The sequence below is a fragment of the Tetrao urogallus genome, assembly GCF_951394365.1.
Source record: "Tetrao urogallus genome assembly, chromosome: 10".
Taxonomy (NCBI): domain Eukaryota; kingdom Metazoa; phylum Chordata; class Aves; order Galliformes; family Phasianidae; genus Tetrao; species Tetrao urogallus.
Genome location: NC_136823.1, coordinates 9,089,896 through 9,228,805, shown reverse-complemented (window position 1 = coordinate 9,228,805; position 138,910 = coordinate 9,089,896). Strand labels below are relative to the sequence as shown.

At 49.4% G+C, this 138,910-nt stretch overlaps 4 protein-coding genes across 7 annotated transcripts; 1 reads left to right on the top strand and 3 right to left on the bottom strand.

The window, feature by feature from the left end:
- Window positions 1–4,799: 4,799 nt before the first annotated feature.
- IP6K2 (inositol hexakisphosphate kinase 2) lies at window positions 4,800–11,692 on the bottom strand (the record flags this gene model as incomplete). The annotated part of the gene is made up of 5 exons (XM_079540529.1): window positions 4,800–5,297; window positions 6,659–6,834; window positions 8,355–8,530; window positions 9,205–9,427; window positions 11,491–11,692. 5 exons carry the CDS (start codon window positions 11,690–11,692, stop codon window positions 4,800–4,802), a joined length of 1,275 nt encoding a protein of 424 aa, XP_079396655.1.
- Window positions 11,693–36,868: 25,176 nt separating this feature from the next.
- On the bottom strand, window positions 36,869–41,917 carry ABHD6 (abhydrolase domain containing 6, acylglycerol lipase; the record flags this gene model as incomplete). Its single annotated transcript, XM_079540537.1, has 8 exons — window positions 41,793–41,917; window positions 40,016–40,175; window positions 39,697–39,810; window positions 39,360–39,492; window positions 38,866–39,023; window positions 38,177–38,231; window positions 37,787–37,887; window positions 36,869–37,045 (listed from the first exon to the last, which is right to left on the bottom strand). The coding sequence occupies exons 1-8, from the start codon at window positions 41,909–41,911 to the stop codon at window positions 36,869–36,871; spliced, it is 1,017 nt and encodes a 338-aa protein (XP_079396663.1). The 5' UTR covers window positions 41,912–41,917.
- Window positions 41,918–52,215: 10,298 nt separating this feature from the next.
- On the top strand, window positions 52,216–55,504 carry DNASE1L3 (deoxyribonuclease 1L3; the record flags this gene model as incomplete). Its single annotated transcript, XM_079540411.1, has 8 exons — window positions 52,216–52,347; window positions 53,376–53,464; window positions 53,790–53,882; window positions 54,011–54,123; window positions 54,391–54,503; window positions 54,596–54,753; window positions 55,108–55,204; window positions 55,376–55,504. 8 exons carry the CDS (start codon window positions 52,216–52,218, stop codon window positions 55,502–55,504), a joined length of 924 nt encoding a protein of 307 aa, XP_079396537.1.
- A 4,070-nt stretch (window positions 55,505–59,574) lies between these two features.
- Window positions 59,575–125,090, bottom strand: FLNB (filamin B; the record flags this gene model as incomplete). 4 transcript variants are annotated; one of them, XM_079540325.1, is made up of 47 exons in its annotated part: window positions 59,575–59,762; window positions 60,050–60,253; window positions 61,160–61,378; window positions 63,618–63,794; window positions 64,830–64,962; window positions 66,744–66,859; window positions 66,950–67,087; window positions 67,433–67,699; window positions 68,223–68,341; window positions 68,667–68,823; window positions 69,364–69,567; window positions 69,914–70,072; window positions 70,228–70,401; window positions 70,820–70,948; window positions 72,472–72,612; window positions 73,448–73,550; window positions 74,275–74,349; window positions 75,241–75,488; window positions 77,117–77,306; window positions 78,542–78,698; window positions 78,887–79,010; window positions 79,837–79,926; window positions 80,131–80,298; window positions 81,292–81,452; window positions 81,831–81,993; window positions 82,393–82,566; window positions 82,801–83,398; window positions 84,019–84,281; window positions 84,879–84,996; window positions 87,184–87,353; window positions 87,590–87,680; window positions 88,243–88,403; window positions 88,641–88,764; window positions 89,075–89,218; window positions 89,764–89,877; window positions 90,220–90,413; window positions 90,706–90,842; window positions 91,314–91,440; window positions 92,521–92,658; window positions 94,343–94,540; window positions 95,792–95,954; window positions 96,568–96,645; window positions 97,361–97,479; window positions 99,949–100,096; window positions 101,139–101,236; window positions 102,185–102,433; window positions 124,742–125,090. In XM_079540325.1, 47 exons carry the CDS (start codon window positions 125,088–125,090, stop codon window positions 59,575–59,577), a joined length of 7,959 nt encoding a protein of 2,652 aa, XP_079396451.1. The 4 variants fall into 4 exon arrangements, with proteins under 4 accessions (XP_079396451.1, XP_079396452.1, XP_079396454.1 ...); XM_079540326.1 differs by lacking the exon at window positions 79,837–79,926; XM_079540328.1 differs by lacking the exons at window positions 74,275–74,349; window positions 79,837–79,926.
- Between the last annotated feature and the right edge of the window lie 13,820 nt (window positions 125,091–138,910).

The following is a 138,910-nucleotide window of genomic DNA, read 5'->3' as shown; positions in this document are numbered from 1 at the left end:
TAGGTGCGAGGCTGCAGAACGAAAGAAGCATGTTGCAAGATTCCGTGTGTAGGGCGCTGAGTGCGGGGAGCAGAGCGCAGGGTGCAGAGCTCCCCGCCGGGCTCCTGCTCAGCAGAGGGCAGCAATGCCTCGCGAATGGCCGCGGCTGAGCTGCAGTTCTCGGTGCCGCCGTGCCGTGCTCTGCTCCTGCCTTCTGGCACCCACAAGTGTCCGTCTGCGGGGCGATGCTCTGCTCCTCCTGCTCAGAGGTGGGGGGGGGGGGGGTATTAAGGACAGCGGGGAAGCAGCACCTCGCCGATGGGGCAAGGCTCTGGCTTGCAAAGTACGTGTGTCCCTCTCCCCATGGGGTGTGCATGTGCTCGTGCCAGGGGCAGGGGTGGTGGGAATGGGCTGGTGCCAGTGCAGGGAACAGAAAGAATGGGGGGGGATCGGTGCTTGGAACAGAAACGGGTTTGTGTTTCCGTACAGATTAGCTTGTGTCCCAGGGTGAGGTTTCCTTGCTCTGCACAATGTCAGATGTGTTTTCTGAGCGTGTCCAGGAAGGCTCTGCGGCCCGTGTGGCACTGCCATCCCCGTGCAGAGCACGGCGCCCTGTGTGTTGGGCACAGAATGGATCTGTCAGCATACAGACCCTGTGCCACCAAGCCAAGGGGCCGTGGGGAGCGTGTTGGGGTGGCCAGGTCTACCTCTGCCCCAGGTAGGAGGAATGAGGAAACGTCCACATGGCAAATGCAGCTGGAGCAGGAGTTGGGTGATGGTGGCCAAACCGCAATGCAGAGGGTGAGGATGAGCCCCTGTGTCTGTGGTGTGTGGGGGCAATGAGTGCTCAGAACTCACCACAAGCAGCTGCTGATTAGGAAATGGCTCTTAATTGCAAGCTGCAGGTAATTTAACTTGGCCTGGGTGGGGAAACTGCGTCATGCGTGGGTGACATCTGAAGGCGAACTTCAGACCTCAGATAACGGCACCTGCATCCGTTGCCCTCAAAACCCAACACCGCAGCCCCCTGCTGCAGGGTCAGAAGGCAGCAAGCTCATTTCCCTGCTGGGTTTGCCAGGTCCCTGCACCCCAGCCCTCCTGGTGGCCATCACCAACTCCAGGGCCCGCATGGTGTGGGGCTGCAGCGGTGCCCGGTGAAGCCGCTCGGTGCGGTGCCAGCGATAGGAAGCGTTACACAACAGTGCTCATATGATTGAGGGGCAGCGGTGCCAGCGCTGTGTACACTTATATAATCCCACACTGCCCGCTCGTCAACAGGTTGCAAAACAGCGCTGTGATCGATCCTGCTACTTTTAGGCGTGCAAATATTATTGTGCAGCAGAGAGCTCTATCTGGGTGAAAGGTCACAGGGGCTCCAGAACTGAGCAGTGGGCAAGGCCATAGCATGGCCGGGTGCAGGGATGCAGCAGTGGTGCCTCTGCTCTCCTGATACCCCAGCAGCACCGTGCGCCCTGATTCAGGGACATACGGCCTCCAAGCTCCCTCAGCAGTGAGGAGAGGCAGCAGTGCAGAGCTGAGCTGCAGCCCGGGCTCGGCCTAGTGCAAGGCGTGCGAGGTGCCTATGGACGGCTTGGCCCAGGCCCAGGGCCCCTCCTTCAGCACAGGGAAGGAACATCCAGCTGCTGTCAACAGCTGCAGTTCCTAGAAACGGCCGAGACAGAAGGGCGGGTGGCGGAGCCTCAAAGCCAGCTCTGTGTGGAGGAACAACAACAGCCCTGCAGAGCTGTGCCCAAGGAGGGGAAGTGGCTGTGGGACACAGCCCAAGTGGGATCTGGTGGGGGCACGGCTGGGGGCAGGCAACAGCTGGGTGCTTGGCGTGCTGCGGGCTCTGCATGACGCTGGCTCTGCATGCCACGAGCTGGGAAGGCCGCAGGCACACCCTCATTTCCATACAATTCAGGGAAGGCAGCTCCATCCCCGAGCGCTGCTCCCTGTCCCCTCGCTTTGTCATCGCCGGATTATATAAACTCCACCCCAGCTCTGTTAGAAACCACACCTGGGGGCTGCAGCTCCCCCAGAGCAGCTCGAGGCCCTGTGCCCACCACTGGAGGAGCACGTTCCTTCTCCATCCAGGCAGCCCATGGGAATTCCCTGCAGCCTGTCCCAGATCTGGGCTCAAAACGACCCATTTCCGTGAGGAGCTCTGCACAATATGGGGAGCGCACAGCAGGAGCCCTGCTCTCAGTGCTGCTGCCTGCGAGGCCCCACAGAGCTGCTGCGTGGGTCAGGAATTACGGAGCCTGGCGAGGCCGGAAGGAAAAGTGTGAGCATCAGGAAGCAGTGGGGGGAAGCAGAGCGGGGCAGCAAGGAGCACCCAAGCAGCAGGGATGCGCACCCAGCATTGCTTTGCTCCAGGGAGTTCCACAACCCGTTTACAACCCTGTACCCAGAGTCCCACAGGGGCCCCACTTCACGTAACTGCCTTTCTGCGAACACGAGGAACTGCTCCGAGGAATCTGCACAGAGCACCATGGAAGGAAACCAGCCCCGCTCTTGAACTTTGCGGGATAACATTGCATTTGGAGGCACACGCTGTCCCAGCTGCCCCCACTTTAACCCTTGAGGACACCCAGGGGCTTAAATCAACACGCGGGCGCAGGAGCCGCCTTCCGACATCCTGACCTCAGTCCTGTAAAGCAGCTGAAAAAAAAAGGCAGCACTGTGCACTGTCCCTGCTCTCCCAGCCTGCTCCCCCACCATGGGCAGGAGGAGCAGAAGGAAGGGCTGCTGCCCAGCACACAGCAGCTGCACCTGAGCGCTGTCCTTGCACAGACGCAGCTGTGGCACCAAAGGGCTCTGGGAGCACCCAGGGCTCACACTGCTCCCAGCAGCTCCCAACCCTCGCAGCAGAAACAAAGAGGACTTGTTCTGGAGGCAGCTTGCATCAGAGCAAATGCGATTGTTCTCATCGGATTTTATGAGTTCCCTCCAGAGTTCGTACGTAACAGAAGTCCATTAGAGGACTTTATCCCTGCTAATTTCAGACTACAAAGTCAAACCGTGTATCAGATGAATCTGCACAGGCAGGCTTATTTATATGCTGCAGCAGCGGCGGGTGACCGCAGCCTGCCAGGAGACTGTCATTAGCTCATTAGCAGAGGGCATCGCATTTAAGCAGAACTGAAAAGGAAACGTCACGTTGCTGCAGGCGATCCCGCTCCTCGTTCCCGGTATTCTGACTCACACCTAGAGCACATCGCAGAGGACAGCAGGAAGTTTCACTGACCGCTGCCCAAGGAATTTTGCAACCCGCAGTGCCAACAGCAAACAGCCCCTGAGCACGCCCGGCTCACGTTCCCGGCGGCAGTTCAGCAGGGCTCTCTGTGGGCTGTGCTAGGCACAGGGACGCATGAAGCACCATCACACCACTGCCTCCTTGCAGCAATCCTCCATCTCCACGTGCAGCTGCAAAACAGCAGACTGAGTGCAAAACGTAAACGTAGCTCTTTGACACTGCTGTTGGTTTGCATCTTAGTACTGTGGAACAAACAAGAAAAGCAACCACAAACTAACAAGAGTAAAGGTTAAAAAACCTCTACAAAAAGTACAAAAGAGCACGGGACGGCCACTGCAGAGACTTTGAACAGAACCCGACAGCAGCAGGCAGGCTGCCTCCCTGCCCATTGCATTCCTGCTCCAGCCCCGTGTGCTGGTACCCAGGGGATCAGCACGACCCTCTCACTCCCGCAGCCTGAGCAAAAGACAGGCCAGGGCCAGGACCCCCAGCACCACCCCCCAACCCCCACCCCTCACTTCTACACGCCCTCATTTTATCCTGAGCAAATGGAATAAGAAACAGTGCTCCTCAACTTCCACACCATTTTGCTCTTGCACTGTCATGCTGATTTACAAGCTTCCCAAGAGGAAAAGTCAGCCAACTAAAAGTGTTTTGATGAATAAACATCCCTCTTTCCAAAGAGGAACGAGTAGGGCTGCTCGGTTATCTTTACTGCAATTATTCACCCATCTTCTGACATTCTGACATTCCTTTCCCACCTATTCGTCCCAAGTAAGATTTTAAGCTGCTTAAGATAACTTGCAAGCTCTGCAGCTCTGCCCTACCAGCTGCTATTACAGCTAATCCTGTAGGAGTTTCTTACGTATGGTTTGGCTCATCTTAGATTAGGAAAATTTATATAGAAACGGGTTACACAGCAGGAGTCAGTTTACAAGATCCCAAAACAGGAAACAGTTTGTTGGCTGTTGCAAGCCAACAGTCAGCCTCTAACAGCCTTCATCCCTCTGCTCCCTCAGAGGCACCTTCTTCCAGACCCACACAGGCCCTGCTCCCCAGAGGCAGGTGCTCCAGCTGCTGGCCAGGCCCCAGCTCTCCGCTGCCATGGTTCTCACTCACTGTTCTGGACAGGAGGCCCAGAAGCAATGCATTATTCCACGTGGTCTAACGAAAGCTAACGAAAGCTTTGCTGTTCTAATGCTGCTTTTGCACAACACCACCAGAAAGATCTCAAAACTTTACCTCCTTCTCAGTCAGCAGCAATGACACAAGCATCACTTACAATGAACAAAAGAATTTTATTGGAACGTATACACACAGGGATAACAGAGGTATCTGAGTAATCAAATATGGAATGTTTAAGAAAGTTAAAATAAATAAGGATACTAAGTTTTGCCAGTGCTAGGTCCAGCACCAATATAAGTAAATGCCCTCTGAACAAGTCTGACTCTGACAGGAGCATCCCTGCAGAGCCTGTAAGGATTCCTACCACCAGAAAGTGGCCAATAATTTTGGAATACAGAGTCACGACAGTGCGCTTTCTACTGATGTGCATTCACACTGTTTATTCGCTATTTTCGTCTCTTATTTCTTTAATAATATCTATTAAATTCTGAAGTCCAAAAACGTAACCCGTGTCTTGGCCCTCATGCACCACGCTATCTTCCCCATAGTACTTGCAGGTGGTGTGGGCAAAGTCAATCATACGGACATCAACAGTACTAGCAGTGGGTTTGTAGGCATACGCTCCTGCCGACTCATCCGAAGACTCCTCTGAAAGGTCCTCCAAGTCCTCCGGGTCCGAGTCGACAGCAACTTCCTGCCTTTCCTTCCCATCGTAGATGATCAGCAGGGAGCTCGAATAGAAGCGGTAGGACTCCTGCTTCTCCAGGACAGACTTGAGTTCAGTCAGTTTTTTGATAACAGATTCAAAGAGTTCCCTGCGCAGGTATTTGCCATTATGAAAGAACTGGTAAAGTGCTTCTTTAAATCCTTGGACTGAGAGCTTTCTCCCATGGTACTTATTCATGAACATCAGCTGGCCAGTGCCTGCCTGGTACACCTGTGTATTCAAGCACACACAAGAGAGAAGAGGAGTTAGAACTGCTGGCACTGCTGAGAAGGCTGCTATGGAAAGCTCTTACACGACGATACGCCGCTCTCAACACTGCTCTTGCAGAAACTGTTTGCAACAACAGCCAGCAGTGGCTACGGAACTTCGAGGCTCAGAGGAAGTGGAAAAGTCTTTCAGTTTACATTTGAGCTTTTCCACTTGGAATGCATGATTGAGGAGTTTAAGTGAGATTAGGAAAGCTGCGGCCAAGATCTCCATGCAAGATACAACTTGTACTGCAGCCACTCGGACACCACCTGCCTCTGCTCACAGGCACACCAGTTCATTCCCAGGATGCTGAGCTCAGAACGGGACAGCAAATGCTGTTTCAGAAAAGCAAGGTGTGCCACCATACATCTCCGTATTTCCAAGAAGTTGGAGGTTCTCCTGCAGGAAGATTCTTCCTACGGGAAAGCACTCAAAACAGCGCACAGAAAAAATGCCAGAACAACTCCACAAAGTAAACACGAGAGGTACTTCTAAAGCTCCTCCTTGTTTTCCACCACAGGTCTGTACTGGAAGGCAAACCAGCAAGCCAGCCAGCTCAAATCCCTGCAGTGTGGTTAAAAGGCAGAAACAAAAGTGTGGGAGCTGCCTCGTGCTTTTCTCAGAATTTCAACAGTGAGCTGAACACCAATCATGCCAAGAGTCGTGCTGTGGAACAAGTCCCAGCAAACACTGCTGGCATTCCCAGAATCTGTTGGATGGGAGGAGAGGCTTCGGAAAAGCCTCAGAAACAAACAAGCTCTTTCCCACTTGTCACTCTAGGAAATACAGAAACAAGTAAACAAAAAACTTGGGTGAAAGTCCATGCACGGATCTCATTCAGCCCCTACTCTTACCACACTTTCTAACCCACTTCACAACAAGCCTACTTTAAACAGAAAGATGTACAGCTTTTCATAGTCTGCAAGACAGAACTGATGCTAGTTAAAATCTTGGCTAATTTCCATGTTTTATTCAAAATGCATGTTCCAGGAGACCTCCTCAACTGTTTCTTACACTTATCTTGCTTATCTGGAGACGTTAATCAAATCAGTAATTTTACTACACAATTTTCAATTACTCTTATGGTGCAGGAGCCTGCACCATAATAACTTTCTTGCTCAGAGAACACTTTCCCTGTGATGCAGGAGCTGCCACCTTCCACTGGGAAGTCATTCACAAAAGCCTCATTCCTCTCACTGCTCGAAATGAAGCACAGCATCTCAAGGACAACACCACAAAGGATGAAGCAAGAAATGAAAGTGAAAGACAATCAGAAACAGGTACTCGTCAGTTGCCTTACACGCAACTCACTTTCCTCTCACCTGCATGCCACAAACTCTGACTCCAATAACAGCTGATGTGCTCTGCTGACATTTACGGATTTGGTTAGCCTTCTTCTCCTCTGATGCATCATCTCCATGCTGTCGGGTTCCCATTTTGAGGTCCAGCACACACGGTACTTCATATCGAGATGTCAGGTTTTCCAGCAAAATGAATTCTGGAAGTGCTAGTTAAGGAACCATCCTCACAGTACAGTCACAGGACTTTAAAACCACTACCACAGGCATGTTAGTGCCATGATTCCAATCATAGTTATGCCCACTAAACAGCAGCCTATCAAAACTTAGTTGCAAACACCTGGTATTAAAGTACTTACCTACTCCTAGTTATACTGGTCTCTAGAGAAGATAAATGAGACAGGTGGTTTCTTTGTTCATTTGCAGTAAGTGGGAAAAATGTAATTGAGGTCACAAAATCTGGCAGACAAGCCACAGATTCAGAACGACAAAGTACAGCCCACAAATACCTCAGGACACAAGGTCTGCTTCTGAAATATCACACACTTCCCAGGTAATTTATCAGTCACCTGCAGTGAAGCAGTGACAACTCTGCGCAGCCACAAAGTGCTTTCTCTCACTCTGAACAGTTTATTAGTCACCGAGATGTTCTGGTAATTCATTCACCAGAACTCCTCACACACAGGGATTTGCTTACCAAAGCATACAGGTATCAGTATCTTGGCAGGATTTACTGGCTGCATGCAAGCCTGCATATAGCAGGACCTCCCCCAGCCACACAAACAGCACCAAGGTTGGAAAAGACCTCCAAGATCATCCAGTCCAACTGCTCACCCACCACCACTCTTTCAGAGAATAAAGATTTCCTACAGTGAACAAGTTGGAATGCCTTCCAACTCAAGGCCACCACTTCTTGTCCTATGGCTAGTTATGTGGGAGCAGAGCCAGACCCCAACTTGCCACAGCCTTCGTTCAAACAGCTGCAGAGAGACGAGCCTCTTCTTCTGCAGACTGAACAACCCCAGCTCCTTCTGTTCAACTGAACAACCCCAGCTCCTTCAGCTGCTCCTCATAAAACTTGCGTTCCAGGCCCCTCACAGCTTCACTGTCCTTTTCTGGACACGTTCCTATGCTCTGCCTGAGGCTGCAGAGCACAGAAGAGTGCCTCAACTTTCATGTAGTCACTGCTTTTTTCTCATGCTGCCATCCTGACAGTTTATATTCAGCATGTCTTTATCAAAAAGGCTCACTGTAAGGAGACTATCAAAGCAGACCACTCTATCAGACCATCCCACCCTATATTTCAGACAACATTGAGAAGTTGCTGAGAAGGGAAAGCAGCAACTAGTTTTTGAGATCCTCAGTACTGATCACAGTAATGGCTCTCACCAAGGGAAAAAAGAGTCACTTAACTTCTCCCCTCCTCCAAAAGCTTACATTAATAAGTCTGTTTTGTGGAAGATCCCAAACGCTCTAAAGCCTTTCCATTAACTAAGTCCCAATCTGCAGAAGTTACTTGGATTTCCTGCCCTCACTACTTCACAGCATGCTGGAAAAGCCTGCATCCTGGAAAGTGCTGGCAATCCCTTCCAAGTCACCATGTAAGTGACTGCTTCACAAAGATCCCTGGGTTGGAGTTAAGCCTGCACTAAGTTGTTATCTGTCATGTTCAAGAAATAAAAAGCAGAGCCCTACCCATTCCATCTTCAGGAAAGGATACTGTACTGATTTCGGTGTTTTGCATTTTCCTTCATCCGCTGTAACTGCTGCTGGTGACATTTCATGCTCCAAGGATTATGCTGCTTAAGCTGTGAACTAATATTTCCTTTTTTCTCTACAGTATAATACAAAACTTCAGATTTCTTCAGCCACTCAAACTCTTCCTCTAGCTTATGACTAGAAAACAGAATAAAGCATTAGATTAGATTAGTGAATCAACAATGAACACTTAGTTTATAAAGTTAAACCCAGTGAGGTCTGTTTTACTTGCATTCTCTAACAGCTAGCACTAGTTTTTTCCCCCTTTCTGCACATTCAGACAATTAGCATACAGGTAAATGAGTCACAAAACATGCAGTAATTCAATGTATGCATTCTTTACCTGTCTGAATTACTTCCAAAGAAGTAAGGGATACTTCAAGGTATCCTTACTCTTGCTAAGGTTAGTGCTCTAGCTCAGTACTTCACAGCTCACAGAGCTCACAGCAGGCATAATTATGAGAAAACGTCAGGGAGAACATGATGAACAGAGATAAAGCTGGCTTCCTACAACAGCACAACTGGAATGTGATGGCTTGGTTGTAACACATCTTTTGTACAGCACTGGAAAACCCTTCTCAGCTAATCGCAGCAAAAAGCAGTCACCATGCTATCAGGCTCAGGACAGGGCAGTTTCACAACTGAGCCTGACTGCAGTGAAAAGGTGAGGAAAAAGATGAAAGAAATGAGAACAGAAACTGAAAGCAGAGATGTGGAGTGTTCTCTGGAATTCTGGAGACCTTATCCCAGTTTGACAGCAAAAAATGCTATGCTTCAACACTCTGCATCCCAGCTCTCCCTCTTAAACCTACCTTTTCATTTTTTCCTCTTTCCTGTGCTGTCGGACCCACTCCTTAGATAGCTTCTCATTTTCTAACAACACTGTCTTTTTGTTAGTCCATCGCAACAGCTTACTTTTGGGTTCACAGTCAGAATTGTCTAAGTTTTCCAAGTTGTCGTGGTCCCCATTTAATGGATATGCTATTAGACATAAGTTTCCATCTTCATCCTCTTCAAAGCTCACTGACACCACGCCTGAAGAGAGAAGGGACATAAGCAGCTGTGAATTGCTGAAGCAATAAGCAAGCCTTTTACAACACACAACATTAAAAATACAGCAACTTTTGTTTTTTTTTCTCTTACCCTGGTCCTTAGTTTCTATCTTGCCACAGGCCAAACCTCATTTGCCAACCTAACAAATATCAAAAGACCTAGACAGAGATGATACCTTAAAAAAGACAATTTATCATAATGACAGAATATTTAAAAAAAAAAAAATCTGTTCTCTCCAATTCAGAATCAAGTAAGAATCAAATAATAACAGGAGACAATTTCAATTAATAAAAATGTTTATTAAAAAACCTGACTGGTCTGACCCTAAACGAGATGTCAAACATGTTAACAACTTGCAGTGAAAATCTGCACCAAAAAAAAAAAAAATCCAAACAGTGAAAGCTTTAAGTTTTTGCATGACAGCAAAGCAAAACTCACTTGTGCAAACAGGATTTGGTCAGCAGAACCCCAGGGGAAAGACTTGCAAGTAGAGCAAAACAAGATGATGTCACACGACAGTGAAACTAGTCCGAGTGCATCCCTCTTAAATCACTACATTGAATTACACATGCTCTTCTTTTTGGTATATATTTTATTGATAGCAGCAATGCAGTAGTGTTGTGAAATAAATCACACAATGCAGTACAGAACACATCTGTGGTACACGGAGACGGCGAACCTTGAGAACACTTTTCTCTGACCCTCCCTCTCCAGAGGCTCTGGAGCACCGCGCTGCATTCAGTCCCAGCACAGTGCTCTGACACAGAGCCCCCCATGCTAACACTAGCACGTTTCTGGGCGTGCTTACGCCATAACAATGTCTGAATTGGTTTTTAGGTTTTTATTTTCCAGTCCCCTCTCCTTATCCTCAAATCAAGTTCTTGCAGCTCATCTTTGGGCCAGAGGGAGAGGTCTCGGCGAGAGATGGCAGGCAACTCTGACACCTACAGTGCCCATGGGAGGGGGTGCAGAGGCTCTGACACTCCTGCTGCCACAAAGGAAAGGACAACAGGAAAAAGGGGGGTGGAACCAGCTAGCAAATGGCCTTTATCCTGGAAAAATAATAACAGAAGGCCCAAGTGAGGCCCCTTATCCCCTAAATCCCTCCCACACTCCCCAGAGAGCCATGCAATCATTCAGAGAGCCGTACAATCATTCTATTACATTCTGAAAAGGATCACTCAAAGACCACATTTTCTTCCAGTCCCAAAGAACTCATGTAAGAGGTGTCAGTCTCTGCCAGCACGCAGGCAGCACTACTGGGAAACATCTCTGAAGTCTTCTGCCAGTTTCACAAACAGTGCAAACGGTCACCCTACAGCTGTTAAAGTCAGTGTGCCATAAAAAGCAACTCCAGTTAAAAAATGCTTCGGTCATTATTTATTAATCACCAACCAGCCATCGATGGAATAACAAAGAAAAGAATTTCTGTTAACTAGTGCAATGTTTAGGAGAACTGGAATTTCCACTCCTACATAAGATCTGACTCAGCCTCATCACGGCTATTTGATCTTTGCCTACCTAAACGCCACGGATTTTCGTTTCCTTAATGACAAAACAACACTGCAAATATTTAACAAGACACTTCACCAACATGTATTTATTGTGATCAAAATGAAAGGACAAACCCCCAAATAAATGAGATCACAATTAAGCTTACACACAACACCACCCAACTTATCAAATTCCTGTAAACAGACATCAAACAAGTGGTGAAAATTAATTACAAATCCACAAAAAAGCAGCAGATAATTACTGAAAACATCCGCAAGCTGTTAGTGACTTACCTATGCCTAAGGGAGATATATGGGCTATCACCAGCAGAGCTGCTCTACTCTAATGCTGTTAGGCAGCCCAAACACCAGCTGGGCAAGCATTTCCACCCTGCATCTCCACAGCCTGCCTCAGACAACATCAAAATACATGAAAAGAAAACCCCCAAAACCTCTTCCACGCAGAAGAGATTTCAGAGACAGCAGAGCACACAGCACGCTGGTATTGCAGAAAGCAGCAGCCTGACCCCATCCTATGGTTCTGTAACTTACCCTCATATTGCGGAGTGAATTTACGCATTTCTGTTGGGAGAGTCTCATAGAACTGGTGCTCCCGCTGGATAAGGGGCTTACAGATAGTCTTGTCATTAAACCGGAGGACACAGGAGTGTCCCCCGACCTGGTGGACAAAGGGCTCGAGCAGGACTCCCTTGGAATAGTGCTCCACTTCCATAGCTCCAAATGCTGGGCTCATCCTTGTAGCGCATTAGACAGAGGGAGGCGACGGCGTGAGGGCGGTTCCGAGGCGGAGGTCCCGGAGGCGCGCAGGCGGAGCTCCAGCCCAGCGGTCTGTAAGGCAAGCAGAGGAGCACCGAACTGAGCACCCCACTCGGCCCCGCGCGCCGCTCGGCCGGCGCCGGACTGAGGGCGCGCTCGGGACGCGGCCAGACAGATCGCCGCGCCTCGGCCCGCCCACCGCGCCTCGACCAATGGCAGCCGCCGATGGGCGGGGCCAACAGCTCCCGTCCTCCCGCGCCTGCGCAATGCCGGCGATGGGCGGGCCGTCCCGGCACGCAGCGCACCAGCACCGCCCCATTCGCCCCAGCACCACCGGGCGCGGGGTCACGGAGCGCAGCTCAGCCCGGCCTGCCTGCATGTAAAATTTTAGTCAAATCGCTCTAATTTTAGACAGGAGCTTTAATCATTAACTTTTTGCAGCGAAAACAGGCTCCTCTTATTTCGTCTAAAGATCATTACTCAAACAACAACGCACTTAGTTCAAAGGGATCACAAAGCGTTCCAGGTCACGGCTCTATTTTTATTTGCCCTCCTTTGTTACCCGGCGGCTTTCCATTAACCGAGAAGCAGCGCCGCGGGCTGCAGCACACCGCGCACGGCACGCCCCGGCCGTGGGGGCATTACTGGAGTCAAAGCACCACTTCAGGACACGGATCGATCGTTCGGTTCCAGCTCCGGGAATGTTTACCTGCACCACAGCTAACAGATCGATATTCTACTCACTACACAGCACTTCGCTGTTTTTTCTCCCTTGCTTTCAAGAAGTGTAACAGCATTACCAAATTAGCAAGCTTCCCTTCCAGCACATTCCGTCACCGTGCTGTGACTGTGTCCCCAGAGACGCCCACAGCACGACACACAGCTTGTAGGCAGGCAGGTCGGGACCTCTCAGTGTCACCCCAGCCATTTCCCAACTGCAGCAGTTCCACATCTCTCCAGAGTTGCAATTGGGCTTTCCTTGCACCAGCAAGGCTTCTGGTGCCTCCAGTGCAAAGCAGAGGTTTGCTGGCACTCACTGGGGGCAGAGCTCAGCATGCACAAGGCCATGGGGGAGCACAGCTCCGTGCTGGCACTGAACATGGGCACTGCAAGAGGGGCTCTTTCCAAGACAGCAGTACAGCTCTGTGAACACCTTCCTGATTATCCTTGACATAGAGACATCGACTGGCAGCACTGATTCTGGCTCCTGGTTAGCACCAGTCCTACTGCTGCAGAAGCTGCACCAGGAGCTCAGTCTTACAGACCCTGCTCCAACACAGGGCCGCGTAGCAGAAAGCACCTGCAACACAGCCAGCACTCAACACCTTGCTTACCCAATGCACCTCCAGGGAAGTTGTTAGCAGCAGCTCAGCTTGTTTACTTCACACAGGCCCAAGCGGTGCAGACAACACTCCTGCCCATGGTGCAGCACATTGCTTGGCAGCAGTGCTCCCAAGCACAGCCCCCAGCAGGGCTGCTCACACTCCTTCGCTGCTTCTTGAAAAACACGGGTCTGGCAGCACATCATACAGCACAGCTTCCCATTCAAAGGCTAACAAAGCAAGCTTTTTTATAGCTCTGGTATTATAAAAATAGCAGTTATGCAATATTTAAAGGAGGGAGGGAGAGGCATGTTAGAAACATCTCCACAAGCCAAACACCATGTGCTCAGTGGGGATGATGTGAAGGCTGGAGAGACAGAGGGAAACTCGCACCAGTAAGGACAACTCACTGTGCCTGTACGAGTGAGCCCTGCTGCTCCTGTCTTGCTGTAAGCCTATAATGCATGTAAGGTCTGAACAGGGCAGCAGTGCCCAAAAGGCGATACGCCTGCACGCCCCGCCAGCGATTTACATCTCAGTGAATCAAGAAGCTTAAGTTGGCCCTGGGAACAATTACTGTATTTTACCCGTTCAAGGTATGAAAGATATCTGAGTTCAAGTTGTTTCCATGCCACAAAGTGGCCTTCAGAGGTATTCTCATTAGCATGTCACAGCAAAAATACCCTTAAGATTGTGCTCTGTAATGCTAAAACCCCAGGATTTTTACTACAATGTGTTTGCTATTTTAACTTCACCTAATATCGGGAAATTCACCACTCAGCTTAACAGAACCTGAATCACAACTGTAAGGCCCACCAGAAACACCTGTACCATCCCTTTTACAAACACCATGCTTGCACAAACAGCCTTGCAAACATCAGACAGGTTTTACTTCCTTCAAAAGGAAAGCTCTAACATAAGTCTGGCTGCTTCTGACAGCAGAGATCTCAGCCAGGATGAGCACAAGTTTACACTGCTTTTTCCCCATTCCATGCCCAGCTTGTTACCAATGCTCTTTAGGCAGGACAGAGCACACAGCAGCCATCTTCCAGCATCTTTATGCCAAACTCAGTGTACTCTGCCCTTCACCACGTGCTTTTATTTTCATCCACACATGACAGTGACTATAAAAGAACAGCACCAATAACTCACGTTTTCAGCGTTTTAAAATGCATCTTGGGTGACTCCACGCTTTGGAAGCTATTTTATGCCCTTACTGATTCTTAACTCAGTCCAATATGTGACTGCATTAATGAATACATCCCCTGGAGATCCCAACTAAGCACCAACTCCCCCCTTCCTAACAATCTCACTGAATAATCCTTTTCTCCAACACCCAACAGCTAAACTGCTGGCTCCAAACCACCTTTCTGACCCCCTATTAAAGCTGGGCTTCCCTGAGCTCAGACTTGCACACACCAGGGCCCACCTGCAGCCTCCAACAGCCCCCACTCACTCAGCCATGCAGTGACACAAACGAGGCAGCAAAGCTTTCTGCCCTCCTTTCCACAGCTCACTGCACAATGCAAAAGGGAAGCTGCCTGCAGAGCTGAGCTGCTACAAAATGCCCCAACCCCACAGAACCAAAGATGAGTCCCTCCTACAGATTCCAAGGAAGCCAAACCACACAGATGGGCAAATGTGAGCAAGCAGAAAACCAGGGACCCACTGGAAATGACAAAGAGAAAACTGGTCCAACCTGAAGAAATGAAAACCAACAAGGGACAGACAAACATGCAGCCATCAACATGGAAAGCACCAAGGGAAGTTTGTGAGACACCCACCACCTGCTTTGTGCACACTGGAACCGTACTGAGGGCTCAGTTGGAAGTCACTGCCATGTGCAAAGAGAACAGCCTTCACAGCGGGACCAGCATAAGCACACCAAGAGCCTGCAATGCACCTATTTGAGTGGGATTTTACCAGCACATTCCAAACCCTTACGTGAGCACACAACAGGCAAGCCTCGTCTTCCGTTACCAGCGCTGTCAACCTATTGCAAATAGCAAGGTATACTCCTTGAATACAAGCTACAGAGCAGAGGGATGCAACATCAGGATGTCAAAACTGTTCGGATAAATGCTTCCTGGTTTCCCTAGATGCAAGAAAAAGACACAGGGCAGTGGCATGCTGTAGATCTGCTAACAAATCTTCCTGGTGTCCGCAACACTTCGGTCTGCATCTCAGAAGGCTGCTCTATCAAATCTGCTTTAAAAGACTGGGGGAAAGGTATAACTTAAACCACGGGTCTGTGACTACTCACACTACTTCGTTACTTATAAGTACTGGTAAGGAAAAAAATGCTGAGCTGTAAGTTCCTATGCAAATGAACTTATTTTTGTGTTCTTCTGCAGCAAATCAATCAATATAATGATCTTTAAGTTGTCATTCAGAGACATGTACGTGCTCATCTCTCAGTTACAAGGTGTTGTAAAAACACCCAGCAGGAACAGTTACAGGAGTTAAATATCAATTCCTCCATACCTACACATAGAGACAACATGTGCATTCACTTTCCAAGCAGCAAGACTTTGGCTCCAGGCTTCACAGGTCAGGATGAGAGCGACAGGAGTCCGGCACAGTAAGATGTGCTCAGCACCACCAGCTCACCTGCTACAGAGCAGCCACTTCTGCCTGCTGAACATACAGTGCTTGGTCTCTTCTACTGGTCTGTCCCACCTGCTTCTTAGAAATACTGATACCAGTTTTTTTTCTTCTGATCTGTTCTTATGAAACCGCTGGCAACTGCAGCAACACCACCACGTAGGTTGGAACAACAGAAAGGCTTCACCAGACAAAAGAAAGAAAATTCTTTTAAGTTCTTCCCTTAATCACACGTAATTAGACTGAACCTAAAACGCAGAATTACGCATAATTCAGGAACAGAGTTATACAAAACATGTTTGCAAAACCCTTTTGGGAAAGCAGCAGAGCTAAGTAGACAGCAGTTTTGCTTGTATCAAGGTAGAAATCTAATCTTATTTTTGACATCAGATCACTAACAGATGGAAGAATGCATATTTATTATCAGATGGAAAGTATCTGTTCATCTAGAAATTAAAGCAGCAGCACTTGCCCTCCTCCAGTTACAGGAACTCCTATTTCGAGCTGTAAACATTTTCCTGTTGTATTACTGGAGAAATGCAGCAATAAAACCCGAAGCAAATCCACTGGCATTAGCTTTTCAAAAAAGGTCTGTGCGCTGTGCCAGAGCTCATCCATCACTGGCACGTGACAAGCAAAACATAGCTGAAGTATTTAGCTCTAAAAAAATCGTTCCAGCCTCTTTGTAAATCTCTGCTAGCTTTACAAATCTTCAAAATTAGCAATAAGCTTAAAAAGAAAGGTCAGGATTGTTGAAAACACCTGGAAATACCCCAGGTTCCTCATATGCTGCACCCACAGGCCCAACTCCACCGAGAGCAGAGAAGCAGCGCAGCTCAGCCTGCAGGAGCCAGCAGTGCACAGCAGCACCTGCTGCAGGCAGCCCTTGCTGCAAGGAGCACTGGGCCCTTCCACCCAATGCTAATGCTGTTTGCAACCTACGAACAGAACATCAGGCTCTGCAGTGCTTATACACTCATAAAGATGGGCACTTAGCATAAGGAACAAACAAAAAGCAGCATTTTTGCTAGCTCCTCTTAACCATGGAGTTGTTTTCCTTCAAATATAAGCAGCAGTATTTACTATGAGAAAAACATTGCTGCTCAAGTTGAGACATGCATTTACAGCTGTAAGTCTGGAACAGCTGCAGAGCTGCTCTTGCAAGTGTCGGCAGGACTTCTGAGCACAGCCCAAACAGATGAAACTAAGAATTACACAGCACACATATCTGTGGATAACACACTGACAGCACAAACACGTCAAAGAAATCTGCTGTATCACGTTCCATCACTGCTCCTCACACACAGCTGCTGCCCCTTACCATGCCTAAGCCAGCTCAGAATGACTAGGAGAAACACACAGCCCTCTTGCTTTGTCTCAGAACACAAGAGAGCAACCAAGGCAATTCGAGAGCTTATGCAGCTTTTTCTTAGCTGATGAAGCCACTGAGCTGAGGAAGGGAAGCCCTTAAACCTCAGCAAGGAGGTCAGGGGCTCTGAACAAGCTTTAGAAATACCAAAAAGCAACAGCTTTCAGCTCTCCGTACGCCCTTTGTAATCTGCAAATTTAACAATTACATAAACAAAGCTCCAGCAAAATGCCAGCTTTCTGTCTCAAAGCTATTTAATCTCCCTGAAACAAAAATAAAGCCAAGTTACAGGTTACTAAGCATACCCTGCCAGAAAAGAGCGTGCAATTCTAACCCATGTGGTATTTCCAGGGACTGTGTAATTTAAGAGCTCACCTCTGTGCCACGTAAAATGCCATGGAAACTAAGAAACCCGAACTGCCAGAACTAAGCTACTTGAACTTCCTATTTAGAAACTGATCCATCCTAGGACAGCACTCCGACACCGCTGGCCAAAAACACCGGGTACTATAAAAAGACAATGCTGCCCTTTGTCATGGAGAAACCAAAATAGCATTCAGCCTTTAATCTTCTGAAAATAAGACAGCAAAAGCTAAATTACGTGGATTACACAGCAAAAGTGCTATTCGAGACACAAAAAGCCACCCAGAAATTCAAGCATCAAGGTTGAAATAAACCCATGCATACACCTTTCTCACTGCCACAAATTTAGCAGCCTGGCACTCCTAACCCCTCAATAAAGAACTGGGCACCTTTCTGAGCAGCCCTTGGAGCTGTGACTAAGCTGCCCTGTATGTGAAGCTGCTCAGAAGGGAACCTGTCGAGTCTTTCAAAAGGGTTGCATTTGCTGTATTGCAGGAAGATTTTTCTGTCTGCATTCCCTTCAGAAATCCCAATCCCTGATGCTTACATGGACAAGCCTGTTAAACTGCCCAAATCCTAAAATCTACTCTTAACTCCCTGAGAAAAAGGTCCCGGAGGAGCACCAAAGACCTTCTGTAAGTGAACCAGCAGAAGAATGATGCCAACAATCCACAGCCACATACTGCACGTCTCCTGTTTACATGTATATTCACTCATACCATCAGCATACGTCAAATGAAGCCTAGTTCCTTCCAGCTGAAAGCAGTCTCACAGCAAAACAAGACAGACAGCAGTAAGACGTGACAGTCACATTTCATCCTGTGCTTCCTCAAATATTGGGTTTGAGATTCAACCTCGGATCAGTCACTGAGCTTTTGCTGCCCATCAGTGAAGGTTCCTGAGAGTCATTCACCATATCCGTCTAACTGCGTTCGTTTCAGAAAGCACTGAACCACCCACAAACACATCTCTAACCAAACCACACAGCCTGAACTTTCATCCTTGAGGAATCATATATTACTGTGATTTTTACATGCACCTCCTGTCCCTTCCACGCTTCTTAAAGGCACCCTGGAACCAAGTTACAGCAACATTTGGTACCAGCCAGCAACTCCCTAACACAAGGGAGCATGGCTGCCACAAGTGTATCCACTAGCCAAAGAAGGACTTGGACAGGATGACTGCCAAAAGCCTCTTTTCTCCTCAAAACTCTGCAGTACAGCACCATCATTCATGCTGTGCTCATATTCCAATTGTGTGTTTCTGAAGAACAACACTGTCAGAAAACAAAACATGTCAGGGAGAAATCAAGCTTATGGAAGGTCATGGAAGACTACATTCTTTGAAATCAAACTGTGTACAGTGATGTTAAGTCATTATTCACCCAGACAAGAAATAACTGTTCAAAATTTGCTTTTTGTCTCAATAGAACAAGTGCAAGACACTCCCTCCCATTACCACTCGGATCAGTGTTGCTACTGCACATTTATTCCACCTACACCTCATCCTTGAGAGGCTGCTCACTTCCATCAACTCTGAAAACTCCAGTATGAACACGTCACATCCATCCAGTTCAACCCCATGCCTTTACTTCCACTGAACCAACCTTCTGAAAGAGCCAATACCGCACAGACATCAAGATGATGCCCATCAAGTCAGCAGTTCCACTTTGTAACAAGGTGTACCAGCTAATGTCAGCCAAAGAATGATAAATAATTGGCCATCATGTTCTTAACCATATATCCAAAGTACAAGTGCTGTTCTTCGGCAAAAATAAATGAAGAGTAATTGCTAGAAGGAAACTGTCAGCATCAGTAAGCACAAAATTAGGCAGTGCCTACAACTCCTGTAAGGTTTCAGGCACTACTGAAGCCTTCTGCATCACAGCACCGCGCTGCTATTTGGGCACTGTCGTCACAGCCATCTGTGCCTCAAGAAAATAAACCCAGCAGTTCCCAGTGCTCATTCTTAACAGATTCAACAGTGCCTGTGAAAATGAGTATTTTGTCCTGGTACAGAGCTCCCCGAGCTCTAGATATCAACTGGAGCATCATCAGCCAGTTCCAGCAGTCAGCCCAATTCTGTTAGTTCCTTCCATTTCTCTGAACTTCAGCACAGCTGGAACAGGATATAGTGACCAAGACATACAGTTCCATGATAGGCTGCTGTGTGAAATCAGTAACTGCCCTTCCTGTCTGCCCTATTAACTGGCTGGACAGCACTTACCCAGCTCCAAACCAGCCACGACTTGTGCACCCACTGCTTCCCAACCACTCAGCGTGGCAGATGCAATGAGTTCATCCTCATCGAGCAAGATTCTCAGAGATCAAAAGAGCTGTAAAAGCAAACTTTTTTTTCCCCCAGTACAGCAATGCAAAACTGGACACAGCGTGGTTCCAGCTATCTTCAGTAGTAAGTATCTGACAACCAGTACAACAGAAGAGTACCTTCTGTACCTATTATAAAGGTTATTGTTAGTCCAACACAACCCAGCAGAGGCACGCTCAGAACCTCAAGGACTTTCAATACCTAAAGGGAGCCCACAGAGGGGAGGGGAATCAACTCTTTGAAAGGGTTGATATGTGTAGGACGAGGGGAAATGGTTTTAAGTTGAGGGAGGCAAGATTTAGGTCAGATATCGGGGGAAATTCTTTACCCAGTGAGTGGTGAGGTGCTGGAACAGGCTGCCCAGAGGTTGTGGATGCCCCATCCTTGGAGGTGTTCAAGGCCAGGTTGGATGGAGCCCTGGGCAGCCTGGTTTAGCATTAAACGTGGAGGTTGGTGGCCCTGCATGTGGCAGGGGGTTGGAGATTCATGATCCTTGAGGTCCCTTCCAACCCTGGCCGTTCTGTGATTCTGATTCTGTACTGTCATGCAAATCAAGAAGTGCCCAAAACCATCATTGATGATTCAAAGTTCATGAACACTTTACTGGACATCACCACCAACAAATCTGCATTTGAACAGTTTTACCTCCCTTATATCTACAGTATGTCAGACTCTGCGGCAGAAATGTGTGGCTACTCACAGCTCATTACATTGGGTCACCTTTTTTTTCTTAACTTTTTTTTTTTTTCAAAATTGAAGAATGACATCATAACAAAAATAGTTATTATGAAAGGCCCAAAATAACATCATCATGAGATATTTCTAAGAAGAGACATAGAAACGGTTACCTACAATTATACCTTAAAACTACACAACACGTAGCTCTACGTATCTGAAAACCATCCCTATTCTGGATGCATTAACCTTGGGCAAGACTGAAAGCCAGGTTCAAGAACCAGCGATAGAGGAAAAATCCTCTCCCTGCAATGGAAAATTTTCATCTCTTCAAGCAAGCCACAGAGATGCTGAGCCGGGCCGGCGTTGCCTAGACACCAAGTGCTGCCTCCTGCCAACAGGGACAAGCTGCGCATCAGCAAACCAACAGCTGATAAGTGGATGGACTGAAAGAGACAGCGAGTTTTCGCACACACTGGTGTACAAAACCTGACTTCCTCCACACCACGGCACTACCCCCGCTCACTAGGTACTCCAGAACTGTTACGAATACAGAGATATCAGCATAACAGGTTAGAATCTACCATACTTAGTTCTTACCTCCACATTTATAGGTATACCTAGAGCAGAAAGTGCAATCAAGCTGATTTTGTTTTTGTTTATCTGCAACTCAGTTTCCATCCTTTCAACCTTTTGCTGCAGCATCTCACTGAAGAGAGAGCATCTCACATATTCTACCTGCCAAACAAATTCTGTACTCGAGCACTGGTGCAGAAATGGTAAGGAAACCAATGAATGTCTTCAGAACAGAAGCTGCACCTCAGCCTAGCACTGAAAGCCACATCAAACCACTCTCACTCCCAACCCCCGCTGCCCCCACAGGGACACTGCTCTGCTCCGAGAGGCACACGCCTCACACCAAAACCACTGAGAGTTTATTCCTAATCAAAACCTTATCTAATTGAGCTTATTCAGACAATAAAGATTTAATGATTAAGAGCAACTAATGTTTAGTTTATCATTTTGGGTGGGACTTCCTTGTGGACAGTCACCAGTAGGTTTTTCACCGCCAGCTTGAGAGTAACCTACTCCCAAAGCCAGAAGGCAGACATCTGAGAGGACAACGGGGAATGGTTTTATGCTAAGATGGAGGAGGTTTAGGTTAGATAGTAGGAGGAAGTTTTTCACACAGAGGGTGGTGAGGCACTGGAACAGGTTGCCCAAGGAGGCTGTGGATGCCCCATCCCTGGAGGCATTCAAGGCCAGGCTGGATGTGGCTCTGGGCAGCCTGGTCTGCTGGTTTGTGACCTGCACATAGCAGGGGGCTGGAATTAGATGATCACTGTGGTCCTTTTCAACCCAGGCCATTCTATGACGCTATGACCTGTGACCACAGCAGGGCACCGTTACAACAAGGCTCCCCTACTTTCCCCCAACCTCTTCAGAAAACAAGAACATCCTTAAAACACCCTGCCTCCTCCCCTGCTATCAGAGAACAATGATGAGGCACTACCACAGTACCGACATGGCAGAAAGCCCAACCACGGAGGGCAGCTAAGTGCTTCTTTCTTTAACATCTTTCCTCACCCTGCTTTTTCAAAGCAGCATGCCTGACAAATGCAAAGTATTCTCTGCAAGCAACTGGTAGGGCAGGAATGTTTGAGAGCACAAAGCCCAGCACTCACATCTCATCACTACCCAGCTGTCCAGCTCCATCCCAAATTGCTGTACCACATGCCCACCCTGATTCTGATCTACTTTGCCTCAAGAATAAATAGCAACATAAAACTGCTTCATTTATATTAGCAGAGTACTGCAGACAATTTATTATTCCAGAAAGCTATGAAGGGAAGAGCTAGGAAGAGAGCTTTTCAATTAAGGTAATGAATCTCAATTTATGGAAAAATACTTGGCCAAGTGTAAGGTCTTACTTTTATTAGAAACAAGTCCATTTGGATGGCTGTAATCCTCGCCAAGCATCTTGTGAGCCCTCCTCCCAAAATCCTTCCCACCACCCTTGCCAGCAGACACCTCTGATCACTTCAGATGTTTATGAAGAAGAAACAATGCTTTCTGGATTCCAGCAGTTAAATTGTTGCTGTTTCCCACTTACAAATTATAACAGCAGCATAGTAAACATCAAATAAATGTTACCTAATGGTTCAATTCTGAAGTACGCGTGTGCGTGCTTTTGTATATGAAGCCACGAGACAGGATGAGCAAAGATACCAATGTTTCAAGGCAGTTCAAAACCACACAACTCGATGCTAAGCCCTTATTCCAAGACCTAACCCCGAAGTGCCCAGAGATGCACGCAGCACAAAACCACACGGGGACATCCAGAACCCCTGCATCAAGAAATAAAAGCTGACAGTCCAGAAGCAAAGGGCAATTAAATCCCAGCTCGTGTCAGGAGCGAGATCCGCGCTATGCACGTGTACTTCACACAGTGGAAACGAGGCCAAGGACACATCGGGGCGCGAGTCCCACCGGGCCGTTACCACCAACAGCGATAACGCTGCTACGCCGAACGAACGCCTCCTGCGCCGCGGCCGCGCCACAGCCGCGCCACCCGCCCCGCGCACTTCCGATTCCCCACACCGGGGGCAGTGGCGGCGCAGCGTTACGCAACGCATCCTCCCGTGCCGCCCGCAGCGCCGCCCGGCCCGCGGAACGCCGCCACCTCTCGCTCGGCACAGACGGCCACGGCCGAGCCGCCCGCCCCTCCCGCGGCCCCGAGCTTCCGCAGAGCCCCGGTCCCCACCCCCCGCGTTCCAGAGTCCCCCCCCCCCCACCACCGCAAGGCCCCGACGGAGACCGCCCCCCTCCCCACCTCCTTCACCCCCGGCAGCGGGCCCCTCGGAGCCCCGCACACCCTGGCGGACCGCCCGAGCCCTGGCCGTTACCTGAGGTCGGGTCGGCGCCGGCGGCGGCTGCGCCTCTTTTGTTTGTCAGACGTGAAAATGGCGGCGCGGAGCGGGGCCGGCCCTCCCCCACCTCGGCCCCAAGCCCCGCCCCTCCATCGCGCCCGCCTCACGCTATTGGCACGGCCTGCCCTGCCGCGCGCTGATTGGACGGCCGGCGGCGGCGCTGTTGCTAGGGGAGCCGGGGTTCGGGGCGCTGCGGGACGGAGAGGCCTCGGTCCCCCGTGCTCATCGCGGCCTCCTCCTCCTCCGCCGGCCGGCCCGCCCCACTCCTGGGCCCTCACTAACGAGCGGTGGCTCCTCGGGGCCTGAGGCCTGATGCTTGTGGTGCTGCCGCAACAGCCTGGTCTGTGCGGAGTGCGCGGTCCCGCGGCCTCGGGCCAGATAACGACTGTTGTGGTTTAAATTAGCGCGCAGCAGGAGCTGACAGTGAACTCAGTGACGCCGCTTTAATTACGTTAATGAGACAGAGCGAGTCCTCTCAGACGCAAATTGCTCCGCGCTGCATTTAAACAAAGGTCAGCGCGCCAGCAGCAGCAGCCGTGCAGCACAGATGTTCTTTGCAGTGCGTGCAGCTGAAGGACCCTTGGTGCGGGGCATTGCTGCAAGGCACTTTTGAAGTCCAGGTCTCTTTGGATTGAAGCTAGCCGTGAGCAAACACGTGTGTAGTTTACCAAGGCATTGGCAGCTGTGGCAGATTATCAGCTCGTGCTGCCGGTTTTAATCTGCGGTCGCTGTGACATCCTGGGCCGGGGCTCCTGGTGCTGTGCATGGCACTGCTGCTGTTGCCAGTGCCGGGGTGTTCCCATGGGATTACAGCAGCGTTAAGTTTCCTTGGGCCTTGCTCTTCTTCCTGTCCCTCTTAATTAGACAGGGAGTGACTCTAGGCTACAAGTCACTCTGACACCTCCTGCCTCTCTGCGATCAGTTTTCCTGAGCTGGGTCATGCCTGTAACAAGAAGATGTTGACATGGAGCGTGGCTTGGCAGCGGCCTACTGCTGCTCAGCTCTCACTTCCCCACCTCTGTCCTGCTGCCCTTGACCACATGTGGCTAGCAGTCACCTCCCTGCCATGGGCCTGCAGGCATGGGTACAGCACTGCTCCCCTGTCTGCCAGGTGACCCATAGCACAACCTGAGAGCATCACCCCTGAGCAGTGCAGCCCGAGATGCTGAGCTCTGCAGACCCTGGAAGTTGCAGTAGCAGCACTCCTCTTGCTAGTAGAAGGAGATTTGGCACCGCAGCCCCTCAGCACCTGCTCAGGTGGGCACTCTAAAAGCAGGCACTAAACATCCTGCTTCCCCAGGCACCTTTCTCTCCCTTGTGTGCTCTGTGTGAATGTATACATGTACATACACTTTTAAACGAGCTGTTGAAAAGTGCCAGGCTGACAGTTTTAAGGAACAAAACTCATACAGCATAGGAAGCAGCAGAGAAAACTCCTCTTTGCTGAGTTGTGTCAAGTCCATGACCTGGCAGAAGCACACTTGATCATTAAGTGCATGTACACTGTTTTTTTTGTCCCTGCCTAGGAGCTGTTCCTGTTACAGGGAGCAGAGGAATGCTGTAAAGTTCAATATTATCCTTGTCATGATGAGGGATGCAAAATTTCATTTATATGAAAACTGAGACCCTGAATCAAAAGATGTAAGCAAAAAAATAAAAATGCAGTCACTTCTTACCAAATCAGCCCAGTTCCAACACAAGACAGCTTTCTTCTCACCATGTAGTCCTCATGAGCAGTCAGACACAGCCTGTGGTCTGTCTGCGCAGTGCGGTCTGTGCCATTTTTGTGGTGCCTACATTAGTTCAAATGAATGCACATGGTTCTCATTACTATTTACTTGCAAAACATCTCATGAGATGTTGTGTCTGATTCAGTACACAAGGCAGGCCACTGAAGAGGCCAGCGCCTAATTTAATAAGGAAGATGGGAAATGTCATGCTTTAAAGATGCCTTGCACGGAAATAGATTCCAGGCTCTACACTCAATCCTGATGGGGCCAAAAATAATAATAATGTGAGAAGGAAGCTGGAAGGTGAAGAGCGATGGGAGGGCTTTCTGTGCGAGGCAGCAGAGAAGATGCCAGAGCTCTGGCCAGGCACCTTCTGTCAGCCACAAGCAGTTTCAAGCTGAAGGCTGAGGGATGGGGATAAACACGGCATAACACAGCCAGGCTCTGTTGGCCAGGGTGGGAGCTCAGCTCTGGGATTTCTCAAGAGCTGCCAGGACAAGAGAGATCACAGGTGTTGGAGCAGTGCTTCCCTGCAGAAGGCTGTGATTAACGGGATATGTTTTCTTCTCTCTAAGTTTCTATTAACTGATTTGATCTGACCCAGGAACCACAAACAAAAACATCTGTAGCTTATGGTTTATGGGTTTGGTTTGTTGGCTGTGTTGCAGGCAAAGGGGCAGCACCAAAGGCTGCCTCCAAGCCAGCAGTGCGGGCAAAGTATTCTCTGCCTCCTTCCCCTGTGGAGATCAGGGACTCTTGCCAGACTGCTACCACAATAGATTCAACTTGTGCTCCTGATAACAAAACTCCAGCTACTGCTCTGTCCCCTTCTTTCCCTGTCTTTATCAGTTGTGTCTGCTGTGCCGGCAGACCTCCAGCATGACTCTCCCTTCCCTTGTGAGCTGCTGGCACAGCAGAATTCCTCTGTGCTATTGCAAGATAAAAACATTCTTCACCAAAAAACACATGAATAGAACAATATGGAGATAACCCAAAGGTTAGGGCAGGCCAGAGGATTATTTACGGTACCAGTTTTCTGCATTTTCCTGCATGGCAAGGCAGTCCTGCATTTGGGCTTGCATCCCCAGCACATGGGAGCAGGAAAGCACCAGCCATTTTGGTTTCCTCCTCTCACTTCTCTGTTCATGCAGCTGTATCCCTCACTGCACACCCTCCTGCAGCTTTGCTTTCCAATTCTGCTTTTTTTCTGAGCCTCCCTCAGATGTTTCTCAGTGAATAAATCCCCGCTCTGCACAGCGCTGTGCGGATGTCTGCACGGCTGCTCAGAGCTCAGCCATGCAGGCTATTTAGGGCAGGGAAAAGCCACTTCAGATATAGATATCAAACAAAAACAAGCCAGTTCTTTCATCAGCTGCTCTGAGCCTCCCACCACCATCACCTTCTGATTTCCATCCTCACTTTTGTGACCACTGTGCAGCTGGGTTTCACTTGGATTCTGGACCCTTTGCATCTCTGTGGAATAAGGGATGGTCCCAACAGACCCCACATGAGGCATTTTGCCAAGGTGAGAGATCAGATGTCCCTCTGAGTCACACTGGTGAAGAACAAGTTGCAGAGAACTTCTCATCCCCATACAGCTCATGTAATGCTTGCAAGATTTTGAAACAATACATCAATTGCCACTCTTACCAATGATCTCCCATGCAGGAGCCTGAACGCAGGTTTCCTCCTGCTCCTTTCCCTTTCTCCCTCATCCCACACCTCCTGCCAGGAGCCACCTATCAACCCAACACGAATGCAGCCATCAGTGAGCAGGCAGAGCTGGCAATGCCAAGGGGACAGTGCAAGGCAGCGTCAGTTGGGAAGGAACGTCATGCTGCTGATACAGCCCTTCCCTGCAGTTCCTCCTGCTGCTCCAGGGACTCTTCCTGGGCTATTTTTAGTGCTGAGTTACATCACCAACTATTGCACAGCTTTGAAACAGGCGCTGGCTGTGAACAGCCAGGCAGCAGCTGCAGCAAACTGTTTTCCTGCAGTGACAGTGGCAGGGAGGTGGCTGGGCTGCAGACATGAGCTGGCTTGGAGGGACACACCATAAAAGCCCCACTGCCCCAGCCCTGGGGATGCTTCCCAGCAGCGCTGCCATTGCCTGGCCGTGTGATACCAAACAATTAATCCTGTGTCCTTCTCCTCTTTCCAAAGAGAGATTGAATGCTGACCCACTTCTTTAGGGGAAATTTGCAAAGACCTCCAGCCCCTGTGACAAGCGGGTGGCACCGAAAGCACAGCTGCTGCCGCCTATTCCTATCACCCCTTCTGCTGTTGCAAACGCCTAACATTGCAGCCATGGTGCACATAACAGATCTGCTCCTGCAAAGAGCTCATGATTTCCAGCTGGCAGAAGTTCATGCTTTTGGGTGAGAGCAATTCACGTGCCGTCCAGCCACGCGGCTGCACAGAGAGAGGAGGCTTGTTGTGCATGGGGTAGTGAGCCCTCGGTCTGCCTGGCACTGTCACCATCATTGCGCTTCCCAGGGAAGCTCACTGCCCTCCTCCCCACTGCCCAAGTGTTCAGCCTGCTGCAGAAAGCTCTTCATCAGAAAGCAGGGAAAAGGGGATCCCTGCATGGCCCCAGCAGCATCCAGCACATACCCCCAGCCTCCTGCATCCCAAAATCTCTCTTCTGGGAGATTACGTCCAGAACAAGGGCTGGAGCAGCATAAAGAGGAAATTCTGTGTTAAATTCCTTCCTCCCGAGTCATTTTCAGAGAGGGAACAGTGTGTGCTCCCAGCACAAGGATGATGTCTTGCTGGCTGCCCGCAGCTCCTGGCTGCTGTCCCCACTAAGGGAAACACCCACCAGAGCCCCCACATCCCTGGGGCAGAAGGTGCAGCTATCACCACAGAGCTGCACAGATCCCCTCTCCCCTTCCCCTCTACTCTCCAGGGGTGAAATGGTGGCAGAATTACTCTGCAGACTGTATGTGAGACAAGTGATTATCTGGGCTTGCTAACCAAAACTGGGATTAAGCAGAAGAACAAAAGCTTCATCTGCTGCAAGCCAATAGCTGCATGCAGACCACCAGCCCCACGTTTATTTGTCCTCATTTCCCCAGCAGGAGCAATGAAATGGTTAAAGCAATCTGAGGAAGCAGTTAATTTTGTATTTGCATTGAGCTGCTTAAAAAGTAAACAGGGAGTGAGGCCAGGCTGCCAGCAGCTGCTGCTGACCTCAAAATAAAAGAAGTTGCAGGCTGATCTGGAGCAGGGCAGGCTTGCAAGTATAGCAAGTGAGGAATGTGACAGCTCTGCCTGGCACAGACCAAGTGCTGCTGTCCTCTCCTCAGTCCCAATAGGGCCATGGCACTGGGGAGGGCATTGGAAAAAATATTCCTGATGATTTTCTCATCTCAGAGATGAGGCAAATGCTGTCCTGATCTGGACAAGCTATGCAGGGATTAGTGAAGCCAACTATCTGGGCCAAGGTTAATGAAGAAGCCTGTGAAGCCCTCCCAGCCAGTTCCCTCCTCTCAGGCGGGTTGGCATCAGGGAGCCACGAGGCTTAGCTCCTGCCTGGCTGTGGAGCACGTGGAGCTTCTCTGCTGATAGCTGGGAAGGATTATTATTGTTATGGTTATCGTTGTCATTATCCAGCACTGCCGTCATCGCGTGGGATGAGCTCTGTGCTGCTCAGCAGGAGCTGGGGCTGCCATGGGGTGAGTGCAGCTGGCTCATCCCTGAGTGATGGGCTCCTCTTTGCCAGAGCAGTTTCCAGCATCTCAGAGCTGACTTTGAATCCATTATCATAGAATCATCAAGGTTAGAAAAGACCACTAAGATCATCAAGTCCAATCAGCAACCCGTCAGCACTATGCCCACTAAACCATGCCAAATACTGACAAATACAAATCAGAGGGTTCATGGACAAGGGCTCCACACCCAACCTCTTTTTCCTGCTGCCTCCACCCCTCAGTAAGGCACAATTACCCACTTAATTAAGAGGGAAGGTAATTAGCCACCCAAATGGCTGCTAAGGAATGCCAGAGTCACAATGGTCCGTGTGACAGAGCAGATAACACTAAATGGAGATCATTGTTCTTCCTGGCCCTGAAAACCTGCTGACGTCACACAGTGCTCAAACCCACTGAAGACTTGTGCTGAAGATATTTGGAAAAATTTCTCCTTGGAAGAGTGGTGAGGCACTGGGAGGAGCTGCCCAGGGAGGTGGTAGAGCCACTGCACTTGTAGGTGTCAAGAAAAGGGCAGACGTCACACTGAATGACATGGTCTAGTGGTATGGTGGTGAGGAGTTTATGGTTGGACTAGATGGTTTTAGCGGACTTTCCAGCCTTTATCATTCTATAGCAGGGGACTGGCATCCCTCCCGGCACCCCTTCATCTCCCCACTCCTCTTGCACGGCCATTGGGACCACATACAGGGTGACCATCCCAGTGTGGTGTCCCTGCAAGGCCACCAAGAGTGTGCCACCGCACCGGGTGGCACTGGGGACTCTGGCTGGGGATGCTGGGGTTAGTGCCGTGAGCAAGCAGCAGGAAGGGGTGACACAGGGACATGCAGTCAGAGGCATCAGGGGGACCACTGCAACAAAGTCACACAAAATAAGGCAAAGAGGAGGTGGTCCTGGATAAACCCACACGCCCACTGCCATTGGAATCTCTGCCTGCTGGCGTCAGGCCTGGGAGGAGAATGGTGATAGTTGGGTAACAGTAATCAGTAGAAAAACCTATTTATAGAGCATATAATGAGCCACTTCTGAGAGAAGATGAAAGGGAAGTCGATGAGTCAATAGGGCAGGCAGGAATGAACTTTCCTGCTAATGAGACCATTGTTTCACACAGAGGGGTGGCCTGCGTGTTCCCAGCAGTGTCACTTTCACTAGATGGAGGGAGAAGGGGACACCTCTACCCTTTGGGAGGCACAGCTGAGCTCAGCTCTGAGCTCAGCCCTGCAACCAGCCCCCGTGCTCCAGCACAGAGAGGCCTCAGGGGCAATGGGGGTCCCGCAGGGCTGTGCACCACATCCCCCCGCTGAGCACAGATCCAGCAACTCCAACACCAGTGAGGGGGCTACATTTAGCCTTCTCGCCCAGCTTTTCATTTCAAAGCTGCCCATGGGAAATATTTCCATTTTATCATGAAAACAACTTGGCTGCAAAAATAAATTATAAGGACATCAAAGAAATAATGCAGTAGTTGGGTGCCCAGGGCCCCCAGAACCCTCTTGCTGGGGTCCTCCCCCTGGCCACCAGCCCCGCAGCACTGGCTATGCATCTGCGACCCCAAGCAGCTCCAGCAAAATGCACCTGCCCCCCACCCCAGAGCTCCAGCAGTGGGGAGCAGCCAGGCTGGGGATGAGCTGAGAGCCTGACCTGCTCTTGACATCTTGCTGAAACCCAAACTTCACCCACAGTGCCTATTACCTAATTAATAGATTATAACGTGCCAGTGGAAATTAACATAAGAGAAGTGGCCCAAAGTCCTTGCCCAGGACCAGAAACATCAGAAAAATGGCAAATAAAATAGAGATAAAAATAATCCAGGAGCCTGCAGTCAGCAGCCCAGCCCCTGCAGTGCTTCAGGGCCACGGGCATTAATTTTGCCCCATGATTGGGTGGGGTATGCCACATCATCCTGAGTAAGGGCTGCTGCAACCACTTGGTGTGCTGGGATGTCTCTCCTCAGCCTAATTTTCCAATTAAAGACATCCCCACAGGGAGAAGAATTGCGTTGTATCATTGGAGATGCTATCAGCCTGCATTTCCCCCAGGTGAGAAAGCCAGGCTGCCCAGCTCTGCTGCTCTATTTTCGCCCTGCAGACTGCTCATTTCCTTGTCCCAGGTCTGCGCTTTCATTTCACTCCCTTCCAGCTTCCCGAATTAGCACGGGCAGGCTCCTGCTCTGTTTGCTTTGGAAGAAGATGTGTTGCCACAAATTATTTTTGATTAAAGTAAACAAAGACTCTCCCTCTCTTCTCCTCCCCTCCCCCCTTTGATGTTGTCACTAATTTTAGTGCCCAGAGGAGCAAACCCAAGGGCTCTGGCTGGGGCCCAGCGCAGGACACAGGGACACCCTGGGCTGCCAGCCCTGCTGGCACCTCCACTAGGGCCACACATGTCCCTGAGCTCTCAAACAGCCCTGTGCTGGGGTATTCCCATAAGAAGCAGCCTGGATAGTGGGAGCCACTGCCACCACAGCCATGCGGAGCTGTGGGCTCATCCAATCCTGGGGCAGGAGGTGTGGGCACAGCAGGGACACACAGCCTGTTTCCAGGACGTACACAAGGCTGTAAAATCCGGGATTTATCCCAGCTGGGCTGTTCCCGGCAGCTGAGCCAAGGGATTAGCAGGTACAGTAATTCCTACCTAACCTGTGGGGAAATGGCGCTGGATCACATTCCCATTTCCTGAGCCTACCGCCCACCCATGCTCACCCCCTTAAGCCAGGGCTGGGATCCGAGGAAGCAGTGAACCAGGGGATACTCACTAAGCATGCAGCATGGCATGGCATAGCAGCATGAGGCCAGATCATGGGCAGGATGACACCAGGTCATGTCAGATCCATGCAGGGTTCTGCAGCCCAAACAGTGTGGGGGGTTCAGGTGATGACCTGCACGAGGCCCTGACTCAGCAAGGGCACACGGGGCATTATTTACCCAGACTTCTTTTGGTAGCTGTTTTGCAAGGAGATGAAACAAGGGGGAGCATCCTTCCCACCCCAGAGAGCCCAGCTCAATGAGGTTTGGGGTGGCTGTCCATTGGGGGACATCCAGAAGGGCCCCTACATCCCCTCCCCGTCGGCAGCCCCTGCACACAGCCCTTCCTGGCATCAACCCTGCTCGGCACACAAAACTATTTATAGCCTGAGCTGATGTTGATTTGGATGGAGTGGAAGATAAGAAAGTTATTTTTAGGAGCAGGCTTTGCTGGCTCAGGCACGCTCTGTCCCACCCGTGAGGCACAGCTGGGTGCTGGGACAGGTGACCCGGCAAGCACAGCCTGAGCTGGCACCGTGATGCAGGATGAGCCCGGTCCTTTCCTAAAGATCCCAAATCCATGCTCTCGGGGGAGAATGATGCCAACACGTTCTGCTGCTTTCCCTCTGTTGGACTTCTGTAACTTTGGGAAATGTCAGCCCACCTGGCCAGGGCCAGGTAAAGAGGCAGGCAGCTAAGAATAAATCTCCCCAGAAGGAACTGCTGGGCAATTTTGCCAAAAAAACATTGCCAGCCAGTTCAGCCTATGACAGCTGCATTGCTTTGGGAGCCCCCAGCTGTCCTTTGTGGCCAAGATTTGGTCTCAGCTATAGGCTGCCCACCAGCTCTATGATTTTATGATCCTCTCCTCGAGCACATTGGCAGGAACCATCAGGAAGGATGCTCCAACGGTAATTAACCTTCAGGCACATTATGCAAGCACATTGTTTTCAGGAAGGATGGGAACGGCGTGGAGCCCAGAAACACAGAGCTGGCAGCAATGGGGGACACACTGTGACCACAGTCATGGCTACAGGACAATGACCTGGTGTGACTAAATCTCAGATAAGCCCTCATTCCCCAAGAGCTGTAAAAATCCCATTGCTCCTGAGGCCTAGAAGTGGTGCCCATGAAGAACAGCAGTCCTGGCTGGCGCAGAGAGTGCTCTGGCCACAGGGCCGTGACACATCCCATCCCCACTGGTGCCACGTTCTGTCCGCACTGGCTGGGACACCCGGACACCTCTCTGCAGAGTCCTGGTGGCCGTTCAACTTTTGATTTATAGCAGCACATATCAAGAAGACTCTGTGCTTTTTATTTCAGGGAAAAAGGAGTCACACAAAAGTTTCTGCCCTGGGTGCTCGGGCTTGAGGTGCCTCGTATCAAAAAGCTGCAAAACCCCAGTGGCAGCAAAACCGGAGCACAGCACATGGCTAGAGTACCCTGGCACTGGTGCCATCAGCCCTTGGCGCTGGTACTCACACTGTGATCACTGCTGCATCACGGACCCCAGCTCTGCAGGCACACTCTGCTCCCAGCTTGAGCTGCACCAGGGGATGCTCCAAGAGGGGATGGAGCTAAAATGGGGCTGGGGAAGGGGCAGGTGTGAGAACACAGAGGTGCCACACAGAGTCTGGTGGTCTGCACGAAGCCATGGGCCCCCCACATGGGCAGGGCTGGCCAAGCAGCCTCGTATCCCACGCTGAACTATGACATAAAGGCAGGATCAAGTGAAGGTTGAGCAGTGAAAATGGCAATAACATCGGTGCCAAGCCCAGCCTGGGGCCAGCAGGAGAGCAAGGCTGTGTGCGGGGCACAGTGCGTGTGGAGGGGGCTGCGGGGGCTCGGGGAGCAAGTCATGCCCTGCCTCAGCCTGTGCTATTTAAATCCATTGCTTGTGAAAGCCAGACCTGAAACAAGCAAATAAACATTATCTGGAAGCACAACAGCCCTGACAAATCTCCCAAACATTCAGTGGGCCGCTGGCAGTGGTTGCACAACAGGAAGAGGCTGCGGATCGCATTGCTGCGCACAGCTCCCGGTGCTCCAGCTCGGGCTGTGCGTGCGGCGCTGCCGGGTGCTGCGTGCCACCCCAGCGCCCTGCCTTCAGCCTCCTGCCTCTCGGCACAGCGGCATCCTTCGTGCGCAGGTGCCCCAGGAGCACCGAGGGGCTTCTGGTCTCAGCAGAACAAGTTAATGATTGAACCCCTATCCGAGCCGAGCTGTTTGTAAACCTCCACGTCGGGACGTGTCGAGTAGAAGAGAGTTTGACCCGAGAGCTGCCAGCTCCTGGGTGACGGCGCGAGGGTTCGGCCCTCCGCTGCGGGGCTGCGGGGGGAGGACAGCGGCCACTTCTCTCCCCTCGGCGGTCGCTTGCTGCCACCTGGTGCCACTTCACAACAAGTGCTGCAGTGGCGGCGACCGAGGCCCGGAGCCACGGGCTGCGCCAACCCCGTGTCCTTTCTGCAGCGTGGCAAGGGGAGAGCAGGAGAAGCTGCGTTTCTCCAGAGGGGTTTTTATCGTGCAAAAAATGGCATCACCGCTACAAAGCTGGGGGACCTCCGGTTTAACGCAGCTCACGAGCTGGACGCAAATCCAGCCCGACGTGTCCCAGCTCCATTAGAGCTCCGTGCAGAGCTGCAGGAGGGAGCTTCTTTCCCCGGGGTGAAAAGAGGGGAGTGGGTAATTCTGGAGCAGTGAAGGCACAATTCTGCTCTCAGGTGCAGACAAGCAGCTGCACAGCAGCAGGCAGGTTTGTTCCAGCCCTGCGCATCACCCACTGAGTGCACCCAGCAGAGCCTGGAGTCCCCAGGTCCTCATTGCTGTGATACTTTTGTCACTTCTGAGGTTGACACGGAATAAGAGTACCTGGCAAAAACACATGCCGTTGACCTTATTGATCTTTAGTTTTAATTCTGCATTAGGGGAGGTGGACTGATGAGAAGCAAATGCTGTCCTGGTGGGAGCAGCACAGGGTGCACAGGGATGAACACAAAGCCCAGCAGTGCTACAGGCAATGTGGCAGCACCCCCCGAGCACCCACACAGCTGTTTCTTTGCCGAATCACATCAAAAAGGAAAGAGAGAGAAAGAGAGAGAGAGAAAGAGAGAGAGAGAAAGAGAGAGAGAGAAAGAGAGAGAGAGAAAGAGAGAGAGAGAAAGAGAGAGAGAGAAAGAGAGAGAGAGAAAGAGAGAGAGAGAAAGAGAGAGAGAGAAAGAGAGAGAGAGAAAGAGAGAGAGAAAATTGATACAGCAGCACATCAAGGCTGCATGTGGGTCCTACTTTGCAGGGCAAACTGAGCGCTTCTAGGAAGCAGCTCCATGCAGTGCCCCTACCTTAGCAGCGCATTCTCACAACTGTCTGCTGTGCAAAAAAGCAGCCCACTGAAACGCTGACCCTTCCTTGCCTTCCCCACGCTGGTTGCAGCAGCACACGCAGGGCTGGAGGGGCGCTGTGCCGCTCTGTGGGTGTCCCATCCCACACGGGCAACAGGAACATGTCGGAGAATCTTATGTCCCAGAGTGCTCCCGACCTGGCTTCCCCAAGATAAACATGTTCTGCTGCCAGGAGGCTTGTGAAATGCCATGAGTCAGGGGAAGGTTCAGACAGTGGGAGAAGGACTGCGGGGCAGCTCCCACGTGACACCCTGCACTGCTCAGCCCCACAGCAGCACAACACCCCGCTTTCCCCATAGCTGAACCAGATCCCAGATAGGAGCCCCACTGCCCGCTTCCCAGGGCCACGGCCTTACCTTTGGATGATGGTTCTGGTTCCCAGGGGCAGCCCTTGGCACGCAGCAGCGTGGGGCTTTGCCAGCTCCCAGCAGGGAATGAGGGGCAAGGTGTCAGTGCCCACTTCCAGGTGCTCCCTTTGCCCGTCAGTGCTCTCAGCTGCTGCCAGCCCCCGGGCAAAGGGCTGGGGGGTTCTGTCACCAGGCAGGAGCTGCCCCTGCTCCTGCAGCGATGTCCAGCTGCAGCCAGGAGGTGCCCATTGCCTACTTTTACCATGTTTTAGTTTTTAAGTGCAAAGACTCAGCTCAAGTTGCATGGCCCCCAAGATTTTATTGTGCTTTTTGACTGTTCAGGGCTACTTCCTCTTAAAAAGGAAAAAAACAGCAATTTCACCTTTTATCTTAGAGGAGGTGAGCGTGGAACCTTCCTGCTCATCACGATCTCTCTCAGTATTACCAAGTGTTCCTCATGGCAAAACCTGGAACTCATAGAAATGTGAGAGGAAAGAAGAGAGCCCCAACACTGCCGTTCCACACAGCTCCGTCTGTCCCAAAGGAAAGAAATCACCACATGGAGTGCTCTTTAAAGTCCTAGATTTTAATTGCCATAGAAATCCTCTGCAGACAGCAATCTGTGGCATATGAGAAACTATACTATACCCAAACATTTCTTTTCTGGCTTTTACCACATAAAACTATCAGTGATTTTTTTTTTTTAATTACGTTTTTTTTAAATCAACTCCTTTAGTAGAAACCATAACAAGCGATTAACAGGAAATTGCTCATTTTTCCAAAAGAACAAATGTTTCTTCTCTCAAAAAGAGCAGAGAAACCATAGGGGATTTCCAAATATATGTACAGGTACCTGGGCACGATGGCCATCACGCACCGGCCGGTTCCCCTCTTCCACACGTTTTCAGCACTGTCACCGTTCACAGAATTCATGGAATTCATTAAGAAATGCGTTCTTTACATCACAGCATTCTGCAGCACAAGGGGACAGAGCCAAGACGCGCTCGCCCCGCGCTCGCCCTCTCCCGTGGGCTGCTCACAGGCTGTTAAGGCATCACACATGCACAGGAGCTGCTCAGGGGTCTGAGGCAATCTGCACAGCCGACGTGTGAAGGCATTCACACTCATAGCCGTGCGACTTCCACGTGTTCTCTCTCATCATCTGAGCAAGGAAAGGAGCGCCGTGCCCAGAGCGCGGGGTTCGCACAGCACGGCAGCATGCAACGCGGCGGTCAGGGCTGGGAACACGGCGAGTCCTGCTCTGGGACACCTCCTGTCCCCTGCGTTTGTCAGAGAGTCCAGATGATGTCATTCACAACTGAGTGCCAGTGATGTGGGCAACGTGGGCTGCATTGGGAGCTTCAGCACACTGCGTGGCTAGCGGGTTGTGGTTTCTGCTCATTTCTGCTGCAACCTAGGAGCAGAAAAGGTTCAGGTCCTGTTCCTGCATCTATGTGGGCTGCTCAGAGGTCCTGGGTCGCTGTGTCAGCAGTGCTCTAGGTCGGTGTGTCAGTGACTTCTGCCTGCCTCAGGGACTTTGGCACGTTCACCACGGTTTGTACAAATCCCTGAGAACTCATCAATGCTTCGATGTGTTACAGCTCCGAGACACGGCCTCGGCATGGCTCCAGCCCCATCACGCCTGCTTCTTGCTGTTGCCTGTGCTGTGCAGCATTGCCAGGAACTCCAGGATGAGGTTTGCTGTCTTGCGTGGCCGCTCCACCACCACCGAGTGGCCACAGTTCTCCAGGATGGACACATGGCAGTCTGGGATGGCATTTGCTAAGATGTCAGCACCAGAAACATCCAGGACCTGGACGTTGGAGAGAAAAGTCACTGCCATAGCACTGGGCTTTACTGGCCATGGCAAAAACCCCATGGGAGATGCCTCTGCAGGCTCAGTCGAGATAATAGAATCATTAAGGTTGGAAAAGGCCTCTAAGACTATCTAGTCCAATCATCAACCCGTCACCCATCACCACCATGCCCACTAAACCTTGTCCCTCAGTGCCATATCTGCATGTTTCTTGAACACCTCCAGTGACAGGGACTCCACCACTTCCCTGTTCCAGTGCTTGGCCAATGTTAATCCAACAGCACAGGACACTGCCCACCATGCCTGCCAAAAGGGCTCCTTTGGTGCCTCAAACAGAAACAGACTGCGCAGCAGTGCACCACATGGCACGTTGCATTTGTCAACACAACAAATGCTGATGCTGAGCATCAAAACAGATGCTGAGCAGGGATGCAGACATGGCCTTTGCAGTGCTGGTGGGGGAGGGCTGAGGCCATGCTGTACCATCTCCCCAGGCTCTGCACTGGGTGCCAGCCTATGTCTGCACTTTGTCCCTTCCCCACCCTCCAGATCTTCCTGTTCCTCCCCTTGCAACCACATGGAGCGATGCTTTCTCCTTGCCACCTGCACACAGAAGAGCACATCTCTCCTTGGTTGCCAGCACAACTCTACTGGCAATTTATTCCTCTTATTCCTCTTCCCAGATTATGTCAGACCTGGCAGCACCAAAAAGTCTGAAGCCAAGAGGCAGTCACATACCTGGTCCTGCTTTCCCCAGATGACCTGCGTCGGTGCTTTGATCTTGTTCATGTTCTCATGGAGAGAGTGTCGGGACTTCTCATCCACAATTTCTAAAAACACTGGGGTGAACAGGGAGAGGGTAAGCCTATGGAGAAGGATGCTTTGCATGCAGCCCCGTGACATGGAGAACCAGCTCAAAGGGGTGGTGGTGGCATTTAGCACCTCCACCAAACCGCAACAGAGGCATTTTTCAACCCTACCTCTGCATAGGCATCAGTATGCATTGGACCAGCTAGGAGGATGAGGACAAAGCAGCAGCCCCATTGCCTATGCACCCCTAAATCCATCCACCCCACTGCCCTTTGGGCTCTCAACAGGGGGCAGCCCAGGGACACAGGACACACTTACATTTTCGGTAGAAATCGTTGTGTGGGATGCGGACGTCCACCAGGCCCTGAAGGATCTGCAGGGGAAGAACAGGGACATGCTGGGGGGCTGCACCTCCTATGGGGCCAGCAGTGTGCCTGCCCCACCACCAGCTGGCCCACTGCATGTCTGGCTGTCACATCAGCACTTGGGTAACCAGCATTTCACCAGAAACTATTTCAGCCTTTTGTAATGCTAAACCGCATTTTTCTCCCATGGCTGGCAGGCTGTCTGTTTCAGCCATGACTCTGCTTTTCTTCCTTCTTTTGTTCTTTTGCCAAAAAAATTGGTCTTGGCATGACTTCACATTTTTTTCTTATTCTCCAATCTACTCATCCCAGACTTCCTAAGGAAAACCTGGCTAAATAGCGAGCTCCTCGCCAAGTTCCTCTCACCTCACAATGCCGTGATTAACATTTCCATAGCTTCTGCTAAAAAAGCAACAAACAGTTCCCCTCCAGGCCAGACAATAGCCTTCTTTATTTATTTAGTGCTTCCTGACAGCCATATTTATTGAGAAACACTTCTGTTTCACGGCCTGCTGCTGGAACTCTCGGGCCTCACGCAGGGTTATTCCAGCCGGCACTGGCAGAGGGCAGCAGGGAGGCGCACAGGGAAGTTGTCAGCAGGCAGATCCGGGCCGCCCCAAAATCCCGCCCCTGGTTCCTCACCTGCTGTGGCACCTTGAAGCGAACGTAGGAGCAGAGCTTCAGCATGTCGGCCATCTCCTCGGGTGTGGAGGGAATCAATGGGATCCTGTCGGTGCGCTCGGACTCCTTCAGCTCCTGGAGCATCTTGACAAACTTGCTCTTGGTGAAGCTCGGCAACCCTGGGGCAAAGAAGCAGCGGTGAGCACAGTGCAACGCAGCACAGCCCCCAGGAGAAGCCCCCTGTCCTGCATGGGCTCTTGCACCCATCTGCCCGAGGCTTTAGCTCCAGCTGGGCAAACTGCAAAGCTCTGGAGAACACCGATCAGGGCAGGGCTTTTAATTCCTACCGTGAGCTCTGTGCCTTGCCAGAGAATTTCAGACTATGTATATGAACTGTTTCAACAAATTTTGTACTATGTGATGTGCGAGGACACTTTAGCACCAGCACTACTCAAGGTTCTTGCAGCAGCTCCTGCTCACTCTCCTCCATGTTCTGCCTGCCCCATATTACTCACCTGCAGGACAAATCAGCGTCAGGCCGCACACATCCTCTGGGTACTGCGCGGCATAAACCCCAGCAACATTCCCACCCATGGAGGTGCCGACGAGGTGGAAGGGCCTCTTGTTAAGCTTGATGCACTCCACAAACTGCGCAGGAGCAGAAGGAGCATTGTTAGGGCAGAGGAAGCAAAGGTGTGGTGTCCTCAGAGAAATTCACACCAAAACCATGAGGCCAGTGGACTGACCCGGCAGCCTGGGCACAACTGGGGAGGGAGTGGGGCCACACGGGTACCAGCATCCCTTACATCTCTCATGCAGCAGGAGTGGCAGCAAAGCACCAAGAAACGTTACCTGGTGGATCCTCTTTGCTTGTCCCATAATGGAGTAATCGTCCAAGGCTGAGCGTGTTGTGCCCTCGTGCCCAGGCAAGTCAACACACACCAAGTGCAGGTTCTTGGGGAGGAACTGCCAAAACAAAATGGGGTGATCATACCAATAGGAAGGCAGATTTGCACTCATAGGGATGAAAAGGTTCCAATGAATAACAGCCACAGAGCAGAGGGCATTCCTAGCACATTATAATGATTATCATAGCCCATATGCCCCCACACCACCCTTGAGCCCCAGACTATTGACTCACTAAACAGCTACAAGAAAACTGGAGTCCCACCTTGACTATGGACAGCCACATGTCTTTGTGGCCTGAGAAGCCATGTAGCATCAGGATAGATGGCCGGTACCCAGGTCTTCCTCTATAGGAATAACAAAACTGATAGCTGTCGTCATAGTTTATGTATTTGACCTGCATGCCCAGGGCTCGACGCCAGTACCTGGAAACAAGGAGAAAATAACTCCAGGAGCAAGACCAGGGCACAGTGGGACCCTTTTCCCATATGCCACCTCAATGGCCTTTGAAAATGTGTTCAGATACACACACCAGCACTCTGTTGGTGACTGTCCCCTGCCCAGAAGATACCAGCCTGACCCCACAGAAGACTATTCCTCAGGAAGCAGACAGCTCCCACCAGAGCAGGCCTGCAGCCTGGCTAAAGATGCTGCAGTAAAACTACCAGCCAGAGGGGACCTGGGCAGAGATTATCACTTTGGACAGATGCTGTGTGCATGCAGTCAAAGGCCATGGAGTAGGTACGGTTTGTCTGCATTTCCCCTACAGTCAAAAGTCAGAACAACTGCTGGGATCCTCCTGCAGCCAAGGTGCTTCCAAATACCTCCATACACAATGTCAGAATTTACTTGAGACTCAGAATCAAGGTCACCAACACATGCTGGGCTGTCCTAGCTCTCTGCCCACTCAAAGCTTATGCATAGCTCAATCCTCTTTTACCATAATCCCTTTTTTGTGGGAGTTAGTGGGACTTAAGCAATATCATGGCCGCGTGTGGGTCCTACAAGGAGAGGCGAATTTCTCCCTGAATAAGTGTCTTAAGAGTGCTCGCCTCAAAGGCACCGGTGTAAACTGCTGATGGGCAAGTTGATAACATTTTTAGCAACTGATCCTGATGGATCAATTCAGCAGAAGACAAAATAATCTGTGCAAAGCTGAACTGATCTCCCGCAAGGTGTTAACAGGATCAGCAGCCACAGTTAAACCCCTTAACCCGTGGGCAGCAGCAGCTGACCCTGCTGGGCTGGCCCCAAGTACCCCTCAGCCCCTGTGGACACTAACAGAGAAGCATGATTGGTCTTCCAGGTCCTTGTGCTGTGGCATCTCAGTGATGGTGAGGAGGGAAATGAGTGATGGGAGAAGGGAGGGGTGTCCGGGGATGTGCCACCACCTTTCTGCTCTCATTCAGCTCATAATTCACAGCCCTGAAGGACATTGCAGCGGGCTCTTCTCTGTCTTCCCCCCCCCAACACCACGAGGTGACGCTTTGCCCCGTGATGCCCAGCAGGGAGCTGCTGTTGGGTTGGTTTGCTGAGGTTTGCATTACCTCAACCCTCCCACCAGCTCCCAGATGCTTTGATCAGAGGGTTGCTATTATATACTCCATCAGAAGGACAGATTTAATCATGCTGTGTGGCTGAGCGGCAGGGCGGGATAACATCCTTCACTTACAAGAGGTCACTTTGATGGGGAACACCCCTGAGCCAGGCTGTGGGAGCCACCATCTGCCACCAGCACGTGATAGCAGCCATGTGGGAGGCCAGTGAGATGCTGCCCAGCTCCCTGCAGGAGCTTTCCTCTGCTACAAGCCCAGAAATGAAAGCCGACAGCATGTTTATTGCTAATTTCCAGGGACAAATGGGATGAAGGACATAGCGCCGGCCTGCTGCTATCAGGAAGGACAGGATGCACGTAGCTAAGGAAAACCCCCCCTACGCCCACAAGAGAGGAAGAGAATGGGGAGAATCCTTTCTGTAACTGCCAGCACAAGGACAGCCCCTGCCCTGGAAGCTGAGCCCTATTTTCAGAGGGGAGCACTCACCAGTAGTAGATGCGGATGAGCGCAGAGGGCCACAGCAGGAAGGAGGCCACAAAGGCCAGGATGGGGATGGCCAGGGTGCCGCCAGCGATGACGAACATGTTGAGCACATCGAGGTCCATGCTGCTCCTCCGGCCTGGCCCTACCTGGGTGCATTGAGGGATCAGGGGTTAAACACCAGAAACTAGACAAGGCTAAATGAAATCTTGGCAGCCAGGAGAAGAGGAAAATGGCAGGGTGCAAGGCAAAGGACAGCAATCAGGAGGACAATAAAGTTTAAAGCTCATTATGACTAATTATTACAATGTTCCCTACGGTGCAGATCCTTAAGGGCAATAAGCTTCAGGTGGGCACAGACCAAGGCACATTGATGCAGCCAGCCCAGCTAGTGCGATGCTGTATAATCAATGGATATCAAGATGTTACAATATGATCAAGAGAGTTAGGCCAAGAGAATAAAATGGGAGGCTTACCCTTCAGCTGGGCTCACCACAAAACACCAAGAGAGGTGATCTCCAGAAGAGATCCATCCCCTCTGGTAGCCAGCTCTTAAATAGGTCTAGGAGGGGTGCAGCCTGGCTCCACCCCTTCCAGCAGCACAGGTGAATTGCCTTCACTTGTGCTCCTATGGCTGACTCATGGCTCGCCTCAGCTGATCAATCAGAGATTCAGGCCGTGACTCAGCAGTTCCCATACAAATGCCCACCCATGAGGTGCTCATGGCCCTGCAGCTCACATGCAGGCCCCACGCAGGCCCTGCCTGTTCCCAAATCCCCAGCACACAGCTGCTGACCTAGAATCCACAGCCTGAGCCCGGCTCCAGGCTCATTACTGCTCTGCACAGGCACTGACTAATCAAGGGAGCAGAGCCTATTAGTGGTCTTGGGAAGGGATGGAAGGAACCTGGCAGGGTGCTCTTTGGCCACCAGCCCTTATCCGAGACATATTCATCCCTGTTCCTGATATGGCACCAAAACATCCCCATACTCCAAATGCCCAGGAGCCATTTTGTGCTTGCTGCATTTCTCTGGATCCAGCACACCTCCCAAACAACTTCCATCAACGTCCCCCCAGGTATCACCAGGACAAGTGCCCACAGCCCTTTCTGCTCTCCCAGCTGCCCGCAGCAAAGATCTATTTTTCTCATTAAGGGATTAAACCCTGCCACAGACAGCCTTTAATTCCTGCTGCTCACCATGCTCACCTATGTCACGCCCCTTTCCTCAGCACTAGCTCTTTTGTCACGCTTGGTTATAAAACAAAACACTTCCAGTGCCTGGTGTCCTCTCACCCATGTCTCCTCCTGCCCCACATTTCCCCATGTCAGCACATGCAGATGTATTTCTGCTTCCTTTAGCAGCCAGGCTGGCATGCTGTGCTGTGAAACAGGAACCAAAGCACCGCGGCGATATCCTCTCCCACACTGATGCTGCAATACTGAATCACATTACAAACACATGCTGTATGTGACCAAGATGAAGAGTCCACAAAAAGTCCACAGCAAAATCCAGCTTCCCACCTTCCCCAGGGAAAAAAAGGAGTAACTGTAATTCAAGGAATGCAGGAGATGTTTGCACCAGATCCCTCCTTAGCAGAGCCAAACATCAGCTACTTCCTCAAGCCTGAATGGCACAGTTATTCATTTCATTCCATTTCATTTCATTTCATTTCATTGTCATTTTGCAGGAAGATCTTTGCTCCCTGCGCTCCCTGCCTATAAACAAGTCCTTGGAGCAGCAGCAACACCTCAGCAGGGCTGCACAGCCCAACACACCTGCCAGCAGGTTCGGCTGTGCTGCTAAGACAGGGAAGAAATGAAGCACAGAGCGCAGGCACTGCAGCCCATGAGGAAGACAAGTGAGCAGCAAGGACAGCACAGGGATGCAGTGGGATGGAGCCACTGCCTCAGCTCCTCTGCCTTCACCGCTCCTGGAAACCAAAGCAAAAAGGGAAGAGGCATTCAAAGCCTGGCTTACTCTCTAGAGATCACCTCCTCCTCCTCCTCCTCCTCCTCCTCCTCCTCCTCTCGGCACAGGTCCTGCTTGCTGTGGGTGCTGTGGCTCACTGTTGAAAGAGGAAAACAAGGTTAGGATCACTCTGATGCTCTCCTTCTCCTTGCTGACCTGCAGCAAGGGAAGCAGCGATTCGGAGATATTTAAGGCACCAGCTCCCCTTCCAAACTCATCATTGATGACTTCTGACTAACCTTTCCCCTGCTCGTATAAATGCAGAACTTTGTTCAACGTTGTGCCAGCAGGGCACTCATTCCAAGTGGGATCAAAGTGTGCACTACAGGTGCAGATAATGGGAAAAGCAAGCGTGGCCCCAGGCACCCCAGTGTCATGGAAGGTTGCCTGGGAACCCTTGGCTGCCTGCTGGAGGGACAGCTCAGGCTGAACAGTGAAAGTAAATGGGAACAGCCAGGAGCCTTGTGACTGCCACCTATTACTCAGCACGAGGCTGCAAGGATTGTTGCAAACAGCGCAAAGCAAGGCTCCTGCCCTCATCAATTAACTCACAAACATCCATTAGGCAAGTCCGATAAATGCCTTGTGATGATGACAGCAGTAAGGCTGTGTAGCTGGCAGGGCATGGGATGCTGAACCAGGAACACCGGTTTGGCCTCTGCGTCCCATGGCTGCTGGGAGAGGGCTGGGAGACAGCCCAGAGCTGGGGTCCAGGCAGCCCAAGCAGGCACTGACATGTGCCAGAGAGGGAAGGGGCTGCAGAGTGCTGCAAGGACAATATGTCAAAGAGTCCCCAGAGTCACAGGCCAAAGGGACAAGTGGCTGATAGCCAGGTTGGAATCCTCATTAATATTTGTTCTCTTCCAAGCTTATTGGGGCACCCCAGGGAGGCCAGAGAAGATCCAGAGATGCAGCCCAAGTATACATGGCGATTTTTTTTTTCCAAACCTCATGCAAGATGCAGCAGGAGCAGCAGCACACAGCAGTGTGTGGGATCAGAAACCTACATTTAGCTCAAAAACAAAACCCAAGCCCACGGATGTGAAAGCAGCTCACATCGTTTCCCAGGGAGACGGTGAGGCTTTGCACTGAGCAGTGCCTCTCATAGAGCAGCTTCTGAGGATGCTGCAGCAGGCACGGGGCGAGCCCCTGCGATGGGATGTGCACTGGCAGGGCTGCAGGAGGTGCAGGGGAACAGGGGGGTCTATGGCCACAGAGCCCTTGTGATGCACCAGCTGAGAAGCGATGCTGCCTGCAGCTGCGTGCACGGCTCCTCAAGGGAGCATTTTCACACCAAGAAATCCCCAGTGCACGCCGTTCTGCTCATCAGGTGTGTCAAAACTCAAGTAGAAAGGTTATGGGTCTGTGCCGGGCAGGGCTGGGCAGGCAGGGCTGCCTCCTGCACACCGCTCCCTGCGCCCACGACTCCCTGTTCCTCCCCAGCAGCCCAACAGATTGTACATCTCCGAACATCCAAATGCAAAGAAACACTTTTAAGCATACTCTAATTGTTGCATGAAAGCGATTTTAAGATCCCACAGCAAAACCAGGGGGCTCCAGTGGGCTTCAGCAGCACAAACAGAGCCTCCAGGAGTCCCAGCTCATAGTGCTGATGGTGTAAGGAGAACCGGCGCCGTGCAAATAAACATCTGCCTCACAACCGCCTCCCCTGCCATCCCCAACAGCCATTAAAACACTACTGACTGTCATCAATGACATAACTAACATTACGATTCCTCAGAGGTACGTTTCACAGGGTGACCTTTCAGACACCAGTCGCAGCGAAGTAATAATTTAAGATCTATCTGTATTTGGACGATCTCTGTCCGTCAGCCAGCTCTCCGTCTTAATCCAGTCTCCGAAAGGCTGGAAGTAGGAAATGTGCCCTTTCACCTTCATTTATTTATAGACGGCAGAAATGAGATCATTATTTCTACAGCGCCGGTTCACAAAACACCCATCTCTGACCCACTTGCAGCTGCACAGCACGGCCCGGGGCCACGAGCCAGACCCCACCGCCACGCCACCCCCACCCCAATGCAGATGTCACGAGTGCACCCGGCCTCAGCCCCCTCCAGAGGACGGGCTCGAGGTGCTGAGGCCACCCCCACCCTCTCCCCTCATCCATATATCCCTCCCCAAAACCTGCTCCTGCAAAATGACGGCATCCTTCAGATAGCACAGCAGCATCACCGCTCTCCTCCTCTTTGTGCCCCGATTTTATCTTTTAAATTGGAAGGAAAATTAACGACAGTTTTTAAGCGTATCTTTACAAATTACTCCTTGCGTTCCGCTAAGGCCTTTCAGTCTCCTCCTCCCTCCATCCATTTCAGGGCCCGCGGGGCAGCGGTTCGGTATCTGGGTAAACCCCCGCGGTGCCCCTCGGCCCCAGCACTGCCCCCCGCAGCTCCTCGCCCCCGTCGCTTACCGGGCCGGGCCGGGCGGCGATGGCAGCGCCGAGAGAAACGCGGCGGCTCCGTTGCGCCCGCCTCCCCGCGCCGGTACCGGGAAGGATCCGCGGGGGCGCAGCGGAGCGCACGGGCGGTGATGGAAGGGGCGGTGCGAAGGGAGCTGCAGTGGGGGTGAAATGGGAGGTGGGAGGAGGTTGAAAAGGGGGTGCAAGGAGGGGAGGGGAGTGGGGTGGAAAGGGGGCGGGAAGGGGCTCAGAGAGGATGGAATGGGGTTGTGCGGTGGGAGGGGGGGGAATAGGAGATGTAGTGGGGCTTCGGTGAGATTGTAAGGAGGGACATGACAGGGGTGTAATGGGACTTCATCTGAGGTGTAATAGGGCTGCAGAAGGAGTACAAGGGAGGGATGCAATAGGGGTACAAAAGGAGGATACAACAGAGCTGCAGTGAGGGTGCAAGCGGGGCATGCAATAGGGCTGCAGTGGGGATACAACAGGGGAGAAAGCTGGGGACATTGTGGGGCTTCTGTGGGGGTGCAAGGAGCGTACCAATGGGGGTGTGCAAGGGGGATGCAACAAGATGGTGGTGGGGTTAAAACAGGCTGCAAAGGGGCTGCAAGGTGGGTGCATGGGATGGGGCTGCAGCAGGTAGGATACAGTGGGGTGCACTGGGGATGTAAGGGAGCATAGAGAAAAGATATAATTGGGATATTTTATGTATAAAGGGGATGCAGCAGTAAAAGGAAGGTGATGCAACAAGGCTTAAGAGAGGATGTGGTATGGCTGCATTAAAATATACTAGGATGGGTGCAACTGTGATTACATCAGGGTGAAGAGGGGAGTGCTGCACCTGAAACAGATTGCACAGCCCTCTTGCACCAGGAGAAAATGTAGTTAAATTGGAAATAACATAATCTCCTGAATAAATACAAGCAAATTGCAATGAATCCTCACCATATCTGTGCTATGGAAAAGCACGTCCCTTTGGCCTGGCTGGCTGTGAGAGCTGCAAGAGGTGCTGTGCAAAGGGCTTTACAGGTCGGGGTTTCTGGCAGTAACACCAAGTGTTTGATAACATGAGCTGCCAGAAGACATTCACGAGACCACGCACAGGTGAGTTAAGCAGTCAACCCAGCTGTGGCACCAGTTCAGTAAGTGTCATAAACCAAACCTGTGTTTGCTAATAGGGCTGATGATGCTTTGGGTAGGTTTTGTAGAGCTTTCATCTAAAGGGATTCCCAGCAAAGTTAGACTGAGCAAAGAGCTTTGGCTAAGGTGCCCTAAGCAGAACGTGAGGCATTCCACACTTTTCTAAGCGCTGTTTGTGGCCCTGTTTGTTTGCACAGCCCTCCTGCGCCAGGCGCAGGGCTGGGAGCAGCCCAGGACATATCCTGTGGGACATGTGCAGATGTGAGCAATGCAACAGGCGTCAGTACAGATCACCCAGAAGGAACACCCTGTGATGAACCGCCACACTTAGAGCAGGGAAGAGCAGAGTGGGTTTGTGTTGAACCATGGTGTGAGATAACTGAGGAGCTCCCACATCCCGTGCTAATCTGCTCTGCAATCCTAACATCAATGCGTGGCCACGGCCCAGGGAAAGACGTCACTGAGAGCCTGCTTCGGTTGCAAGGGAGAAAAGGGAGATCTTTGGCCCCCCTGAGCCACCACTTGGGGATGGGCGCAGCATGGGGACGCAGCCTTAGTCCTCAGAAAGGGGGCAGAAAGACTGTCACAAACTGCCTTGTTTCCCATAGGAATGTGGAAACTCTGCTTGTACCCAGGCCAGGAGAATCAAGGCTTTGGCTTCCCCAAGCTGGAGGGCAGCGTTGCTTCACCAGACCAAAAGCTTCCATGCTATTTCCCACCACTGGGTCACGCAGAGAGCAAGGCGAGATGATTCGCACCCACAAGTGGCAGCACACCGCTCTGCCACCATGAATCACCATGCTGGGGTGACAGCCCCATCTGTTCCCACTCCTGGTGCAACGCTATGAGCAGCCCGGGGCAGCAGATGCCCCTGGCACATTCAGGCCAGCTGCAAGGAGCACCTTGCCCTGTGGCACACGGCCAGCAGCCAGCTGCTGGGATTACGGTCCCTGCTCAGCCCCAGGGCAGCTCCCAGCACAGCCCCAGGCAGTCGCCCCTGTGCACTTCCCATTGCACAACCTGGGAGTGCAGCCACAGACAGCTCCTGGCTTCTGAAATGTTACCCAGCGAGAATTCCCATTGCCTATTAGCAGCTTTGAATAATATTTTTTTAACTCTGCTCAAAGGCCTCACATGCATTATGCGTGCTGTAATTATATCCTTCAGTGCTAACAATTGCTGTGCACTAATTGTCACAAAAGCTTGGTGATTTGGTGGCTGGAATGCCTTTATGGACCTGTAGTCCTGAAGTAATCAGCATGTGCCGTGTGTTTCCTTTCATTTCATAGAATCATAGAATGGCTTAGGTTGGAGGAGACAATGTACTTCAGGCGGGGCTTCACGAGGGCAGAGTACAGGAGGCAGTCCCCTCCATTACCCTGCTGCCACACCTCTGTTGATGCAGCCTAGAGGACGACGGTGCTTTCTGGGCTGCAAGAGCACACTGCTGGCTCATGTACAGCTTTTTGTCTCCGAGAACCCTCAAGTCATTCACATGGCTGCTCTCAAGGAGTTCTCACAGCCTGTACTCCTATCTGGGATTGCCTCAACTCAGGTACAACACTTTGGACTTCATCTTGTTAAACGTACTTAGATTCTCATGTGCCTACTCTTCAAGTGTGTCCAGGTTCCTCTGGATGGCATCCTTCCCTTCTGTCCTCCCTTCTGTTCAGTCAGCTGCACCACTCAGCTTGGTGTCATCAGCAAACTTGCTGAGGATACGCTTGATCCCACTGTCTACATCATTATTAGAGATGAGGAAGAGCTCTGGTCCCTAGGCAACCCCTGGGGGACACCACTTGTGACTGGACTCTACCTGGACATAAAGCCACTGACAACAACTCTGGCTATAATCATCCAAACAATTCTTTATCCACCAAATAGTCCAGCCTTTGAATCCACTTTTCTTCAATTTAGAGATAAGAATGTGATGTGGGACCATGTCAGAGGCTTTGCAGAAGTCCAGGTAGATGCAATCAGTTGCCCTTCTTTTGTCCACCAGTGCTGTCTCTCCATCACAGAAGGCCAACAGACGGGTCATGCATGATCTGTCCTTGGTGAAGCCATGCTGGATGTCTCGGATAACTTCTTAATCTCACACGTGAGAGACGAGCACCCCAAGTTTTGCACCTCAGCTGTGTAGCCTTGCTCAAGGCAGGGCTGCAAACACGGGCTTTCTATGACAAGACTCTACTGATTCCAAACATGTACCCTTTGTCCTGCACACCACCTTTTTACCTCCAAGTAACTCCAAATAACCTCAGGGTGATGTGAGGACAACTGCTGTTGGAGCCTCCCTTCCCAAATGGCCATGTTTGGTCATATCTGTAGCCTGGTTTCAAACTTCAGCAGCCTGAGCACTTTGTCATTTATTAACCTGAAACTCCAAGATAGGACAAATAAACACTGTCGGATGGCTGTCCAAGTCTGCCAGAGCCCAAAGGTCTTTGTGTGTGCCTGGTACCACCCTGACCAGCAGCAGGCATGCGGTCATGCTGCCCTGCCTCATTCTGCCCCACAGGCTGTGCAGCAGCCATCATTTTCAGTGGTGCCCCACTTGGCAGCCAGGCAGCAGTGAGAGGGATTACCAGGGATCAGGTCCAGGAAGCTTGGGTTCACAAAAGGCAGATCCTGCTTGACCAACCTCATCTCCTTCTATGACTAGGCGACCCACCTGGTGGATAAGGGAAAGGCTGTTGGCATGATCTGCTTGGACTTCAGAAAGCCTCTGACTGTCCCACAGTATTCTCCTGGAGAAGCTGACAGCCCATGGCTTGGACAGATGTGCTCTTTGTTGGGTAAAGAACTGGCTGGAGAGCCAGGCCTAGAGAGTGGTGGTGAATGGAGCTACATCCAGCCGGCGGTGGGTCACAAGCGGTGCTCCCCAGGGATTGGTACTGGGGCCCGTCCTGTTTGTTATCTCTACTGATGATCGGGGTGAGGGGATTGAGTAAGTTTGCAGATGACACCAAAATGGGGAGAACTGACAATCTGCCTGGGGGTAGGAAGGCCCTGCAGAGGACCTAAACATAATGAATTACCAGGCTGAAGCCAATGTTGAACAATGAAGTTCAACAAGACCAAGTGCCGGGTCCTGCATTCGAGTCACAACTCCATGCAGTGCTACAGGTTTGGTCTGGAGTGGCTGGAAATCTGCGTGGAGGAAAAGGGCCTGGGGGTGTTGATGGTCAACACTTGGCTGAACATGGCCAGCAGTGTGCCCAGGTGGCATCAGCAATAGTGCAGCCAGAGGGAGCGGGAGGCAATCATCCCTGTACTCAGTTCTGGTGAAGCTGCACCTCAGTTGCTGTGCTCAGTTTTGAGCACCTTGCTATGAGAAAGACATGGAGGCCCTGGAGTACGTCTGGAGAAGGGTAATGAAGCTGTTGAGGGGTCTGGAGCACAAGTCTTATGAGGAGTAGCTGAGGGATCTGGGATTGTTCAGTCTGGAGAACAGGAGGCTCAGGGGAGACCTTATCACTCTCTGCAACTGTCTGAAAGGAGGTTGTGAGGTGGGGATCGGTCTCCTCTCCCAGGTAACAGTGATAGGACGAGAGGCGATGGCCTCACATCGCACCAGGGAAGGTTCAGGTTGGATATTAGGAAAAACTTCTCCAAAAGAGGGGTTGGGCGCTGACACAGGCTGCCCAAGGAGTGATGGAGTCACCATCCCCAAAGGTATTCAAGAATGGTGATTGTTGCTGGGGGACATGCTTAGTGGGTGACATTGTTGGTATGTGGACAGTTGGGCAAGGTGATCTTAGAGGTCTTTTCCAATCTTAATGATTCTATGACTCTATGACAGGAAGCGGCCCAGCTGGCGGGTGGAGGATTGCTCCAGACATCCTGTGCCCCTACTTTGCCACAGGGCACATGCAGACACATGATAAGGGACACATCCTGCCATGTCTATTCCTCAGAATCTTCCCAAGAGGGGAGGAGGATGGAGAGCTAAGCATTGCTCCAGAAATTGCAGAACTCCAGTATCTACATGGTGTTGCTGTGAGCCCAGAGCCTCACCACCGACACCTCTAGCCAGAGAATGGACTTTGTGAATGGGCTTTATGGGGTGACTGGAGAATAGCCTGCAGTTGTTGCTCGGAGGCAAAAACAAAGGAAAAACCAGCCTGCAGCAAAGCAGAAGGTGTGCCCATGGCCGGCATGGGGGATGCCACAGCCACACATGGCAGGGATGGGTGGGGATATGCCCAGCCCAGCAGCCAGCACCTCCTGTGCTCTTGTGCAACAACAGGACAGCCCGAGCTGCACCACCTCTGCATACAATGTGGTACAAAGGGTAGAAGAAGGAGATAAAGCAGTGCAGGGAGGAGCTGGATCCCCAGCAAGGCTGCCTCGTGTTACTGCCTTCATGAGATGGGAGCTGAGTCAGCCTGACATAGAAGCTGCCCTTGAGCAGAGAGGCAGGGCATGGAGCTCAGGGCTACAGCCCCCAGGGCCCTGCAGCAAATATTTGCTTTTAGACACTGAGATGGTAAGCGTACGGAAAGGCCCTTTTCTTCCAGATCTTGTCCTGCCCACGTTCAGGGTGTGCCACTGCCTTTTACCAGATCCTTGGTGCCCACCATCAGTGCCCATCAGCCCCCCTCCAGCACCCCCTGCTCCCAGGCTCTTTGCCTCTCACTGCAGGTCTGGCAGAGCCATGGCCCCTCCTGGGCACAGCACTTGGCTCAGAAAAGTGAGCCGTCCTCAGAGCAGCGTCAGCGTCCCAGAACTTCTTTGGAAGATGGAAGTGAAGGAAAGGAGGAAATGGCAATTCCTGTTCTTGATTGACACAGCTGAGCATTCTGACCTCTCAGCTGGCCGCAGGGGGACGAATGCACAAACACATCTGCACATATTAATAGGCACGCTCGCAGCTGCTCATTTTGTCTAAGTCTCCAAGATGTTGTTCTTGGTCTTGTTTTCGCTCCTCTGTTTCAGCCCATCTCTGAGCCTGAGGATCTGCTCCTTCAACGTGAGGTCTTTTGGAGCAGCCAAAATAGCCAGAGCCGAGGTGCTGGATGCTGTGGTGAAGGTACGTCTGTGGCTGGGTGGGACAGATGTGGAGCTCAGCGTGGGCTTCTCATCTGTATTATCTTGTGCTTCATCCCTGTGTTCATACTTGAATTTCAAGTAGAAGAATGAGTAAATAATTGAAACAATTCATGCTGTTAAAGTGAGAATCAAGGCTGCAGTGGAATCAAGGGCACTTACAGTGCTTTCAGCTTGTGTGAGAGTACAGCGCAGACAGCACTCGCTGTTTCCTTTGGAATTTGTATTAGGAACAGATGAAAACCTTTCTGCACAGTAAAAGCAGCTTTTGCTTGGAACCCACAGAGCTTTGCTTTGTGATATGCTATTTACCTTGCTTAAGTGCTAATTATTCTGAAACGTTCTAGCCTAATTAAATGTATTCTCAAGTTAGCAGAGTATCATCTTGGGGAGCAGCGCGGAACTGCAAAGCCTGATTGCTAATTTCTTTAGACAAAGCCTCACCATCTTGCTGGCTCTGTGGAGCTGAAGATAACTTGGTTTAAGACAGAAGGAGCCGCGCTCGGGCATCGCAGCTCAGCAGTGCCATCCACAACACAGCAGCAGGGACGTGGGGCAGCACGCTGTGCCACGCTGCAGCTCTGGGGCTGCTGCTGCTCTTTGTGCTGCGATCCGTTCCGTGCAAGCAGCTGTTCTGCACTGCGGAGAGGCCAGACCCTCACTTCTGGACTGGCCGTACTGCAGTCAGAACTATGAGTGGGATAAATACAGGAGGGGCAGCGTATTTACAGTTGCAGGGGCAGAAAGGGTTTTGTTTTCCCCTCATATGTCACCCACAAGATTTAAAGAGAAACAAAACCAGCCCACGCCGCCCCTTCTCTGCGGAGCTGAAACCGCTCTGCTCCCAGTTCCCTCTCCCAGCACTGAAAGGAGAAGGGCTTTGCTCGCACTGCTGCCCACGGCTGGGGCCCTTCCACCAGCTGCACAGCAGCAGCCACTTCTTTCCCACTCCTCCCTAACGCCCCCAAACACACCCAGGCACAGGCTTGCCTCTGCTCTTTCCCATTGCAGATCGTCTCTCGCTGTGACATCATGCTGCTGATGGAGATAAAGGAGAACAAGAACAGGACGTGTCCCCTGCTCGTACAGCAGCTGGCTGGGTAAGGTGGTGTGTCGTGTATGGGCAGGAGGCTGCTGGGGCAGGCAGGCAGGCAGCCCTGTGGCACACAATCTGCTTTTGCCATGGCCTGGACTGGGTGTTTCTAAAGACAACAAATCTTGCAGGAGGTCAGTTACTGGGAAGGAGGCTCGGCCTGTGCTCAGCTCTGCTCCTCAGTGCTGCAGGGACAGTGGTGGGGAGAGAGCTGGGCTGGGCAGGGCAAAGCCGGCTCCAGGCTGATGCAGGGGATGCGTTTTTGGAGAAGTGTGGTCAGTGTATTCCCCTTTCGCGTTGGGGAATTCACTAAGCAGCCCCTCTCCTTCCAGCCAGACAAAAGGAAAAAGGGAGGAGTACAGCTGCGTGGTCAGTGGGCGGCTGGGCAGGAAGAGCTACAAGGAGCAGTACGCCTTCCTCTACAGGTAAGGTGGGTGGCATCCCCTTCCAGCACATCGCCCTGTGGGGTCAGGATGCACAGCAGGGCTGGGGCAGCTGCTCTGGGTGTCACAGCACAGCCATCACCAGTGGGATCTCCACCGTTCTGTTGCAGGAGAGACCTGGTGTCAGTGAAACAAACCTACCAGTACCCCGACACCCAGCCTGGGGACGAGGACGCCTTCTCCCGAGAGCCCTTTGTCGTTTGGTTCCAGTCACCAAAAACCGGTGAGATGCTCTCAGCAACACGTCGTCCTTCCATTGCACTGCCCACACTTCAGCAGCCCGGGCCTCACGGCTGTGCCTGTGCTGGCAGCAGGGCTGGGGCAGGTGCCAGCAGCACAGCACATCCCATGTCCTCAGCCCAGTCTCAGCTGTTTCTTCTTTAGGAAACCTGTCTTCCCAACCAGTCTGTTTTTCTTTGTGATTCATTGCATGTTTAACCTTTTGTTGTTGTTGTTTTGTTTTTTATTTGTTTTTTGTCTTGTTTTTAAGCTGTCAAAGAGTTTGCTATAGTCCCTCTGCACACTGCGCCGGAGATGGCAGTACGGGAGATTGATGAGCTCTATGATGTGTATTTAGACATAAAGCAGCACTGGGACACCAAGGTTGGTCACCTTGGGGACCATGGAGGCTCCTGCTGGTCTCATTTTGAAGAGCCATCCTCATAAGTGCCTTTGAACCCCCTTCTGCGTTGCAGAACTTTATCTTCATGGGGGACTTCAACGCGGGGTGCAGCTACGTTCCACGGAAGCACTGGAAGAACATCCGCCTGAGAACGAACTCGGAGTTTGCCTGGCTCATTGGTGACACGAATGACACGACAGTCAGGAGGAGCACCAGCTGCCCCTATGACAGGTTCCCAGCCTAACCTTCCCCTGCTTGTAACACCTTATGGCACAGCAGCACACAGAATGGTGCTAAAGGCACACATCCTTCAGAGCTGCTGTGGAATCTTCCCGGTGTCAGGGAGCGCTGCAGCCACGTGTGCATGGGGCTGCCTTGGCCACGGTTCTTGCTCTTGTGTTCCTAATCTGAAGGCCGAGGTATTTGGGTGTCTCACTGCCAAGGGAGGTGACGAGCTGGCTGAGGCAGGATGCCGAAAGCATCCCCCAGCCACCCATGTGTAGGATGCACCATTTGTGGCTGTGACCGTGTGGAGGGCATCGACTCATCGCAGCCCTTACCAGCGCCCTGTTCCCTTTCCTGCAGGATCGTGGTCAGTGGGGAGCAGCTCAGCCAGGCCGTCGTGCCACACTCCGCTAACATCTTTGATTTCCAGATGGCTTTTCAGATGAGTGAGGAGCAGGTAGGCACAGCCCATCCCGTGCGGCGGGGCTCCCCCCGGCACCAGACCCTTGGCCAAAGCAGGGCCAGCAGTGCCCAGCCGTGCAGCAGGAGATGCACATGTGCAGAGCTGCACCCACTCAGAGCAGAGCGGTGCATCCCCTCCCCACCACCCCATCCCCATCTCCTGCAGGCTCTGGGGGTGAGCGACCACTTCCCGGTGGAGTTTGAGCTGAAGGCACGCGGCGGTTTTTTCGACTGGATAAAATCCAAGTTCTCAAAGAAGGGGAGAACAAGAAAGAACCTCCGCTCGGGCTCATGAGCATGCCAGGTCCGCTCACACAGCGAGAACACAAGGATGCCAGCGGGTCTTACAGCTGAGCAGTGCTGACGTGCTCACAGCCAGTGCAGTATTTAGCAGGAAAACAAAGATTCTGTCGCACTTCAAACGTTTTGGGTCCAAAGGTGAATGGAACCTTCTTGATTGTAAGCTCAGTGCAAATAAATCAGCTAGAAGCAGCGTGCTGAGCGTCCTGCACTGCTCACAAACGTGAAGCGGTAACACAGACAAAAGGCTTCACACCGTGCCTGTAGCACACAGAGGGGCTCTGCACCTCCCCGTGGGCGGCTGAAAATTCGGCAGTAAACCAGACATCATTGAATATTGTTTATTTAACCTCATGGTACAGGGATCTGCTTTCTCAGATCACTGTATTTAGTGTGTGCCTTGTCACAGGGAACACACCAGCAATGTGCAAATAATCCAGAGGTTCATAAAGGTGAATATTCACCTGAATGCACGCCCCTTGTTTTATCTGCTGGCAAACAGATACTCCTGTGGGGCAGGAAACAGTTCAGCCTTTGTGCAAAGGGTCTGTCTGGGGAGAGAGAAAATAAATCTGGAGCAGATCGTGCCAATGGGGGACAGCGAGCGCCCCGACTTTCAGCAGCAATTAATCTGAAAGCGATACAGTGTTTCAAAAGCTGCCTTGATTAATGCTCCAGCCGAGGCAATAGGAAAGAAAGAGCCCTGATTTAGAACAAATATTTACATTGGGATTTTTATGGAAATGCCACTGTCTGGCTGACAGCAGCAATGTTTCATGAGAAGGCTGAAATCAACCTGGGCCTTCGGCCACGCATCTCAGCACACACAGCAGCCTCCTGCCTCTCAGAGAGAGGCAATGCACAAAGGAGGAACGCTCCCTCCCCGGGAGCTGTAATGGAGATATTCAATCATGAAAAATATGTGAATATGACTCAGCCATGCTGAAAAAGTTCATCCTTATTTGCGACAGCACATACAGTGCCTTACGCAGCCTTTGGAAACAGGAGGCATGCTCAGAACCTAATTAACTGCTGCAGCCTGGGGCACCATGTCAGCAGCTGCCACTCTGCGGCCGCTGTGGCACAGGGGAGGAGACTGAGCTGCAGAGAACATCCCCACATAGAGGGGCAGAGATGCCCCTCTACCGGGCAGACGGCACCCGTGCTCCATTTGCAGCATTGGAGAGGGGCTGGGAAGCGTCCAACATTTGCACCATCAGCAGGAGAGGTCTCAGGAGATATCCCTGTTTATTCCATGCGTTCATCAGACAGCATTGCAAATATATTCCCACGTGTTCGGCAGTTCCTGAGTTCTGCACCAGAGGACCATCGCCCAGCTCTCCCCTTTGCAGAGGGCTTTAAATAACCGCAGCCACAGCACGGGATGGTCCACAGCAGAACAAAGCCCTCTTTAGCTGAAGGAGGCTGCCGAGCCTTATTTACGACCGGGCAGGGAGTTTTGTGCTAGAAACCAGAAGCAGCCCAGAGAGACTTCGTCTGTTGAGCCAGGTCTGGGCCTGGGGCACCAACAAAGGGCTTTTCTGCAGTGCCAAGCTCCACGCTTTCCCTACAGCGGCCCCGGCCAGGCGCGCACAGAGCACTCGGCTCCCCACGGGCGCGCACCGCATGCGGCACCACCGCGCTGCAGCCCCAGCGCAGCCCCGCTCGTCGCGCGGATGCAGCGCACGCAATAAATATTATTCGGGCCCCCCCTGGCGGCACGGCCGTAAATGTCCGCGCGTTGCTCGGGCCCACGCACCGCAGCCAAACCGACGTGGGGAAGGACGCTGCTCTGAGCTCTGCGCCTCCACTGAGAGCTCCCCCACCTTGCTGGCCGTGCCTGCAAGGAGCCCTGCAGCACTACACGAGCGCCACCGGGAACCCGGGAGCCCCCCCGGGCTTCCTTTTTCTTGTTTTAACTTACATAAATGAGCCTTTCTTCCGTGTTACGGGAAGAGGGCACTTAAAATCTGGTCCAAATTAATGGTGATACAAGCTGCAAATCCAGGCAGATGTGGTGACGGCCCACAGGTTTTCTCTGAGCACATGATACAGATTTGCACACATGGAAATGAACAGTATGCGCAGTTCTGTGCTGAGCAACAGCCAGGCATGCTGCGTGCCTGCACAGCTATGCTGGCTCTCAGGTTTTCTCAGTGTTCTGGTGTTTTTTCCCCCAAACTTTAAATAGGAACTTTGAGCTGACACAGCACAAAGCTACAACAAGGAAACAATCTGATAAACCTGGGGCAGGAAAGTCCTTGGCAGCCACCAGCAGCCCGCTGCGGCTCAGGTCTCAGCAGTGCTTTCAGCAGCAGCAGTGTTTGGGAAAACAGCTGCTGGTTGCCATGGCCAGGCCCTGGAGCTGAGGTGCTGCTGGGATCCACCTCTTGCACACAGTGCCACCCCATGCACCGTGCTGCTGGGCCCTGAGCCACAGCCAGGCTGCAGCCTGGTGGGAGGTGATGGACTACATAGGAAAAGAACCCAACGTTGGTTTTAACATGCACATTTTAATGAAGCAAACATTTCTATGTAATAAGTTATAAGATACAATTTTACAATCCTGCATTTTATTCCAGTTTATTTTGTTTTCACTTCCTAGTTTACAACATAGTGAGCATTTCACATTAAGGCACAAAAAAGCACGGTAAAAAAAACCCCAACCTTCCTTTATTTCCCCAATCAACTGTGCTCAAGGGTAGTGCATCCAACATAACTACAGAACCGTAAGTGTGAAGTTCTCCATAGGGACAGACAGTGACGTTTCAACAGGCTCTCAACAAATCCTACCTTCTCCTAATTGCAGAGCTAAAGCTCATGTGGAGAGCTGTACTAAAGCCCCAGCAGCTGACAGCAATTGAGATACGCACTTGGAAAGCAGTACTGAGTAACCCAGGACAAACACACGAGTCACAACAGAAGTTTTCACTCCTTGACCCCAGGCAGGAATCCCCTCCACAGCACGGAAGAGAATTTCAGAGATGAGCATGACTTGGGCACGTCCTTGGACTGAGACAGAATAAAAATGGCTTGCAGCAAACAAGGTTTGTTGGTTCATTTTGCTGCTATCAGATTTACACACCCACCCTTCCCCCATCCCAATACCCGAGTACAACGTGGGTCCATCCCCACGCTGGGCTTTGCACCATCTTGCTTAACAGCCAGCAGCCTCCAGTATGCCATATGCTGCCATGCTCCGACCCGCATTGCTCAGATGAGAACAGGACTGACATGGCAAGCTAAGGGCTCTATTTAATCCAGCCAAACTGGGGTTGTTCTTAAGAAGACAATAAATCAGTTGGGAGTTACCTGTAAAACAGAGCTTGGGGAATTTCTCTAGAATCCCGAGCTAATTAAAAATGCATTGCTAGCATCGTGGCCAAAAAGCTCCCGGTACGGATTTACAAAGCATTAACATAAAGGCTGAAAGCGCCCAGGAAGCAATTTTCAGTCTGCTTTTGGTCTGCTATAAAAGATAAACCTTTCCTAAGTGTAAACCTTTAGCAAAGCATTTTCAAAAAGGTTTTAAATTTGAGTGGTACAGCCACTTTTAGTAGCCTTCTATAATGTTAAGCATTAAAATGGATCAAGTATACAAAGGCACCTATCATAGTACCAGTTTCATCTCATTTCTTTACAGAAAAGAATTTGAACTGGGGACAGCCCAAGTCATATTCCATAACTAAAATGTAAAGTCTCCAGTCAAATAAAATCAGTAGTTAAGATACCCAATCACAAAGACAAATTCCAGTTTTCAATTAACATCTAAAGTCTTTAACATCCACAAGGGAAATTAGTGTCTAGTTATCCATCTGATTCTCCAAACATCAACAGTGACCTGGACAGCACTGCAAAGGTACAATTTGAGGAGGACATTAAATAGATTCGTGTTATGTTGATAAGTAGGATAGAAGTGAAATGCTTGTAAAAACGTTACAGAAGTTACTTCTGAGTGTATTGAAATGTGAGCCGTGGGTATCTAGATACTGCAATTGGCAACAGGACTGCACCCAGTATAACTCTACGGCCGAGCTGCAAACAGACCGACGGACACGGGTGGGTTTAGGGAACCGTGACATGGAAGGGGCTCCCAGGGATGTGCTCGTCACCCCACTTCACTGCCAGGACGTAGTCACCCCTCTCCTTGACCACATACGTCACGTTGTACTGGTGGCTGCCCAGATGCTTGATGGACACCTCTTCACACGGGATTGTAGGCCCGTGGACGCCGACTAACAGCATGTTTGAACCTACAGCAAAATAAGAGTTAGCGCTCATGCACTTAAACAACCAACCATGACGTTTTTACAGCCAGATCATCACCTCAAGCTCTGAATTTTAACTCTGCAAAACGCAGATTTGCAGCTAAAGCAGATCAGGTCTCAGAGCGCTGCCAAGAGTTCTCATTAATTCTTAGCTGCCAGCTCACAGAGTCACGCTCCTCCTCTTTCCTAATGCAGAGCTCGCAATTAACCAAAAGCTGTTTCAGTGCAAAAGACATCCAGCTAAACCATGCAGCTGGCTCCTGCTCCCTTACCTGCTTTGCTGCAGTCCACAGAGAAGGAGCTTTTCTGACCCACAAAAGCCTTTGAGAGTCCTGCTCCCCGGGAAACCACTTTGCTGGCATCCGAGGTGGATTTGGGAATGGCACTATAGCAAGTTTCGGTCGATGACCTCGTCACCGACTCCACCATGATGGAAGAGGTTTCGTTTGCGCTGCCCAGGGTGACCAGCCGCTGTCCTGGAAACAGAAAAAGCTTCTGACACTCAGATTCACCCCGTCTGAAAGGCAGTTAGAAGGAGGTTTTGAAATCCTCCTAGTGACTAGCATGCATTCTGCATCCAAAATGCATTATCAGAGAGGAGCAATTTCCTTCTTTGGTATTTAAACTGACATCGTCCAGTAACACTGCCAACAATCCCATCCCAGAGCCCTTAAGTGGCAGAAGGACCACAGGAACTTCAGGATTCAGTAAGCAAAGCTTGCTGCTGGAGAAGAGTTAATTGTGCTCCAATCACCAAATGCCAAAAATGGCTCAAGTTGGCAGAAAAGCAGGTGCAATTTTGCAACAATCCATTTTGAAAGCAGAGCGTGTCCCAGCCAGGGGAGTGCGGTCCCTGCTGCCCATCCCAAGACCACCACCACCACCACCTTCCTCTGGCTTGGGGAAGCAATAGTGCTTCAACACAGCACTGAAAAGAAAGAGCCCTCAGATATAAGACCAGCCTTCCTCACATCACCGGCAAGCTCCCAGACACAACAGCCTTCGGTCAGGCCAGAGATGCACCAAAATGAGACCAAGAGGGCCATCGCTGCTGCTCTAAGTGTGCAGCTTACAGGCTTCGGGGAGGAAAATGGGTGATAAGCCATCCATCCCCACTGCTGATGCAACACCCTAAAGCTAGGTCGAGGTCTAGCATCCCCCCACGATTCTGTTTCACAGAGACTAGCTGACAAGCTCTGAGACCCACTCACAGCCTCTCCCAGATGCTCCTACCCCAGGGTTTAGCAGTAATGGAGAGAAGCGTTTTGCTTCTCGTGTCTTTGGGCACCAGGCATCTCCACTGACTGCTGACTCTGAGCGATATACTTGCTGAGTGACACAAAGTACGTTGGGCCCACTGCAAATACTGGTTAGCTTTTTACCTGTAACCTTTGCCTTGAAGGGGCTGCCCACTATGTGGTTAGGTCCACCATATTTAACTCCAATTAAATAGTTTCCTGGAGCCATGGGTGTGTACATGACTTTGTAACCTTCTGGAGTTTCCTGGCAGTCCATTTTCACCTTTGATGGCCCTTCAATTGTAACAGAGAGGGTACCTGGACCAGCCTTGGTCGTGTTAATGAAAAACTCCGACTGCAATCCTAGAAAGATGTAGCACAGTAAGACACACTCTTCCTTACACCATTGTTACAAAAGTAGCCTCAGTTATAAAACAGGAACCAGTGACTTGGTGCAAGGGTCAGGAGATCCCTTCAGGACCAAAAGGGAAGTATTTCAGCTTCAAAATACCAGCTCAAAGGGGAAAGGCATGACTCAGAACAGAGCCCCTTCTGCTGGGGGCTCCTCCATGCCTGAGCTCAGGGCAGTTGGGAGCCCTCTCACCACACGGGCCATAAATCAGCGGTGAAGGGCCCACAAGAAACCAAGAGAGAGAAGGGCTGAGAGGTCTCCTGGAGGAGACGGCTGTTTGAACTGCGCTGCAACAACACTCTGAGCAGTGTGTGGAAACAAAAGCTTGTTTAATTACAGCATCTGGTTCACAGAACCGAATTACTGGTGCTAATACTAAGCCAATGACACAACGCCAGCAGCACGAGAAGAATTTAAGTGAGGCTCTTAGTCCCCCCACATAACTTACTGTCAAACCCTGGCTTCAAATATTTACGACCTTTGGGTTGTTGTATCAGATGCTGCTGACGAGGAATAAAGGGCTCGGGCACGACCAAACCGAGACAGCTATGGGAAAGTTCACTACAGCGAGGCTGAAGCACGCTGAGTGCAATGGCAAAGCTGGGAGAAACTTCTGGCCTCTCTGCACAAGAGGTGGTTGTGCTGCAGTGCCTGGAGAGCCTGCACAGCACAGCACCGTGCTCTGCTGCTCCAGCAGGAAGCCGCACAGGCAGGCTGTGCAGATGAAGGCTGGCCTTGTTGGAGGCTGCAGGCGCACAGTTCAGGTGCTCAGCGCTCAGCCACCGCTGTCTCACAGTGGGTCATTGTGCAGAACTGCTGCTTGGCAGCTCCCAGGGCAGCGCGCCACAAGCCAACAAGGGGGCACAGAGCAACAGCACTGCAGCTGAACAGCCTATTTAGATTGAAAACAACCCCAAGCACCTTTACAGGCGGAGAAAAAATCCCCCTGTCCCTGCAGTATCAGTGGCTAGTATTAACAGTGCTTTTGTTTCCAACTATTAGAGAAGTGAAGGCAGCAACATCTTTATTTTACTCAGTATAGCCACACGCTTCCAAAATCAACTGCTTGGTTCTGCAGAGCAGCACAAGCCTTGGCTGAATAACTGCAACTTTTTTTTTTCTAGGGAGAAAAAAAATATATGAAATAGAATCCAAAAAAGACAGAAGTAGATAAGATAAAGGGAACTTGTTGTCACCCTGCACATCAAAGGGGAAAAAAAGAACAGTTCTGCTCTGCCGTTCACCGGTGCGTGTGGCCCACAGAAGCACACAGTTTAACAGATCAAAGCACAGATCCTGGAATGCTTTCATATTTTCTCAAAAAGACCAAAATCATATAAATGAATAAAAATAATCTACATTCTTGAGTTGAAAACTGTCAGCTGGGGCAGCCGAAGGAGATAAATAGGGTCAGTATTCATGCTGCACCTAAAGCAGTACGGAATACTACAAACAACACAACCCATCACATTGCCTACATTTTGCACATCATGTTACAATTAACTTGAAACCTCTCAGGGGTGCAAGCGCTGAAGGAAAGCTAATTGGGTGCACCCTGCAACCAGTGGATTAACAGGGAAATGCAAGTTAAAGGAGACTCCTCAGACTAGACAGCCAGCTGAACGACTGCATTCACTACAAGCTGCTGGAAACCCTGCTTTACTACTACTGCCCATTACCAAGTTTCAGGACAAAGCAAAACAAATCTATCCATCGCATTCGTTCCCCCCCGGCCTTTCACCCACTCTGGAGCACACATGCAGTGCAGTCGCTGACTGCTTTCTGACGGCTGCAGAACTCTGCAAAAGCTTTGCAGACCTCATGTGCGCAGTTCTCACGTGGAACTGAGCCAAAGCATCCCCAGAGCTGCGGGAGACCACCTACGAGGAGCTCAGCCGCCCATCACTGCAGAGCAGCCACACAGACCAATCAGCTTCTGCTGCAGTTGCCGGTTAACAGAGGCGTTAAGTTCACTGAGGCACAGTGTAGCATGCAGACCTGTTAGTCGATGGTTATAAGACTTCAGGAGCATGCGAGAAAGCAAAATTAGTCTGCACCCAGGTCAGTAGAGCACGTGTGTCAGTTCAGCTGTCTCAGCAATGGCAGTCATGTAAAAATATGCCTAAAAACAGCTTCTAGCTCTTTCCAGAAAGCCAAAGGCCAGCGAGGGAGCTGTACAAGAAGGGTTACCCGTGGTGCCGCTCTCCAGGCCTGGTCCATACGCTGTGACGAGCGTGGGGTTGCCCGCCTGGCCGGGCTCACCAACACGCACCTTGAAGGGGCTGCCCACCACGTGGCTCCCGTTGAACTTCACGTCGATGGAGTGGATGCCATTTTCGTGGGGGATAAACCGAACGGCATATTTGTCTGCAGAGAAAAGAGGCCGTTCCAACATTGCGAGATGACATCAGCAGAAGCTAAACTCAACATTAGTTAGCAGTCTGAGCAAGGCTTGCACACCATTTCAACATCTTTTGGTTCCAGCATAAGCAAACCCAACCACGCTACCTGCTACGCCCCTATTTAAGTAGGAAAATGAAGTGTTTATCACAGGAGGTGTCACGGATTGCATTTTCACCTTGTCTGCAAAGAACTGATGGTTGTCACCCAGCCCGCAGCCCAGGCTTAGAGCTATTGCCTGACCTGGAGCTAGAACGACTGCTGAGCCACAGCCCAGCCTGACAGTGGGAGACAGAGCAGTTGGGGAAGGCAAGCCAAGCTGTACCAGCAGTCTGAGTGTGCTGCACCAACACCATAGAGACGGCACCTCTATTCAAGAGTCATTCAGCAGCTTGCTGATATTTAACATTTTCAATTGCACGCTCACCCAGAGGAGCAACTGACCTTCCCCAGCCAGGCTACAGCAAGACTGGCAGAGCACAGACCATAATTCATTCAGACTTCAACCAAAAAAGAAAAGCTCACTGCTGAAACAGGTGTTGAGCTTTCTGCAGTGTTTGCTTACGTTCAGTTTCCTGGACATTCTATATGAAGGAGTGGGTGCAAGTTAAAAATAAACTATTTGTCAAAGATGGAAGCGTAGCTTTGAAAAATAAACTTCATTGGCTAAATGCAACAATCACATCATATTTCAGCCCCTTCCCTTATGAATAATGTTGCTGTACCTTCACTGCAAGCCAAGACTTCATGTGAAAACCCTTCAGAGTTTGCCCTTTAATATCAGTACTTTACAGAAGTTAGGGCTCCATCAGCTCTCTAGGAAAAACATTGATGGAACAATTCCTACCAGAGTTGCTGACAACCAAATGCCATTCTCCAAGCATGGAGCTCACTCCTTGGTGGGCTGTTCGCAAACCAAGGGATTCAACTCACTCGCTAAGTAGCAGGGAGCATTTGTGTAAGTCACCCAGTGTGTTCTGATAAACATAAAGCTGTTCTCACCTGGCTCCAGCTCAGACACATGGCACTCTTCTACAGCTCCGGAGGGGCTGTGGACTTTAGCATCAATCTTGCCCTTTGCCCCGTTCAGCCTTATAGCAAAGGATGCCGGCTGATTAACTTTTAATCCAGACTCCTGAGAATGCAACAGTCAGATTACCAAACTTAAAATTTTGTTTCAGACAGCACAAGAAGTGAGGAAGGGAAATAACTGCTTTAGCACAGTTTTTCAGATTTCAACAAAGGACAGCGTTGTGACTTACAGTAATTCTCAGATCAGAAGGCTTTTCACTCTTACACAGTGACCGATTTAAGTCACCTACATCCGCTAGATGCTGAACAGTCCCAGACTGTTTTGGAAGCCAGACAACGTTTTGCCAGATCAGGCAAAGGCATGTTTACAAGCCCAGCCACCCCTTATCACTGAGGTCAGGCCCCTGTACTCAGGCACTTGATTTAAAGGATGTTTAAGTGATAGCTCCATTATCAGCTCGTTCATTCATTCCAGATTCATTCAGAGGAAAAGCCTCTGATAATCCCGTTGTCTGTAAGAGTAATAGGCATGTTTATTTTTGCCACAAGAGGCTACATTTAGAAAGCTGCCACAGGACATCTTAAAATGAGAAAGCAATTTAAGACACAGAATCAGATGTGCTGCAGAACATTGGCACTGTACAGTGCTGCTTGCTGAAGGCAACTCAGTTCTGCATCCGTGTGGCACTGCTCGTCACAGCCACAGCAGAGCTCATGCAGCTATGAGAAGCAATATTTTATGCTGAACATACTTTACCTGATTTCATTTTCAATTAAATCCTGGAGAGGTAAATAAATGCAACTGAGTAGAACTGAGGTACGATCTGTAGAAAGCAAATCCCTGATGCAGGTTTAGCTGCACACTGAGCTCCTTTACAGAACACTCAGCTTTATCTGCCTCTCCAGGACATAACTGAAGTGGGTATTCCTGTCAAAAGTCTTTAAATGAAACACAAGAGAAACATCAATACCACAGTGACTAATTAACGTCCTTGTAACTCCTTGTTAGAAGAGACACTTGTGGAACAGGCTGTCACGGTCCATTTACACAGTGAATGTTCAGGCAAAGTCCAGGCTGAGCACTTCAAAAAACCTCAACTGAAGTCTTAACTGCTAATCGCCACTCGGTGAGGACTGAGGTACAGTATATTTAGACACACTTCTCAGTCTCACTTCCAAGTTTCTGGCTTTGGAGGTTTAAGTCAGACCTTTAATGTTACTTGTACTTTAATGCAAGCAACCACACACACACATAAAAATAATGTTAAGGTTAACAGATGAACCCAGACCAACTACAAAGCTGGAATTCACTCATACAGATTTGCTACCATTCATGGATGTTCTGAGCTGTGACTGTGTGGTTTCATGACGTTAGCCAGAGTGAATTTGTGCTCCGACTCCAGTGTGGGGCCCTGTCCATCTGCTTCAAACAAGGCTGCCGTAATGTTCCTACATGGCCTACACCCTCTTGCCCACAGAAATGCAGCTTTCAGCCCACATGCTGGTACAGCAGCTCAGTTATCAGCGTGATCATTGCTTGTTTGTATTCATGTTTCAGGTTTGACTGGGCCTCCCCAAGATAAATCAGGGGGGAAAGCAAGTTTTACCTCCTCCTCTTCTTTTTCATTATCAGACATTACCACCTGCAGTATACGTATTCTAGCCTTCTGCCTTCAAATCCTAGCTAGCTAGAGCAGGGCCAACTCTACTGGCCAATGCTACCAAGCTCCCAAAAACCTCTCTCTGTCTGCAAGCTGAACTTGAAATGAAGCACTAACCAAGGCAAGGTTATCACTAAGAAGAAAGGACAACCACTTTGGTCTCAGAGAACAAGGACGAAATCAGTCTCTGTGGCAAGTTGGGGGATGTTTCCTTATGTCTCACCTGAAGGCTAGTGACAGTGAGCCTGCGAGCATCATCAGACGGGGCGATGATGGGAACCAGGTAGGGGCTTTCAGGAATGTGCTCATCATTGAACTTTATGGACACCTCATAGTTGCCTGTGGGGAGAAAAGATGCAGAGAGTTTCTTCAGTGTATTTGGAAGTAGCCTCCAGTTTTATTTCAGAACATTTTGGTCTTGGTGTGTACCTGGCTCTTGAACTATGTAAGATACACCACAAGATCCATCTTTATGGTCTTCAAAGGCAATTTCTGCTTTACTTGGACCTTCTACAGCAATGGACAGTCCTCCAGCTCCAGCCTCCCGTGTCCATATGCTGAACTCAGCTGTTGAAGCACATGAGAAAACAGACAAGTGTAAGCTTGCTGCAGCTGGGCTCCAGCTTCTTTTCAACAGACCTGCGGCATTCACAGTTACATGTATGAAAAATGGTACATCATGCCACATCCTGCAGAGCAGTTTCCTAAACATGAGTTTCTCCACCTGCATGACACAGCAATGCTATTCCCTTGTATGTGTTTCTCTGCTGAACACCCCTGGTTACTGGGGTGACCCTGTGCTGTTACATCAAGCTCTACTCGAGCTCTCTGAAGAGAGGCTCCTCTAGGGACCAACAGAAATCATTTCATCTGTGCACAGTGGGCAGGAGAAGTTGAGGGCACAGGACTCACCTGGGACACCTGTCTCTCCACGCTCCAGCCCTGGGCCTCCAGCTCTCACTTTATGGGCTCCTCCCTCACCGAGCGGCCCCACAGTGAACTGGAAGGGGCTGCCTGGCACGGGCTGCCCTCTGTATTTGACATCCACTGTGTGGACCCCCATTTCTTGTGGCACAAAGCGGACACAGTAGGTATTCTTGTCGACTTCCACTATTTCTGCATCGGAGTTTCTTCCAGAGGGACTAGTTACCTGGGCTGTCATGTCCCCACAGTCAATTTCTAACAAGGAAAGAATACAAAATGAAGAACAGGAGTGACAGAGTGGTTGGGTACTTTTTTCAACTGAGCTCAGCAGATTACGCAGCACAGATGACAGAAGGGGCAAGCAGGTGCTAGGTCGTATCCCAGCAGAGCAGCCAGCCCAACCAGTTACAGCTCACCAGGTCCTATGGAGGCGGATGAGAAGGTTGGATAAGTGCAGCCAGCTAGAACTGCCCTACGTGATTCACCTGTGCCAGACAGCAGTACAAACACTTAAGAGAGAGGCTGAGCTGTGCAGCCCATTTTTCCAGGTTGCTGTACACAGAACAAATGAGGGCCTCCCTGGTTTTTATATCTCCATACAGTGATCATGGATATGTTTATCTTTAGCAGTTCAAAAAGACCACACTACCAATGTTTCTTCCCTGAGCTGTCTTAACATGTGGATAACTCAACACTGAAGTTCTTATTTCCACTGCTTCAAGTACACCTGCACTATGCAAGTGTAAGCTATGATTATAGGGAAAAGGATGCTGCTTACCTGGGATTTTTAGGTTCAGATCACATATGCTTCCAACTGTTGCAACAGAGGGAGCCCGTCTCGTTCGTGTGATGCTCTCCTTAACTCTTCCCTCACCACTTATCTTCACAGTAAATGGGCTGCCTGCAAGTAGCACAGCAAGTCATTCCTTCTCTGCTCACTGTATGCTGCATATATTGCACCAAGGAGAAGAGTGAAAGTATCTTCTAACTTGTAGCTTATCGAAGTGAGGGTCTTGCAGCCAAGTTTACAGAAAAGTCCAGGTGAAATACAACCATGTAACCAAAATAGTTCTGGATTGCTGCATGGAGGGTACTGGCAAAGCCTCCTAGAATCTTTGGGACTTAAGGTCTGTACCAGATCAGCCAACCCACCTGCAATCCCAGCACTGGACAGCTAGGCAAGACCTCTGCTGTATTAAACTAAGTTGCCAAACACTCCCACTTACCTGGAATATGTTCATCTGCAAATTTAGTGGACACAATGTACACGCCAGGTACAGTTGGAAAATAGGATACTTTGCAAGTTCCATCTTCTAGGTCTTCAGTTTGGATATCTACCTTGCTGGGTCCTTCAACTGCCAGTGAGATCCCACCATAACCTGCAACATAGATAAGTAACCTTACATTTCCATAGTGATATTATAAATATGACTGAAATCCAAAACAGGAGCTAGTCAGTAGCCAGCTAGTTTTAAAAAGACTATGTGGGCACAGCATGATGTTTTAGAAGGCCAGAATATATTTAAGCATACATTCAGCTCCTAAGACGTTCTGACCATATCCCTTTTATTTCACTGACACTGAAATGTTAACTTCAAAGACTGGTCAAGGCTTCACATTAAATAAACACAAAAAAATTGTATCTTCCTCATTTCCTTCTTGCTGTACACAACGATTCTAGATCCAGCTCCAACAAATGAAAGAAATCCTTTGTTAGTGATAGCCCTTGTTGTTGTAAAGTAAGACATTAGCTAAGATAATGAAAAGCTTTTTAGAAACTAATAGCATTAACTCTAGGCAATAACTGAGAACAACAACAGTGCATTATAAGCAGAATGCTTTGCGGCCTGTGACCTGGAGATCCCTTGCAGAGGAAGACAACACTGTGCTTTAGAGAGTTCCTTTGCAATCAAACTAACCTGCATCTCTTGTGTCTACAATAAAGTCACACATTTCAAAGGTTCGCCCTTCTACCAAACCACGTCCATAAACTCTTGCTCGTCTGGCATCTCCTATCTCAGACTGGACCACCATGATTGTTACAGGGCTGTTTGGTACATGGTTCCCATTCTTCTTGATGCTAACCAGATGTTCTCCTACTTCCCGTGGAATGAATGAGATACCTACAAAGCAGAGAAATGTGACAAGCTTAGTCAATTTTTATGCATGTTACACTTGATTATAAAGCCTTAATCACACCAAGAAATGAAATATTAAAGGAACACTCTACACATATCAAAGTGTTGTTCTCAAGCGGCCACTGAACCATTCATATAAGCAGACAAATAGCACTTTGGTCACAGCCTGAAATGTTAACAGAAAAGATCAGCCTACCTCACCAGCTGCACCATTTGGTTTGACAACACTCCTTCAGGAAAGTGTGGTAAAACATTAAGTCATCTTAAGCAGGAAAGAAAACTGGAGGAGAGGCTGCTATGCTGCTCTCAGGTGATGGCTGTTAGGGCTTACCAATGTGGTTGTTAGGCAGCCTCTTCAGAAGACAAGGCTCATCACGACCCGATGGGGCTTTAATGCTAGCTGTCAGGAGACTGAGATCAGTCTCGTTGATATCCAACAAAAACTCAGCAGCAGATCCAAGCTTAACTTGGGACCTTCTTCTGTTATCATCTGTGCAGATACAGAGCAATGAGTAAGAGAAATTAGGACGTTAAACGCAGAACAAGTTGGAGGACTTCACTTTCCTGACACAAACCAGGCCCTCCATGCTACCAGAGGTCAACTTACATTCTTAGTTGCTTCCCCCAAAAGTCTAAACTTTGTACCTGTAATCTTGGCTGTGAATGGACTGCCTGGGATGTGCTTGTCATTGTACTTGACCAGTATGCTGTAGTTCCCAGGTAGAGTGGGCAGGTAGGTAACTGTGCACGTCCCGTCCTTGTTATCAATGCAGCTGATCTCCGCTTTGGAAGGTCCTTCAATAGCCAAGTCCAGTCCACCTAGGAGACACAAAGAACAGCATTTCTCTAAGTCTTCATGAACACCAAGACCGAGGATATTTAAAGAGGAAGATTTGAACATGGTGCTGGAAATACAGCTCAGATTTACCTTTTCAAAGGAGAGCAGCAAAGAGCTCAGGCCAGTTTATTTTTAATCAAGTGAATCATTTGCACTCTATACCACATCTGAATGTACTGCTCTCAGGGAGAAGTAATAAAACAGTTTTTACTGCACATATGACACAGCTTGACGGAGGCCATTTTTGCATTATATTTACACAAGTCATTGTTTACGTCATGCCACAGATTCATATTTGAACAAACAAATGCAAATTATGCTTCAAATTAATGCTGACCCACATCACACTTCTTAGGAGTTCAAAGCTTAGAGAAAGGTGGGCTTAAAGAACAGACTTACCCTCCTCTGCATCTTCCGTGACAATGGTAAAGGTCGCTGGTTTATTGGCAACCCCATAAATGAGGCCAGGCCCATAAGCAGACACGCTGCCGCTGTTTGGATAATTCACATAGAACTGCAGAGGGCTCTCTAAAGAAAAAGAAAACAATAATCACTTCAAGGATTAGTGGCCTGGGCTACAAGAATGAAATAGGCATCAAGTTGCTCTAACCCAGCGGGACCTTACGCTTATTCACTACCGCATTCTTCAGTGCTACTCTCACCAGTTGATATTTGAAGAACCTTTACACCACTCCAGTGCACTTTAAAATGAATATGCCTCTCCTTTCATCTTCAAAAGATACTGCTCCACAGTTTAGTCATGACAAAGCACTACTTCAATTACCACAGATAAGCTTAAATGATGCTGTAAAGGATCTTACTCATCAGCAGTTTATATTTAGCACATTAAATCAGAGCATGACTCAGAGAAGCAGTCTTTCAATTCAGATACTAATCATGAATTTGGGCAGCTCAGAATTAGGAACAAGCACTGCACATTGCCTGACTCAATGAACCTGAACTAGCAAATTTGAAGGGTATCCAGAAACGCATTTGCCAGCCTGAGATTAGTAAAGCTGGTGTGCAAGAACAAGAAGCAGTCACCAACAGCCAGTAAGAGTTTCAAAAAAAGGCACAGACAGCTTCCAAGTCCAAAGCTAGATTCTGCAGTGAGACAGAAGCAAGCTTGATTCACGACAGCCTTCAAGAAGGAAGCGCTGAGGCACAGCATCCCCCTGGCCAGGCACAGGACAATGGTCTCATGGAGCCAATACGTCAGCCAGTCTGGAACTCAGAAGCGCTATACACAAACACGGTACTGATGCAGCTCTGTGCATCGTGTTATTCGAGCTCCTTGCCTCAGCCAGTTTCCATGCCCCAGCAGAACCAGCAACCCAGTCGAGGCAGTGCTGGCAGTTCTCTGCCCCGTATCTGCACACCGTGCCGCAGAGCTGCCCTGTTTCCCCAGTGCCTGTAGGCAGCCCGAGCTGCCAGGGGGGCAGAGCGCCAGTGGGGAGCTGCGGGAGCTGGGGAACTAAGGACAAAAGAAGAGAAGAGAGAATGAAAGGCAGTGGTTTCTTTTTGTATAGAAGCAGCCAAGAAGAAAGAAAGATTACAGCATAGCGTGCATGTGTGCTTTATTTTATTGCACTGAGATGGAAAGAGTAAATATAGTGTTTTAGCCACTTGGTCCTCTGCACAGATTGTAGTTTTTATGCCAATGCAGTTTTAAGGATATACATGTACTGTAACTATTAGTTTTGCTGAGCAACAAGGCAGTAAATTTCAAGCCCCCAAAAATGGTATTTAGAAAATTGTATGTTTCTTCTCCATAGTAAAATGCCACAAAAGCTAGCTTCCAAAACCAAAATCCATTTTAAGCCTGGCTGGTACTATGAAACCACAATGGAAGCTCACATGTGCCTGCACTTACTTCTTTGCTTTAGTTTTTAATCGGACTGCATGCAGATGAACTGCTGCTGAGTGCTAAGAAGTCCCAAGCAGCTCTTGCAGCAGTGCTATAATGAGGCTACAGAAACCTTAGCAGGGAAATGATGTGTCAACAGGATGCTGTGCTCAGCTCCATCAGCCACCTGCTTTGTCAGACTCACCTGGGATGTGATTTCCCATGTATTTTATGTGCATCTCATGCAGCCCCACTTCTGTAGGAGCATATCTCACTGTTACAGTGCCATCCTTGTTATCCACAATGTCTGGTGTATCAGTCTTTCCGGAGGGCATGTGTACTTCACCTATGAAAAGGCACCACGTGAGCCACAGGAGGAGAAACTGCCTGCTTCCCCTCTCCCACCCACAAAGAATTGTCTAGCCATTTTAAGCAAGCAATTGTTAAACTACTTACCCACAGGCACAAACAGGAGACTAATGGGAACACTAAACAGACATGTTTTTTACTAAAGCTACATGAATACAGCACAGCAGTAGACATCTGGAAGGCAGTTCTGTGACCTTACAAACTCCACAGGCAGGGCTGTTGGCTGCAGCCTCTGACATTTGCATGGAGAGCCCAGGAAAGGCACCGATGTGCTTCACTGCAAGATGCTCTCCCTCTGCAATCAGGGACAGAGCATGGCCTGGGGAGGGATGGCTGAGCCAGAGCAAGAGCACCCAGCCCACACATGCAGCTCAGCACAACAGGGTGCTGCCAAGTGATGCTTGTGCAGAAGAATCATAGAATCCTTACGGTTGGAAAAGACCACTAAGGTTCTTTAGTTCAACTGTTGAGAAGGCTTGACTGTTTTGGAGAAGGGACATGGTGGGGCAGGGGCCAATCAAGTATGTATAGTTGCTCTGGAGGGTAAAAATCAGCAGCTGGTCCTGCAGTGCAGTACTTCCCAGCCCAGCCCCGAGGGCTGCAGCAGCACCAAGAATTCAGAGCATCACAGGCGTATCCCACTCAAACCCCAACGGGTGCCACTTGATGTGAAATTAAGCAATTGAGTTCCTGGCATAATACAATTCTCCTCCACATGCTATGGTCTCGACCACACAGACTGCTAGCCGCAAATGCACAAACACGCTCACAAAGGGCAAAGCTTTCCCAACAAGCTCCACATCCTTTGGTACCTGTTATTTCTCCTTTCCTTACAGCAAAGGGGATAACCATATCGAAGGGCCGGAATCCCATGCCGTTCATGTCGCCAACTGGTACGTAAGCCTCTTCTGTGACCTGTGGAAAGCAAAAGGCTCAATCACATCACAACCAAAGGCAGCACAAGGGAGCTGAGCACTGAGCCACTCCGCTGTGAGCAGAAGCAGGACAAGGCGCGGTGATTATGGCGGTCAGCAGCCACGGGCTGGGGCCCAACTAGAGCATCCCGTCAAGCTTTCCTCCATAACACCACATCGCAGAGCAGAGCAAATCAAACACGGTGCGGATGGAAGGCATGCTGGAAAAAAGTGAGCGGTCAACATGGAATGCAAGAGCGTGGGAGGCAACGCAGCGCACACAAGACCCAGAGTGGCTCCATCGGAAAGGATTTAGTTGCTTAAGGCCTGGAAGAGAAAGTGATTTGAATGTGGCAGAGTGATTGCAACACAAAACTGACGACAGAAAAAGTTTCACAATGCGACTCTGGACTCAAGACACGGTGCTATTTCACTGGGAAAACAGAGCAATGCGGTCAGGTTGCTTTTGCCAACAGGAGACATTGCAGAAGTAGAAGCTGTAGATGTAATGATCCTCTTCGTTTTTAGGATGTTACTGAGAGTTTACTTGGAGACTCCCTTCAAGCAGCATGGAAAAAACAGGTCTGGATTCCGAGAACAATTGATCAAATAGAAAGAATGAATACAATGACCAGAAAGAATCAAGCAGTCCCAAGAAGCAGGCTGTCATCTGAAATGGAACACAGATGGGGAAAACAACAAAAAAAAAAGTAAAAATTGTGTACCCAAGGGCGGAATCCGGGGGGGGATGCACCCACTGTCTCCTGCGATCGCACAGCAGCATCATCTGCATCTACAGCCTGGTTGGTGGTAAAGGCAGGTTAGCATCGCTCCTGTGTCAGCACTCCTCGTGTTTCACACAACATGACCTGCCTGCTGCTGGGCACCTTCCTCCCACCACCCACACCCACCACAGCCAAGGGACAAAGCCACCTCTGGGAGGCTTGGAGGGAAGCTGGAGAGCAGCACCTATGCTTAGTTGGAACTGAGTTTCAGAGATGCTTCTTTATGGGACTGGCATAGGGAGGGAGGTGAGAGGCTAAGGCCTGAGACTCTCTGTGCACAACCCAGCCCATGCTCAGCCATGGCCCCTGCTACCCTTCTGCACTTTGTTTCCAAGCTTTTGCTCAAAGGGCTTCTGTGATCCCTCAGAGGCACCTAGTTTGCTCCCAGCAACACACAGGGGTTTTGTTTGCTTTTTGAACCTAAGCATGCTGAAGGATTGCATGTGGGAAAGGATATAATTAGGAGGGGAATTTGGCTGTAACACTTTAGCAAGCATTTGCAAATCATTTTTAAGTGTGAGCTAACAGCCCGCTTCCTTGGGATCTGTCAGCACAGTTTCTTACTTTGGGGTCAATGTTATAGAGTGAAAGACGGACAAGTCAGAGCACTGTAGCTGACAAGAGCTGAAATAATTGGTCTTAGAGGCTGATTACAACCACTCTTACATCGTTTAGAAAAAGAACTACGTAGTCAGGAAATGAAACATTCTGACCAGAGCAGCTAAGCTTTCACCCTCTGATGGCTCACCTAACTGCTCCAAATAACAAGGAACAAGGACCCATTAGCTCCTGCTGGTCTAATAAATGCCTACAAAAATTTACATGCACGCAGACTTAACCTATCACTGAATAAAACGTGGAAGCAGGAATCTGAGTGGGAGGTATCCATGAGCAGAGCTGGCTTACCATCACAGTGAAAGGACTGTTGGGAATGTCTACCCCACCGAAGCGGACGTAAATCACGTAGGTTCCTGGTTTGGCAGCCGTGTAGAAGATATCATAAGTCCCGTCCTCGTTTTCAACAACATCTGCCTCAGCTTCTGTCCCATCTGGCGTCAGGACGGTGCACGTCACTTTTCCCTTCCCTGCTGATTTGGCGTCCACCACAAAACCAACCTCCTCACCAGTCCTCACTGTGGGCGCAATTCCAGGACCTGCAAGGCAAGTTTTGGGCAGAAATCATTCAGAGGGCTGCCTCAAGGCAGGCAGCCCGGCACCAAGCACCCCACAGATGCTCTGGGGAGCAGATATACGGCAGGGACACTTGCAGTGGGCACAGTAGCAGCCAGGGCCACGTCTCCTTTTACGTTACCAGCAAACCATTTTCCGCTGTTTTGCCACACATCCAAAAAAATCATGAAACAATGCCCAAATCGAGCAGATCCAGCCTGAGGAATGCTGTGTTTAAATGAGAGCTATTAACTCGTGCTTGCAGCGTGTATTTGATACTTGTGTTTTTGACCGCCGCTTACCGGGTAAATGGCTCGCTTTCAAATGGCAACAAACCTGTCATTTTAATACCTGAGCAGTAGTCCAGCATCCACTCCTACAGTGATTGCATTTCAGCTTTGCAGCAGAGAGTCAAAGGCACTTCTTGGAAATGGGAAATTTAAACTGGCATCTAAGAAGAACTGCCATTAGCGCTACTATGAATAGTTAGCAACTTGAGTTACTTGGAACAGCATCAGATTGAGCCATTAAGGCCTCTTTTACACAAATTTTGAAGCAAAGGGGATACCTGCCACTCTGTTTTTTCCATTGTGCCAGGAACATATTTCTGGTTTAAACAGGCCTGAGAGCAGCCAGCTGCTGGCCTGACACTGGGTACGCTCTCATGCACAATTCAGGTTGGCACAATGCTCAGACACTCTCACAGGTCTACAACCATAGATTAAGTTTCCCTGTTCAATCTGGCCTTGCTCAATTTATTTATAAATCCTGGACCTAACATTCAGTGATGATACCATAACTAGTTCCTACCCATCCTGCTCCTTCCCATAGTCTCTGGCTGGCTGGGAGGTGGCTCAAAGCTGCATGGTGACCATCTGACCTGAGAATGGGTAAGGGCTGTAGCTATAAATGAGCTCCAATGGCAACAAATTTGGAATCCCTCCCCTATGTCGAGGCACTGATTTTTGAGCATAGTAACTTCTTAACCTTGAAGATCCCTTTTTTTTTTTTAACCCCTTTTCCAAAATTCCACCTTCACTCTTGATCAGACGGAAAGGCAGCAAAGAACACTGTCAGTAATACCTAGCCTGAACAGGATTGCTAGCCTTGAAGCACACAGCCAACTACTTACACCCCCCAGCATTAATTCTGCTTTTGTTCAGAATGAAAAGCTTCTTGCAATGCTAGCAGTGCAAGGAGCCTGAACACAGGGAACATGTGCAGATGTGTTATTTTTAAATCAACCTCACTGCAATTCTCAACAGAATTTACCTAGGCCAAAACAAGCATCAAACTTCAGTTGCATCTGGCTCTTTATAACAACACCCCAGGCAGTCTGAAAGATTTTGCTGGAGACTACAAGAGATTCCTGTTCACCCATGGGGTGGAGGGCTCTTTATCTTTATGAAAACCCCTCTTGTAAGAGCAGCCAGATTACACAAGACTCTCATGTGTTCTACCACAGCAAACCCCTTGTGCTTTTTCTCCCTTCAAATTAGCACTTTTTAAGAATTCCCTCTCATTAGACGGTGCACAGGGAGCACGTGCAGCCTGTCACACCAACTGCACAACCCTCTGATGGGTAACAACAGCAGTAGACCCTAGCACACACCTGTGGCCAAACACTTGCTGGCATCCCCCGCTGGAGATGCCCGGATTCGGTAGGGAGAGGACGGGATGTCATCCCCTCCGTACTTCACACCGATCGTATAGCGGCCCGTCTTGTCAGGGACGTAGGTCACTGTGTATGTGCCATCCTTGTTGTCGTGAATGTCCACTCTCTTGGGCTTGCCCTCCTGGTCCTGAGGAAAGCAAAGCAGAAGATTTAGGTGTTCTGAAGGCAGTTAGGATTCTCTTCAGCAGGACAGCAAACCTGTTCACAGTGATACTTAGGAAGTCTCAAAGGGGATCAGAAGTGAATCGCTAGGAATGGACTTCCAGAAGCAAGGACGTCAGATTACTGCAGAACAGTCAGGGCGATCAGCAACAGTCCTCTACATGATACCAAACAATGCTCCTCAGTGAGACACTCAGCTCCTGAGAGCTTGCAAGGCCTGCACTTAAGAACAGGCCCACGTAGTCCCTTCAACTACCACTTCTACACTATATAAGGATATATAAGGATCTGTGCTTTAGCACTGAGCTTCCTTATCTAAAACCACAGTCAGCACCCTGCAAAACGCTTCTGAAGAACCCCCAGCTTTCAGAGCAATTTAGCTGCAAAGCATGAAGCACTTTGGAAAGCCCTCCAGAGTTGCTGACACAGAGGGCTACATGTTGACACCTTCCTGTAATGACTTTAACTGACAAGAGTAGAGTATAAGCTGCAAAGGACTTGAGATTTCATGTACAGTGTGAAAGAGCTCCCTCTTTCCAGAGAAACATTTGACATTCAACAGTTCAGAACAAGAAATTGTAGCAAACAAATGCATTCCCACCACATAGGGCTTGTAGAACTTGATCTTCAAAGCTGTAGCCATGCTGGGAGCTCTGATAAGTAATACAGATCCTTCAAAGGCACACTTGCATTCCAGAGTAAAGCCAATCACTTGGCAGCACCCTGAGCAGATGGGATAGCACGGGAGCAAGAATGCAGAACAGCAAGTACAGCCGCCGTGCCATGACCTAGGCAAGCCAGGGCTGAGAAACATGCTTTATGGCCCACTAAACAGAGACCTTTCTGCAGAGGCCACAGAGACCGAGCACCAGAAACTTCAGGGAAAGCAATAACTACGTCAAGCAAAAACATTCCTGTAGTATCTCTTTAAGTGGCTTATGACTTTGGGTAACCTTGAGGGAAACTTGTTTTTTAATTTCTCAGCACACAGTGCTCAGTGTGGAAGTTACAGTGTGGCCTTGCTGAACCACACTGATAGAAGGCCGTCTCCATCCCAAATTCCATCATTTCTGTAATCTTGTAAGAAGCTGTACTTATCTCATTTGGGTAATTTGCAGAGCGTAAGGTTAATTGTAAGCCACATATAGTACAGAGGATGACTAAGGCAGAGGTGTCCTGCATGGCTTTGCAGTTACTCACAGTTATCTGCACAGTGAGAAGTCCCTGCCCGGCATCTTTAGCATCCACAGCAAACTCCACAGGCAGGCTGGCTGGTATGCCATAGGAACTGAGACCTGGTCCACTCGCTGTCACTTTACTGGCATCATATGTAGGAAGCACCTTCACCTTGAAGGGGCTGAAAGAGAAACCCATTACTGCTTCCTACTCCTAAAATCAAGGCTGATTACTGCAGTACACAGTGGACAGCACGACAGGCACTGGCAGCTACCAGCTTTACCAGCCTTTAGTATTCGCCCAGCCAATCCCTGGAACACAATCAGTCAGGAACTCCTCAGATTACCGACTTTATCCTTAGCACCTTACCTGCGAGGAATCTCTTCGTCTGCATATTTGACAGAGATCATGTACGGTCCCTCCTGTGTAGGGGTGTACACCACCGTGTGGGTGCCATCTCCATTGTCTACTACATTAACAGGCTCCACAATTCCTAAAAAAGCAACAGATAACTTTCTCAGCCGCACTGCTAAAATTCAGTTCCTCATCAGCCATTTGCTGTACGAAGCTCCAAAATGTTCTGCTGATTTACAGTTTGCAAAAAGCTAGTTGGTTTTTTTTTTTTTTCTTGTTTTTTTATTAAATGAATGCAGTCAGCATGGATCAGTCTCCCTTATTTTGTATTTGAGAGCCATTGGTTTAACACAGATCTGTCAGATTCACTGCTCTTTGGATTTCGATCTTATTGTGAACAATAGCTAGCATGAACATACTGGAGAAAAATCTGCTTTTCTGTAGCCAGGTCAAGAGCAATTGCTCAAAATACATTAAAGGTCCTTCCAGAAAGAAAATGAGTAGGTAATGGTTATAACTGCCTGAACAGTCATTTACAAGATTACACACTGAGATTCACTGCACAGAGTTGAGCCTTAAAGCCAGTTAGTGCATAGCATTCACCAATTTGAGTCTTTCACAATCAGGTATTAAGAAAGGTAGGCTCACTGCCTAGACAGGAGAACCCTGCAAGCTGCCAAAGTTCTAAGAAAGCAGGATCAATTATTTCTATTTCCATCAAGCCAAATCTACTGCAAATTATGTGACATATCAGCACAGATCACACAGAGCAGCCTGCAATTACAAGTTGGCTTGAAAACACAGGAAGGATTAGCAGTGTAGCAAATGCAAAAGAAATATATAGCTGTCATGGAAAGCCTTGAAAGAAGCACAGTTTGCTCCCACTCCTTCCCTCAGGTGATTCTTGCTGTTGCCAGTTAGATTTCTGAGCGCCAAAGCTGCCATTAGTTAGTGAGAGTTCAAACCTGTCGCAGTGTCACCCTTTGGATCACCCTTAAGAAAATCCGAAATGCTTTTCAGTGGAGAGCGCCATCCCTGGGAATCCGTCTCATCCACTAAAATCAAAGAACTGTTACCTGGAGGGCACTCACACAGGGTGACCTGACCCTAGGACATTGAATTGGCTCCTGCCTGCTAGCAAGGGGCAGAGGGAAAGTCATCAAGTGGCATGACCACCCCTGCGAGCAGGACCAGGACCCCAGCGCATCCCCCACCCCAATGCAGATGGGCACAGCCAGATGGAGCGCTCTGGTTCTCACCTCTGGGTCCTGCCACCACCACCTCCAGGGGTGCTGCTCCTGCCTTGCTGGTGTCCACAGTAAAGGACTGTGGGATTTTGGCTCGAACAGCTGTTCCCAGGCCTGGTCCTGCAATCTTCACCTTGCTGGGATCCACAACATCCTTCACAGGAACCTTGAAAGGACTGCCTGGAAGTTAACACAGCTGGTGTTGAACAACACAGATTGAACAGTTTCAGGAAAATGCCCACACGAATGCAAACGGTTGGCTATCGCTTTGGGACCGGGCCTCTTTCATAGCACAGGCACTTCCATAGTTCTCAAAGACAAGTTACAGATAAAAGACAGCACCAGTTCAGCCTACACTACGCACTAAATCAACAAAGAATAAAGTTTCCAGGGCACAAGCAACTGATCAAAACACAGGCTCTCGTTTCCTTCACATCTTATCCATTTCAATACGTTGATGAATAGAAGAGGGCCAACAGGACAGAACCAGCTCCCTCTGAACATCTGGGAAAGGACACCTAGATGAATGCTATATGACAGTGTGTAAGCACACACTGCAGCAAAACGTGCCTGGCATTTAGGAGCATTAATTATTGGTCTTGAGAAAAACACCCTTCTTCTAATTGTAAGCTGCTGGCTGCCAGATGTATCTGGAACACTGCTTAAACCACTTCAGCTTTACATCCACAGCAAACACACAGACAAATGCTTGTTTTCAGAACAGTCACTGCCTTCTGCAGTGATCAAAACTTGCAGCATTTAATATAATCCCTATGGCAATATATGCTTAATATACTGTCAGTTCCCATGACGATATTTAATGTAATCTCCATTAGACTATTTCACTGCAGAACAGCCTTGAAGACACACAAATGAAAGGGATTATTTTCTTAACCCAACAAGCTGCGCATTACTAAAATCATGTACCCCCTGCCCCAACACAACAGAATGGGCTGTATCAGTTGTTTGTCAAAGCTAGTATCCCTTTTTCTTACTCCACCCATCTGGATGCACTTCTTTGCTCCTCTCACCCAGATGCTACAATTTCTGCCTTTATTTTCAGGAAAAGCAGAACATCAAAACCTCAACATCCCCCAAGCAAAAATAAGACACAGCAAAGGCACCAACTCAACACTTTCTTTCCTTTGGAAACCACTGCACAAGTGCTCTTACCAGGAATATGCTCTCCCCCATATGTAATATTGACATCGTAGTCTCCTGGAACATAAGGAACGTACTCAGCACTGCAGCTCCCATCCTTGTTGTCTTTACAGCTGATTTTAGACTCTGAAGGCCCCTCAACAGTTATTCCAAGGCCACCAATTCCTGCCCCTCTGCAGATGAGAAAGGCACATTGTTAGAATTACCCCTTTACAGCAGCAGCTTCACAGCACTCACGCTACATTTCTGCCCTTACTGGAAAAGCAGCAACCTGACTTCTGATGCCCTGCCTTTAGTGTGCTCTGGAATGCAAAGCAGTTCAGCATAACCTCACTGACATTTCCCAGAATTGTATCCCCAACCATTATCAGCTCATAACCTCTGCAGAGCAGAGAGCTCAGTAACCTATCAGATAGCAAACACATTAATCAAGAGGACATAGTTTGGTTATTTTATAAATATTTGTACCGGTTTTAGGATCTTATGTTGCACAGCCCTCTATGCTCCTCCCTCCCTCAGATACTCTCGAAAGATCAAGTTGGCCTGGTTACCTGGTGACAACCGAAAAGGCATTAGGCTGATTTGTGAAAGCTTCTTTGAGTCCAGGTCCTTGTGCCTTAACACGTGATGGATGGCAGCCCTCCGTCACATTCACTCTGAAGGGACTGTTTGGCACAGGCACGCCATCATATGTTACACTGACTGTGTGTGGACCTGTTAGAGGAGGAAAACATGTTCTGAACTCCCTAAATATTCTGATCGCATCACTCCTACATGATTCTACAGATTTGGATGTCAGGAGGTAGATAAGACCTTCCTCCTGCATTTCACAAGACCTTAGCAACGTTTCGTAACTGAGAAGCCATCTATGTGCTGTTTTGAAGATAAGCTACTGTAAGTCATTTCTTCAAGTTAAAATAGTAGGTATTTCCTGCAGAATTAGCTCCCCCACTTGCAAAAAATCCCGCTGAGAATGCCAAGGAGTTACTGGCAGACCTCAGCAGTTTGCCAAATGAAAGTATCAGAAGCGTTGCTTGCTGCTGGTTTTCCCCTCTCAAGTTTTATTTATTTATTTTTTTTTAAAAAAGGACAATAAACAACCACAGAGGTTACCCTTTTCAAATGGTGTGTACTCCACTGCGTATGTCCCATCAGCATTGTCTTGGATCTGACAGTCTGTGGGGGAGCCGGATGGGCTGGTGATCTGTGTCCTGATGTGGTCACCACCAGCTTTTGTTAGAGGTCGGGCATCCACAGTGAATTCTGTTGTAGCTTCTCGGAAGACATCTGCAGGACAATGTTTTGAAGAGTCATTTCGAGAAGCACACGCATTTCAGACAGCAGAACATTCTGTGAACCAGCAAGATAAACAACATTTGGGAACATAATGAAACATCCCCTTCAAGGGTCGCCATGGGAACATGCAAAGCTATTACAACTTGCATTGCTCAGAATTCTTGGTGCCGGGTAAAGGATCTTAAGTCCTACGAACTCCAGTAACAGGAACAGGGTTGCTCTTACCTTTCCCTTCCACTCCCGGCCCAAACACTTTAACTCTGCTTGTGTCCACAGCTGGCTCCACTTTGACCCGGGCAGGGAATTTAGGCACTTGCTCTCCTCCATATTTCATCTTGATGGTGTACATGCCAGCTGAGAGCGGCACGTATGTCACAACGTAGGTCCCGTCCTTGTTATCATCGATCTGGATCTCAGCTTTGGAACCAGTATCTGACACTATGTCCACCCGCAGGTTACCAGGACCTGCTTCTGTACAGTCAACATTCAGCAGCCCTGCCTCACCTACTTTGCCACGTTCAAGACCTGGTCCTGTGGCAATGACTTTAGAGACATCAAACGGCATTTCTATGTCTGCTTTGAATGGCGAACCAGGAATGTGAACTTCTTCAAAGAGAATGTTTACGAAGTACTCTCCAGGCTTGGTAGGCAGATAGGAGACAGAGCAGGTTCCATCACCATTGTCTGAGCATTCGATCTTAGCTTCACATGGACCTTCCACCGTTAAACCCAAACCTCCAGTTCCTGCCCCTTTGGTATCTATTGTGAATTGAGCTGGTTTTCCAACGAGGCCTCCTCGAAGACCTGGCCCGTGAGCTTTTACCTAGGAGAGAATATGCAGCTCAGGTACTAATTCTTTCATACTGCTGTACCACAGATGACCTTAGACAGACTAGTTAATACATAAGACTTGACTAATAATCTCTTAAAAATACATATAAAGCAAAGTTTCCTTTGCCCCTCCTCCCAGTCTTAACATAAAGCTGGTATCTCTTTCCTCCAAAGAAGTTTCTAGGCAGATATTCATACCCTTGCCACAGCTGTTTTTATGTGTCACTGAACGTAAGGAGTAGGCGTGCTGAATAATGGATAGCTGTATGGAACTACACTTGAAATTTATTTCTCTGCAAAGAAGCATCTCAATTAATACATTTGATATGTATTACGTTGGTCATGAAACCAACTTCTATTAAGTTAGAACACATGCATATGCCACACTGTGCAGAATGCTTGCAGTATTAGTTCAAAGTTATTCCAAGTATTCCAATTCTTAACAATTGACTTCCATGAGTCATGGAGTCTGCGAATGGAACTGAAATGAAACAAGCTCTGAGAAAGGATGTTCCAGGGTCTAGTTTGGCCAAATGCAAGTTGGGCATCATGTGACAGCCCAATTCACTTTTCAGTTACTAGCTGTTGTTACAGCCATTACCATTTACTTACCTTGGAGGGATCTGGAGGCAGAGTGGCCTCCACAGTATAGGGGCTGCCTGGGATTGGATTGCCATCGTAGCTCACATCCACCACATACAATCCTTCCTCTCTTGGGATGTATTTTGCTGTACTGCACTCCTTACCAAGAACTGGCTCCACCAGACATGGTACAGCTTTCCTCATAGGACTGGAAATATTAACATCCAGTTTACCTTGTCCACCAGCTCCTCTGGTGTCAATTACAAATTCTTGATCCTTCCCTACTTCCACTCCTGAAAAAGAGACAGAAAAAAATATCTATATTACTACATGAAGTATCGAGTAGTTGACAACACTCCAAGAAATCTCTTATGCAATATTAGCAAGGGAGCAAGCACTGCCAGAGTGCTACTCAGTCTACATCCTTCCACATGAAAAAGAAACAAAATGCCTTGGTTAATCAGCAGCAACAAAGAGACAGTGCTAAACAAGGCTGTAAGGCATGGCCAGACAGTAACACAGAGGCTCCTCTAAGGAACACAACATTTTACAGCCCTTGTTCTGCTTTCAGAAAATGAGACTGTATGAATGAAATTCCACACTTAAAATGTTACATCTCTTTGAACAGTGATCTAGCTCCAGAGAAACCAAGTTATATCAGCAAGTTGCTGGTCTGGTGAGGAGTCCAGCCTCATTCACCACCAGAGACTTTACCCCAACACTAACCTTGCCCACACTGTACACACAGCTGGTTTTTCCCCTTAATACAACAAGTTAAAGAAAATGTGTTTTGCCCCCATACGTTTCAGTGGTACACGTCAGCTGACATACTGAACAAGAAAACACTTCAGAAGTAGGCCATGGGGCTCCCAAGCCCATGTTGTACTTACTGTTTTCAAGTCCATTAACTTTAACTTTGCTCAAGTCTAGCGGAGCAGCAACTCCCACAGTGAAAGGGCTTTTAGGGATAGGATCTCCACCGTACGTTACCAGAACCTTCATTGGTCCCTAGTTGGAGAATTGATGAGTTAGCTCAGTGTCTCACTTCACACAGATGCATAATACATAACCATTTCATCACCTAATCCATTTTGGCTGGGTGCTGCAGACAGGTATTCTGCCCCACTGCACCACAGCCACACCACAGCCCAGCCTGCGCCGAAGCTGCTTTATTACAGCATTTCAAATACCAGGGCTTTAAGCTGTACAAGTCAGAAAGATTAATGCTCTTGTGTATTTTGGCTGAAATACTGCACAGCTATGGCAAGTTTCAGCCCAAGATGTGTGTTCCTTTTATTCTCTTCTACCACAGTCCATATTTTAGCTATACTCACTGTTTGCTTACTTTTCATTCTTGGCCAGTTCAGCTCCCAAGTGAAATAATCACGGATATTTCACACAAGTTTGTGAATAGCTTCCATGATTATTCTTAGCTGTTTTTGGAAAACACACACACGGGTAGCTGTAGCAACATCACACGTGAGAGAGATAAGCCTGAGCAAACAGCATTAAACCAAGGTTCCTTCACTGCTGACACGGCCCCTCAGGAACTTAACTACCTAGCCAGGCCTCCAAGCACTCCATAGAGTCCAGAGTCTCACCGATCTGCTCTTAGATAAGTTCCTGCTGACAAACCCTAGGAAGGCAGGGTTCAGGACTGATCTACGTGTTTGTAGCCTGGAGGGAAAGCAAGGATACTATTTACCACGCAGCTTAATTTCACTTTTTACTAACCACTGTTCTCCTGCCACCACTACCTGTGAGCATCTCCTGTAGGGCCAAGGCTCCTCTGTGACCCAAGATGCTCCCTCAGATGTGAGATTCCAGCACGCACACACAGCTACATGCTCACAGTCCAAAGCCAGGGAACTTGTTCTGACTCACTATACAAACACTACCAGCTGAGATGCCCCCTATAGCACTGCAGAGCTATCCCTACAGCATCCAAACCACCACAGTCCAGCAGTCAAAGCTCTGTTCTTACAGACACGAAAGGCGGCCAGGTCTGCCCACGGCTTAGTGAAATCCAAACTCATTCACCAATGAAACTCTCTCTCCTGAAGAGGTAATGAGCCAGAGGGTTTCTAAATCTGGCAAAGGGGTGCAGTAATCCTGAGCACAACCCCTGCAGGAGATACCAGGTTGTGGTACGTGCCCTGTCTCACCTTTGCTTTCTGCATGAAGCATTTACTGCTTTTACACAGCCACAGAGTTGCTCCCTTCTGCACACCAACCCTGACTGAAAAAGCAAAAGCCTCTCCAAACAGACACACCAACCACATCCTCAGACCATGCAACTGCTTTATCCAAAAACAAATGCTAGCTCTGTGATGTGTCCAAGAATGCTAATCCAGCACTATCAGACAAACAGTGCTGCAGGCTTCTGTATCAGTTCATTTTTACACAGCTACATTCAAGGAAGTCAGCGTGGTTGACCAAGTAGCTCACTTGTTTGCTCAGCGGAGTATAGTCATCAAAACACTTTCATCTCACCACTACAGTGCCTAAGTCTTTAAAAATACACATGAATTGAGCATAGCATAAGGAAAACTATTTCTAGTTATTAGCAGCTTCCACTTTAATGGTGTTGCTAGGAAGTATCTGTCTGAACCAAAACAAGTTCAACTGAAGTTTTTTCAACCCATGGGCAAACCTCAAATGCAGGCAAAATACTCCGGCCTGTTTAATCTGCGGCCCAACTTCCCTGCCCAATTCTTTCACTTCTCTGTTTGGAAGTTACTCAAACACTGTACTTTTTTTTTTTTTAACCACACTCCAGTCTGCAGCCGAGCAGCAGCAGGCTGACAGCCACACCCCAGAGCCCAGCAAAGCAAGGGGGGGCAGCGCAGGCTGGCCATGCAGCAGCTGGCCTCAATTCAGATCCCAGAATTGCCACCTTTCCCTTTCAACTGATAAGGCAGCAAAAAGATACCACCATTGTGCAATGGCAATATGAGCCACGTGCTGCTACTTCAATACCTCACTTGGTCCCAGAAAAGAAAACAGTGACAAGCCGCCAATAACTAAACCAGAAATCCGTGCCTCTGCTTTCCAATCCCCACTGTCCCACAGGCTTTGTGTTAGGGGAACAGGACACCAGGTTTTAACTAGAAGTCCCTCTGTGCACAGCACCAGGTCACAGTGCTACAGCAACATGAGCTGCTCCCTTTTGTATTTTGGAGTGTCCAGACCTACCTGCTGTATTGGAGTGTACCGGACAGTGTGGGAATAGTCGTAGTTGTCAATGATGTCCACATCTGCCACCACCTCTCCTGGCACAGGGCTGCTGAACTGCACATCCAGGGGCGCCTTCCCAGCTCCCTTCGTGAACACAGTGAAGTGGGTTGGCTTGCCATTTTCCACACCTGAAGAAAAATGTTAATTTTAATTTATGCAGAGCTCGCACACAGAAACTCTTCCCAAGAAGCATTCAGTACCTATAAATCCCACTCAAGTAGAAAGCCAAGAGAACAGAGTCCTTTCCAGTCGCCTCCCACCCCTACCAGCTGCAGCCAGCACCACATTGCTGAACCCCAGCAGTGCCCAGTCACGCAGTGGCTGCCCACAGCATTGGCTGACAACACCTCCACCTAGGTCTCACCAGTTTTGCTCAGCCCAGGTCCTTCAGCTTTCACTTTGCTGGCATCGTGAGAGGGGTCCACTTTAACTCTGAAAGGACTGGCAGGAATTTCCTGCAACAGAAATACAGTTCTAAATAAAACCATGTCACTTCTCATTACTCAAACTAGACAGATAAAATTGAAGCAGAAGCATCTTAAAACAGTTGGCTCCAGCAGCCTCTCACTTAAATGCTTCACCTTACTGGTGGCAGCACTCAAAGTCTAGGCCAAAGTTAACAGCTGGTCTGCTTGCATGGGCTTTTCCCACTTATTTCTTTAACAACTTATTTTCGTGCCTATTCCTTGGATAGCAATTTAAGTTTTCTACCATGTAGAAAATAGCATTGCCTTGCCTCTAGAGCCAGTAAGTAAGCTAGCACTGATACCACACTGATTATGCCAGCCAAATGCATCACATGGCTTGACTCTGATAGTCAACGTTTGTCTTGTTTGTGTACATTCAAGTACTAGAGAAGAGTTTTAAAAACAGCAACCAGACAAGGTGCACGTGGGCTGGAGTGAAGGGAGTCACCTGTACACTGCCACACTCAACCATCAAGTGGCAGGTGGTGTGTGGGGCGGAACGGATAAACAGACTCTGAAAATATCAGCCTGTAAAATGAAGATTACATACCTCTCCTGCAAAAAGCACCTTAATAGTGTAGCGTCCCGCAGCAGGTGGTGCATACTTCACTGTGAACGTATCATTAGCATTGTGGATAATGTCAAAATCGATGTCCTCCTCTTCATCGCTGACCACACGAGCATCACACTTAATTCCAACACTGACATCACCTAGGAAAAGCCAACAGAAGTTTCACTGGATGGTACAGACACTGCTAGCCAAATGGCCAGCACATTCCTACCAACTGATAAAATTGATCATATCACAACTCATTTTCACATTCTGCTTCCCAAAGTTTTTTTATTAAGAAAAAAAAAAAAAAAAAGCATAAAAAAACCAACCAGAACATAAAACCCAACCATGCACAACCTGCAGAATACCACAGCAATAACCCAAACTGCCTTTACCTTCTCCAGCATCTGTGCAGTCAACAGTGAAGTGAGTTGGCTCACTCGCTTTCAGGCCAGTTCTCTCCACGCCAGGCCCAAACACTTTCACCTTCTGAGGATGGCTCCCCTGACCTATCAGGACCTGAATGGATTCACAAGTGTCAGAATTACACTCCTGATTCATGCCCAAGATCACAGTCAAACTGAAGCATTGCTTGGGCAGAAGCCACATGAAAATAGCACCAAGTTAAGAACAAACTGCCCTGATTGCTCCAGGCTGCAGCTGGACTGATACAAGACATCCAGCACGCGAGACTGTAAAATCAGAAAGCTCTTTTCAACAGGAAACATGCCCATAAAAGACAGCAGAAGGGCACACTGCTTTCAAGTTCCCAAAAAGGTTTTATCACCCTTGTAACAAGAAGCAGTTGTTACAATAATGTTCTACTTACCCTAAATGGGCTATTGGGCACGTTGGCTCCTCCCCAGACAATAGAAATAGTATGTTTGATTGGTTTAACTGGCACATAGGAACAGGCAAACACACCGTCAGGCTTGCTCTTCATCTGGATATCAATAGGGTTTCCTTCTCCATCCTAAAGAGTGATCAGTACAAGCAGCAGTGAGCACAAGTGGCAGAGAGTACAAGCAGAAGGTTCAGGCACCTTACAAGTATTTGTATAATTCGAACATCCCAAGAGACTGCTCCAAAATCTTGTTCTTTCCTCAGAAGTACAGCTCAGAAACATTGAAGGAACATGCAGATGGCACTCCTGTAAGCCTTTTTCATCTAAATGGCTTATTTCTCATGCCATCTCACAACACTTTAAGTTCACCTGAGATTCACAAGCCCAAATATACTTCAGGTCCTTTTGAATGACATCTTGAGAAAATTATAGTCTGCCTTTCTGAGGAGGCTCTGAGTGCGAAAGCAAAGCCACACACTTCAGACTCAAGGGGAGAAGTCACCCTGTCTCAAGTTAGATTTGCTGTCTGACTACATCATATGGATCAAAGCACAGAGCTGCAACAGAATTGCAAATGTTCAGAAATAAGCAGTGCGTAATCCAGCAGAAATACTCAGGGCATTTTTCTCAATGACATTAAAGCCCTTTTGCTGGAGCTGCCTTTGGCTTTTTACCTGTGCATATATCTTCAGAGGTGCTTTCCCAGCATCCTTGGTTTCAACTGTGAACTCAGCAGGATTGTTCACTATGCAGCCACTTCTCTCCAAGCCTGGACCATAAGCCCTCACCTGAAAACAAAACCAGGAGTCTTAGCTTGCAATTCAGAAAGAAGTAAAACAAAGTGATTTATTTCTACAAACCTCCTCTTCCTACAGACCTCAAAAAGCATGGGATACAAGTAGAGGCTAGTATGAAAGCTGAGAATTTTGACTACTTCAGCAAGTTTGCATTACATTAAATCGAAACCACAGCAGTGTTATTAGAAAAAGCTGAGTAATATCTGGCTGGAGCATACACAGAGCTTTAAATAGAGGCAGCTTAAGAGTCAAGCATGTTACAGAAGCCTTTAGAAGCACCTCTGTAAGAGTTCTACCAAACCACATTATGCTCCAGTGAGCAGTTTACACCACCTTATCCGGGTTGAAGTCTCCCGACGCCGGTCGGATGAAGGCCATGTAGGGGCTGTCCTTTATGTCTTCATCATCACACATGATGTGCACAGCGTATTCACCAGGCTCTTTGGGCCAATACTTCACATCACATGAGCCATCGTTCTTGTCATCACACTCTATTTTAGCCTGAGAAGGACCTTCTATTGCAAAGCCTGAAAAAGAAATGCTTACTTACCAATTGTGCTACAGCTGTGACGGCTGCTAATCTAACACTGTTCCCGCAAACTGCTTTTTTAAGCCGTATCCATAACTGATGCTTGCTATCTCTCTTCTTCAGCACCATGTGCAATAATCTATCACTTCCTTCTGTATCTCATCCCACAAAACCACATCCCACAAAACCACAGTCCCCATCCCATGCTGTGATAGCTGTTGTTTCTCAGGAGTTTGTTACCAGCACTGCAATATCTAAGTTTTTCAGGCGAGCTAAGCAAAGTAACATACCAAGAGAACCAACTTCTGTGCCAATGGACTCCACCACGAAGTCAGCTGACCTGCCCACAATCCCTTCATGCAGTCCTGGCCCCCAGGCTCGTACTTTCTGAGGGCCTGCTTCATGACCTATGTGAACTTCAAAGGGGCTACAAGAAAAAGAAGCACAATTAGAAACATACAGACTACATGCTTTTCTCCCCAGGCATTTTAATGAGGCTTTACACTGGACTTCCCAAATTAACAGATGCTATCTTGTGGTGGCACAGCGCCCAGCAGTCCCTCTAGCAAAGAGGTCATCTAACCTATCACATACTTACACTTTGCACAACAGATCCTAAGTGTCAAATATTTGGTTTGCTCTGCTTGCTGTAGTCCCTGACAATAAAACAACAGATCTCTTCAAAAACTCAGAGTCAAGTCCAAGCTGCATGAGCTACCGAAGTTTATTATTTTTTTTGTACTCATCATTTTGGGTTTAGTAAGACTAATGCAAATCAATCTCCCAAGTTTTCCCAAAGCCTCTGCAGCCCTAAAACACGCTGTTAGATAAAAAGCCAGCCAGCCATGCAAACCCCCAAAGGGCACAAAAAGCTCAAACAAAACTACTCCTCACTCACCTTTTTGGGATGTTGTGCCCACCCCACGTAATCGTGACAATGTACTTCCCTGGGGTAGCTGGATAATATTCAAACGCGTATACACCATCCATAAAGCCTTTCTGTTTCACAAGCTCCTCCAAGCCCTCTGTTGAAAGATCAGTTCAGCATTAAACTTAACAGCTTCCATCCTGTCGTCAATTACGCAGGCACATTCATGTTTTCTAGTATTTATTTTAGCTTGGAAGAAAAAAAAAATCTTCCAACAGAAAGGAAAAAAAAAAAAAAAAGGTCAGGTTATAAGGGAAGTTAGTTCTAGTTGCCCTCTAGGACAAAGACAGCAAACACTTCCAGAAGAAATACAGCAGAAAGTATTTTAAGTTACCAGACTTAATAGGTTCCCTTGTGTTTTATTTTCTTAGTCTGCAGTATGATGCATGTCATATGTTAAAACAAAAAAGCTTAACATTTGTCAGACTTTGCAACCACAAGTATGCAGGGAATGCCTACTTTTCATTTTCTTCAAGATGAAGGATCTAGGGAGAAAAGCCTAATACACTAAAATTTACATCCCTACGTCTGCTGCTTTCTCCCCCTGTAACCGCATTAAAGCCACACAGTCAGAACACTGTGTGTGTGGAGGAGGTGAAGGCAATACAATGCACCTTTTAATACAGACCCAGCCTGGGGGGAGGTGAGTGCTTCAGAGCACAACACAAACAAAGCCAGTTCCTTTGTGGAACTCAGACTTGGCGCAGGGCATGGAGAGCAGAGCACAGCCACCACGGCTGGGCAGACCCCAGCCCACGGCCAGCGTGCCCACTGCCCTGCTGTGCCACAGTCCTGGGGTCGTGGCAGAGTGAGGGGCCAGGGACTAGATCTGGCAGAAAGGTCTCTCCTGCCTCAACACTCTGCCCTCCTGCTCATGAGCTGAGCATTCAGTGCATTCAGGATGCCGCTTTAAGGCATTCCTAGCATTTTGAGAGCAGGATTTCCACCATGCCAGAGTCACTTTAGTGTGATTTGCTTCCAGAGATCAAAGATGCCATGCAAACCCATAAGGCCAAGACAAACAGTAGTGCCAATTTCCTCAGTTATGCTATGGTGATGCAAATCCGACCAGTTCCAGCAGGCTACCACCTCTTCACTACTCTTCCTTCTCACAACCCCTCCTTTGCCCCCTTCTCCAAAACACAGTCAGAGCACAAATTCATCCCAACACACGTACTTGGTCCTTTTATAGTCACCCCGAGGTCTCCGCTGCCTGCTGCTCTCGTATCAACCTTGAAGTCGGCTGTTTCTCTGATGCGGACGCCTTTGGGCTGCAGGCCTCTACCGGTGGCACGACAAGCATTCGGATTGCAGGCTGCAAGGGAATTTCAGACATCAATGCAGTCTTTGATTCTCAAAACACATGCAGCCTAGCCAGCTTGGAACAGCCTTTAGTTAAATGTTGACTCAGGGCAACCACAGCTGAGCTTTCAGCACAAGTCTTAATGTTATAGTAGGAAGGAAAACAGATGTGGAGTCTGCCTAGCCATTGTCCATGTCCTGCTGCTTTTGGACAGCAGCATTCAGTACAACCAGGCAACACTGAACCCCTACAAGAGCCACTGTTCAAAGTAAAGCAAACTCTGAAGCCATGTTGCTTTCCAACTTGATGCCAATTTTCAGATCAAAGCTTTTACTTGGCTATCAAACCCAGATATCTGCTGTACTAGGCATAATCTTCTTGATGTTTTTCAGGTTTATAGGCATGCTGCAGCACTGGTGAAGTTTTCCTTTGTAGATAAGCCCTAGTGAACAATATTATTGTGCTGTTCTTTCAGAAGCATGACTGGAATAGCAGCTATTACCAGAGCAAAGTTCTGCATGTGCTTCTTTGAGACATGTCACTTCAACCCCCTGTGTGTCACAGTTCACACCCACAGCAGCAGAGCCATAAAGTGATGGAAGCAGCCATAGGTAGGAGCATAAGGTTACATATGGCTAAGCTTAAGCTTATGCTTGACACCTTTCACTCAAGTGCTTCTCCAGGCCTGCTGAGTTGCTACATAAACAAGTTAATGTGCACTTATGAACAATTCTTGTTACACGCTCCCAGCTATCAGGTGGTCTTCAATTCCAGAGACCTACAGGGTTTGAAAAGACTCAGAAATCACAGCTTCCCAGTAGTTTAATCCCAACATGCACTTCCCCCAGATACACTGTGCTTACAGCAAGAACACAAGTCTGCCAAGCTGCTCATTAGGTTTTCATGTGTTTCAAGAGCTTTCAATCCTTTTGCAGCCACATCACTACACGTCCTATGCTGGACAGTACAAGCAAACATTGCATGCCATCTGCTAACTCTGAGAACTCGGTGGGTGCATACATGAGCAAGTCTACCTTGGAGTGAGAAAGGCTCTCAGAGCCCTTACACAATTAAGCCAGGCAGTCTGTGGTTAAGCAAGTTTCACTGACTGGGTCACACAGTGTTTCAATTTGCTTGCAACTTTCTTCCCCATCCCCAACAAAAACCCTTTTGGCTGGGGCAAGCGGCAGGCTAGAAGCTTACAAACAGCAAACATGACAGAGCATCCTGCACACCTCTTACCAACTATGAAGCCATTAGCAGTGAAGTCCAAAATTCCACAAATGGAGGGTAGCTCAGGAGAGATGAGCAGAGATCTAAAAGCATAGGAGCACGTAAGGATGGAACAGAAAGCAAGTTAAGTGTCAGTTCAGGAGGAAAACAGTAAATATAGTCATTTGAGGAGCAAAGGCGGAAAATAGCAGAACACTGCACAGCTGCATAAAATACTCCAAAAAAAAAAAAAATATATATATATATATATATCTACGGGTCAGCTAAATGTTCAGAGGTCTAGGCAGAAAAGAAACTCTTGCACCAAAAGCCACGTGTTTTGTCCAGGTGAACACTCAGTGAATCAGGTCTAAAGTGTTGAAAGGTAAAGAAAATGCCCAAGTCAAGATTCAAGCAAATTCTGTGATCCCATTCAAGGTGAAAAGTGTCCGTCTACATTCAGGCGCATTTTGAAAAAGCATACCCTCTCCAATGAGAACACTGCAAGGAGTTTTGGGAATCGCCTCCCCCGCAAAAGTCACTTTGACAATGTGAGGACCAGCTTGGACAGGTTTGTAGACACAACGATAGACTTGGTTGCCTTTGTCTTCTACTGCAACTTCAGCAAGGCATCTTCCCTGAGGATCCTCCACTTCCACGATCACGTCACCCACACCAGCACCTGCAAAGGAAACCAGCTGAGCTGAGCCTGGCCTTCCCCACAGCTGCGTGTCGTGTTCAGGAAAAGGTCCAGCATTGGGCTCAGCCAACTGTGCTCCACTATTATCCCCTGTACAGCGTAAGCGTTCAGCATCTGCTGACAGCAACTGGAGGCTGAAGTGAGGTGGGGACAAGGCAGCATGATGGCACTCTATGAAGCCATCAAACCGACAGGGCTCTGCCAGCCCCTGCACAAGGCTTCACAACTACATTCCATCAGTGGATACACATACAGCCTGGTTATCTCACTGCTACAGCCAATCACAGACTAGCCCACAACTTTCCCAGATAATTCAAATCTCTCATGTTTTGCAGCAGTTTAGATTAAGATATTGGACAGCACATATCCCTTGGTCTGAACAAGGATTCCTTCTCTGCTGGAGTATACATACTCACTTTTGCTTGGACACCTGCTCCTTACTGGTTTTTATTTAATTCATTACACAACAAAAACAGTTTTTCAGACACTTTCAGAGGCCAGATGTGCCCGTACATGATTCAGACCACACCCTCACCAATTAGAGACTGAATATAGCACTTCCCCTCATCATAATCACATTTAATTTTACTTCTAAGCACCCTTGGGTAGAATGCAATTTAAGATATGATACTCAGCATATTTCAGCGTTTCAGTACTTCAAGTAGCAGCCCCAAGTAGTTTCGCATTGTTCTAAATGAATTAGCATTTGCAACATCTTATTGAGTCACTCCTCTAGGCTACAGCATTGCCCTAACAGCAGGCAACAAACACGATGGAGATGTTCTAATGAAGATAGTAACCCACTAATAATTAGGAGACAGTTTCAACCAGTTTGTCAGTGAAACATCAACTCAATGTAGCACTGGATCAGATTCTTTCTGCAATGCTAAATACAGAACACATTAAGCTTTTACAGTCAATTTACAGTTCATCATTCAGAGGTAGGTACTTCACTTCCCTGTTTAAAAGGAGTAGTGGGAAGAAACCACCCAAGAATTTGCCTGCTGCCATGTGGCAAGCTCATGACAAATTTCAGGGTAACATATCACATCTTCCCACCCCAACTTAGCTCAACATGCCAAATGCTTCACATACAGCTGAAGCCTCCAGAGTAGCCTGACTATTATTTCACTTCTGAACTCCACGAGTTGAAAATCCTTATTCCTCCAAAACTCAGGTTCTCCTCACATCTGAGAAAGCTGCAGGATTTCAGCATTCATTCATTCTGCTTACCTGCTGTGTAGAGGTCAAAGTAGGTAGGCTTGTTGGCAATGTTTCCTGTTGCCTCCAGTCCTGGTCCCTTCGCTGTTACTTTGCTTGCATCTCCCTGGGCTTTGTCAACGTTCACTTCAAAAGGGCTCTTTGAGATGTGCTGTCCAGCAAATAGGACTGAAACCTAGGGACAGACAGCATCAGCTTGATATTCAACAGGGCAAAGCATGGCTCAGCTGCCCCGAGGCCAAGGCTCTGAATATCTCAGAGGCAAGAGAGACCACACAGCAGATAACCTAAAGAGCTGTACCTATCTTTTCAGGCTGGCTGTATGGACCAGCCACTCATGCAAATGCTAAGCAATGGCATCACCCACCAAAAACCTGCTTCTGCAGACCCCTGGTGACAGAGCTGGGTGGAGACCCTTCCTGCAGAAGCCCTACAGCAGACAGCGTGATCAGCAAGGGAACACCTCACAAAAACAACTGGTTACTCTCCTCCACACCTCAGTGACAACCCACAAAACGGGTTTCATGAGCTGCAAGAAGTGGCTCCATGTGAGAGAAAGCCAGCTGTGGTACTGCCTACAAGCTCCCACCTCACGGAACACCCACACACTTTCTCCCAACACATGCACACCCTTCCCCTTGAGAGGGGAATAGCTCAGAGAGAAATAAGGCTACATCAGATTACTAATCCTTCAAGATGCCCAAAGGCTATTACACCAGTAGCAAACATGCAGTCCCCATGGGCTCACCTTAAGCAAGAGAATTCTGGTTATTTGACACACAACCTACCTTGTGAGGTCCAGTAACCTTTGGCATGTACTGAACTGAATAGGTCTTGTTTTTGTCACTGGATGGCATTATCTTCGCCTGGGAAAGAAAACATGGCCATCTTTGAGCTGTGCCTATGCACAACAGCCTAAGACTTTCCTGTTTGGCATGTAATACTGTGAACAGTCAGCAGTATCAGTGTCATGTTTCTGTGGGAGCAAGTATACTTTCTACATCCTCAATACATACCAAAAAATGATTTGTCTTCAGATGTGAAGCAAGCTATCTTTTCCCCTGCCCTCTCTTTGCTGCTAATTGCTCTACTAAGGCAGGCCAAAACTGAGGAGACATTAAGTCCAATGTACAGCTGTATTTCTCTGGAATGTCGTAATATGATCAAGTGGAGTACTTGGATGAGAAATTTCTATAAACATTAAAACCAGTATTTTAACTCAAAATGATTCATGGCTTCTAAATAGCTGCTTTAGCCATTCTTGCAGAATGAGTAAGGGCAGATAGTGATTTAGTGCTGTGTGTTATCTAAACGCCCATCAGAATGTACTTGGCCAGTCAAGCTAAAGCACTACAACTACTGGACATTTGACTTGTGTTGCTTAGATGCAGACAGCAAAAAAAATTTCAGGCTCATCCAATAAGGCAATTATGGAAGAAAAGCTTGAAGTTTGCATTTCTGATAGACAGTATTTTGCAACTTTTCTAGATTACTTATCTCGTGGAAGACAACAGTTACTACAAAATCACTGGTGTTTTGACTAGCTTTATGTTCTCCCCACAAAATATTTAACATACATACCTCTTCCCTGTTTCCTTCTGGATCCTCTACAAAGACCATCAGGTCTCCCTGCCCAGCACTGATGGTGTCTACCGTGAAGATGGCAGGCTGCTTCACCATGTTCCCATGAGGTTCAATTCCTGCAAGGCCGATGAAGAGCAGCGTGTTTGCTACAACACCCAAGAGACAGCTTGCAGACTACCCACCAGCTGCTCAGACTCACTATTCTTCGAAAGCTGCTCAAACAATTTTGCCAGTGAAGTCTATAGAAATGGCATGCAGCAACCTCTTCACACCATTAAAATCCTGCAATTCAGCACCACTTCCATCTAACTTAATCAGTTTCTTTATTTCTTAGCACAGGGCCTGCTAGAGCATGCATTTACCATCAGGATTTCATCATATCTCTGCACTTAGCCCCAGGTTGTTACACCTGTCATGGTAGTGTCAGACTGGGTGGGAAGAACTTCCCAAAGTTGCTGGTTCCAGACTAGCCCGAACATATATACCTTCCTTCCCAGAGTATTACTCCCCAGCTTATTCATAAAACCGTGGGCACTCCAGAGTACAATTAGTGGAAAGTGCACTGTCTGATAGATTATAAAGGAAGTGGTTGTGAACAACAGAATTCCTGAGCTTGTTTATCTTCAGAAAACAATAACTTGAGAGCAATGCAAGGAAGATTATGTTTTTACTAGGAAATCTGAGCATTCTGATAAGGTGTTAACAATTGACATATTCATTCTTTCAAACTAACCCTTAGATTATCATCTAGTTTAAACAGCTATAAATTCACTGTGCATATCTTCAGTTGATTGTACGGGCATTAGGACTTGGTATTTGAGTACCCCTCCTACTGCAGGCACAAAGACAGGGACAGCTTATCCCCAGAAGATGGTTTCAGACATGATGGCATTAATCGTAGCACTTTCTTAGCCAACATTTAATCTAAATATCACCCTCTTCTCAGAGATCTGCTTTGGCTGGTTAAATGAGAACTCATCATGCATCACTCAATCTGCAAAACACCTCTGCAGGCTCACTTCACGTTATGCTTGCAGACAGCTGCCCCAGAAGGAAATTAGCAGTATCCAGGGTGCTTCACCTACGATTCACTTTGGAAAGTGATGAATAACTTACTGCAGTACTTGAAAAAAATGTAATAAAAATTAAGACTGAGCAACTTCACACTTGATGATTACCTTATTCTGGAAGCACGAAGAACTGTTACCTATTTGCCCCAAAGACGCTGCCCAGTTTGGCAGCAATCTCTTGCTGCTGGATTCACCTTCCACTCCTGAAGCGCATCAGCAGTCAGAACTGTCATTTATACTTAGTGACTCAATTTTGGCATTTAAGAGGGAAAACATTCATCTTTCAATAGCTGCTCATTCACTGTAATTTCCATTTCAATGGCTACAGAGCTCTTGGGCACTGAAGAAGACTTTGAAAGAGTGTGAACGTGACTGGAGCCAGAGCTGGCAGACTGATGCAGGTTGATCAGCCGTTCACAGTCTGACAAATGTCTCCATGCACTCTAGTTTGCAGAGGAAGTCACCAACAAAGAACATAAACCCCCAAGAAGGGAAACTCACTTGTGACTAAACTAATCACTCATCAGTGCTCAGACAGCATCCATGTCCATTCAACTACCTACGTTTCAAGTTCAAAAAACCACCAAGAAAGAGAAACAAAACTAAGGAAAGTCTTTTTTCTTTCCATTACATTCTTATACACCCAATTCTGAAATCCACTAATGCTAACAACCTTGACAGACCAGCAACAGGCTGGAACAATACTGAAGGGAGAATAAAGAGCACCATATAAATGACATCTTGCTATATCCCAACAACTTTAAAGATAGAAGTATGTTACTCATTTAGCTGTTATTGTATTCCAATCTAGAGTGGAACCACATCAAAAGTAACAGGAATTGTACATGTAAAATGTAATATTAATGTGTATGTAAATCTACAAACGCACAAATGTTCATGGATGAGTCATTCCAATTAGCAAATGTGGTCTTTAGAGTAAAAGCTCAGCACTATTTAGTGTTTGAAGGGTTACCAAAGCACCTTTCTGCATGTGCAAACAAGGTACTCTTACGAAGCGACCAATTCAAATAACCCATTTAGGATAAACGTATCCCAATACGTATCTGCCACCGGTCTGAGAAACTGATTTCTGCTCCTCTACACAACACCTGCTTAGAGATGCACATAGATGGAAAGATGTTTTTCCTCTTTAAAGAAGTACTTTACCGTCAGAAGCACTCAGCACTGTATAAGTGACGGTCAGCAGCAATACTGCTAGCGTATTTTTCATACCAAGGCTGTTTCAGCCCCATTTAGTTTCTTCTTCCATCTGCAGACTGTAAGACCAACAGCTTGCAAAACAGGTTCAGAGCTTGGGGAATTTACATGTTAGAACTAGGAGTGTCTTTTGGACTACATCCATGTATTTCTGAAACTAGGCACCACACCAAGAGTACACAAGTGAAACTTTGAAGTCTGTTACAGTAGGCCTGGAGTTCAACACAAGCAGAAAACTCCACCCAGCTTTCTGAAGAGTTAAACACTCTGCACAGCTTAAGCTTACTGAGTCCTTACCTCGGCCATAAGCTCTTGCTTTCTTTGGATTCAGTTTGGGTTTTAAAGGAGCTCCTGGCTTCAGCTTGGCTTTAGGGAACTGTGACAGGTAAGTCATTACAGAGTGCTCATCCACATCAGGGTGGATAATTTCCTCAGGAGTAATAACCTGAAAGACAGCACAATTAAATATATTGTTATCAGTGCTTGGATACGGCATGCCAACAGAGAAACAGAGCTACGGCACAAATTCCTGTGTTCCAGAACTCCCACACTCTAACGTGATTTCTTACATTCATTTCTCCATGATAAAAACTAGTTCATTTATCATCTCATGGCAAGAAAATCAAGCAGCTCATTATGGTCCCACTGCAGTTTGGGAGGCAAGGGGTTCCTGCACTTTGATTATCAGGGGGTTCCCACGAGGCTGCAAAAAGCTAAATGGTAGCAAGCCAAGACAGTGCAGCCACACTCAAAAGCAGCATGGGGATAACCAAAACCAAAGAACGAGGGATTCGTAATGCTGTGTCCTAGGGCCTTGAAGTGCAAAGCCTGCAGAGTAAGACTTGGGACATTCTTTTCCTGCTCCCAGGATACAAGGTGCTCCAAAAGCCCCAGAGACTCCAGCACTTCCGTTCAGTTTTATCAGCATGAAAATAACCTGATCTGTAAATATACTGTCCTCTGTTTAAAAGTCACCTTTGGAAGTGATTTCTTAGTCCAGTGTGTTTTTATCTCAGATAATTAATTCACAGAATCATTAAAGTTGGAAAAGAGCACCAAGACCATCCAGGCCAACCCCCAGTCCAACCCCACCATGTCCACCAATCATGTCCCACAGTGCCACAGTTCTGGAAGACCTCCAGACATGGTGACTCCACCACATCCCTGGGCAGCCTGTGCCAGTGCCTCACTGCTGTTTTGGAGAACAAATTTTTCCTAACATCCAGTGCAGCAAAACAAACCCACTCAGCCATCACTAGAAGTGTACTATCTCCCTACTCCACATACTTGCAACACTGGCAACCTTTAGCACAAACCCCTATACTAAACCTCATAACCAGAGCTCTGAAACACAATGGTACATTTCTCAGGGAATTTTGCTTAAGGAAACTGTGACCTTAAAAAGTATCTAAGCAATTTCACCTGCTTTCCCCAGTCTTAGCACACTGTAAGAACCAACTCACGCAGTGCTTCCCACACCACCTTACCTGCGGCACGCCCAGCCAGTCATCCGCCTGCTGCATGGCCTCACGAGCGTTGTCAACAGGCTTGCTTGGGTCCCAGGTCTCCCAGTCAGGGCACAGGCCTGCAAGGAAGTTTCATCATTAGGCACTGCCTGCAGAGAAGCTTCCCTAGCTGATGAAATCAGGTACAAACTCCACAGCTACTTGTAATGATGTTGCCATAAAGACATTTGGACCCTGGCAAGAGCAACCCAAATGGGAGAAGCGCATGCTGCTCGCTGAAATGCTTCTCAGACAACAACCAGCATCTCCGGGGGCTCTTCCAACTCAGCCTTAGACAGCCCGTTCCAAAAGCCTCCCACCCACCTTGCCTGTCAGCACAAAAGACATACAGCTTCTGGGTCAGCCACACAGAGAACAGCTTTACATTTAAACTGTGGAAGATGCTGCTCTAAATTCACCACAAATACACCCAGGGATCCTTTACATTCTGGTGGTTCTCCTACAGCACATTTCAAGAAGGGATTTCAGCTGCCTGCAACACTACCCCAGATTGCATTAGCAAGGCTGAATTATGAGAAAGTGAGGAAACTGCCTTTTTCACACTTCATCACGTTGCTTGCCTTAAGCTGCACAGTTGTAACTTGCTAAACACTGAAGTTGCAGGCAGCGTGCAGCTTCTGACTGCACTGCACTCCTGTGCAATCCTCTCTCAGGAGGACACACAAAGTCTCCTGCTGCACCCTGAAGCTGAGAGGTTGTTGGCACTTGCTGTGGGAAGAAGTCTGTCTTGCACTTGGGAGCCAGCACGTGTGCTTTTGTCCCTTGCATCCAATATAAGATTTAGATGCAGCACCTCCAACAATGCAAACGCATATTCTGCTTTAGGCCAGTATTTGTCTTTGCCAGATCATTTACAACGTGCTGCTTTCCACAGCTGGTCTCTTTGGACTCCGGTTTTCCTGACAGCCTTGCTTCCGCCTTCAGTACAGCTCTGAAAACCTCCCCCTCTATGAACAGCAGAGCAGCCCAAAGAAGAGGGAGCAAGGAAACATTGACCAAAGGCTTACCTGGAGCACAGCTGTCAACGAGAGCCCCAAGTGCTTTGCCATCCTGCCAGTTCTGATTGAAGTTTGTGATGGGCAGGTAAGGGATTTTGTTCTGAATCCAGCCCAGCAGCCTTTGCTTGGGGGTCTGCTTCTTTGCATCATCGTCACCCTCATCCTCCCACACAGGCATGGAAATCGAGTAGTGGAGGATAAGGGTCCATATCAGACCAAGGATCAACTTCAAGTTTCCATCAACTATGGCTTTACTATCTGGAAGACAAAAGACAGACATCTGATTATTTCCTATTCTATAAGAGGCACATTTTTAAGTTCCTCACTTGTGCCTAGGTAATCCAGGTAAGAAGCACTTAGGTCACCCACAGGCACTTGCACAGGCAACAACCCTGGTTTGTTTGATCTCAACCAAAACAGGGTTATCCTGCAACCTTTCAGGATGCCCTTGCACCTGATCTTATCATTCAGAGCAGCAACTGCCACCAGAATAATTGCCCAGGGATCTTAGTGAGCACTAGGTAGCAAACAGAAAGTGTTCAGTGCTTTGATGGCCTACAGTTCAAATTCAGGATGCTTATAGGTAAAGTCAGCAAGTGCGGAGCACACTTCTTAAACGCTCGCTCCTATTCACCTCACGTACCACAGCAGTACTTCAATAGCATATTATCAACATACAGAGGTCTTGACTTTCAAAAAAAAAAAAAAAAAAAAAAAAAGTGATTACACAGAACAGCTACCAAAAAAAGCAAGCAACAGTGCATCTCCTTTATCCCAGTGTTCACATGAAGCTGTTACTATTCACATGGTTTCACAATAGGACAGTATGTCCTCAGCAGATAATACTCCAACATCAGACCTTGAGTGGCATGCTATCTTTCTCAATAGCTAACATTTCATTTTGCTTGGCTTTTATTTACATTTTTTAAAGCATCAGTTTTGACTAATCTTACAGAACAATGCTAAGTGTCTGGGACTTGAATGCTCATAGCTGATCTCACATTCAGTCTGAGATGTACAACAGACAGCCAGAAAGTGAGTAAACCCTGCTGGATTTTTAATAAGCAGCTGTGAAGAAAAAGACAGCATCACACAAACACTGCTGAGCAGCTTTTGCACCACAGCAGAAGGCACAGTTACATTTCATATATTATAGAACAGCTTAGGTTAGAAGGGACTTTAAAAATCACTGAGCTCCAAATCTCTTGCCTCCCACCAGATCAGGCTGCCCAAGATCCCTTCTAACCTGGCCTCGAGCATCTCCAGGGATATGGCATTCACAACTTCTCTGAGCACAGGAGCATCCCAAAGCCTTGCTGGCTGGCTCAGCACAGTGCAAAGATGCACAAGCAGTTACCAAGGCTGAAGCATACCAAGTGCCCCAACACCCATCCCACAGCAGGACCAGCCCTCACAACACAGTGCAGGCTGCTGCAGCCTCATGCCAGAAACATGTCCAAGCTTTAGCTCTGGATTTATACTGACATCAGCATTTTTACTAGAATGGATGCAGCAATGATTTAGTGTGCTACAAATAAATTTGTCTCAGAACGCCATCCAGCATTCCCAGGGATAAAAGCCAGCGGGACAGAGTCACCTCAAGCACACTGCTACACGCATGTTACTTAGGATAAAAAATAGCCTGTTCCATATTTATACCACATAAATATGTCTCAGGCAGATGTACTGTGGTCACTGCAGCAGCCGAGCAGCTTCCTCCAGCCCCACCACCTCTGAGGGCACAACACAAGAGCAGGGTTAAGAGCCCACGCTCAAAAGCTTCCCCTGCAGCACAGGAACCCCCAGCCCCAGCAGCAGGAAGAGGTCACAGCAGGAGCAGGACAGCTCTTCCTCCCTGAGGCTGATGCTGTCCCTGCAGCGGTACTTTGTTAGCAAAGTTGGTTTGCTCTTACAGTCCCCACACTTCCTGACATGCATAGGGATCTCATGATGTAATTTTTTCCAAGCCTGCTTGCAGGAGGGCTTGTCTACTCTCCCTTAGGTTGGGGAGAAGGGAGAGAGAACTTCTAGGCAGGACAGACTTTATCAGCACCCTATGGAATACCCACAGGGATCCCTTCCAGCTTCCACCAGAGCTCAGCCCTGGCTCGCCTGGGCTCTGAAATCCCTCAGAATTCAAAAGAACCCTTTGAGGTTCACAAAGAAATCAGAGTCTAGCCCAAAGCAGCTTCATTTCCAACCAGCAGTGTAGAGCTCAGCTCTGCTGGAGTGCTTTGAGTTTTCCACAAAGCAGAAAAGGCTCTGCTTTGATGGAACTCTTTTAAATAGCGAACTGAGACCATACAGTGTCTTTCTTCTTGGAGGTCTCTTGATGTTAACATGCAGACACCAGACACAGACCAGCAGACCAGCTGGGCCTGTACTAACCCACTCAGTACAACCAAGCCTGCAACCACCTCCACCAAGCGCACACTGCCAGTGTAAAACATCCAAGATTGGAACATAGAAAAAAAAATGTTTCCAGTTACACTTAAGCACCAACAATTATTACTCCAGGCACTGTCATGTACCACAGCTTGGCCAGTTTTCCAGTGGAATTCACCCATCCCGTGGTTTGCCTAAAGACACTTTTCCTGGCTGTACCAGACTGGAAAATGGATGATATGAACAGCAGATCTTGCAGCACTGCTTTCCTACCATGAACACTACTTTAGTCATACTTATTTCTCATACAGTCTACACTTTGAAGCCTTACAGAGCCTTTCAAACCATGTTCTTCTGATTACTCCTCTGAAGCTTGTGGTAAGTCTACAGCATGGAGATGCACATTTACTGCAGTCACTGCTTCAGGGGCACAATGCAACCACACAGCCCCTGCAGCACACACTTCCACCATCGGCAAAGTCTGATGAACAAAAATGGGAAGATTTACACCACGTTCACGAGGTCATCGGTCAGTCTCTGCTCTCAGGTAGCAGAGATAAGACAACAATTAATGGTCTTAAGTTGCACCAGGGGAGGTTCAGGTTGGATATTAAAAAAAAAAATTATTTTCAGAAAGAGTGGCAGGGCTCTGCAATTGGAAGGAAAGTGGGAGAGTTTCTGTCTCTGAAAGTGTTCATGAAACATGGAGGTATGGCACTGAGGGTCATGGTTTAGTGGACATGGTGGAGATGGATTGTGGCTGGACTTGATGATCTTGGGAGGTACTTCCCAGTCTTAATGATTCTATAAATGCACATAGTAGGGACAGGTTCACTGTTGGACTTGGTGATTTTGGAGGCCTTTCCCCATCTTAATGATGAAAGCTTAGTAGTTTAGGTTATACTCTCACATCAGGCTCTGGTTGCAACAAATGAGTCTAAGTGTGCATTCAGGGCATGGAGAGGTGCGTTCCCACAGCCTGAAGTAAGGAGCCCTGTGTGCACTTAATTCACATTAAGAATCCTCAGCAAACTCTACAAGGGCCATTCTCATGCACAGCATCAATAGCTTGCTCACTGGAGCTGGTGGGAGATGTCTGCTTTTGCACTTGTGAGGACTTGAGCCCAGCAGCAAACAGACAAGCAAATTCAAAAGTGTCATCAGAGCACCCAAAGGAGTAGCTTATAGCACGGTTTTTGTTTGTTTTTCCTGTGGCCTCCAAGCAGCATACAGCTTAGGCCCAAGCTGCAACTGGCACACTGAAGCCAGCCTGCAGCAGCCAGCAAACAGCCCAGCCCTGCACTCAGCGCGGCGGCAAGGCCGAGTGCTGTGGGATGGCTGCCAGCACAACTTGCTTGTTCAGTGCCGGTGTTGGTTCTGCAGAACAGCTCAAGCACTCACTCTTCTGTTAAAGAAAAGAAAAAAGCCTATATATAGACTACAACATTAAGTTTTATGTAGGAGTATCCTGCTTCTTAGTCAGCTATTAGGTTTTAAGTGGCTGCCTGGTAGGGTAAAGAGGAAAACAGACCGAACCAGAGCTAGTTTGCTTCCCCCATCACACCTCAGAGTCTAGATTGTAATTCTGACCCTTTTATTATCCTATTAACTAAGTGGCAACCAGCCCAAAAAATGGATTATGGAGATTCCATAGGACTGCAGTACACGCCAATTTCAGTCTTGAAACAGAACCAAGTTTTAACTGCTTGAGCTGATTTATAATTGTTGCTCTATACTAAATATTAATATGATATGTTACACTTGGACACGTTAACACTGCACTCTTTAGAGTGCAGAGGAAGACATTACATTGCCTAGTTTAAAGCCACTAACATAACTTGTTTGAGCCTCAAATGCAACCATCTCAAGATAAACATGCCATTTGTAAACCTTAGGCAACAACACACTTCACAACCCAAGCTCCCATGTGGAAAACAACCAAGGTTGCAAAGCTTGGTGCTCTGTGTTTGTACTTTCAGTTGTCCCAACAGAAAGAGTCAAAGTTGAAACCCGACCTTGATCTGAAGCTTGCAAATTCACCTACTCCAGTGGAGACCTCTGAACTTCACCTGAAGCTGTGCACCACAGCAAGCAGGACACCAAGATTCCCCGCTTTATCTTGGCTCTCTAACTAAAAGCTGTCTTCAGTCTTTTAAGTCATGATATCCATGACTAAGAACATTCTACATCTTTTGCCTTTAAATTAAGTGCCTTGGACAAATTACAATTGTATTCTAAGCTATAAAAACAATTATTGCTTCATCTCAGGAGTTAGCCCTTCAAGTGAAATTCTTGTGTTCTTACGCATCTTTCACAACAGCCTCCCTTGCCCATCTCAGGGTTTTTCCTAGCCCAGCACACATTTATTATTTCAGTCAGGTTTATACTAGAAGAAAGATGGTTTTCAGAGTTAAAAATAATAATAATTGTGTTAATAAATCAAAACAATAAATCATCCCACATGCAGCACAAGAGGCCCCTCACTCCTCTATTTAAAAGTTTCCAAGTCACAACAACACGGAAAATTCCAAGCAGATTTCCAGGAAAAAGGGAAAAAGTCTTCTCCGTGAGGGCTGTCGCACACTGGAGCGGAAGCCCAGAGAGGCTGTAACATCTCCATCATCAGGTATGTCCAAACTCAAGAGGACACTGCCTTGAGCAATCTGAATGAGCTGAACCTAATAAGTACTTGTCTTGGAGAATATGACCTTCAACAGCCTCTCTGAAAAGAAATCATTCCACAAATCAAAAAAGTTCTAGTGTTATAAGCGAGCCTTGAAATAGCATATTTTGCTTATGTGCAAGTCTGCCTTAGGTTGAGATTAAGCACAAGTACTACACTAGCTGTGGCAAGGCTCCTTGAACTCTGCCCCACAGCAGCACTGCAAGTCATTTTCTGTTGGACAATTAGTGGAAACAAGATAAGCTGCCGCAGCAGACAGCTTCCTTACTAAACTGAGCTGTAATACAGACTGTGCTAAGTCTTGTGAAACAAACGAAGGACTGAAAATGCATTTCTGAGTACTGAATTTTTTTTAAAGCTGTTTCTTAGCTACAGCCGCTTGATCGGTGTGAGCAAAGCCATCTCACACATTCTGCCTCCAGCCTTCACATGTGAAAGCTCACACAGCTTGGACTAATCTCCACATCCACCTCTTCTAAGAAGCACTCACTCTCTCCAGTCTTCATGTTGGTCTCATTTATGCCTATGTGGAAGAAGATGGCAAACTTGAAATATATGGTCCTTAAAAAATAAAGGTGTGGTCCAGTAACAGCACTTTCTTCACGGAAGGAACTCATACAGTGCAAAGTTCATCTCAGTTACACATCACTTATTCTAAGTGCTGTTATCTTGCAGCTTATGAATTCTTTCTAATTATTTTCATCTAGCATTGAATAGTTACAGTAATTGTAGGGGGATCAAAATTGGAGCACTCATTAAGGCCTTATATTCTGCAACTAAACCTCACACTGAACTGAGCTCTTCCAAAGCCCTTCCCCACATTGCTTGTGCATGCCAAACAGAAGTAGTATACAGATGAGATGGAGCTAAGATGAGCAAGCTGTCTAAGGAAATTCTTCACCAAAGCATACAGTATGTGTTCACAGGCTTACCGTGCCTGCTAAAGACATTAGCAACATCCTCTGTAGGGATAGGATGTCTTTAAATCAATTACATGGGTTCCTCTGTGCTTTCAGAACATACTCCAATTGTTTCCTTCAATGAGCCCTTAAGCTTAGGTCTACCTTGCAGCTTCTCAGAGCTCAGCACACAGCTTGCCATCTGGACGCATGCAGTCAGCTTACCCAGGGAAAGCACAAGTTGTGCTCCCCGCACGTAGTTGGCACCAGGATAGCTGAATTCCAGCCAGGTTCCTGGATTCGTAGCCATAACCTGGTAGCCTCTAATGGCAACACTCTCCAGACTGCATCTCAGCCATGTTTGCAACTTGTGCTGTGACCCACAGAAGTGTTTCTCTACACTCAGCTCACCTAAATATCAGCCAAGGCTCTGTATTGTGCTAAGTCGCAGCACAGATGCTGCCAGAGGTCAACTTTGCCAATGAGCCCCAGAGCATCATCTGCACCTTGAGGAAGTTTAGCTGAACGCATCAGCTCCACCAAGCTTTGTAAAAAGTTCCATAACTGCTTTCTAACAAGAATTTTTCTGAAAGGGGTGGCACTACACTGGAGAACTATGAACAGTCTGATCTGGACACAAGCAGGAGGATGGGAAAGTAGTGTGTTTTTTTTGTTTGGTTGGTTTTTTTTTTTTTTTTTTTTTTTTTTTGCAAGAGGATGGAAACCATTTTCCTCTCTGCCTACCCGTGTGATCAGTTATTAAGAAATTTGAGCCGCTCAGAGGAATCTGACATTCTAGAAATCAGGAGATTAAACCCTATAATTCAGGGGGTTCAAAAGTTTTTTTTGTTTGTTTTAAACTTTAACTGAATTTGAAACCATCCAACATAGTCAAAGACCTTAGGCAGCTATCACATCCATGCCCCTGTACTGCATGCCTGCTGGGCCTCTGAGAAGGAACTCTCAGGAGGTACAACAGGCAACTGTAAAAATAAAGTCAAATTCAGCCCCTTCAGTGAAAGCTTGGGAAAAAAAATAAAGCCTTTAATGCAAAAAGAATCAAACCAACGGAGCTCTGAGGAGCAAAACACACACTGAAATAGTATTGCCCAACTTCTTAATGGGCACCTACTTAGCAATGCACATGCAGAAGAGTAAGGTGCAACAGGAAGGGAGCTTAAGCTGGCAGCCACTAGCCCAGCTACTCCAAAAGCAAGTGGGAACCCAATGTGGCTGGAAGGAGAAGTCAGAAACTTCAGAGTTGGGAACTCCTAGGGCAGGAGCGGAGGAAAAAAGTTACATCACATTCCTTCCTACTCTCACTCTGATACAGGGCTCCTGTGGCCTTAAGAGCCATACACTAAGCTGCAGACAAGTAAAACATGCTGATCTGACATGCGGCTGTTGCCTGTGGCTCTTCCTCAAACTCATGCACACCCTTTTGACTCTTGCAGCGAGTGCTCCCTGGGGACAACTCTGCCATGGGAGCTCCTGCAGAAGGAGAGGGCATCAGAGACACCTGAGCTCAGTAGCATTACCACAGGAGCATCCCAAAGTGGGAAGGACAAGCAGGCACAAGGAGAGCCTGCTTGCCTCAGGGAAGAGCAAGGATACAGTGCAAAGGGTAAGGGCTACCATTCACACCAGCTGCTTAAGACTCAGCTGCCTCTGCCAAGCAAGTCCTGGTTTGCAGCTGCAGAACCACAGGTGCAGATACCCAGCCACCAGACAATGCACAAGAATGCCACGCTAATTATTTTCCTTTTCAGGAAAAAGTCGGTGTGAGTGTCCAGCCTCTGCGCTTCAGTGAGCTTCCACAAGCACTATTTTGTTTGCTGCCAGCCCCATGAGGCAGCACACCAGCCCCAGCCCTCTGCACCACCATGCTCCGTGCCCCAGGCCCCAGCGAGGCTGGCGAGCCCCCTGCCTGATGACACCGGCTCCTGCAAGCCCCCCGCAGCTCCCAGGATTGCCAATGGGAAGCGGGCCTGCTGCAGGCCATGACATCACCACCAAAACCGCCAGACAACCAGCCCCACACGCAAACAAAGCGCATTCCCCTCTGCTGAGCTCATCCGGTGTCAGCCAGGCCACCGCAGCTCCCACTCGCCTTCAACAGGGACATGGACGCACTGCTGTGTGCCCTCAACAGAAGAGCTCTGCTTTCGGGGTAAAGTAACAAGCAAAGTGCAGCTGCAGATGCAGCAGCCCTTCATGCTGCCAAGGGCTTTTTCCACTGAGGATGTTCTGGCACGTGGTGAGGCTGCATATGGCGGGTCCCAGCCACAGGGCAGCTTCACACAGTGACTGGTCACACCAAGCCCACTGGAGACCTGCGCCCGAACAGCCAGCAGAGTGCTATAGTGGGCAAGAAGGCTGGCGGCATCCTGGGGTGCATTACGAGCAGCATGGCCAACAGCATGAGGAAGGTGATCCTCCTCTCTGCACTACCCTTGCAAGGCCACATCAGGAACAGCGTGCAGTTCTGGGCTCCTCAGGTCAAGAAAGACAGGGAACTGCTGGGATAGTCCAGTGGAGGGCCACAGAAATGAGGGGACTGGGCCATCTCCCATATGATGAAAGGCTGAAGGATCTGGGACTCATATGATACCCCCTACAATTCTGAGAAAGGCCCGGGAAAGGCGTGGGAAGCACAGGATCACGTCCCCACACCAGCAGGGAAGCACTAGGAGGCCGGAAGGATGATGAGAGCAAGCCACAAAAGATAATTACTCATTTGGGAATTACATGTAGAGGAAAGTCCCTGAGCCTTGGGAACAAGCATGCTGGAAAGTAGACTTCTGCTAAATGCTGAAAGGAGGGGGGCAAGAAGAAAGGCATTCTCTTGCCTCTGCCACATCCTGCTGAGACAGCCATGAGAAATGCTTGTCTCTGCTTTTGAAACTAAGCAACCCTCTGGCACAGGATGGTGAAGAGGAATGACCCTCATCAGGTCAGCAATGCTGCTGCAGCGCAGAAAGCCTTTGCATTCCCAGCACAGCAGGTCAGCAACACTGCTACCCATTCCGGAGCAATGTGGTTCTATCCTAAGTGAGGCATAAAAACTTCAGTCAAATGCAAAAAATACTTATCTAGGAGTCTGATAACTGGAGGATGTTGCTGCATGCAAACAAAAAAGTGCCTTCTCGCAACACATCCTGTGCCTACACAACTAGAAAACCAAGCCTTGATCAGCAAGAATGCACTGATAAAAGCAGCTGTGGAGTCAGATTTCTGCAAATGTAACACAACAAAAGCACTGAAGGGTGAGAGCACCGTAACCATCTCTGGATTAAGGTAGTCCTAAACCTCAACCGTTCACTGCAGGTTGAAGCACGGCTACAGACTTCACCAGTTCTTGAAAATATCTTCCAGGGACCAACACAGAGGCACATGACAAGTCGTTAGCACTGTCTTATGTCTTAAATTACTGGGGTTAAAAAAGAAAAAAGCTCAACGTAAGGGGGAATGAGCCAGCAGCTCCACCATTAGGCATCAGTGCGCTGGAGACAAAAATGGAATTGACCCCACCTGCATCATTTCGCCTTGCTTCTCCCACTCTACACCTTGGGTACCACACTGCCAGCACTTCTGGCACTATCCCCAAGAGCAGTAAGGCCAAGCAGTCACATATGCTGCAGAGACTTCGAGATGCCAGGGTGACCTCTGCTTTATTGAGGAGTAAATTTACTCACACTCAGTAGGTCAAGATGGCTGTAAGAAACAGAGTGTAAAGCTCTCTAGAGATAAATGAGCCCGTTCAGATAGAGCCATCTAATGCCTTCTGTGCAGCAGACGTCAGGCATGAAGGCTGCCTGGATGGAGTTCCTGAAGCCAAAACCAACACGTCGGAAACTATCAAAAACGATTACTGTCTGGGGAACTCCTTGGCCACAATACACATTGAGATTCAATTTTTCCATCTGAAACCAGAATCACTGTAAGGACACAGTGCTTGAAGGAAATCCTCATTCATGGTTGGTCCATGCAGAGCTGCAATCTCTGCACCATGCTGCAGCACTAAACAGCTTGAGATTGGAGCACGCTTTAATGTCCTGAGTGGGTAACACGTCAGAAGATATTCCACCAGTTATTTCAGCTTTTGGAAGGATTTGTGGTTTGTCCAAGTCTTTTTCACTGATATTGAGCACCTAACAGCATAGCCCTGAGATTTTTTTTTTTTTTTTTGGAAAGTATTTAAGCCCAAAAACCCTGTAACTGATACTCTATAGCTGTCTGCAGCTTTGTGATAAGCTTACTGCAGAACTTATCAGGAAGTCAGCTGTCTATGCCTTAACATTTCCTCAAAAAGTGATAGGAAAGATTAATTCATCTCTAACACAATCACATCCTCACTATAGAGAGTGCTCATCGTCCCACACAGGAGAATATCGCATTTATGACATTCTGGTGACAAGCTGCTCACTCAAGGCGCAGGCCCATATAATTCACCCAGCGGTGGCAGCTTATTGGACAACACCCCTGTGAGAGGAGCACTCAGAAGCAGGAGGGCTGTAGCAGCTCTAGACAGAGACACAGTCACACGGGTGGTCTCTAAGCACCTTAAGAAGGGCCAGATGGGATTAATGGCACAGCTTCAGCACACATTAACCACAGCTGCATGACACGTGCCTGTGCAGAGCGCATACCCTCTCACCCACGCTTCCCAGCACTCCGTCACTGTCTGTGCTCACTGCACAGCCAAGTTTTAGGACACACAGATGCACAAGCATCACCCTGAGCAGCCAGTCATCACAGCGCTGCTTCCCACCCTGTACCCAGGACCATCCTGCTGCCCCCTCTGCAGGCAGCAGGATCTCTGCTTTGACACAGCCAGCATCACCCAGCCTTATTGGGAGCTCCTCAGGCACGATGGGCTCTGACTGCTAACAGCACATCCTAGCCAGCATGCAGGGATACCACCTTTCCTCTCAGGAAGCTGGACTTGCAGCCTTTTGACGAAATACTTCACACAAACCCTTCTAAACTTCACAAGCTCTCTGCATGGCCTCCAGGGACAGCACTCTGCCACATACCGAACAGGGTGCAGCCAGTTACCCAGCCACGGGATCTAGTTCTTCCACTTGCAGCCTCACATCGTTCACATTTGCAAGCCAACTGCATCTTGGATTCCTAACACAATATAGAAAAATGAAGCACTGGCTTTAGGGGCAATGTCACTAGAGCCAAAACAGTCACAGCCACACTGTTCTGCCTCCTTCTGTACCACCTCCTCATTTCACACCTATCAGGAGCACTAAAGACAAGCTTAATCAGGAGTAAGATTTATGCCCAGAGACAGTCACTGCATGTCCCACAGCACATCTCCACCCCAGAGTCTACGTATCATTTGCATTTCTGCACATGCACACCATAGCTTTGCTATTTAAGCAGTCGTCAGTTCCCAGGAACCAATTCTGTGTTATCCAAGAACAGATTAATGGCACACTAATTCAAACAGGCAAGTCCAGTCTAGCCTGCATGAGACCAGTCTGTGCTTTTGACGTTCAGATGTAGGTACCCATGACCATACCCCTACCAGGTTTAGTGCCATGTTAGGCCACCTTGCTTCTTACCAGTTCCTCAGTTTCACCATAAAAACATTTAGCAGCATGCCTCACTGTTACCTCCCTTTAGATGGAGCAAAAATCCCATGGGTATTTCTCCTGTAGATGGTGACTGGGCTGCACCTCTTCATTTTGATGCTTGAGCTTGAATACATCTACTGCCCAGGTTTTTGCTTCAGGAGTCCTCTTTCTTTACAGATAGAACATGAAATATTCTGTAGCCTATGTTTAAGTAATGAAGTTGGTTAATTAAAATATTTAAGCTTCCTCTGCCTTAGGCAGCGTTTTCAACCAATAGCTGCAGCAGTTTATGTCAAGCAGTTCACTTTTCCCTCCTAATAAAAAAAAAAAAAAACAAAAAACCTGTTAGTTGTACATAGCCTAGCTTCAGTTACTTAGCTCTATCAGAAACGGTATTACTTCATTTTTAAATATTGAGTTCAGCACTATGCTATGCTGTGATACCATAGCAACGTATAAGGCAGATGTATTGAGGCAGATTTTTCTGTTGCTGGTTCCAGGGGGTTCCCTGGCTCAGCCACAGGTGCTGGGCAGAGCTTTACTCGGAAACCCACACACCTCAGCTGCTCCCTGGGATAGAGCCAGCAGCATCTCACTCATGTTTGCTGCCCCTGGTGCTGTAGCCTCAGCTGCCAAACTGGTGTTTTACCTGTTCAGCAGCACCAAAGAATAAGGCAAGCCTCAGTGCCACAGCTTATCACTGCTTTACACAAGCACCTTGCAGGGAAGGTCTGTCCCGCAGAAGCTTACCCCATGGTGTGCCCTGATCCTGGGTCACGCGTTCTTGCAGACTCGGCAGCCAGGAGCTCAAGGTGGCACATCTCTGGTTCCAGAGCAAGAAAATAACTGTGGGATGGCACAAGGACCAAGTCTGGGGCTCTGGTGCCTGTCTGCATTGCAGAGCGAGCCACCCGTGGGACCTCACAGGATGCTCCAAACCACCTCCTCACACAAAGCTCTTTCTAGGCTAATCCTCATTTCTGGAGGACTGTCATTTTTAAGTTCCCATCAACTCCCGCAGTGCAGTGGGGAAGAAACCCCAGAAACCCCTCAACTGGGAGTGGCAATGTCACAGCTGCATCCAGGGGATGCTTAGCCATGGCAGCCAAACACCCTTCACCCTAACAGAGCAGGGCACCACCATCCTGCCTCCTGGCATTGTATCCCACAGGTATTGAGGAATAGGGAACTATTATTTTATAAAATACAAGTGACGTGCATTTTGTTAACATGCCACACAGTGGGAAAAGTCTAGGAATACAGCCTTTGTTTATATGTACACACACATCTCTTTGCGACAGACTCCTTGCATGCCAAAGCTCACAGAAAGTGAGGATGCTGGTGGCGACAGGGTTAATTCTTTGGGACAAGGTGTCTGCAATAGCCTTCCTCAGGAGTCCCACATGCTCCTGTCTCTGTAAATGTCTGCAAGTCGTTAGCTTGTTCACTAATGCTCACTGAGCAGCCACTAATCATCTGGCTGTGACAGCACCAAGGTCAGGGCTGTGCCATCCAGCCTTTAAAGCGGCCGTGAGCTGAGTGAAAAACGTAAAAGGTGCCTTTTTTTTTTTTTTTTTTTAAACCCCTACGTACCAGAGGAGAATCTAGGCCACTGGAAGAAAGTCTCAGACCTTTCCTGCTTCTTTTTGGGTGGAAAAAACTCTTACCGGCAAGCCGTTAGCTGTGCTGCTTCTGTACAGCTTTGGGAAGCACTAGGGCACACAGCAGCCAAGACCACAGCAATCCTCAATAGCCTGGTTTTGTAGTCCACCACAGAGATCTCACTCAGCTTTCAGCAGCTGGACTGAACTGGAATCCTCACCCTTACTTACTGCTAGGTAAGGTCAGGAACACAACCCGTGCCAGCTGGGTTAGCAGCTGTACTGATGAGCAGTAGGACTTCTCTTCCACCACTCCTAACTGACGCAGCCATTCAGTTGTCCAGCATGCACACTGTGCTCAGCTAAGAGTGTCTAATTACTCATTTCTAACAGCACTAGACACCACAGGACTACACAATGACCACAAAGCTCACACCCACACAAGGGGCTAGGAGTTCCCATACCCAGCACAACGTTAGCTCTCACCAATTTCCTTTTCACATACAGGCTTTGTTTTCTGTCTGTAGGAAGGGAAAAGTTCTCTGCATTCTTGAGAGATGACACAGGCACACTTTCTCAGATGTACAGTTATCCTTGGATGCTCATGTTGGTCTTTTGGGATAGTGAATCAATATGAGCACAGCACAGATCAGTCACAGGCTCTCCAGTTATCCTTACCCAGGCTTTGACCGAGAGCAAGATGCAGCATAGATAGTTCCATTACCTAGCCTGATTCTCATAAGGAACAGAATGTCACTTCTCCATCCACTCATCAAGGCTATAAGTACTACAGCAAGATTCATCATGGCCCATTTTAGCCATTCAGAAGAGACCTCCAAACTAATCCAGGCAGTTTGAACTACTACTGCATAGCAGAATCCCCGCAAGGCAGGTTTTAGAAGTTCTCAGATTACAGAAGCCAACAAGTCCATGGCCAGCAAGCTTCATATAATTCTGGTGGTAGCCTGCACACCCACACTGAGATCAACCGCTCATGAGTTGGGAGCATTGACTGCACTACTACAGAAAGCCCCTGAGTTCCAGACCAGCAGCTTTCACGCATTTTTTTCTGGCATTCAGAAGCCACAGCATGCAGCACTGAGCTCAGGCTATGGCACTGGATGTTCACACTCCTGTAAGAGTCACCACATTTTCCCTAGCAGTCAACAGCCTAGTTTTTCTTTATAGCTGCATTTTCACCACAAGCCTAAAAGAAGTAATCTTCAGATACAACCAAACTTGCTTTTATTTGACTTTTAATTAGATCATTGATTTTGTTCAAGCAGTTACATAAGCTATCAGACATTTTGCATGCAGCCACAGTTATTCAACAGCCAGATTAGAGGCGAAACAATGCAATTAGTATCCCGGTCTTCCCACAGTCGGTATGTTAGGTCTGCTCAGACACCAACACTTCCCCCCACAGGGAAATTTGAAAACAAATTATGTCTGTGAGAGTGACAGAGAACCACTGTGACTAACAGGTACTGCAACAAGCAGCACCTTTGCAGAAGTACCCAGGTGTTGAAACAGGCCCACTCAAGTCACAGTTTACCTGTGTTGAACATCCAATAGCAGTCCAGAAGCTTGCTTTTCAGTATTTCTGGAACAACTCAGATCAATGCAAAGATCATTCAATTCAGTGTTTTAGAGCAGACTCAGCCTCAAGTGCCACAGATTATGTGGGAAATCTATAAACTCAGTTACAGAGCCTTACAAAGAAGGAAACCCTGCGAAGATCTGCAGACTGAGTGTTACTTCACAGCTTCTTGCACCGTCAAGATGACCGTTTGGCACCAACGCCATTCAACAAGCCAATGTTCCCCATTTCACAGAAAGGGTCATAAGTCCGGTTAACACAAGATTTTTACCTTCTATCTGCAAGGCACGTTTGTCATCAGGCCCCTTCCCAGCCAGGGTGATGCACCACAGCCATATGTAGGACAGGACAGGGCAGCTGCAGCTTGGACACTTTGCTCACGCTGCCTGAGCCCAGGGACCTGCTGCACACATGCCTTGTGACAAAGGGAAGGCTGCACCAAAGATGTTCCAAGGTGCACAGCAGGGTTTTGGCTCTCAGACGCACAAGGACTGGTCTCAGAAGTCCACCAAATGGACTGCTGCATATGCTGCAGTGACTGCTAGAAGATTTTTGTTTGAAAAGGCAACGTAAAGCAATTAATTACACCAAATAAAAGAAGGATAGCAGGGCGTGTTAGCATCTAGCCACAGGGAACAGTATTTCCTCTTCTGTGTTTGAATAACCTTCAGATTCACATATCATGGATGTTTGTTCAGCGTGCAAGTCTGCTCCCACAGCTTCTTGCACTGTGCCCAGGAGGAGACATTTCAAAGCTTATTTACACGGCACTTCATGGGCTGCCACCTACAGCGTGCTTCAAGCCCACCAACCACACCAGTGCCTTTTCATACAGCCTCAGGAACACATACACACTGCTTTTGTCACCTTGCAAGGGCAGCTGTAGACTAATCAAGAACAGCAAGCAGCCACGAGCAGCTGTGTTGGCCAACAGGGCCGCAGGCAAGAACAGGTCACAGCTGCCCCAGGCGCAGGCCATGCAGCCGCCCTGCAGGCCTCAGTGCAGGAGGCGGGTGGAAACGGCCCGGCCATGAGCCAGCAGGAAGGGCGGCCTCACAGCTTTAGGTTACTGCTCTGCAGCCACAGAAACGCTTCCACCACACCCAGGATTGCTGCAGAAGGCGGCGTGTGCCTGCACTGACCCAGCTTGCCTGAGCTGAAGGCCTGAGTGGAAGAGATCTGGTTCCAGAAGCGCTTCAGTAAAACCAGTGCTAAGCATCAGAGCTGCTGTGTTTCCTACTGTCTCATGTCAGGCACTGTGGGCTGCTCTCCTCCCAGCAGAGCATAAGGCTGGGGTCGAGAAGATCAGATCTGGGGGCCATCCATGTCCACTTTGCCCTCAGAGGTGCCAGCCCTTGGGAGCCATGCTGCACAACCATGGAGCACAACCCAGCTCACCAGTGCTCCAACAAAGAAATAAGTCATAGTTTGCCCAGTGCCATGCAGCAAGGCAGAAGGAGCAGGTGACTCATGATGTCACCACAGCTTGCAGCCATTTTCATGCTGTTATTCAGTTGTATTGCCAGGGGAGCTTGCACAGCCTCTCACTGCTGTTAGGAGAAACCGTTCGTCCCTCTGCAGGAGTGCTCCCTGCCTGGGCATTCAAAGCCACATCACAACCAACCTGCAGGCCGACTGCCACAGTCTGCTGAACTTCAGAGTTATTTTCTGTAGGCCAGTGATATATCGGAACAACTTACGCTTTAAAGTAAGAGTTTGACTTCAGCATGGACTAGCTCACCTAGTGGGGTGGCACTATCTGCTTCCTTAAGCTGTAGGGAACGCTACTCAACAAATTTAGAGGAAGCACACCATCAACAAGAACTGTACAGTTACGAAAGACCATTCTCCTCAGAGGGTTTGGTTTGCTAAAGAGCTATGGCTGCTTTGTTCCAATGGCAGCACTAGCAGGAAGCCCAAGCTACTCTACTCCACCACACCAGCAGGGACTGGATTCTGCTGCTCCAGCCCCTGCCCACCCCAGGCAGCTCCAGGGCAGGAGAACATCTGCTGCTGCATCAGTTAGCACAAGGCTTCCCCAGGAACTTAGGCAAGACCACATCTGGCTGCTGTTTGAAGTGGCCTCACTTGTTTTTTTCCTAACAAAGAAATAGCCATTGCAAGGGCCATGAGTACTACCACTGAAACACACATGCAATGTCTTGCTTCTACTTTGCTAGCATCATACTACAGATGTTAAACTTCCAACTTACAGCACAACAGTGTTTTGCATTAGGAACTGTAAGCCATTAAGCCCTCTACAGCAGATTCATTCCTTACTATGATGTACCAGATGTTATGTGGACACTCAAGGTTCGTCGTAGAGAGTGACAAAGCTGAAGAAAGCTCAGAGACAGTGTTATAGTCCAGAGAACCATCTGGTCATGATAAAACAAACCCACTGTAAGGAACTACAGGATCTTGGATTTAGCTCCTAACAATGCAGAAGGAAGTGTCTTCCCTATTAAGTTACAGGATACTCAGGAGGAATGTGAACAGGCAGGAGTGTGAACTACAAATTTTTCTTTTTTTTTTTTTTTTTTTTTTCCTCTCTCTCTCCCCCTCTCCCTTGTGGGTAGAGAATAATAAAATCTGTACCAAGCAAAAGCAAGACGTGGGGAAGAAATTCCTCTGGAGCTTCACTGCATTAATCCCCATGAACAAGCAGAACTTGCTCAGCCCACTGAAGCTATAACCTCAGTTGACTCAACTCTGAACCCACCATCAACGTCCTGGGAGGAGCGAGAGCAGCTCACCCCAACGCACCCCACCCAGGCAACTGTTACAGGGTTGGGTCCTTACCACTGCTACCACAACTGCAGCAGGCAAGAAAAAAAAAAATAGCATCTACTGCAGGCTTCACATGTACTTTTCTCATGAAAACTGCTACTCATTTCCCAAAACACCATAAGAGAGGACATGTATTTGTTCCTCTCTACTGTTAGCAAGAATTCGAATGAGAATTCGAATGCGAATAGTACAATACTGTGAAGCTTGTTACAAGGACTACTCAGATCTCCTTACAGGGATGAGCAATGCCTTCCCTTAGCATTTTTTACAGATTGTTTAGGATTCTTTCCCCGGCAGTTAACACCCAGCTACACAATGTTTCCTTCCTCTAGCACAGGTGCTTTTGGAAAGTCTTACGCTTTTCTTGCCAAGTCCAAGCAGACAGCAGCGACAAATCCTCACCCACCTCTACCTGCCATGTGCCTCCATCACTGCCTTTGTGAGAGAATAGCCCATCTCACAGGCAGTTGCCCTGGAACAGAGCCACAGCACTACTGCAGGCACACACACATGCAAGAAAATTTCTCAGGAGCCTAAAGGTTTCTCAACAGAAAGCTTGGCTGCCTCTTCAAGAGCCAAAGACAGGTTTGATGCTTCACAAGCAACAACTGGTGGGCCAGGCTCTTCACACACACTGGCACCAAGCTCAAAAAGAGCCAAACCCATGTCTCTGAGTTCTGCATTCTCCCTTCATTACTGCAAGGAGTTACAGGCCAGATACCATGCTTGTGAGCTGTATATCACAGCAGGCAGTGAAGGATGACAAGTCCACACACAGGTACACCTGATGCTGGTGGCAGAGAACATTACAGTGAAGTAGAGATCCATTTACACCAGCATCACCTGCAACATACCATTTCTCTCTGATGTCCTTGTCAGCATCTGTTTCTAACCTAAACCCTACAGGCTCTTGTTCAGGTCCCACAGAGTCTATTTCCAAGGGGCAAAGAGAAAACAAAATTCCTCCAAAGCTTGAGGGATTCATTGTTTTACTCTGCACTATAAGGAGCAGGCAGAACAATACTGGGAATTCAGAAGCATGACCACACACAAGGTTAACCACATTCTTAGATTACACTGTAGGCTAGGAAAATAGTTATCCTGCCCCACTTAGATTTAAACATCTCCATGTAAGCCAATACAGAGCATAGCATTAGAATACAGAACAGTCAAGACTTCAGTCCTTCTTGAGTGGAGGGTATAGTTTTCCAGTGCCTTAAACAAAAAAGATGTTTAGCACATTACCCTTACCGGTCCCAAATTACTTTACAGAAGAGCCTGATCACTTTGTAAGCTTACTTTCAGATGTAGAAGAATACTAGAACAGTCCACCTAAGGTAGCTTACACTAACTTGGAGTAAACAATTCACGTAAAGCCACTTATTCCTGCATGGGACCGGGCACTGGACTCAATGACTCTTATGGAACCCTTCTGACTGAGGATGTACTATGATTTTATACACTTTAGACCAACAGTTCAAATTGTTGGAACACAGAGTCCTGAGGAGCCCAACCAGGTGGTTATTAGAAAGCAGGGCCTTTCCAGCAGCAAGGTCCACCATCAGTCTATCAAAAATAATTTTAGAGTGGAAGGATTAAGTGTCACATTTCCAAGAAGCAGAAACCTGCTTCCAAGAAACATTGGATGTTTTCCAGAAAACAGCCTCCAGGGAAGTCACAGGTAAGTGGCAGACAAAATGCAAGTGTGTTTTGACTACCTTCTTATGATGTGTTAATAGCAACCAGAGAGAGACAGAGAGAGACCCAAAGTGTATACAGGCTGAAAATACATTTTCCTTTTTTCAGCTGTCAAGCACCTAGCTCCGAGTATTACAGGATAATACATTCAACCAGTTTTAGAAGAAATCTAGGAATTCACAACTGGTTTTGTCATCCTGTAGTTCACCAACAACCAAAGACAAACATTAAAGCCAAATGCTCAATTGCAGCCAACACTAGATCCCAGTGACACGGGAGCAGGCAGCAGCACTGTCACACAACCCCCGCAACCTCTCCCCCCCTATTTTCTCGTGTTACTGCCCAGCATCCTGCAGCTGGAAGGCAAGTCAGATCAGCTCGCTTAACTGATGAAAGCGCAACCCAGCAAAGAGAAACCACATGTTTTTCGGTTTGATCAATCAGAGTGCTGCAGTCTAGGATTACCACCTCCACGTTGTACCAAAAACAAGCAGCTGCTCAGCACCCACCCTGCTGCTGCAGGAGACACCACGCTGCAGGCGAGCACTGGGTGCGAGCAGAGCAGGTGACAGAAACTGCCTGCCAGGCTCCAGACCTTGAAAACCTCTGCTCCTAAGCTAAAATCAGTTGACTCCTACCACCTGATAACAGGGTTTCTGGGAGCAAGCTTGGGGCCAAACTAAACCTTAACCTCCTCCCAGCAATTTTCTGTGTGTGGCTTCTACCAAGGCACAGTGTGGTTCCCATACAAAGTAATCTCCAGAGCCGATCAGCTCCTTAGGCCAAGAGCAAAGCCCTTGTGCGCTGCATTCCTGGCGTCCTACTCCACAATGCGCCTGCACACCACTCAGCACCCAGGAATCTGCAATTATCCTCAGCCTGGCAGAGAAAAAAAGCCAGACTTAGCGCTTGTTAACACTTCAGTGCTACCCTGCACAAAGCCGAAGACTCCTCATGTTCAGATCACCTGCCCTAACAAGTTTAAGGCCTTCCATCCCACTGTCACTGGATAGCACAGCACAGAGCATTGCTTTACAGCTTTTTTTTTTCTTTTATTTTAAACTGCAGATCACACAGACAAGTCACAGATCTGCACTGTAGCGAGGGCACCTTGTGCCTTAAGGAGAAGCATCTTGGAACTGCCTGTGGAATTGGCTAAACAAGGGGTAGGAGAGGCTGAACCTAACTCCTGCTCCAAACTGAATTAAAAGCTGTGGTCAAACATAAGTTTGATTGGTTCCTCCAAATATAATCAGATCAATAAGACAAAGTTGGAATATCAAACTTCTTCAGTAGCAAGGTTTCAGAGGTGTGGGTTGTAGTACAGCAGCAGTAGCTAAGTCATACCGCATGGCTTCCAAAGCATTCCTGGAAGTTAAATAATAACTGGAACATGCACTGCATCCATTTAGCAGAGATTTGATGGCATTATTAATGCTAGAAATCCAGCAGCTGCAGCCGTCTGGATTCCCCAGCTGATTTGGCTCAGAGCTGGCCCTAAACACCCCAAGCCCCAAAGGCCAACCTGGTCATAAAAGTCCTCCACCTAAAAGCCCTTATTTGTACATAGCTCCAGACCCCGGCATGGCCTCATGTTTGCTCAGCAGCACAAAAGAGACTGAAAACCAAAGATGAAGTCCCAAGTTCCGTAGAATGCACAGCCACAGGGAGATGAGCACTACAGGCAAGCAGCACTTTGCAGCTTGCAGAAGAGGCAGCGTGGGCTTCAGCTCATCGAGAAGAATGCCACAGGGTTTGTTTGGAATGTCATTTCTGGAAAGCCAGGATGTTTTTTCAGGAGCAGCACAGTTTATCCAGGGCCATATGTACAGTCAGAGCCTGCCCCACCACCTGGCTCCTGCTCCACCCACACAGAATGGATGGGCTGCAAACCCCTTCATGCAGAGTCACAGTCACCTCATTCTCCAAAGCTCCAGCTACGAGCTGTTTTTTAAGAAGCAATATAGGATAAATAATCTACAAAACAGCTAAATGCCTTCAGTGGTTACAGACACCTCACAGCTAAACCTTATCTTGTGGCAGTGCAGTGCTGCTACAGTAGTGCCTTGCGGAAGGAAGCCATGCAGAGCCAGACCCAACGGAGCAACCTTGATCTCTGGAGTCTGTCAGGAAGCCTTGCAGAGGAATAGGAAAGCAGCTGGAGCAGCTACACTTTCCTAGGGCAAACAATGCAGCAGGAGGGAAGAGCTCAGCCAAGGAGCTGGGCAGCTGCAGGTCAAGGGCACACGTGTAGCAAGTCACTAGCACCAGCCCTGCTCCCAGTGCATCAACTGCTGTCCCTCTGAGGGCTGCTGCAGGGCACCCAAATGGCCCCAGTGTGAGGAGCTGCCAAGCGTCCACCTCCTGCACCAGGCATGGGCTTCCAGAAGGGTTCCCATCCCAGACAAGTCCACGTTTTCTTACCAATGTTACTAAAGCCTCTGAAGCGAAACAGCTTTCACTTTGGCCAAGAGTTTCAGGGACACGAGTAGAGCTGAACTCACCCAAACTCAGCTGTGTAACTCATTGAGGCCAGACTCATCAGCAGCCAGCAGTTAGAGTTATCTGGCAGAGAGAACTACAAGGCACTCACATTCCTTCCCACAGGCCTCTCAGGCATTCAGATTATGGCTGTACAGAGCATGCTGTGGCCACACCTGAGCCACCCCGATCAGCCACCGCACATTCCTGAGGGACACTGCATTCAGGCAGCCTCCATGCCCCCAGAAGAGCCTGCAGTTCTGCAGGGATTCACGCTTTGGCATGGCACAGACAGAGGGACCCAGCGCCACAAGCACCAACCACCCACCCCGGGAGCCAGCAGAGCTCCGGTAATGTCTGTTACCCACAACCTACGTAGCACGGGGATTAAGCACAGCCTCGCCGGAAAGCGGCACATAGACAATCTGCACCAGTCTGAGCACTGGCATCATCTGCTGGGCTCCAGCGAGCAACAGAAGCCACTCCGTTCCTCCAACTTCAACAGCAGCACAGTGCTGCGCTGGAACCTGACTGCAGATGGGCTGGGGGGCGTGGTGTCCCTGCGAGGCACCTGGGGGTCATTAGGGAAAGCCGCACAGAAGGAACGCGCCGCGGCTCCTCGGGAGTGCAAGCTACAGAAAGCACGGACTCGTCTCATAAGTAACAGTACAGTTTGGAATACAGCGGGAGGGCGATGCTGCGGCCCTGGCAGCGGGACAGCACCGCACGGCTCTGCAGCAGCTCCGCACAGCGCCCGTGTGCACGGCCCGAGGGGCAAAGGTCCGGCGCAAGAACAAATTAAAGAAAAAGCAACGAGCGGAGCGAGCTGGGAGGCACTCACCGATGGAGACCAGCTTGATGCTCTCCCGCTCCAGGAACTCGAGGGCGACGGAGACGTTCTCCAGCTGCATCTGGCGGAAGGTGGGCCGCTGGTGGTACTTGCGGTACATGCGCTTCTGGCTGAGCACCTCGAGCAGCGCGATCAGCCGCAGCCCGTCGCTGAGGTCGTGCTGCAGGTTGCCGATGCGCTTGTTGACGCAGCGCAGGTGCTCGTTGCACCAACGGGTGAAGGTGTTCTGCTGGATTCGCTTCCAGGGCGCATCCTCCGCCAGGTCCTTCTCGGTGGCCGGCATCTCACCGTCGGGATCGGCCGCTCTGCGCCCGCTCTGGCCCCGCGCCTGCGTGCTCATGGCGCTGCCCCGCTCCGCCCCCGCCGCCGCCGCTCCGCCCCGGTCCCGCCCGGCTGCGCGCCGCCCGCCTCCTGCGGGCAGAGAGAGGGAGAGCGGGGAGAGCGCGGCGCTCAGCGGCCGCCTCGCGCCTTTCGGTGCCGCCGCCCCGCTGCTCTGCCCTGGCCCAGATGTGTCGCGCTGTGCTGCGTTGCGCTGCTCCGCTCTCTGCCGCCGCCCGCCCGGCACTGCGCGGGCTCCGCGCCGCCGCCCGGCCTTTATCCGGCGGGAGCGGCACGCCCTCGGCTGCATCACCCCCCGCGCCCCGCCGGGCCGGGCGGAGGGGCTGTGCGCGGCTGGGATGGGCCGGGCCGGGCTGCGGCGTGGCGGGGCTTCGGGGGGGGCGTACCTGGTGCGCGCGGGGAGTCCGGAATAACCCCGGGGCGGTAACGCGGGGCCGGGATGCAGCCCCCCAGGCACTGCTGCGTGGCCGGGCGGTGCAGCCCCCACGATAGTGAGGCAGAGCCAGGGGTGCGGCCCCGTGTCACTGAACGGATGGCCGGGGCGCAGTCCTTGGGGCGCTAATGGAGGCCCGGGGGTGCGGACCCTACGGCGCTAACGCGCAGCCAGGGGCGCAGCCCCCATAGCGGTAACGCATGGCCATGTGCGCAGCCCCCGTGGCGGTGATGCACAGCCGGGGTACGGCCCCAAGGTACTGAGGGATGGCCGGGGCGCGGCCCCGTGGCACCGCTGCGTTCCTGGGGGTGCAGCCCCTACGGCTCGGGGCACGCACACGGCACCCCGCAGCACGGCCACCAGTGCCCCGTGGTGTCCAGGCGTTTCCCGCAGCGCGGTGCCCCGCACACGGCGGACCCTTCGTGGGGATGCCGGCGGGAGCAGCGCTCAGCGCTGCGGGGTTTCGGGGGGCCGGTCGCAGCGGTGCAAAGCCGTGCTGGCACAGGGCGGGCACGCCGAGGAGCAGCACGCCCCGCGCTGACTAACGCGCTCTTATCAACCGCTCAAACAAAATGTAAACTTCAAAAAGCAACCAAGTAAGGCTCGAATTCTCGGGGGGTTCTCTTTTTTTTTTTCTTTTTTTTTTCTTTCCATTTTTGTGACTGATTTCCTGGCTTGCCCCTCCCTGCCGACATACAGACTGGGACTTGCCGCTGACTCATTGATGACAGCAAAAAGTCAACAGAACCATCCCATCTGCGTGCTTCGCGCTGACTCCGCAGGAGCTGCCGAGACGTCCCGTGACCCCGAGCCGCTCGGTGCTGCCATCAGGGAGGTGTCCCCGCGTGTCCCACGGCCCCGTGCCCACCCCTCACACTTACGGCTGCTCCTGGCACAGCTCTGCCGGCTCCGAGCGCGGTGTCTGCGTGTCCCCGCTCACACTCCGAGGGATGGGAGCCTGCCAGAGGAGCAAACCCATTAACATGCAATCAATAAATCTAATTAAATTAAATGACCGTAGCCACCCTCCACTAAAATTAGAAGACACGTTTTCAATTATTCTACCCGAGAGTTCTGTTCTAATGTCTTTGTTACCCTGCAGCACTGCGGTTTCGCTGTGCAGACTCTAAGCTCTATTCGATAGATCTGATCATGACACGTAGGGAAGGAATGAAGATGAGGGCTGGGTGAAGTGGGAGGCACACCTGAGCTCCCAGCCAACGGGCTGCACCGCCTCCTGCTCTAGGAACGTCTCAGAACCAGAGATCTGATGTACTGCACCGAGGCACATCCCATGGCAGCACAGTGCTGGTCCAACCCAGCTGGTGCAGGCTGGGAGCGGTGGGTGAGCCTCCTGCAAGGGCTGTTCTCCACTTCGTTTCTTGATAGATGCTAATTGCATATTGACTTTGGCCTGGGCTGGGACTATTAGCAACCACCCCACATCCGGACTAGCAGATTGCTTGTAGCACTTTAATTTTAGCTCCTTTCCCCTCCAGCACCCAGCAATGCACTCTAATGACATTGTGCCCGGGCCTTGCTGCAAGCTGGGTCCTCTGCGGCCCATAGGAGAGGCCAGGTCAGGCTGTTCTGGGGTCACATCTGGCCTGGAAACCAGCTTTAGTTTGAAATTAAACATTTTCACGTAAGTGAACACATGTTTTGAGTTTTATCAGGAGCCAGAGAAGTGAAAACAAGCTACCCTGTGGATCTGTCCTTGCTGGAATACCATCCCAGCACTGTGTATTTTTACAAATGAACTAATATATGCCCTGCAGAATGTGTATTTGTACAGATAAATGTTTGTGTGATGGCACATATGTGCGCAGAAAGAGGGGAGGTGATTTCAAGACCAGGCACTGCAATGAATGCTTTTTTCTTGCCCTGCCTGACAAGGAACTTTCCATCCCGGCTCTTCCTTTGCTCATTAGATGCAGATATAAGGAAGGAAGAACACTGTCATGGCTTGTTCAGCTCTCCGTCAGCGGTTTCAGGAAAGCAGCAGTGCTTTAAAAATATTTTCCTCCCTCTTTAAGATAATTTGCTGCTAGAATAGGCTTTAAAAGACCTATTTGTTCAACAACAGAGGTCCTCCACTGCTCTGTATCTACTGTTCTGCCAGAGGGCTGCTCAGAATATTCTGCAAATGCAGCACTGACAAACAGAAGGAGTTGCAGTGGCACTTTTTGTGTCTTCACTTTTTGCAAAAAGAAACAGCAGACTGTCCCAAAAGAGAGCATGGCAGCAGGCAGTGGGATTCACAGGAACATCAGTAAAGCTTGAGAGGTGCATAAAATCTGGCCAGCCTTCACAGGCCTGCTGGTGCTCTCGGAGAATCAAAGAGAGCCCTTCGTGGACATGAACCTCAGCACTCACTGCTGATCCGCAGTTTCAGTGCCCTGCAGTGTGCCGTGGGACCCACCGTGCTGCTGGAGCACGCTGGCAGCGGGTGCAGCAGCTCTGACTGCTGGCTGTGCGTGCAGGACGGGACTTTCTGCACCTCCCTTGCAAAAGCAGAAGGGTGTGGGAGAGGCGGCATGGCTGTGCTGACACAGAGCATGGTGACTAACGGGGTCTGCTCCCCAGCAACCGAGCACATCCTGGCCTTGTGACAATGTGCTGCTGCCTCCTCTGAGATGGGACTCCCCATGAGATATCCTCCACCTCGGACACTGGGCATGTCCCCTGCTCTACGCCTTACTCAGCAACAGCTTACTTTGGTGGTAGGAGGACAAGGGTCAGAATTAACCCCTTCTGAGGCAGCACAATCCCAGAGCCCCAGTGTGGCCACAGCATCACCCAGCTGCCACAGGGGCTTTGGCCTCCCGCCCCAAGCTTCCCAGGCGCACCGTACCTTTCCTCCTCCCCATGCACTATTTGCTGAGTTTCAGAAGACAATAGAATTGTTACTTCTCTCTATTGATGAAGCAGTCATTAGGCCTCTCCTTTCGTTACCTCGAGCTCTACTAAGCAGAGCGAAGCCGAGGCACGTCGTTCAAGTCAAAGCATGAATTCGATGGGTTGCGTCATGGGCTGCATTTCCTTGTTCAGCAGCAAAGTTCTGCGTTATACAAATATTGGTAGGACATCTGATACGACTTGTTCTGAGGTTTTCCAGCTTTTTTTTTTTTCCTCCTCCCTTTGTTATCCAGGATTGTGAAGACAGCAATGTGGGAGCATGCAGCAACGGTTCAATCCAAATGGGGCACAGGGATGTCTATCAAAGAGAGATCTCTAGAAATATGCTGGGAAGTGCAAGACTTTACCCTGGAAATCTATCATTTGCCTACTTAGGCAATGGCTGCTTGCAGTAGCAGTTGTGTGTGGGGCACTTTTTCATCTCCCCGTGCCTGGAAGAACATGATTTTTCTTCTGTATGTAGAGGTCTCGCTGCATTATGTATGTATCCAGAAGCTGGAAATGGTGCCAGGAGCAGCCATCCATCTGGCAAACACGGGGCTGTGCCAGAACTCACAGTGCTGCATCCCAGGGAGCCTCGCAGCTGGGATTTAAGGCCGCTTCTGACACGGGCTGGAAGTGGCCCTAAAGCAAGTCTGCTCCTGCTTTTTCCTGTCCTGTGGCAGCTGAAATCAGGGAGGCAGCCGCACTGGGACCCATCTGACATGTGCTGGACGAGGAGGGATGGGCATTCCGGAGGAGTGTGTCTCCTTTGGGAATTCACCTCATCTCTTACCCCAAACCTGCTCACTCCTGGTCCCTATGGCAGTGCTGCCAAGCCCATCCCTTATTCTGGGTGCATAAGGAGCAGAGGGGAAACTAACTTCGGAAGAAGAGCGTGTTTCATTTGCTTCTACTCTGTGAATGTGGTTTGAAGTGAGAAATGTGCTCCCTGAGCCATGGGTGGGCATCCCTCTCTTTGCAGAACCTCTGAGGTGCCCACTTCAGCCCCCCAGACCCCTCCTGGACTCACAGCACAGCGCAGCCCCCTCAGCTCAGCAGCCCTCGACAAGTCAACAAACAATTTCAAATAGTAACTCGTTTTTAAAATAGCTCAGGGTCTGATTTCACGGGCTGTGAAGCCACAGCTGATACAAGAAGCACAATGGCCCAGTGTGCATCTAATCGTGGCTTCCTGCCCCTGTCAGATTGCTGTAGGCGCTGTGGTTACCTCCAGCTTTACCTACTACTCCTATTTGCATTCAGATTAACCACAGCTCTCTTGCTAAGATGGCATGCATGTTTTTTGGAGTTTGAGCTCTCCTTGTGCTTTCACTCCATCAGTTGGAGTTCCTAAGAAGGGCGGTGTGAAATCAGAACACATCTCACTCCTGCCAGGCCCACAGGTTGCTTTAACCTAGATAGAGATGACTCATAGAATCATTAAGGCTGAAAGGACCACTAAGATCATCTGTTCCAACCTCTGACCCATGCCTGTGACTGCTCTAGACCATGATGAACACTGCCTTTGGCCATTCTCAGCCAGGTGAAGCATAGGGAGGAATGCTTTTCAGGGGAATGTATCTCTAAGCAATCCAAAGCCCTTCTGTGTAGCATAAGTAATACTGCTGAGGTACAGGCAGCTGAAAGCAGGGGGTCATTCAGTGATCCCTGTGCTGCTCTCCTGACGATGAATAATCAACCCAAAGAATACTTTAAATGGTTTTGCTTTCTGCAAAAGGCTGACGTCACTCTTTTTTTTTTTTTTTTTTTTATATTTCTCACAAAACATATTCTGAGACAGAAACAAGAAGCCTGAAAGCCACTGGCTGCTGTGTGAGCTGCTTTATGAGCCCCTCAGAGGGCCGATAAGGCTCTGCTGGAGTGCGGGGACACAATGGCAGCACATTGTTCTGCTGCTCAGCCATGAGGTGCTGGCACCTGGGCTCCATCCAGCCCAGCAATTAGCGTGTTTGACTTCCTGCACAAATGGCTCTATGTATGGGAGGCCATGTATCTGGGGGCATTGCTCGGCTCAAAAGGGAACAAACCTTTAAAACATGATTGTGCAGTGGCCAGCCTCAAGCCAGCACCCCCTCCATGTGACTGCCAGTGTTAATCATTGAATCATTAAGGTTGGAAGAGACTGCTAAGATCACGTAATCCATCCATGTTAATGTTAATGTCAGTATCACAGCAATGTCCTGTGGCTCAGCTTTGCCCCGCAGCACCCTGCGACAGGAGGACAGTTGCAGGGCAAAGCCCATGACTTTCAGGTCCCTGCTGTAAAATGGGGATAATGAGGCTGCCTGGCTTTTGCAAAGCAACTCCAAGGGCACCAGCTTAGAACAATGCAAGCTCCTGGGGGACGGCAGCATCAGGGCGGTGCTGCTGGTGGAAGCAGCAGCTGTGCCTCCTGCTCCGTGTGCCTGCAGAGCTGAAAGGGGAGATGATGGCAACAACGAGCCTGATCACATGCTGTTGGATTGAAAGGGACCCAAATATAAAAATAGATCCCTTTCAATCAAACTCCTGTGCATCTCAAAGGGCAATTCAGCCTTACTGGGGTAATGGGCACAGTCCTGCTCGGCAGACATCTGGCACAGTGCTCCCAGCAAGGAATGTTTGCTTAATAAACCGTGTGTTCTCTTGCTCCCTGCTGGCTAAAACCCCAGCAGAGCAGCTGGTGGAAGGGAAATCACCCTTGTGGTCCTGCTAACCCGGAGGTAGCAAGAACAAAGTGCAAAGGGGCCCGGGCATGGCTTGAGGCCCTTTTTGGAGAGTGGTCCCTACAGCCTCGTCTTCGATGCCCCGCTGCTGCAATGGAGAGGGAAAAAGGAAAGGCAGAGCAGGCAGCTCCGGGTGGGTGACTTTCAGTCTCACACTGCTTGCAGCAGCACGGAGGTGGCCCAGCCGGGCCTCCCAGTGAGCCCACGAGTAGCAGAGCCCGGGGCCCTACCAAACGGCACACGGGCGCCGTGTGGGCACCAGGTGCCTCCCATGTTGCCTTCTGGGAGAGCGCCAGCCCCTCTCACAATTCCCGGAGCACAAAGCACACTCAGCTGCCAGCCTAGCAGAACGAAGGGACACGGCCCCATGGCCCAGCGCGGCAGCTTGGCTGCGGAGCTGCGGGTGGGAAGCAAGGGGCGAGCACCCTGCCGGTGCCCCAGGAGTCGCAAACCCCCAGCGAAATATTCTGCAATGCTGCCATCTACTGCCACTGTGCCCTGGGCCGGGGACGCCTGCGGGCACCGCCGGGCCGTCGCAGGGCTCACACCAAAGCTCCCTACGGCTGCTCCTTGCAGCACGGGACGAGCAAGGCCCGGCGGAACCCGCACACAGCTCGGCTCGGTGGAAATCCCGCACAGCGCAGCGGGAACGCTCTCAGCCCGAGGCAGGAGGGGAGCTGGGCCGCTCTCCCCATGCCTTGGGAAAGGCAGCGGCTCGGCGGGAGGCAGGGAAGGGGATGTGCTGCCCCTGCTGCGCCTGGGAATATCTCCTAATGCCGCAGGAATGCGGTTATGTCATGGCGAGTCCCCCACACGCCCTGCCACTGCCTCGCGGCAATCCGCCAGCGCGCCGGGGCTGGGGAGCATCCTGATGGCGGGGCTCGGGGTGTAAATCCCAACGAACGGCCACCGCATGCCATAGGGCCACGGCTGGGAGTGATACCTGTGTCCGAGTGAGCCCTGCCCGCTATGTTCCCTGGCAGCAATATGTCCACGGGAGGCAAAGCAGAGCCAGGGCAGAGCAGCTCTCCCACGGAGCGGCTGTTTCAGGAGATTTGTAGCTCCTTTTCTAGCAGAGGAGCTTTATGATTACAGAAAGAACATGAGATTTTTATGAGCAATTTTACAAATTAGCTTCTCAAATTGTTTGCAGCAGCACAAGTAATGCTGCAGTCATTAAAGTTCATAGAAAGTACCGAATGCTGCTGTGCTGCTGAGGCCTCCCCTGTGCAGCAGGAACGGGGCCATCAGCCCCAACGCTGACCCCAAACACATTTACGGGGGGACAAGCAGGGAGCCGACCCAGCACAGACCCCACGACAACACGGCCTTAAAAACAAATAACTAATTATTTCCATTCACCTCATTTAATTTGGGCTCTTAGAGAAATCCTGTTCATCCAATAGTCCAAAATATGTCACGTATTAGGAGCTGGAGAGTCCAACCCAATGAATGAGTCATCACCCAGTGGATGAAATCCCATCTCTTCATGGCTGCTCATAAATAAGACGAGCTCAACTTTATAGTAAGTCATAAGTAAACAATGAACTATACGAAAATCAGAGTCAGCTGTGCTGTAACTACGTGGGCACCGTGCCCATGCTGAAATGAGAAGTGAATGCGATACCATCGCTGTCTGCTCTGGAGGCTGAACATGGGGCCACAGCCCAGCGGGGCCGTGATGCGCAGGGAAGGGTGAGCACCCAGACCTGGTGGGGTGAAAGAGCTGCCCGGCTTTGGAGCCCTCCTGCTTCTCCCCTGGGGCTTCCAGCTTTCCTGGAGCGGCCCTTGAAGGCCTCCATGTCCCCATGCGTGATGTCCTGCTGCCACCAGACCCTGCCTCACTCCCCTTCGGCACAGCTGAGCAGGCCAGACCACCACCCCCCGGCCACGGGGCCGGGACGGTAGCTGCTGTGAGGAGAGAAGCCAAAAGAGCATTTTGCTGGGAGCACGAAGCTCCGCCATGCCAAAATAACACAGGGACACACTGCCTCATAGCTGTCCCTGCAGAACCGGGGCAGCGCAGGGCATCCTTCCTGCATCCACGTCCACAGATGTAGGAGGAGAAGCTGGTGCAAAAACCCTGCAGAGGTACAGGCCTGGCCGCAGGAGCCTGACTGCAGCACGTGGGTGCAGCATTTCACACCCAGTTCTCCTCCTCAAGCCCCAGCCCCATTGCCAGCCCTGCAGGCAGTGCATTCTGTTCCAGCCCTGCTACCAGGAAGGGCCAAGCGCAGGCAGAACTCGGCCCCATCTCGTCTCCCCATGCCATTTCCCCATTGGAACGTGGTCGTACTTTTTAATGAAGTTGTTAATTGTTGGGTGATTCCCACAAAGGAAATAATGTACAACTTGCATCAGTGCAGTGTTACTTCTCATCAAACGGCCTTCCCAACCCCCCAGAAGAAATGGAACTTCATGTTTTCCACATGAACTGTCTTTGTCACCCCAAGCACTTTGTGTTCGGTATAAATTCCAGTGCTCCTTGGAGGAGAAAGGCCTCGTGGTGCCACTTTCCTGGAAGTACACATCTCTGGGTCCCTCACTCAGCATGTTTAGAATTAAATCAGAAAACCTTAACTCACCCTCTAATGATCTGTTTGTTTCCAGATCCATATTCCCACCACGTGTTGCTGACAGCAGCTGGGCTCGGTGACAGCGATGCTTTTCCCAGCCACGTCCATGGGATGTGTGCTGTGTGACGGGGCAGGGCACAGCCGTGTGAGCTGTCACCAGCAACGCCGTGGGATGGCCGAGCATGGTTTATTTAGCACACACTCAGTGTTTATGCTAAGTGCTCTTTCTAAGCATAATCACTTCAGCCTCCAGCTTTTCATAATCAGAACAGCAAAAAGGTTGGGTCCAGTTCAGAAGAGTCTTCAAATTGAGCGTCGCTATGAACCAGAGCCAGATCCCAGCACGTGGAGCTGTAGGTATCCCCTTTTTTGTTGTTGTTAAAATGCTTTATTTAATGTTAATAGGCCTTTCTGTTGTGTTTAAAATGTAGAGGAAAAGAGAAAAAAAAAAATCCCATTGTTCTCCCACGTGTTTGTTTTCACTACAAGTGCTAAGAGGAAAAGCCCTCTGCAAAAACAGGATGCAGGAGAGCCCTCTGCCCCGCAGCCCCCCGCACTCAGGGCACATTCCAGGGCTCATTGAGAGGCTATAGAAAGCCACAGGGAAATGGAAACCATCAGGGGGAGTTTTATTATCCTCCTGAATGGGAGCAATGTAAAGTCCCTGATAAGCAAACCCTCGGCAGGCTCCGCTCCCCTTGGACAAAGCGCCTACCAACACACAGCAGGACTTTCTCCTGGCTTATAGACAACAGGGGGCAGATGGGGATGTCTGCAGGGTGAACCCCACTGCTGTGGGATGGCCTCGAGCCCAGTGGCTGCATGGCAAAGCCCAGTGATCCCATCCCACACCCAGCACCCAGCACGCCCACCCGCATCCCTGCTCGGCTGCCCCAAGGCGCTGAGCTCTAGGACCACATGATGCCACCCAGACCAGAGGCTCCCCCAACCCCGTGCCCTGGGGTGCCCTCAGGTCCCTGTGTCCCTATGTCAAGCTGCAATGGCTTCTCCCAGCTCAGCCAGCATCCTCTCCCCTCCCTGTCCTGACCCCGCATCACACACTGGGTTTTGGGGTCTTTGCCCTCAGGCAGGAGGATGCGGTGCCTCCGCTGCAGACGCGTTCCTGTGGCTGTGAGCAGGAAGATAATAAAAATCACTGTTCTCTTTCTCCCAGCACGCTGCCTTTTGGAGCTCATCATTCCTGGAGCAACGCTGACTCGTTCCCCGTGATGCAGCAGAATAAATCAAACATGGGGAGCAGGGGTCTGCACAGCCATAAGCCAGAGCCTCACTTCTGGCCAGGAACACACTGTGGGCTTTGGGGTCTGGCAGCTGCAGGCCAGCCAAGGGCAGCCAGAGCTCTTCTGACCAAACTGTGGTGACTGCAATCCCTTGCACCCTGCACAGAACCTACCTCTGAGCAGCCCTGCCTGGCTTCAGGCACCAAAGCGACAGTGCTGTCACTGTGAAAATGAAAACTGTGAGGCTCAGACTTTAGGGAAATATTTTTCTGGTTTCTTTTCAAGGAAAAACACACAGTGGTGAGAGGCTGGAGGACACTCTTCGGGGTGGGGGGGAACAATATGCTGGTTTAATTCCTCTGGGATGCAGAGCTACTTGCACTGCTTGGGCTGAGGGCAGTGCTTGTTTCTTCAGCAGAAATAACCACCCTGATTCAGCCCCGAGTTCTGAGCGACAGGAACTGCTACTGGGACGGGCTCTGCACCTGATGGAGCTGTAGGTGTCCCTGCTCATCACAGGGCAGCTGGACCAGATGGTCTGTAAGGGTCCCTTCCAACTCAAACGGTTCTGTGATTCTATACAGTCGTTGCATTTTACAGTGCAAATGATACAATGAATGTTTAAGCAAAAACCTTTGGCAAGACATCGCTGCTTTACTACTGCAGAACAACTGGGGTCCAACCCACAGCCCCGCGTCTCCGAGCCAGCAGCGCTGCCTCCATTCAATGAACCACGGCCGCGGCACAGCCCCGCACAGCGCAGCCCGACCGTGTGATTCCAGCCCCAAAAGTCACCTTCCGTTCTTACGGAGTTCTTCCATTGTTTAGAAACCGCGCCCGAACGTCCCGCTCCTTTCCCGTTCCCCGGTGCACCGCCGGCCGTCACACGAGGAAAAGATTCAAGTCCCCATCCAGCTCCCCTTCCTCCAAAGCACCAAGTAACCCCGCTCCTCCCCCCTCGCCGTCTCCGACGGATTCTCCCACCGCACCGCAACGCGACCCCCGAGCCCCAGGAGCGGCCCCGTCCCAGGAGCCCCGCTGCCCGCCCCGCACCTACCGAGCAGCTCCGCTTCCGCCGCTCCTCTCGCTCCCGCCGCCGCCCAGCACAGCCGATCCGCACGCCGGCAGCGGGGCGGGCTCAGCCCCTCCCGGGGCGCCCTTCGAGGGGCCGGGCTGCGCCTGGGGCTGCGGAGCGCGGAGGTTGTGCTTCGGGCAGCCTGCTCTTCTCCCACCGCTTCTGGGACTGGCAGACCTTCCCTGCCCCTTATGCCTGGGGAGGTCGAGGAAAACCTCTTACAGCACTTTTCGTTGTTTTTATTTTGTCTTTCAAGGCTGGAAATTGCTTCTGCAAGAGGAGGGACCCCACTCTGCGAGGGGAGCCCCAAAACACAGAATCACAGAATCGTTTGAACTCTTAAAGGCCATCTGGTCCGACCCCCCTGCAATGAACAGGGGCACCCACAGCTCCATCACGTGCTCAGGGCCGTCCAGCCTGACCTGGGCTGTCTGCGGGGATGGAGCACCCAGATCCTGCAGGGCCAAGGAAAACCCGCTGCTGGTTGGCTACAAGCAGGCAGCTCTGTTCGTGATGGTCAGAACCCAGAACACCATTCTGGCCCTGGGGCGCCCACTGCCCAACATGGGCTGTGCAGCTTTGTACCCAGACAAGGCAGCTCCGCTCACACAGGGGCAGCCGCAGCCAATTTGGAGCCTGGGTGGACGCAGCACAGCTCCAAGGACTGTATCTCACTGACCCGCCTCTCACTTGGGCTCATGGGCCCCGCTCTCAGATGTTGGCATTTCGCAGGAACAACCAACTAAAGCACCCCATTTTTTGTTAAGAACACGCTTTTTTATTTTAAAAAAGATCTGTCGTTTTTTCTCTCTTATTACAGCCCTAAGTTTTTCTTGTTTTGATATGGGAACAGGCATGTTTCTGACTTCCCACCCAACCAGCAGCTCGAAGAAACTCCTCACAGAAGGGGCAGAGATAGGACAGATTTCTGAGATGCCATTTTCTTTGATTCCCAAAGAATTTATTTCAAGAGTGAGAGAGCTGCAGAAAGTACGGCCAGCAAGTAGCAGGGCTGGGCCCCTAAGCCTCGCAGACCCTTTCAAGTCGGTCTGAAAACCTTCTTGTTAATCACAATAATTGCGTGAGAACCCATCAGGAAATTCTGCAACACTCTAACTGAAAGCTTGGCACCACAAACTCACCATCGCAGCTAAAAAACAGATTATGTCCATCCGGAGTGCTGGGAAAGTTTGGTTCGGGGCAGTGGAGGCAGAAATAAATATTTGCCTGCTCTGTTTTGTTTGAAGTAAAAACACAACATACGTACGCGTGCAGTGCTTCCATTCCATGCTGCTCTTTGTATGCTGGGCTGAGGGCTCGCAGGGAGCCGGCTGCCAGCACTGCCCAAGGCGGAGCTGTGCCTCTGGTGGGGCCGCATCCACAGCTGGGGATGCTGCAGGGCTGCAGGATGGGCTCTGGTTTGTAACACTGCAAAGTGAGCGATGTGCTTCGTCCTGGAAACGTGGTCTGTGCTGATAAATTGCCCTTTGAAAGTTGTAAAGTTGAGCTGTTTAGAAATAAAAAGGAATGAAAAAGAGAGAAATGCAATGGTGGCTCATCCCACCACGGCAATGCGGCGATGGCCACCACATTGACAAACAGCTGCTGGATGGCCATGGCAGGAAAGAGCTCAGAGCTCTTTGGGAGGCGTCTGTAACCACCGCTGCTCTGTGCGGGCCGTGGGGCACAACACCCTGACCCCACCACAGCGGCCCCATTGGCATCACATCAAAGCACAACAACTCTGTGTGGGTGTGTGGCACAAGGGTCCTCCCAAGGACCTGATGGCACTCCCAGGTAAACGAGCACAGCTCATTTTGTCCTGATCCCAGAGCTCTTGGCCATTCATCAGCTCCAGGCGTTGGGGCTCAGAGCTTCTCCCACTCAGCAGGAACACGGCCACATGCTCCAGACAGGAGCCAGACTGTATCCCACACCCAGCTGAAATCTTTTAGGTTCCGTTCAGTTTCTGAAGGGGGTCTATAAGAGAGAAGGGGACAGGCTCTTTAATAGGGTCTGTTGTGATAGGACAAGGGGAAATGGTTTCGTACTAAAAGACAGAGATTTAGATTGGATATAAAGAAGATGTTGTTTACGGTAGGTATAGCGAGGCGCTGGCACAGGCTGCCCAGAGAGCTGGTGGTGTCCATCCCTGCAGACAGCAAGGTCAGGCAGGACGGGCTCTGAGCACCTGATGGAGCTGTGGTGCGCCTGTTCACTGCAGGGGGTGGATCAGATGGTATTTGAGGGTTCCTTCCAACTCAAAGGATTCTGTGATTCTGTGATTCTTATAGCAACAACACATTTACCACCGCTGAGTGCCGCCACCAGGAGCAGAGCAGCAGTGGTGCTCACCCAGCTCATGAGCACCATTGTTTGGATGGAGGGAGCCGACGGCTTTGACACAACGCCCGGCTGCTGGGGAAGGAGTGTGGCTGAATTTGGGCTCCATGTGGGGCGAGGGCTCCTTCCTCCCACCCCTCAGAAGAACCGGAGAAGCCCAAGGAGAGCCGAGGGCACAGAACCCCATGGGGAGCGGTGCTGGAGGGAGGCCCAAGAGCGGGGTTACAGCTGAACATCACGTGCAGTGCAATTAATCTAAATTAGCTCCTACTTTATGGCGTTACCAGCCCGCAGCCGCAGCATGGGGTGATCTCCTTGCAAGTTCCCAGGCTGGGGCCGGGCCGTGTGCTGGGCGAGCTCCAAGCACGACGTCAGCATGGGAAGTGGGGCCGTGACTCACGAGGTGTGTGCCGGCTGGGGGTGACGAGCCCACGGCCGGCCCTTTCCACGGCCCCGCTCCATCAATCTCCTGGTTAAGCAGCTGCCAGCGGGGGAATTTCTCACGGAGCACAAGGGGCCGTGCAGC